This window comes from Patagioenas fasciata, unplaced genomic scaffold (genome assembly GCF_037038585.1).
Source record: "Patagioenas fasciata isolate bPatFas1 unplaced genomic scaffold, bPatFas1.hap1 Unplaced_13, whole genome shotgun sequence".
NCBI classification, from domain to species: Eukaryota; Metazoa; Chordata; class Aves; order Columbiformes; family Columbidae; genus Patagioenas; species Patagioenas fasciata.
In genome coordinates, this window is record NW_027288544.1 from 1,158,482 (window position 1) to 1,301,802 (window position 143,321).

The window sequence follows — 143,321 nt, forward strand, 5'->3', positions numbered from 1 at the left end:
AGGGCATGGGGCACTATGCAAGACCAAAATGATCTTGGTGTAATGCCTGCAGACCCATCAGATGTCAGTTAATTTCAATGAAAATTAAAAGAAGAAGAACTGAAGACAAAGATCCAAAGCAAAGGATTCTGTCCACATACTTTTTATTAATTAAATTACTAATTTTAAAATCTTTGTAGGGGAGTTACTTTTCTTCGAAAAGGAGTTTTCCAGAACTGGGCATGGATTTAGGACACAAATGTCTTGAGCTCCAGGGACACGAACACCTGGTGCCAGTGTAGATGCCCTGGGAACCCCTGCCCAGACTCCACCTGCATTGCAAGGTGCTCTGGTCTCCCTATGTCCTGCTGGGATCAGCTGTTTAGGTCCAGGGTGCTCTCTTCTTTTGGGCTGTCAGTTCAGCACAACTGCAGTTATGGGGGGGGATGGCACTGAGTATCATATATTTTACTTGATGTATATCTTAGTATAAGTATATTATTAGTAGTAGTGTATTACTTTTATTATTTTCATTTTCTTATTATTTTTTTTTTAAACTCACAAGTTTCTCCCTTCCCTTTCAGTTCTCGCCCTTACCCCACTTGTGGACTGGGAGCAGGATGTGAGCAGCTCTCATGGTCTTACTTGGTGGCTGTGGTAAAACCATGACAGGAAGGGGCAGTCATAGCTTCAAAAACCTGAAAATCATTTTCCAAGATGATGCCTTTTATTTTATTTTATTTTACTTTTTTTGGTAGAGGGAAGAGCAGGAGAAAAAAAAAAACATCAGAAACTGCAGCTCTGGAGGTCCAGAGTGGAGCTCAGGATAAAGAAATGTCATTCTGAGCACAGTGCTGTGGTCATTCAGAGGGACCCTGGATCAGCCATGACTTTGTGTTCCAAGGAACAGCTGGTGAGGATGGAGAGACAGCAGCACAGGTGGGGACACACTAGGGTGAGAACAAGGTGGGGAAGCGCATGGGGTGTCTGCAGCCTGTGGGGAAACAGCCACAGGCCTGGGACAGTGTAGAATGGACCATGGTGGAGATGGCCAAGGGTGCTGGCAAGGCTGGATGTCCCTGCAAGAGCCAAGGTCTTTGTCCCCTTGGCTATGCCTGATGTTTCTGCCACCGAGGTCTAAGAGGAGACACATGGTTGTCATGGCCATGGCACCCATTGCCTCCTTGCACCCCCAGGGAGTGTCACACCATTGTCCTGCACTGGGCATTGCACTGCCCACATCCCCAGGAGGAGCCCTGAGCCACAGGTGAGGGACAGGATCTCCCTTCCTAGGGGCAGGGGCTCAAGGCTTGGCCATTGTCCTTCATGAAACAAACCAAGGGTTTTCTCAGCATCAGACCTGCTGCACTTTGCCTTTGCCCGATGCAATCACTGCCTCCAATTATCTGCTCTAACGAGTCCCCGGGGAGGCTTTGTCAGTAACAGCCCTCAGTGGGGCCCATTAATGCTTCAAGGTACTTTGGAGTTTGCTTCTGACTTGGACTTCTTGAGCAGATTCTTCAGTCTCTCCTTGGTATCTGAGGTTCATGGACTCAGCACCAAATACACCATGGGGCTCGTTAAAACACAGAAAGCCCTAATGAGCAATGTTTCTTTCTCTAATTTTCTTACAATCTTCCAGACTTGTAGAACTAACTGGGGAGGTTTCAATGGGACACTTGCTGATGAAAATTTCAAAAAAGATCTCATAAAGGAGAGTTTTTTCTTTCAAGGGTGTTTTCTGCACAGGCAGGAGAACAGTCCCTGGAGGCTGGACACTGTATGGACAACCTCGCTCCTCACCCCGACCCCCAGTCTGCCGGTTCCCTCACTGACCACCAGAGACCGCATCACTTCTCCTCACATCAGACTTCTCCACTGAGCTCTGCAGGAGATGCTGCAGCTCCTGTGCACCAGCTCCACCTGCTCTCCTGTGCAAACACTGCACAGTTTAACAAACAGTAAAACACTTTCCTCAGCTGTGTGTGTAAGCTGGATCTGATGAGGTCCACCATCCACAAGGGACATCCACACAAGAACTGGTTTAGACAGAGAGACAGGAAAGGATAGCAATAAACCCAATGAATGTGTTGACTGCCATGTTAATTAGAGCTCTGAAGAATGGGGCAAGTTTGTAACTCCCTGAAGCTCAAAGCAGAAACCAGACAGTTGAGAGGCAACAGAATGACCAAAGAGCAAGTGGAGGAGAAACCTGAGTGTGCTGGGAAGGGCAAAGGTCCAGACAGTCTGCTGGAAAGTTGTCCTTTGACAGGGACATTGAATCAGGAGAGGTGGGAACTCCTGAATGACGAGGGAGATGAAAAAATAGAGTGTTGATAATAGAAGTACAGGGGAAGACCGATATTTCTTTTTCTACCCTTAGTACACTTCCCCATAATTCACTTTTTGGCCTTTTATTTTTTTTAATTAATATGTTAAAAAGAACAAACCACACTCAAACCCACACAAACAAACAAACAAACAAAAACCCAAACAAATAAAAAACAATAACTAAACAAAAATCTCCAATCAAACAAACAAAGAAAAAAAAAAAACAGGAGAAACAAATACCCCACAAAACCAAAGCAAAAACAACAAAAAAAACAAACCCAACAAAACAACAACCAAAACCAAAACAGCAGGAACAACAACAACAAAACAAAGCAGACATCAAGTCATCAGCTGTCTCATCATTAACAGCCAGTGCCAGTTTAGGGGCCCCAGTGTACCTGAGGTGCTGGCCTGGGATTGGCATCTATCACACAGGACCTGGGGAGACCAGAGCACTTTGCAATGCAGGTGGAGCCTGGGCAGGGCTTCCCAGGGCATCTACACTGGCACCAGGTGTTTGTGTCTCTGGAGCTGAAGACATCTGTGTCTTAAATCCATGCCCAGTTCTGGAAAACTCTTTCCTTTTCAAAGAAAAGAAAGCCCCCGTAAAGAAAAATAAAGAGAAGTATGTTGACACCTTCCTTTGCTTTGGATCTTTGTCTTCAGTTCTTCTTATTTTAATTTTCATTGACATTAACTGACATCTGATGGGCCTACAATCATTAAGCCAAGATCATTTTGTGTCTTACATAGCGCCCCATGCCCTCTAAACCTTCCCTCCCCAGGACTACTCACACTTTGCCCAGAGCGAGTCACACTGAGGTGTTGGCTGGTTCCCTGGCTGAGATGTTGGTTTAGATGGTCACCTACAGCACAGGTGGATTCTGCCCCATCATCGTCTGCTCTGCTCCAGTTAGAAATAGAGCCCAACATCACCATGGGATCATAAGAGAACTGAGGTTGAAGGGACCTCAGGAGTCTGCAGTCCAACCTGTCACCAACTGGGTTACACCAAGGTGTTCAAGCCTTGATCCAATCCGAGCTTTAGCAGGACTAGAGAAGCGATCGTCCCTTTGTACTCGGCACTGGTGAGGCTGCATCTTCAATCCTGGGGTCAGTTTTAGGCCCCTCATGGCAAGGAAGACATTGAGGTGCTGGAGAGAGTTCAGAGGAGGGCGACAAGGCTGGTGAAGGGTCTGGAGCACCAGTCTTATGAGGAGCGGTTGAGGGAGCTGGGGCTGTTCAGCTTGAGAAAAGGAGGCTGAGGGGAGACCTTGTCGCTGTCCACAACTGCCTGAAAGGTGGTTCTGTCATGGTGGGTGTTGGTCTCTTCTCCCAAGTAGCAAGTGATAGGACAAGAGGAAATGGCCTCAAGCTGCACCCGGGGAAGTTTAGATTGGATATTAGGTAAAAAAAATTCTTCAGGGAAAGGGTTTAGAAACAACAGAACAGACTGCCCAGCGAGGTTGTGCAGTCACCATCACTGAAAGTGTTTAAAAGACAGATAGATGATGCTCTTAAGGACATGGTTTAGTGCCAGATTTAGGTTATGGTTGGAATGATGATCTTAAGGGTCTCTTCCAACCACAATTATTCTCTGATTCTATGATAAGTCATTTATGGTATTTTTCTTTCTCAGAGGACCATGCAACCTCCCTGAGAGCCAGGACTTTTCTGAGGTGCTTGAGAGATGTCTCACGGTCACACCAGCCAGTTCCACCAGCACCTGTCTGTTCCTTCCCAGACCAAACCTTTTCTCCATATCCCAACCTTCCAGGCGAATTTCTGGGACACAGCAAATGCTGTCCAGGTCCTCTGGGCCTGTTCAGAAGAGAGCAGCAGGCCAACATGTTGATGGACTCCCTGTGCATTTCAAAGCTTTCCTGACCATTTTTCTCAATGCTCCACTTACACCCAAACTTTCTGGTCCTTGAACTGTACATGAGGGCATTGAGCAGGGATGCGGGGATGGTGCAGGAAAAAGGCTTTGTCAAACTGTCTTGGGAGGGCTATTCTGGACATCCCACAGTCAAGGATGAGGTTGCTGGAGAAACCAGTAGCATTGGTGAGAGGCCCAGATGGAGAAGGCCTTGTGCCTGTCTACAGTGGAGGAGAGCAGTGATGCATTCATGGGATGCCCATGAGAACAGGAAGGGAACAAATGGCTCCAGGGGACAAAATACCTTCGAGCCAGTTCTTTACCCATCACAGATACACCATCCAGGCCATGAGCTGCAGCTTCTCCAGGAGATGCTGTGGGATACGGTGTCAAAGGCTTTACTGCAGTCTAAGGACACAACACCCACAGCCTGTGTGGCGGATTCACTCCCCACGACAGACTTTCCCTCATCTGCTCAGCCGGTCACCTTGTCATAGAAGGAGATCAGGCTGGTCAAGCAGGACCTGCCTTTCACAAAGCCATGCTGATTGGGCCCGATTGCTCGTCTCGTATGTGTGACCTCACAGTCCTTTCCCAGCCATGTTCCTGCTGTTGGCCTATCCCCTGCAGAGTCAGAAGTGACCTCACAGTCCCCTCCACAGCCATTGGCTTCCTGCTGGACTATGAGTTCCTGAGACACAAGTGACCACATGGCATCGTACCCAGCCATCACCCTCCTTGTGCTCCAGTGTGTGAGCAGATCAAACTGAGCTGCTTTCATCAAATGTATCCAATAGATTTCCTATCAAGGGTTTGAGTGGAGAAACGTTCCTCAGAGGAGCTGTTGTGTTTACTCTGGGGCATTATATATCTCTCTTGATAGAGCTGTCCAAGGAAAAGATTCATGGAATCCTACAATAGCGCAGGTTGGAAGAGACCCCTGAACACCATCTCTTTCCCACTGACTTTTATGGCACCCCAAGGAATAGCTGACAGTGATAGTAATCAACCTTGCGAAATGTTTTTTTTCCATGGAACAGGACAGAATGGATCTTCCCTGAATATCGCTGGATCTGTTACAGTTGAATAAATATTAGGATAGCAACCAGCCCTGTAGCCATACAACTCTTGTAATCAGTAACCAAACTCTGTTCTTAAAGCTGACATAGATTTATGGTATATTCTTACAAGGCAGGTAGCTGTAACCGAGCCTTATTCTTAAGGTGGACATAGATTTACGATATATTCTTTTAAAGTTGGTACCGTAGAAAATAACTGATAATTATAGCATCTTTTAGATAGAAAGTTTGTGTTAGAATAGGTGTGGGATATGCTAATGGTTGTCAGGGCTGTAATGAATATGTATGTGACTGACTTGTATAACAAGGTATGGTCTGAATCAGCTGTTCGAAGCTTTGGGTGCGAACCCCTGGTTTCCCAGCGCTGAAATAAAGCACCGCATAGAACTACGCCCGTGGTTATGTGTCCTGATTGCGAACAACAGCATTTGTGCTCCCTTGGGTTCATCTCACCACATGCACACAGTGGACATGCACATTATGTGTGTGTTTACATCTCATCTGTACAATGAAAAAATGGACTTTTGACCTAGTGTTTCATACAATCATAGAAATTTAGGGTTGGGAGGGGCACACGAGGATCATCGAGTCCAACTCCTGTCCCTGCACAGGACACCCCACAGGTCACCCCGTGTGTCTGAGGACGTTGTCCAGTCTCTTCTTGAACACTGTCAGGTTGGGGCTGTGACACCTCCCTGGGAACCTGTTCAGTGTCCAGCACCTCTGGGTGAAGAACCTTTTCCTCATGTCCAACCTGAACCTCCTGGCACATCTTCTGCCATTCCCTTGGGTTCTGTCATTGGTCACCAGAGAGAAGAGATCAGTACCTTCCCTTCCTTCTCCCCTCGTGAGGAAGCTGTAGCCACCGTGAGGTCTCCTTTTAGTCTTCTCTTCAGCTCTGATGCTGAGAAACCCCTTGGTTTGCTTTCTGAAGCAGAAAGGAGAAGCCATGACCTTCAGGCAATGGGAAGGGGGATCCTGTCCCTCACACACGGCTCAGGGCTCTTCCTGGGACTGTGGGATGTGGGTGTGCAAGGCCGAGGGAAGGACAACACTGGTACAACAACTTCCAGCTTCCCCATGGGGCTGCAAGGAGGCAACGAGGCCCCAGTGCCATGAGGACAACATGGCTTCTCCTGGGCCTCAGTGGCAGAGACAACTGCCATGGCCAAGGGGACAGAGACCTGGGTTCTGTGGGTCCCTTCCAGCCTTACCAGCGCCCTTTGCCGTCTCCACCACAGGCTGTTCTACACGGTCCTACCCCTGCCCCTCTTTCCCTGCAGGCTGCAGACACCCATCTCGCTTCCCCACCTGCTCTCACCCCAGCATTTCTGCACCTTCACTGCTGTGTCTGCACCCTCACTGGCTGCTCTTGGAACACAAACCATGGGCTGATCCAGCTCCCTCTGGGTGACCTCTTGCATCACAGCACTGCCCTTCCACTGACATTTCTTCCTCTGATATCCAGTCCTCACTTTCCAAACTGTACTATGTGATATTTTTTTCCCTCTTCTGCTTTTTCCCACTACAAAGGAATACTCAGCCACCTCAGGAACTGCCCTTCATGCAGGGAACCCAACCCATTAGGCTTCTTGTGGTCTTTTACCTGACAGAAGACAAGTAACCTCACCATGATCTTATAAATCCCAGGACTGCTGCTGTTCTTTCAGTTTCTCTGACAGACATGACCATGTTCCTGCTGCTGTCCCGTCATGTTCTCAGGTGGGATGGACATGACAACCCATCTCCAAGGCCTCTTCCCGGGTAGGGCCTGTGGGCACTTAGGGAGAGGCTCTTTCCCAGCCATGTCCCTGCGGCTGGGCTGTCACCTCCAGAGACAGAACTGACCTCACTGCCCCTTCACAGCCACACGCTTCTGTCTGGATTATGAGTGTCTGAGACACAACTGACCTCATAATACCATAATCATCCATCACCGTTTGGTCCAGGACCCTATCAGAAAACAGTATGATTGTTTTATCAAATTTATCAAATATATTCTCTACTAGTAATTTGAGGGGAAAAATACTCTTCTGAGGAACCGTTGTATTTATGTTGACACCTTTAGAACTCCTTTTCTGTCTCTTATTCTTTTTATTTTTCCTCTGCCTATTCTGTCTTCAAAATCCTCTTCAAGGGAAAGATTCATTGAATCGCAGAATAACTTGAGGTTTGAAGAGAGCCCTTGCCTCACTTGTCTCACTGTCCTGCTCCAGGCAGGGTGAACCAGCTGAGGTTGTTCAAGGGTTCAAAGTGCACTCGTCACATCATACAGAGGGAGAATAAAGACATTCAGCAGTGTTGGCCCAAGTGCTGGTCCCTGAGGGATTGCACTGGTAACCGGCTACACTGAGGGCTTTGTACCACTGATGACATTTGGCTCAATTGTCCAGCCAACCTCCCACCCAGCTTCCAGTTCTCCAGCCCAGAGATCACTGATCTGGCTACGAGGACACCTTGGAACACCATGTCTGTGACCTTGCAAAATTCCAGGCATGGAGGCAGGCTGACCAGCCATTAATTCTCCTTCATGCTTTTCTTGCAGAAGGGTTTGACATTTGCTTTTTCCGAGGGCCTCGGAACCCTTCTGACTGTTTTGTCACTTTTGAGAGCACAATCCAGAATCACAGGCAAGGGTGGCAGAGCAGACTGGAGCACTTGCAATGATCCTGTCCAGGGCAGCTGAGATGAATCTCACTGGGGCAGTGAGGTTTGTTCCTGGAGTCACACACAGAAATGTCAGGTTCTGTCAAACATCCATGTCTGACGTGGACTCGTGAACTCCTTCTGTACCCAGGGGTGCTCAGAGACAGTGTCTGTCCCTTTTACACACAGAGGTTGTAGTCTCAGTTTCTCTCTGGCCTCCTGTGGCCACTCCCAAAGGATGGGAGGCACCTCAGCCCTGTGGTGTGTCAGCTGCTCTGCACTCATCTGAGATGTCCCCCATCATGAGGAACGGACACGGGGATCACAGCTGGAGGATGCACAACCCGGTGCTGCATTCAGGTGGTTTCCCAAAGGATGTTTCTTCCAGTATGAAGTGACCTCAAGAGCTTGTTTGTGCCACAGGCCTTCATGGAATCCCCAGGAACAGCTGATGTTGTCTGTCCTCACTTGGGTTCATCACACCTCTCATACATGATGTGCATGCTCACATCTCATCTGTACAATGCAAACATGGATTTCTGAACTGCTCATTCAGTGTCCCTCCGTGGAGGGAAGAGCTGTGAGCTGGGGAGAGAGGCCAGGGCTGGAAATGGTGGTTATGAGGGGCGTGACAATGCCCTGGGTCAGCTTCTGAGGGGTGTCCAGTGCACAGGGGCACAGCGCAGCCCCTGCTCTGCTGGTCCTGCAGGTCTCTGGCAGGAGGCCTGGCTGTGAGAGGACACTGCTGTGTGCCAGCCCTGCAGACACACACTGTTCAGATGTACAATGGTGTTTGAATCTGTGGTCACATTTGTTGGCATGTTCTTGAGATAACCTTTAGAAGAAGACCTAAACCTTCTGGCCCTTCCCATAGGAGATCATCTTTCTATCTGGAAAGGCTGTTGTGAGGCCAGCTCTGTGACAGCAGTGCCCATTGTGTGTCCCTGCCTGCGCTCACAGCACTGACACACAGCAGGACGGGGACCAAGCTGCCAGAGCACTCAGGCCTTGCACCAACACAAGGGATGAGAAGGAGAGTGTGGGAGTGGAACCAGAACAGCTCTGGAAGAACAAGCGCTGGTGCTCCCTGGCAGGGCTGCCAGGCTGGACTCATTTCCCCTCCTCCCATGCACAGGAACTGTCCCTACAGCTCCAAACAGGCCTTGATGAAAGGATCTCATGAAAAAAAGTCACTACAGGGCTCTTTATTTTCTTTAAATACACAAAGGGCACAGTCAGTGGTTATAAGAACAGCAGACAGTGAATTTGAAAGGGGATGACAACATTATCACAATAGAAACACCACCAACAACAAAAAATAGAGATGACAGGACAGGCCTAAAATTAGTTACATTAAAACTGCTATGCAGAAGGAGATGGGAAATTTGTTGTTTCACAAAATAATCCAGTCATCAGTTTCCACAGGGCATCCTTGAGCTCCTGGTTCCTCATGCTGTAAATGACGGGGTTCACTGCTGGAGGCACCACCGAGTACAGAACGGCCATCGTCAGGTCCAGGGATGGGGAGGAGATGGAGGGGGGCTTCAGGTAGGCAAACATGACAGTGTTGACGTACAGGGAGACTACGGCCAGGTGAGGGAGGCAGGTGGAAAAGGCTTTGTGCCGTCCCTGCTCAGAGGGTATCCTCAGCACAGCCTTGAAGATCTGCACATAGGACACCACAATGAACACAAAACACCCAAATGCTACTAAAAGACTAACCACAATTAGCCCAAGTTCCTTGATGTAGGTGTTGGAGCATGAGAGCTTGAGGATCTGGGGGATTTCACAGAAGAACTGGCCCAGGGCATTGCCCTTGCACAGTGGCAGTGAAAATGTATTGGCCGTGTGCAGCAGAGCATTGAGAAACCCAGTGGCCCAGGCAGCTGCTGCCATGTGGACACAAGCTCTGCTGCCCAGGAGGGTCCCGTAGTGCAGGGGTTTGCAGATGGCAACGTAGCGGTCGTAGGACATGATGGTGAGAAGATACAACTCTGCTGAAATGAAAAAGGAAAACAGAAAGACTTGGGAAGCACATCCCATATAAGAAATTGCCCTGGTGTCCCAGGGGGAGTTGGACATGGACTTGGGGAGAGTGGTGGAGATGCAGCCCAGGTCAAGGAGGGCGAGGTTGAGCAGGAGTGTTCTTGGGTGTCAGAAACCCTCAGCATTTCTGCTGCACTCAGGGAGAACAGAGCGAGTCCTGTGAGACCAGAGGATGCCTGTGGGTCAGTGCAGACACTGCTGAGATCAGCACCTCTGCCTTCATTATGGTGCTTTCAGAGAACACACAGATGCTGTAGGACAGGTTTGCATCCTGGAGGGAAGCTCACAGCTTGGAACGAAACCGCAAGTAGACAGCCAATACTCCTAATGAAGGCGTTTGATTCAGGGAGCCTCAGCTCATTTGCTTCTTCCACCCACAGCTTCTCCCCACAACACCTTGGGGGAGATTCCAGGTAGGCTGAGTGCTGACCCTGGCAGGTGGCAGAGTCCCTGCCCTGGCACAGCCCTGGGGTGCAGGGACCCTGCTCTGCAGGACAGCCCTGGGCACCCCTGCCTGCACATTTACATTTACACCCCACAGCCATCCTTGGGAGAACACAGCATTCACGTCTTGTCCCCCTAACAGTGCAGAAGGCAACCCCTGCTCTGCAGCACATCCTCTCCTCTGCATCAGAGAATCTCTGAGAGTTCTACTCACATCTCTCGCAGGCTCTGCAATGTGACAGCTTTCTGATGTCCTAACATGATTTGCAGATGCAATGCCCTGCAGCCACAGGCTTCAGATCTGAGAGGATTTAATTTCCAGTGATCTCTCAGCATCCTCTCACCCAGACTGCATTTCCCTCTCTCTGCCTGGCTCCTGTGCCCTCGGTGCTGCAGGCAGAGCCCTCAGCCCTGCTGTGTTGTGCAGAGGAGCTGCTCCTGGGCAGAGCTGTCTCTCTGCAGCGCTGCCGGTTGCCATGAGCTCCCTCTGTCCCAGGAGCCCAGCTCAGCCCAGCAGCATAGGAGCAGCCCATGATGTCCCTTTCTCTGTCCCCTCTGGGTTCCCTCGTGGTGTTCTTGGGGCTCTAGGGGCACATCCTTTGAAAGAAGCTCAAGTAATCAGTGATGTTAGTTGTGCCTGCTTTGCAGAAATACTTCTTGCCAGCATTGTATTCTTGCTAGTAAAAAATAAACTGGTATGAGAATCATCTTTTCTCATCCATTCATTGAGGTCACCCATCAGTCTCCTCTTCTCCAGCTCCAGAGCCCCAGCTCCCTCAGCCTTTCCTCACACGGGAGATGCTCCACTCCCTTCAGCATCTTGGTGGCTGCGCTGGACTCTCTCCAGCAGTTCCCTGTCCTTCTGGAACTGAGGGGCCACAACTGGACACAATATTCCAGGTGTGGTCTCCCCAGGGCAGAGCAGAGGGGCAGGAGAATCTCTCTGACCTACTGACCACCCCCTTCTAACCCACCCCAGGTACCATTGGCTTCCCCCCCACAAGGGCCCAGTGCTGGCTCATGGTCACCCTGCTGGCCCCAGGACTCCCAGATCCCTTTCCCCTACACTGCTCTCCAACAGCTCATTCTCAGCTTACACTGGAACCTGGTGTTGTTCTTGCCCAGATTCAAGACTGTACACTTGCCCTTGTTCTAGTTCAGTAAATTTTTCCCTGCCCAACTCTCCAGCCTGTCCAGGTCTCTGACGGCAGCACAGCTTCCAGTGTCAGCCACTCCTCCCAGCTTGGTGTCACCAGCAAACTTGCTGACAGTCACTCTATTCCCTCGTGCAAATCATTGATGAATATATTGAATAATATCGGCCCCAGTACTGACCCCTGAGGCACTGCACTAGATCCAGGCGTCAACTGGACTCCGCCCCATTGACCACGACTCTCTGGCTTCTTCCCTTCAGCCAGTTCCCAGTCCACCTCACTACCCACTCATCCAGATCGCACTCCCTCAGTTTAGCTGTGAGGATGCTGTGGGAGATGGTGTCAAATGCCTTATTCAAGTCAAAGTAGACCACATCCACTGCTTTGTCCTCATCTATCCACCTTGTTTTGTCTTCATAAAAGGCTATGAGGTTGGTCAAGCATGACCTCCCCTTGGTGAAGCTATGTTGACTGTCCCTAATGACCATCTTTTCCCTGATATGCAAAGATGATGGAGAGCAGTCCAGCAATGACCTCAGCCAGCTCGCTCAGCACCCGCGGGTGCATCCCATCCAGACCCAGGCAAACTCCTCCATTGTCCTGCCTTCCTCTGGGGCCTCAGCGATGCGGGGCTCCTCAGGACAGCCCCCGGCAGAGCAAACAGAGACAAAGAAGCATTCAATAACTCTGCCTTCTCTGTATCTTCTGTCACCAGGGCACCCACCTCGTTCATCAGTGGGCCTACATTGCCTCTACTGTTAGTTTTATCTGCCACGTATTGGAAAAAGCTCTTCCTGTTGTCCTTGACCCCTCTTGCCAGGTTTAATTCTAAGGAGGCCTTAGCTTTCCTAGTTGCCTCCCTACACCCTCTGACAACAGCCTGATATTCTCCCCAAGTGGCCAGCCCCTCCTTCCATGATCTAGAAACTCTTCTCTTCCACTTGAGCATCCCCAGCATCTCCCTGTTTAACCACGCAGGTCTCCTGGCTCCCTTCCTTGACTTCCTATGTGTCAGGATGCTCTGATCTTGTGCCCGTTAGAAACAGTTCCTGAACACTAACCAACTATCTTGGCCCCCTTTACCTTCAAGCAGCCTTGCCCAGGGGATTTCCCCCTGCAATTGCCTGAAAAGGCCAAAGTTTGCCCTGCTGAAGTCCAGGGTTGCAATTCTGCTTGCTGTCCTTCTCCTACCACAGGAGATCCTGAACTCCACCAACTCATGGTCACTGCAGTCAAGGTAGCCCTCAACCCTTACCGCTTCAACCAGCCCTTCCTTGTTAGTGAGGATGAGGTCCAGCAGCTCCTCTCCTAGTCGGCTCCTCCACCCTTTGCATCAGGAAGTTCTCGTTAAGGCACTGGAGGATCTTCCTAGACTGTGGCTGGCTGGCTGAGTAGTCCTTCCAACAAACATCAGGGAAGTTAAAATCCCCCACCACAACCAGGGCCTGTGATTGCGAGGTTGCTCTCAACTGTCTGGTGGCTTGTATGCCCATCTGTCACGGTCCATTCAATGATGGACTTGTGATGGTTCTTTTACCTTGATCTCAGAGCACAAAATTAAGGTGACCAAAATGCCAAGGGCTTATAACTCAATCAAGCAGTGTAACTTTATTAATTTGTCCATAAAGCGGCACACGATAGAGAGAGAGAAAGGAAAAGAAGTCCTGCCGGTCCTCCGTTGTGGTTCTGGATCCTCTGGTGGGAAGATCTTCAGTGGTGTCCATTCTGGAGTCACCTTTTATGCTTCTTCACCCCCCCTCGCTCCCATTGTTTGAGGCCAGTCTCCGCCTTGATTTCACAACCCAGGCTCGTACTGAGCAGGCTCGAAAGGTTCACGCTTTCTTTTCCCAACACTTATGTGTCCTGCATTCAGGGGTCCTTTTCTGGTCCGTTGGGTGACCTCAGGACCCTTGGCAAGCTCCTGGGCATGCTCCTTTTCATTGGCCTTTGTTTGAGGGAGCAGGTGAGGGACATGTGTAACTGAGGCTGCAGGTGAGAACACATCTTCTGGACGGCAGCTCTTGTCCCTGGGTTGGAGAGACCCTCATAACAACAGCTTTCAGGAGGCAGGGGCTGGCTTGGCTGAAGCAGCAGGCAAAGTTCACACAGCAGCCATTGTAAGCAGGAGCCGCCCCATATCAGAGAAAACAGTTCAACACAATGCTTCTCCTTGGGCCTCTCTCCAAATCATTGTCCAACTGTTCTTTCAGTCAGGGCCTCAGTTCTCTCAGTTCTTGGTGGCAATGGTCAGGCAAATACTGATCCATCTTCAGACCAACTCTTACAATCCCCCAACCCATGGGAGATCCCCCAACCCATTGGAGTTCCCCCAACCCATTGGAGATCCCCCAAACCCAACCATGGGAGATCCCCAAACCCATTGGATATCCCCTCAAACCCATTAAAGATTCCCTAAACCCAGCCATGGGAGATCCCCCAAACCCATTGGCCATCCCCCAACCCATTGGAGACCCCCTCAACCCAAACATGGGAGATCCCTCAACCCATTGGAGATCCTCCAATCGACTGGAGATCCCCCCCACCCATTGAAGATCCCCCAACCCATTGAAGATCCTACCAAATCCATTGCAGATCCCCCCACCCGACCATGGGAGATCCCCCAAACCCAAACGTAGGAGATCTCCCAACACATTGGACATCCCCCAACCCATTGGACATCCTTTAAACCCATTGGAGACACCCCAAACCATACCATGGGAGATCTCCCAACCCATTGGATATCCCCTCAAACCCATTGGAGATCCCCCCAAACCCACTGGAGATCCCCCCAAACCAACCATGGGAGATCCCTCAACCCATTGGAGATCCCCCAATCCACTAGAGATGCCCCTCAACTCATTGGTGATCCCCCAACACAACCACAGAAGATCCCACCAAACCCCTTGGAGATCACCCAACCCAGCCATGGGAGATCCCCCCAACCCTTTGGAGATCCCCCAACCCAACCCATTGGAGATCCCACGAAACCCACTGAAGATGCCCCCAATCCCAAACATGGGAGATCCTCCAATCAATTGGACATCCCCCAACACATTGGAGATCCCTTAAACCCATTAAAGATCCCCCCCAGCCTATTGGCGATCCTCCAACCCAACCATTTGAGATGCCCCAAACCACGGGAGATACCCCAACCCACTGGAGACCCCCACCCAAACCCATTAAAGACCCCCCCCAATCCATTGGAGATCCCCCAACCCAACCCATTGGAGATCCCCCCAAACCCATTGGATTTCCCTCAATTCCCTGGAGATCTCTGAAACCCACTGGAGATCCCCCAACCCAGTCCATTGGAGATCCCTCCAAATCCATTGGAGATCCCTCAAGCCATTGGAAATCGCCCAACCCAACCATGGGAGATCCCTCAACCCATTGGAGATCCCACCAAACCCATTGGAGATCCCCCAACCTAACCCATTGGAGATCCCCAAACCCAGTGGAGATCCCCTCCAACCCATTGGAGATCCCCCAAACCCATTGGAGATCCCCCAAACCATTGGAGATACCCCCAAACTTATTGGAGATCTGCCAAACCCATTGTAGAATCCCCAATGCATTGGAGATCTCCCAAACCCATTGGAGATTTACCGAGACCCAAGATGATCCATCCCTGGACCTCTTTGGTTGGGTAGACCCAAGATGTCCCATTCCTGTCCCCCAGGGCCCTGGTCTTGGTGTCCCCAGAGTGTTCAGGAATGGGACATCTTGGATCCAGAGTTGGGACATTATAAGTCTGGGTGGCCCAAAGTGTCCAGGGATGGGACATTTTAGGTCTTGGTGGCCTAAGGGCCCCAGGGATGGGACATCCTGCCCTGAGTAACGCAAGGGATAAAGGGATGAGAAATTTTGGTTCTCGATGGCCCAAGGGGCCTGGAGATGGGACAATCTGGCTCCAGGGATGAGATATCGGGGGTCTTGGTGGCCTCACAATGTCCAGAGATGGGACATCCAGGCTCTCGGTGGCCCAAGTGCTCCAGAGATGGGACATCTTCATTTTGGTGGCCCAAGGTGGCTGGATATAGGACATGCAGTTCTTGGTAGCCAAAAGGGGTCCAGAGACGGGATTTCTTGGTCGTGGTGGCCAAAGTATCCCCAGAATTGACATGTTTGCCTAGGTGGTCCATGGGTTGGGGAATTTTAGGTCTTGGTGGCCCAAGGGGGCTGGAGATGTGACATCTTGGGTCCAGAGATGGGACATCCTGGGTCTTGGTGTCCCCAAAGTGTCCAGGGATGGGGCAGCTTAAGTCTTGGTGGTCTAAGGGATCCAGAGATAGAATATTTTAGGTATTGGTGGCCCAAAGCTTCCAGAGATGGGAAATTGTATATCTTGTTGGCCTAAACTGTGCAGGGATGGGACATCTTGACCTGAGTGGCCCAAAGTTTCCAGGGATGGGACACTGGAGGTCTGACATGGGGCAACCTGGCTCACGGTGGCCCTAAGGGTCCAGAGATGGGACATCATAGGTCTTGGTGGCCTAAGGGGTCCAGGGATGTCACATCTTGTCCTGGGTGGTCTAAGACATCCAAGGGTTGGCACATTTAAGGTCTTAGTGGCCCGAGATGGCTGCAAATGAGACATCTTGGATGCAGAGTTGGGACATTATAAGTCTGGGTGGCCCAAAGTGTCCAGGGATGGCACATTTTAGGTCTTGGTGTTTAAGGGGTCCAGAGATGGCACATCCTGGGTCTTGGTGACCTCATGGGATCCAGGGACGGGACATCTTGACCTCGGTAGCCCAAGGGGGCTGGAGATGGGACATCTTGGGTGCGGGGATGGGACATCCTGCATCTTGGTGACCCAAAGTGTCCATGGATGGGACATCCTGGGTCTTGGTGGCTTCACACAGTCCAGGGATGGGACACTTTGGCCTGGATCGCCCAAAGTCTCCAGGCATGAGAAATCTTCGATGCAAGGATGGGACAACTTAGGACTTGGTGTCCCCAAAGTTTCCAAGGATGGGTCAACCTGGGTCTTGGTGGCTTCATGGGGTCCTTCTGGGCCAAGGTGGCCTGAAGTGTCTATGGATGGGACATCTTGGATCCAGGGATGGGACATTTTAGGTCTTAGTGGCACAAAGTCTCCAGAGATGGGATATCTGGGGTCTGGCATGGGACATTCTGGTTCTTGGTGGCCCAAGGGGTCCAGGGATGGGACATTTAAGGTCTTGGTGCCCTAATGGGTCCGAGGACAGGAAATTTTACCCTGAATGGCCCAAGGTATCCAGGGATGGGAAGTTTTGGCTCTTAGTGGCCTCACAGTTTCCAGGGATGGGACACAGTGGCAGCGAGAGTGGCCACATCTCCTCTGTCACCGGGACCAGGCCAGGGTGGGGTGACCACCTCCCTGCCCCGTATTTAAAGGGGTGCCTGGGTGGGACCCTTTGTGACATCACCAGTGACATCACAATGCCCCACTGTGGCAGTTGTGCATCCCCCTGAGATCCAGAGCCTTCAATAGGGCAGTCGATGGCTCCTTAGCACCTTTTCTGCCCCACTGTGCCTGTCCCCATGTGCACACCAGGGTGGGACCAAGGCACTGACAGTCACATCCTCCCCCACCCTGGGCAGGGTGACTTCACCTCCACCAGCTTCATACAGGGAATTAACAATTCACTAATTAAAACTTACAGAACTAACACTTAAAGACTTAAAGAGCTAACAGAGAGTTAACCCTTAACTTTTATGAATATGTATAGGTGTTCCTAGAACTTTCAGGAATATGTAACACTTTACTGCATTTAACCAAGCTCACAGCTACTGGAGATACACACAGGTATTAGGTGAAATGATTCCCCATGTGTCTGACATCGTAAATAAGTAAAATATACACCTTCCTTAAAACCTCAAGGGTTGTAAGGTCATTCCACACCTCAGTATCAGAGCCACCTCCACATGGCCCTCACCACCTGTAACCAGTGTCTCCAAGTCTTTCCTTCCCCAGCCCCCAGGGACAGGGACCTGCACTGGTTGTTTCCTTCACAGCTGTGTCAGTGATGGCCCTTCATGGGGTCCCACACACCCTCAGAAACTTGGATTTGTTTCTGCCTTTCACTTCATGAGAGGTTTGTTCATTCTTTCAGTAGCTGCAGTTCAGGATCATGGCAGCAGAGGGCTCATTAACATAGAAAATGCTCTTCCATTCCAATCCACTGTGCATCATTTTCCTAAAGGCTTCAAGTCTGGTATGGATGATGAGGGAGATTTCAGGAATAGCCAAACAGAGAGCATTTCCATAATCAATAACAATAAATCCAGAATTCTTCTATTTCCTTCCCTGTTTGGCCTTCCATCCATTTCCAGAACAGGTGGTATCAGCAGCCTCCAGTTCATATTGATGTGGAGCGTCTCAGGATAAGACTGAATATGTCAGAAAGTTGGTACCTAAATCACCATGTGAATAAGGAGATAGTCCAGGACACCTCAAGAGGAATCACACTCCTCTGGACCAAAATGTGGGTGTTCCTGGGAATCTCAGGTGCCACAGCACAGTGATACTTGTGTTCAGGGAGCTGGTCAAGTGACCCATCTCCTGTTCTGTAATGGTGTCTGAGATTGCTCAGGTCACCCCTGACTTGAGCCCCATCCACTGCTGGGTGTTCTCCAGACTCCTGCCTTCAGGAACAAAGTCCCAGGAGACCTTGCTGGTGAAGATTGAGGCAAAGAAGCCATGAAGAACCTCAGTCCTGTTTGATTCTCCTCTTACAAAGTTGAGCAGCAAGCCCACGTTAACCCTGTCTATTCTTTAACTGCAAATGAAGCAGTGTCAGCTCATCTTGCTGCCCTCAGCCTCCCTTGCAGGTATCAAGTCCAGGGGAACTTGGCATCATCTCTACATCCATGGACAAGGTTTCTAAATTCCTCCTTTGCAGCTTCCCCTGCTTCCACCTCCTGTGTGCTGCCTTTTTGCCCTACAGCTCCATCAGTTCAGAAAAACACCCTCATGAGATAAATGCTTCTTTTCATGTGTACTTGAGGAGATCACTCCTGTGCTTGGAGCAGGCTGTCCTGTAAGGCTTGTCAGATTTCCTGAGCTCCTTCACCCTTCAGACCGACTTCCATGTCACCACATCACTCACCATTCCCCAGTATGTCAAATCTTCTCCTCTGGAGCCCACCAGCCTGCGCTCTGCTGCTGGCCTTCCTCCCTCCCCTCTGCTGCCTGGGACCCCACTGTTTCCTGGTCATGACAGCCAAGGTGGACACTGATGTTCACATCCCTCACCAGCTCTTCCTTATTTCCCAGTTCCCAATCCAGGTGAGCATCACTGTTGTTGCCCCATCAGGCAGACATGTTAAGAAGTTGGCTCAACATCCTCTGGGCTGTTGGCACCTGCAGCTTTGCATGGCCAGCGAATGTCAGGGCAATTACAGTTCTGCATAGGAACCTACTCATTGTCCGGTGACTTCCTCAGGTTACAGACAGAAGATCTTTTCCATTTCTTTCTCCATGAGCAAGTAGTTTGTAACACCCAACAGGCTGTCATCCTGTACTGGGTTTACATGGCAAAGTCCTGGAACTGGGGTGAGTGTGGGTGTGCTACAGTTGTCACCTCTCTGAAAAGACAACAGGAGTTGGACCAACGTCAGACAGAGCCAATTTCAGCTGCTCCAAGATGGACCCACTCCTTGCCAAATCTGAGCCACTCAGTGATGCTGGCAGCACCTCTGGGATATTGTATTTGAGAAAGGGTAAAAAACGCTGCACAACAGCAGGTGGGAGAGAGGAGGGAGGAAATATGAGAGAAAAGCACTGCAGACATGTCCTGGTTTTGTTAAAAACAAGTTTCTCTTTTAGTGAATTTGCCTGTCAGCTAAAGCCTTCATGTTAGCTGCATTTTCCTGGAGAACCCAACACATGTTTTGGTTAAACCTAGCAATGGAATGCAAACTTACTGATAAGCACGAATGGACATCTCACGAGAGGGGCAACGAGAAACTGGTGACCGAGAGACTGACCAACGGTGTATAACATTCCATTCACGTGAATACTTCATATAAAAGTGGGAGATCACGAGGATCTCGTCCCTTTTGCCTTTTTTTTTTCCCTTTTCTCCTCATGGCTGACATTAGGAGAGGACCTTGCTGGTCGTCCCTGTGAACTGAGGCCTAGTGAGAGACTGAATCCAGCTCCGGTTGGCTACAGAGTCTAAGCCAGGACTTCGGGTGCTGGCTCTGCAGTTGCTGAGACTTACAAGATTGGTTTTGTATATTTTGTATTATTTTCTCTGTTCTTATCAGTAGCGTTAGTAAAACATCTTTAACTTTTCCAACTCTCTTCTCTCTGTCCTTCTTTCCCTCCCGATCGCCTGTCCTGAGTGGGAAGGGGGGAGAGGGAGGGGCAAAAGGGGGAAGTGGGGGAGAGAGGAGGTTAACAATACATCTGCCAGGGTTTGATTGTCACCCCGCAATCTTAACCCTCGACAGATAATTGGCGCCCAACGTGGGGCGAAGAGAACGGGGTAAATTTGGAGATTTTTGGCTTTTCTACTGCTCTGACGTACCTTTCAATTTTCTTGGCACGGTGCCAACTCATAGAGTTGTGATACTCGCGCGTCTGTTTGCTTCGGATATTATTTAGTGGTATTAAGGCAAAGTGAATTACATTGATTTAAAGATGTTATGGCAAAAGTTGTATCAGTTATTTTCTACATTGTGCTCGCTGATCCCATATCTGTGTTGGTGTTTCTTTCTGAATCGAAGTATTCATTATATAACAACAAGAAACTGGACAGCGGTCATGATGATTCTGTGTGGTTTGGCACTGGTTTATTTCATTATACTGGAGCCGCTAATGAATTTCTACTCGCTTCTGCTTTACCTTGAAAAACCTCCAGGAGAGATTAAAGAGCAGAATGGCTCTATATTTGCTAATTGGTGAAGCGAATCTTTAGAAAGGCTGACTAACAATACTTTTGTGATTTCGCTGGGACAGTTTGCAAATGTGTTAGAGAACTTTGAATACACTTGGAGCTTTGATAGAACTGTGATGGTGTTATCTGGTTTGCTGAATGTGTGTCAGTTTGTGTTACTGTTAAGAGAAATGAGGTTCAATAGGAGGTTTGCGTCTCTTCTTAGTCCTGAGATTTGCAGTGCGTCTTCAGAAGCTTTAGCAAAAAGCACTCCTAGCCGCTCGAGAAAAGGCAAAACAGCCAAAGCTGCTGCTGCAGCCACGGCCCCCCAAACCGCGGCTTCACAGGGTGAAGCTACAGCTCCTCCGCAGAGCTCCTCTGCCAAGGTCGCTGCAGATAACGTTACTTCTCCAGCCTCAAAGGCTAACAAGGCAGCCCCCCCGCCTTCACACACTGGGCACTGTTGCTGCTGTAACCACAGCAATCACTGTGACAGTCATTCAGACTCTGGAAATGAATCAGATGATGGTGAACCCATATCAGCATCAGTTGCTGGTTGTAAGAAAGTCACTAGAAAGACTGCCTGTGCAGCAGGTGATGGCACAGGGCCAACATCAACCCAAGAGGCATCATCATCAGGACAGGGTGGAGATGAAGTGACCACCACTCGGTCCTTTTCTCCAGGTGAGCTGAGAGATCTGCGAAAAGACTTTAGTCGTCGTGAAGGCGAGAATATTTTAACCTGGCTGCTGCGATGCTGGGACAATGGGGCAGAAACAATTGAATTAGAAGGTGGTGAAGCCAGGCAGCTGGGATCTCTGTCAAAAGATTCCACCATTGATAGGGCAATTTCAAGAGAGTCTAATGCCACTACTCTCTGGACCCGACTCCTGGCTGCTATGAAAGTCAGATTTCCCTACAAGGAAGATTGTATATCCACGTTAGGGAAATGGAATACTATGGAGAGAGGTATCCAATTCCTGAGAGAATTAGCGGTGCGAGAGATCATCTATCTAGGACCAAACAGCCAAGAGGGGACAGACCCAGATAGAATCAATTGTACAAAATCTATGTGGCGCAGATTTGTACAAAGTGCACCACCTGCATATGCTAAGTCATTGGCAGGAATGGTCTGGTCGGCTAGAGGTGTACAAGAAATTAATGAAGTGATTGAGCAGCTCCGGTACTTTGAGGACAGCCTTGCTGGTTCTCTACGGGCTTGTGTCTCCGCTGTGGAGAAACTGTGTGAAAAATCTGATGACCGGTTTGAAAAGCTGTTGCAAGAAATCAAAGAGCTCAGAGAAGACTCGTACCGTTCACGACCTGCACAAACCTATATTTCAGCTGTTAGGAGAAGGCGTTTCCAATCACGAGAGAGAAGGCAGAGACAGCCCACAAAAAGAGGTTGACTGTGGTTCTTCCTACATGAGCAGGGAGAAAACATGAATAAGTGGCATGGAAGGCCTACCTCAGAACTTCAGGAACGAGTACGTGAGATAAAAGGAAAAACTCCTAGGAAGGTGGCTGCTCCAGTTTACAAAAGGAGCAGAAGAGATTCTGATGCTCTTGAAGGAACCTCTAACTCACACCCAGAGACTGTGCAAAACAGGAATTAGAGGTGCCCTGCCTCCAACCAGGTGGAGGAAAGGGATAACAGAGTTTATTGGACTGTACAAATACTATGGCCTGGTACAACACAACCCCAGGAGTACAAAGCTTTAGTGGACACTGGTGCTCAGTGCACAATAATTCCTTCTAATTATAAAGGAACGCAATCCATCAATATTGTTGGAGTGACTGGGGGATCCCAGGAGCTGACTGTTGTAGAGGCTGAAGTGAGCCTAACTGGAAAAAACTGGCAAAAGCATCCCATTGTGACTGGTCCAGATGCTCCGTGCATCCTTGGTATAGACTACCTCAGGAGAGGGTATTTTAAGGACCCAAAAGGGTATAGGTGGGCATTTGGTATAGCAGCTGTGGACACTGAGAAAATTGAACAGCTGTCTGATTTGCCTGGTCTTTCAGATGACCCTTCTGTTGTAGGACTGCTGAGGGTTGACGATCAGCAGGTGCCAATTGCTACCACGACGGTGCATCGCCGGCAATATCGCACCAATCGAGACTCTTTGATTCCTATCCAGAAGCTGATCCGTCAATTGGAAAGCCAGGGTGTGATCAGTAAGACTCGCTCACCTTTTAACAGCCCAATCTGGCCAGTGCGTAAGTCTAGTGACGAGTGGAGACTAACTGTAGACTATCGTGGCCTGAATGAAGTTACACCACCACTGAGTGCTGCTGTGCCTGACATGCTAGAACTGCAATTCGAACTGGAGCCAAAGGCAGCCAAGTGGTATGCTACAATTGACATTGCTAATGCATTTTTCTCTATTCCTGCAGCAGCAGAGTGCAGGCCGCAGTTTGCTTTCACCTGGAGGGGCATCCAGTACACATGGAATCGCTTGCCCCAGGGGTGGAAACACAGTCCTACCATCTGCCATGGACTGATCCAGACCACGCTGGAGCAAGGTGAAGCTCCAGAACACTTGCAGTATATTGATGACATCATCGTATGGGGCGACACAGCAAAAGAAGTCTTCGAGAAAGGTGAGAGAATAATTCATATTCTTTTGGATGCTGGTTTTGCCATAAAACGAAGCAAGGTCAAGGGACCTGCACGAGAGATCCAGTTTTTAGGAATAAAATGGCAAGATGGCCGTCGTCAGATCCCAATGGATGTGATCAACAAAATTGCAGCAATGTCTCCACCTACTAATAAAAAGGAGACACAGACTTTCTTGGGCGTTGTAGGTTTTTGGAGAATGCATATTCCTGACTACAGCCACATTGTGAGCCCTCTCTATCGAGTGACTCGTAAAAAGAACCAATTTGAGTGGGGCCCTGAACAACGACAAGCCTTTGAACAAATTAAGCGTGAGATAACTCATGCGGTGGCCCTTGGACCAGTCCGAACTGGACTAGATGTTAAAAATGTGCTCTACACCGCAGCCGGAGATAATGGACTTACCTGGAGCCTCTGGCAGAAAGCACCAGGAGAAACCCGAGGTCGACCCTTAGGTTTTTGGAGTCGAGGATACAAAGGATCTGAGGCCAACTATACTCCAACTGAAAAGGAGATACTAGCAGCATATGAAGGAGTTCGAGCTGCTTCAGAAGTGATCGGCACTGAAGCACAGCTCCTCCTGGCACCTCGACTGCCGGTGCTGAACTGGATGTTCAAAGGGACGGTTCCCTCTCCACATCATGCAACCGAAGTTACATGGAGTAAATGGATTGCACTGATCACGCAACGAGCTCGAATTGGAAGTCCCAACCGTCCAGGGATATTAGAAGTTATTACAGACTGGCCAGAAAGCAAAGACTTTGGGATGTCTGCAGATGAGGAGGAAGTAAAACGTGCCGAAGAAGCACCACCATATAATACGCTTTCAGAGACTGATAAGCAGTATGCACTGTTCACAGATGGATCCTGTCGTCTTGTAGGAAAACATCGAAGGTGGAAAGCTGCTGTGTGGAGTCCCACACGACAAGTTACAGAAGCCACTGAAGGACAAGGTGAATCCAGTCAGTTTGCAGAAGTGAAAGCCATCCAGCTGGCTTTGGACATTGCTGAACGAGAGAAGTGGCCAATACTTTATCTCTATACTGACTCATGGATGGTAGCAAATGCCTTGTGGGGGCGGCTACAGCAATGGAAGAAAAGCAACTGGCAGCGCAGAGGTAAACCCATTTGGGCTGCCACACTGTGGCAAGACATTGCTGCTCGGCTAGAGAGCCTGCCTGTGAAAGTTCGTCATGTAGATGCTCATGTGCCTAAAAGTCGAGCCACCGAGGAACATCTAAACAACCAACAAGCGGATCAAGCTGCTAAGATCAAAGTAGCTGAGGTGGACTTGGACTGGCAACATAAAGGTGAACTTTTCCTAGCTCGGTGGGCCCATGATGCTTCAGGGCATCAAGGCAGAGATGCAACATACAAATGGGCTCGTGATCGAGGGGTGGATTTAACTATGGACACTATTTCACAGGTTATTCATGAATGTGAAACTTGCGCCGAAATCAAACAAGCAAAACGGTTAAAACCTGTATGGTATGGGGGGCGATGGTTAAAGTGTAAGTATGGAGAAGCTTGGCAGATTGATTATATTACACTTCCACAAACACGTCAAGGTAAACGTTATGTACTTACAATGGTGGAAGCAACCACTGGATGGTTGGAAACATATGCCGTACCTCATGCTACAGCCCGAAATACTATCTTGGGCCTTGAGAAGCAAGTCCTTTGGCGGCACGGTACGCCAGAAAGAATTGAATCAGACAATGGTACTCATTTCAAAAACAGTATTATAGACAATTGGGCCAAAGAACATGGTATTGAGTGGGTATATCATATTCCATATCATGCACCAGCCTCTGGGAAAATTGAAAGGTACAATGGTTTGTTAAAAACTACACTAAAGGCACTTGGTGGTGGAACCTTTAAAAACTGGGATTCACATTTAGTAAAAGCCACTTGGTTGGTCAACACTAGGGGATCAACCAATCGAGCCGGGCCTGCCCAATCAGAAATTGTACGTACTGTAGAAGGAGATAAAGTCCCTGTAGTACACATGAAAAATATCTTAGGAAAGGCAGTCTGGGTTACTCCTGCCTCAGGCAAAGGCAAACCTATTCGTGGGATTGTTTTTGCCCAGGGACCTGGCAGCACCTGGTGGGTGATGCTTAAGGATGGAGAAGTTCGGTGTGTACCTCAAGGGGATTTGATTTCAGGTGAAAATATGCAATGCTGAACTGTATGATGTGAATTGCCGCACTAACAATGTTTAATAAGTGTCTTTCAGATCAAGACAATGGTGATGAAACCAGCGCTGGCTTCTTCGAGTGGCGCCCGACACCTTCTTCGAAGTTGGTGTTCTTAACCCACAAACAGTGGTCATGAGATGCACTTGTACCATTTTTCCTGCCCTGGGAGACTGTTGTGAGAAAATGAACTTAATGAACTTTTCAAAGGATGGTCCACTGATTAGTTACTCCTGTGTATATATGTACATATGTATATATATATATATATAGTAGTAGTGATTAATTAGATTGTATTGATAGATTGTATTGATAAGGTTTAAGTATTCAGTGAATGTCATATTATAAGGGGTGGAATGTCCTGGTTTTGTTAAAAACAAGTTTCTCTTTTAGTGAATTTGCCTGTCAGCTAAAGCCTTCATGTTAGCTGCATTTTCCTGGAGAACCCAACACATGTTTTGGTTAAACCTAGCAATGGAATGCAAACTTACTGATAAGCACGAATGGACATCTCACGAGAGGGGCAACGAGAAACTGGTGACCGAGAGACTGACCAACGGTGTATAACATTCCATTCACGTGAATACTTCATATAAAAGTGGGAGATCACGAGGATCTCGTCCCTTTTGCCTTTTTTTTTTCCCTTTTCTCCTCATGGCTGACATTAGGAGAGGACCTTGCTGGTCATACCTGTGAACTGAGGCCTAGTGAGAGACTGAATCCAGCTCCGGTTGGCTACAGAGTCTAAGCCAGGACTTCGGGTGCTGGCTCTGCAGTTGCTGAGACTTACAAGATTGGTTTTGTATATTTTGTATTATTTTCTCTGTTCTTATCAGTAGCGTTAGTAAAACATCTTTAACTTTTCCAACTCTCTTCTCTCTGTCCTTCTTTCCCTCCCGATCGCCTGTCCTGAGTGGGAAGGGGGGAGAGGGAGGGGCAAAAGGGGGAAGTGGGGGAGAGAGGAGGTTAACAATACATCTGCCAGGGTTTGATTGTCACCCCGCAATCTTAACCCTCGACAAGACACCAGGGTCATATCCCATAGGACCCAAGCAGGTCCCTCAACAGGCCAAAGCTTGCTCTCCTGAAATCCTGCTCTTTGCCTTGTCATCATCTCCCAGGAGCCTCAGCTCCACTTTCCCATCCCTGACTGTTCCATCCTGATCAACTCTTTGTGGTTTGTAAGTGTGAAGTCCCACAGGGCACCTCACCCCACTGACTCCTCAGTCACCCGTGTCAGGAAGATGTTGTCAATGAGCTCCAGCCCCTCCTGGTTGGCTGGTACCGTGCAGATATTGGGATATCTCAGGTCTGCCAGGAGGACACTGCCGTGCAATCATGAGGCTCCTTTCATTTGTCTGAAGGAGGCCTCATCTAATTCCTCTTCCTCATCAGTGAGTCAGTAGCTGATGTCCAGTCACCACAACATTGCCCATGTTGTTCTGCCCTCTCATGCTGACTCCTCAACCTTCAGCTGACATTGTCTGTCCCCAGGCAGAGCTCCACACATTCCTGCTGCTCTCCAACATGAAGGGGATCTATCACTTTGACTCCAGACTTCTGGCATTATGAGTACTGGACCCTCCAGCCCCCACTGTTTCTCCATGAGATGATATTTGTAATGTTCTGTAACTCCTCATGCTGTTATCTTGAGAGAGAAAACCTCATTAGGATAAACCACCTGACTGCAAACACTAACAGATGAGCAAATGGAGCTTCAGTCAAGGGACAATCCAGACCTTGAGAAAATCTGGTGTTCACCCATTCAGAAAGCTCTGAATTTTGACAAGATGAAGTGACCTGTTCTGTATTGGGGCAGGAGAACTACACCATCTGTCAGGACAGACAAGGACGTGACATACTGAGCAGTGACCCTGAGGAGAAGGGCCTGGGCACTCCAAGGTCCCCACACATGCCCGTGGTGCACGCTCACCATGAACAAGGAAGCTGCACACGGGGCTGCATGAGGAGGAGCGTGGGGACCCAGACACCTGGAGTTCTCATCCCATTCGTTTCAGCACTGGTGTGACCCCACACACACGGGGGTGTGCCAGTGTGCGGCTTCCCAGTTTGGAGAAGCAGGGAGGAACTGGAGAGTGCAGGGCTCTGCCAAGGCAGGTTCAGCACCTTGTGCACATGGTGTGGGATGCTGAGGGACCTGGGCTACTTGGGCCCAGCAGCGCTGGGGAGGCTGCAGCAGTGCAGGAGTAGCCTGAGAGTGCTTGAAGGGTGGTTTCAGAGATGGTGGAGGTTTTCTGCATAGTGGGAAAGAGCATGAGAAAGAAATAATGCCCCAAAGTGCAGCTGGGGAGGTCCAGGCTGGACATGAGCAGAAAGGAATGTGACTGGAAGGGCAGTGCTGTGGTGGAGCAGGTCAGCAGAGGGAGTCTGCATCAGCCCAAGGCTTTGTGCTTCAAGGAACAGCTGGGGAGGATGCAGAGATCTCAGCAAAGAAAGGAAGATGCTCAGACAAGAGCAAGGTGGGGCAGCAGGGGGGATGTCTGCAGCCTGCAGGGAAAGAGGTGCAGGGGATGCCACAGCACAGGACAGGCTGTGGTGGAGATGATCAAGGGATGTAAAGAGTCTGAAAGCCCCCACCAGACATGAGCTCCTTCTCCCCTTGGCTATGGCTGTTGTCTGCACCTCTGATGCCTGTGAGGAGACACCTTGTCCTTCCAGCACAGGGGCCTCATGGCCTCCATGTCCCCAGCCAGGAGCCTGGGAGGTGTGGGACCATAGTCTTGCCCTTGGCCTTGCACAGCCCCACATCACACTGTCCAGGAAGGGCCCTGGGCAACGTGGGAGGGAGAGGATCTGACTTCCCATGGTACAAAGTCAGGGCTTGGCCCTTTGATTAATGAAACACATGCAGGTTTACTCAGCATCAGAGCCATCTTTACTTTGCTCTTCCTGATCTGTTATCACTGCCTCCAGCTTTCTTCTGTAACTGACCCTGGGGATGCTTTCTCAGTTGTGTCCCTCAGTGGGACCCATTAACATTAAAAGAAACTTTGAAGCTTAGATATGAGTTTGACTTCTTGAGAGGTTTAATCATCTTCCTCCAGGGCCTGAGGTCCATGGACTCAGCACCAAACCCACTAGAGGGGTCATTAAAGCGCCTTGGGCTGCTCCTGTGCTGCTGAGCTGGGCTGGGCTCCTGGGACAGAGGGAGCTCCTGGCAAGTGGCAGCGCTGCAGAGAGACAGCTCTGCCCAGGAGCAGCTCCTCTGCAAGGCGCAGCAGGGCTGAGGGCTCTGCCTGGGGATCTCAGGGAGATGAGCAAGGCAGAGAGAGATTAAAGGTGGTCAGGACTGGGAGGATGACTGAGAGCTCACTGGAGGAGAAACCTTTGCAGCCCTTGCCATGGTAAGTCTCTGGGTGCAGGGCAATGCAGCTGTAGCTCCTCGAGGCATCTCCTAAAACTGACACAGGCACAGCTTGTGGAATCTGTAAGGTGGGGGATCTTGCCCCTCAATTTTGAACAGCTGTGAAGCCGGGTGAGCACCCAGGGGTGCCCAGGGCTGTCCTGCACAGCAGGGTCCCTGCACCCCAGGGCTGTGCCGGGGCAGGGACTCTGCCGCCTGCCAGGGTCAGCGCTCTGCCTGCCCAGGAAGATCCCATTGCAGAAACTGCTGGGGAAATGAGCGTTCGCCCAAAGGTGCTTCTGCTGTGGAGAGGGTGCTGTGTGGGTCAGGGCTGCTCAGAGCTCCAGATCACCCCACAGATATTGCAGAGAGTCCTTCTGAAACACAACATCAAGACAGGAACAGCTGCAAGGGAAGGAGTCTGTGCTTTCAGTTTTCCACTCTTGGTTGTCTGGGTGTGCAGTGGGAGATGGGGATTTATTTCGCTCTTTGGAGAAGACACTGAGACCCCAGTTCTCGTTAGGACTTGTCTGAGCTGCTCCTGAGACCCTGCACGCACAGAGCTGCCCCTGGGCAGTGCCAGGAGGTGTGAGCAGGACAGAGCTGAGCACACAGCGGGTGGGACGGGGTCTGTGACACTGACAGGGAGCAGACCCAGGGACAGAGACACAGCTGCAGGAGCACAGACATGGACAGGGAGAGGGTGATAGACCAGAAATGCCTGGGAGGGGATTCAGGACCCCCCTGCCATCCCCTGCAGTGCAGACACATTTCCCAGTGAAACCCCTGGTCTCCTCTCCTCCCCAGCAGAGCCTCTGCCCCAAAGCCATGGGGTCCAGGTCACGAGTCTCCACCTCAGCAGCTGGACCTCCAGGTGAAGGGTTCCTGGAATGTGGAACACAAAAAGGTGCTAAAAGTACTTGCTCTACAGTGTCATTATGTAAGTGGCAGCAGCACAGCCAGGTAAGGAGAAGGTTCCACAGCATGCCCGTCTGCCTTTCTGTCCTTGCTTTATTTTCTGGTAGCACTGCAGTGTCCTTCCCTGTTTCTCCACCTGTTCCTGGAGCTCTTGCTCTCTGGGTATGGGGTGGGAGTGTGGGTCAGTTTTTGTTCTGCCACCAATTCATTGAATTTTACCTTACAGCTGTGTCCATGGAAACTGCATGCCCAACTGCATTTTAAACTTGGATGAACTGTTTTTCTCAGCTGGTAGAAAGAGAGAATGAGCTGAAACGTCCCTCCATCAGGGAGGGGGTTTACCGTCAGAAATAGCATGTTGGTTTTCCACAGAGAAGTCTCCTCTAACTCATCACTGTCTTTTCCTCCTTGCACAGGTCATCATGCCCACAGGCAGCAAATGTCCAACAGCAGCTCCATCACCCAGTTCCTCCTCCTGCCATTCGCAGACACACGGGAGCTGCAGCTCTTGCACTTCTGGCTCTTCCTGGGCATCTACCTGGCTGCCCTCCTGGGCAACGGCCTCATCATCACCACCATAGCCTGGGACCAGCACCTCCACACCCCCATGTACTTCTTCCTGCTCAACCTCGCCCTCCTTGACCTGGGCTGCATCTCCACCACTCTCCCCAAGTCCATGTCCAGCTCCCCCTGGGACACCAGGGCAATTTCTTATATGGGATGTGCTTCCCAAGTCTTTCTGTTTTCCTTTTTCATTTCAGCAGAGTTGTATCTTCTCACTGTCATGTCCTACGACCGCTACGTTGCCATCTGCAAACCCCTGCACTACGGGACCCTCCTGGGCAGCAGAGCTTGTGTCCACATGGCAGCAGCTGCCTGGGCCACTGGGTTTCTCAATGCTCTGCTGCACACGGCCAATACATTTTCACTGCCACTGTGCAAGGGCAATGCCCTGGACCAGTTCTTCTGTGAAATCCCCCAGATCCTCAAGCTCTCATGTTCCAACACCTACATCAAGGAACTTGGGCTTATTGTGGTTAGTCTTTTAGTAGCATTTGGGTGTTTTGTGTTCATTGTGCTGTCCTATGTGCAGATCTTCAGGGCCGTGCTGAGGATCCCCTCTGAGCAGGGACGGCACAAAGCCTTTTCCACCTGCCTCCCTCACCTGGCCATGGTCTCCCTGTACGTCAGCACTGCCATGTTTGCCTACCTGAAGCCCCCCTCCATCTCCTCCCCATCCCTGGACCTGACGATGGCCGTTCTGTACTCGGTGGTGCCTCCAGCAGTGAACCCCGTCATTTACAGCATGAGGAACCAGGAGCTCAAGGATGCCCTGTGGAAACTGATGACTGGATTATTTTGTGAAACAACAAATTTCCCATCTCCTTCTGCATAGCAGTTTTAATGTAACTAATTTCAGGCCTGGCCTGTCATCTCTATTTTTTGTTGTTGGTGGTGTTTCTATCGTGATAATGTTGTCATCCCCTTTCAAATTCACTCTCTGCTGTTCTTATAACCACTGACTGTGCCCTTTGTGTATTTAAAGAAAATAAAGAGCCCTGTAGTGACTGTTTTTCATGAGATCCTTTCACCAAGGCCTTTTTGAAGCTGCAGGGACAGTTCCTGTGTATCATGGGAGGAGGGGAAATGAGTCCAGCCTGGCAGCCCTGCCAGGGAGCACCAGCGCTTGTTCTTCCAGAGCTGTTCTGGTTCCACTCCCACACTCTCCTTCTCATCCCTTGTGTTGGTGCAAGGCCTGAGTGCTCTGGCAGCTTGGTCCCCGTCCTGCTGTGTGTCAGTGCTGTGAGCGCAGGCAGGGACAGCCAATGGGCACTTGTGTCACAGAGGTGGCCTCAGAACAGCCTTTCCAGGTAGAATGGTGATCTCCTATGGGTAGAGCATGATGGTTTAGGTCTTCCTCCAAAGATTCTCTAAAGAATATGCATATGAAAGTGGCCATGGATGCAAACCCCAGTGTACAGCTGAAGAGTGTGTGTGTGCAGGGCTGGCACACAGCAGTGTCCTCTCACAGCCAGCCCTCCTGCCAGAGACCTGCAGGAGCAGCAGAGCAGGGGCTGCGCTGTGCCCCTGTGCACTGGACACCCCTCAGAAGGAGCCACAGGGCATCATCATGGACTGGCCCCTCACAACCACCATTTCCAGCCCTGCGCTCTCACCAAAAGAGGCTGTTCTTCCCTCCATGGATGGACACTCAATGACTGGTTCAGCAGTCCATGTTTGCTTTGGACAGATGAGATGAGAGCATGCACATCATGTACATGAGGTGACATGAACGTGAGTGAGCACAAACACCATCAACTACTCCTTTCCATTCTGTGAAGGTCTGTGGAACACACGAGGTCTTGAGCTCACTTCATATTGGGAGGAACAACCTATGGGAAATCACCTGAAAGCAGCACTGGGTTGTGCTTCCTTTGACTGAGGTCCCCATGTCCATTCCTCATGATGCAGGACATCTCAGATGAGTCCAGAGCAGGTGACACAGCACAGGGGTGAGGTGTCTCCCATCCTTTGGGAGTGGCAACAGGAAGGACACTCTGACTCCTGCCTCTGTGTGTAAAAGGGACAGACTCTGTCTCTGAGCATCCCTGGGTGCATAAGGAGCCCAAGAAACCAGTGGACACCTGACAGAACCCTGATATTTATGTCAAAAGTGCCATAGAAACCAGATGGTTCTTGGGTCCTTAGAAAACACAGACCTCAAACCCATCTTCAAGAAGAGTAGGAGTAGGAACTGGGAGAATAACAGGCTGGCCAATCTATCTCCGTCCCTGGGAAGGGGATGGGACGTGTCCTCCTGCAGCCGTTTCCAGGAATGTGAAGGACAAGGAAGGGACTGCTGAACCCAAATGGACAGGGGAAAGAAAGGCATGTTGTGTACAGGGCGTTTGCAAGGCTCAGTCATGGTCTCCTTCCGGCCAGAGTGGTGCTGATGGGGCTCAGGAAGTGGATGCTGGGTGGGAAGTTGGCTGAACCGTCAAGCCCAAATATCATAAGTAGTACAAAGTGCTCCGTGCAGCCAGTTACTGGTGTCATCTCTCAGTGACCAGCACTTGGGGAACACTGTTGAACATCTTTATTCTCCCCTCCTATGATGTAACCGAGTGAACTTTCAGTGCCTTTGAGGATGATGGAGTCCTTGAGCAACCTCACCTGGTTCACCCTGCCCTGAGCAGGAGAGTGGGACAAGATGAGTGAGACAAGATGAGTGAGACAAGGGCTCTCTGCAAACCTGAGTTATTCTGTGATTTCACAGAATTTTTGCCTTGGAGAGGTTTCTGGAGAGGGAATAGGTAGAATAATAATAATAAAAATAAATAAATAAATGAAAAATAAGGCTGTAGAGGAGATCTAGAAGGTGTTAACATAAAAACAGCAGTTCCAGTGAGGAGTGCTTTTCACTCACAGTGTTAGTGGGAAATATATTTGACAAATTTGAACAAGGTGAGGAAGCGAGATGGGTGTCTGCAGCCTGTGGGAAAGAGGGGCAGGTATAGGACTGAGTAGAACACGCTTCAGTCTTGGGAGGTCCTGGGTGCTAAGGAGGAGGATGGATGAGTGTGATATTATGAGTTCAGTTGTGTTTCAGACACTCATAATCCAATCAGAATCCTGTGGCTGTGAAGGGGACAGTGAGGTCAGTTCTGTCTCTGGAGGTGACAGCCCAGCAGCAGGGACATGGCTGGAAAAGAACCTCTGCCTAGGTGCCCACAGGCCCTACCCGGGAGATGGGTAGGAGATGCCTTAGAGATGTGTTATCATGTCCATCCCATCTGAGAACATGACGGGACAGCAGCAGGAACATGGTCGTGTCTGTCAGAGAAGCTGAGCGGCCCGTAGCAGTCATGGGATTTAGAAAATCATGGTGAGGTCAGGTAAAAGACCACAAGAAGCCTAATGGGTTGGGTTCCCTGCATGAAGGGCAGTTTCTGAAGCGGCTGAGCTTTCCATGGTAGTTGGAAAAAGCAGAAGAGAGAAAAAAAAAAAATGCAAAGTGCAATTTGGAAGGTGAGGATTGGATATGAGGAGGAAGAAATGTCAGTGGAAGGGCAGTGCTGTGGTGCAAGAGGTCACCCAGAGGGAGTTGCGTCAGCCCATGGTTTGTGTTCCAAAGAGCAGCCAGAGAGGGTGCAGACACATCAGTGAAGGTGCAGAAATGCTGGGGTGAGAGCAGGTGGGGAAGCGAGATGGGTGTCTGCAGCCTGCAGAGAAAGAGGGGCAGGGGTAGTGTGAAGGGGTTTCGTTAGAAGGAGATATGTTGTTGAATTAGTCAGGCCCAAAGGAATCTCAAGGCCACTTCGCGAAGCTGAGAACAGAATCTGCTGTGAGAACGAGGGGCGTTTCTTCATTAACAGGGCCTCAGCATGGCGTGAGTCGTCGGACCTATCATCGGTGGGGCTCCAGCATGTGGACTGCCCATGATACTCATTTAGCGTATCCATGCTTGGAACGTGGATTTGTGATTAGAGAATAGTTGCGTATATAAGGAGATATGTTTCTGTAATAAATGGCTTTTGCGTGATTCACATTGAATCGGAGTGCTGAGTCCTTTATCGTTCCAACAGGGTAGGATCGTGTAGAACAGCCTGTGGTGGAGATGGAAAAGGGCGCTGGTGAGGCTGGAAGGGACCCACAGAACCCAGGTCTCTGTCCCCTTGGCCATGGCAGTTGTCTCTGCCACTGAGGCCCAGGAGAAGCCATGTTGTCCTCATGGCACTGGGGCCTCGGTGCCTCCTTACAGCCCCTTGGGGAAGCTGGAAGTTGTTGTCCCAGTGTTGTCCTTCCCTGGGCCTTGCACACCCACATCTCACGGTCCCAGGAAGAGCCCTGAGCCGTGTGTGAGGGACAGGATCCCCCTTCCCATTGCCTGCAGGTCATGGCTTCTCCTTTCTGCTTCAGAAAGCAAACCAAGGGGTTTCTCAGCATCAGAGCTGAAGAAAAGACTCAAAGGAGACCTCATGGTGGCTACAGCTTCCTCACAAGGGGAGAAGGAAGGGAAGGTACTGATCTCTTCTCTGTGATGACCAAAGATAGAACCCAAGGGAATGGCAGAAGATGTGCCATGGGAGGTTTAGGTTGGACATGAGGAAAAGGTTCTTCACCCAGAGGTGCTGGACACTGAACAGGCTCCCAGGGAGGTGTCACGGTCCCAACCTGACAGTGTTCAAGAAGAGACTGGACAACGTCCTCAGACACACGGTGTGACCTGTGGGGTGTCCTGTGCAGGGACAGGAGTTGGATTCAATGATCCTTGTGGGTCCCTTCCAACTCAGGACATTCTACAATTCTGTGAAATACTAGGTCAAAAGTCCATATTTTCATGGTACAGATGAGTTGTAACCATACACATCATGTGCATGTCCAATGTGTGCATGTGGTGAGATGAACCCAAGGGAGCACAAATGAACCTTGGGGTGCCATAAAGGTCAGCGGTACAGAGATGATGTTCAGGGGTCTCTTCCAACCTGCGGTATTGTAGGATTCCATGAATCTTTTCCTTGGAGAGCTCTTTCATGTCAGAATAGACAGAGGAAGAAGAAAATAAAAATCAGAGGCGGAAGCAGAGATATAAAATGCCCCAGAGTAAATACAGCAGGTCCTCTGAGGAACGTTTCTGCACTCAAACCCTTGATAGGAAATCTATTGGATACATTTGATGAAAGCAGCTCAGTTTGATCTGCTCACACACTGGAGCACAAGGAGGGTGATGGCTGGGCACGATGCCATGTGGTCACTTGTGTCTCAGGAACTCATAGTCCAGTAGGAAGCCAATGGCTGTGCAGGGCACTGTGAGGTCACTTCTGCCTCTGCAGGGGATAGGCCAACAGCAGGAACATGGCTGGGAAAGGACTGTGAGGTCACACATACGAGACGAGCAATCGGGCCCAATCAGCATGGCTTTGTGAAAGGCAGGTCCTGCTTGACCAACCTGATCTCCTTCTATGACAAGGTGACCGGCTGAGCAGATGAGGGAAAGTCTGTCGTGGGGAGTGAATCTGCCACACAGGCTGTGGGTGTTGTGTCCTTAGACTGCAGTAAAGCCTTTGACACCGTATCCCACAGCATCTCCTGGAGAAGCTGCAGCTCATGGCCTGGATGGTGTATCTGTAATGGGTAAAGAACTGACTCGAAGGCCTTTTGTCCCCTGGAGCCATTTGTTCCCTGCCTGTCCACATGGGCATCTCATGAATGCATCACTGCTCTCCTCCAGTGTAGACAGGCACAAGGCCTTCTCCACCTGGACCTCAAACCAATGCCACTGGTTTCTCCAGCAACCTCATCCTTGACTGTGGGATGTCCAGAACTCCTGAGAGAGTTTGACAAAGCCTTTTTTCTGCACCATCCCCACATCCCTGCTCAATCTCCTCATGCACAGCTAAAGGACCAGAAAGTTTGGGTGTAAGTGGAGCATTGAGAGAAATGGTCAGGAAAGCTTTGAAGTGCACAGGGAGCCCATCAACATGTTGGCCTGCTGCTCTCTTCTGAACAGGCCCAGAGGACCTGGACAGCATTTGCTGTGTCCCAGAAATTCACCTGGAAGGTTGGGATATGGAGAAAAGGTTTGGTCTGTGAAGGGACAGACAGGTGCTGGTGGAACTGGCTGGTGTGACCGTGAGACATCTCTCCAACACCTCAGAAAAGTCCTGGCTCTCAGGGAGGTTGCATGGTCCTCTGAGAAAGAAAATATCCAAAATGACTTATCATAGAATCAGAGAATAATTGTGGTTGGGCCCTTAAGATCATCAAGTCCAACCATAACCTAAATCTGGCACTAAAACATATCCCTAAGTGCATCATCTGTATGTCTTAAACACCTTCAGTGATGGTGACTCCACAACGTCGCTGGGCAGTCTGTTCTGTTGCTTCTAAACCCTTTCCCGAGAGAATTTTTTCCTAATATCCAATCTAAACCTCCCTGTGTACAGCTTGAGGCCATTTCCTCTTGTCCTATCACTTGCTACTTGGGAGAAGAGACCAACACCCACCATGATCAAACCTCCTTTCAGGCAGTTGTGGACAGTGACAAGGTCTCCCCTCAGCCTCCTTTTCTCAAGGCTGAACAGCCCCAGCTCCCTCAACCGCTCCTCATAAGACTGGTGCTCCAGACCCTTCACCAGCCTTGTCACCCTCCTCTGAACTCTCTCCAGCACCTCAATGTCTTCCTTGCCATGAGGGGCCTAAAACTGACCCCAGGATTCAAGGTGCAGCCTCACCAGTGCCCAGTACAAAAGGACGATCGCTTCTCTAGTCCTGCTAAAGCTCGGATTGGATCAAGGCTTGAACACCTTGCTGTGACCCAGTTGGTGACAGGTTGGACTGCAGACTCCTGAGGTCCCTTCAACCTCAGTTCTCTTATGATCCCATGGTGATGTTGGGCTCTGTTTCTAAGTGGAGCAGAGCAGATGATGATGGGGCAGGATCCACCTGTGCTGTAGGTGACCATCTAAACCAACATCTCAGCCACTGAACCAGCCAACACCTCAGTGTGACTCGCTCTGGGCAAAGTGTGAGAAGTCCTGGGCAGGGAAGGTTCAGAGAGCATGGGGTGCTATGCAAGACACAAAATGATCTTGGCTTCTTGCTTGTAAGCTCATTTTATGTTAGTTAATGTCAATGAAAATTAAAATAAGAAGAACTGAAGACAACGATCCAAAGCAAAGGAAGGTGTCAACATACTTCTTATTGGTTTGTTTATTTATCCACTCATTTATTTATTTATTTATTTATTCATTTATTTGCTATTTATTTGTTTGTTTGTTTGTCTTTCTAGGAGGGTTACTTTTCTTTGAAAGAGTTTTCCAGAACTGGGCATGGATTTAGGACACAAATGTCTTCACCTCCAGGGACACACCTGGTGCCATTGTAGGTGCCCAGGGAACCCCTGCCCAGGCTTCACCTGCATTGCAAGGTGCTCTGGTCTCCCCAGGTCCTTTTTTAGTTTTCGATGTTTTTTTGGGGGGTTTGTTTGTTTGCATGGGTTCAGTTTTTGTTTCTGTTTGGTGTTTTTTTTATGTTTTTTGTGGGGTTTTTTTGTGTGTGTGGTTTTTTTTGGTGTGATATTTGGTTTTGGTTTTGGATTTTTTTACATATTAAAACAAACAAAGAAAAAAAAAGCCAAAAAGTGAATTAATGGGAAGTGTACTAAGAGCAGGAGAAGAAATATCGGTCTTCCCCTGTACTTCTATTACCAACACTCTATTATTTCACCTCCCTCGTCATTCTGGAGTTCCCACCTGTCCTGATTCAATGTCCCTGTCAAAGGACAACTTTCCAGCACTGTCTGGACATTTGCCCTTCCCAGTGCTCTCAGGTTTCTCCTCCACTTGCTCTTTGGTCATTCTGTTCCTCTCAACTGTCTGGTTCCTGCTTTGAGCTTCAGGGAGTTACAAACTTGCCCCAGTCTTCAGAGCTCTAATTAACATGGCAGATAAAATGTTCATTGTGTTTATTTCTATCCTCTCCTATCTCTCTGTCTAAACCAGTTCTTGTGTGGAGGTCCCTTGTGGATGGTGGATCTCATCAGATCCAGCTTACACACACAGCTGAGGAAAGTGTTTTACTGTTTATTAAACTGTGCAGTGTTTACACAGGAGAGCAGGTGGAGCTGGTGCACAGGAGCTGCAGGATCTCCTGCAGAGCTCAGTGGAGAAGTCTGATGTGAGGAAAAGTGATGAAAGTCTCTGGTGGCCAATGAGGGAACCGGCAGACTGGGGGTGGGAGGTGAGGAGCGAGGTTGTCCGTGCAGTGTCCAGCCTCAAGGGACTGTTCTCCTGCCTGTCCAGATGTCTTCAGGAGACCCTCTGGATCAATGTCCATTGTAGAATGCTGCTGTCACTTCTTCTAGACACTGAAAAATGACAGAAAACACTCTTGAAAGGAAACACCCTCCTTTATGAAATCTTATTTGCAATCTTCATCATTGAGTGTCCCACTGAAACCACTCCAATTAGTTCTACAAGTCTTTTGGATTTGAAGAATATTACAGAAAGAAACAGCACTCGTTAGGGCTTTCTGTGTTTTAATGAGCCCTATGGCGTATTTGGTGCTGAGTCCATGAACGTCAGATACCAAGCACAGACTGAAGAATCTGCTCAAGAAGTCCAAGTCAGAAGCAAACTCCAAAGTACCTTGAAGCATTAATGGGCCCCACTGAGGGCTGTTACTGACAAAGCCTCCCCAGGGACTCGTTAGAGCAGAGAATTGGAGGCTGTGATTGCATCAGACAAAGGCAAAGTGCAGCAGGTCTGATGCTGAGAAAACCCTTGGTTTGTTTCATGAAGGACAATGGCCAAGCCTTGAGCCCCTGTCCCTAGGAAGGGAGATCCTGTCCCTCACATGTGTCTCAGGGCTCTTCCTGGGGATGTGGGGAGTGTGATGCCCAGTGCAGGGCAATGGTGTGACACTCCATGGGGGTGCAAGGAGTCGATGATGTGCCATGGCCAAGAAGAGAGTGGACAATCTCCTCACACACACAATGTGAACTGTCATCGTTGTCCTGCGCAGGGACAGGAGTTGGACTATGATCCTGTGGGTCCCTTCCTACTGAAGACATTCTATGATTCTATGAAATACTAGGTCAAAAGTCCATGTTTTCATTGTACAGATGAGATGTAAGCACACACGGCTCAGGACTCTTCCTGGGACCCTGGGTGTGCAAGGCTGAGGAAAGGACAACACTGGTACAACAACTTCCAGCTTCCCCATGGGGCTGCAAGGAGGCAATGAGGTCCCAGTGCCATGAGGACAACATGGCTTCTCCTGGGCCTCCGTGACAGAGACAACTGCCATGGCCAAGTGGACAGAGACCTGGGTTCTTTGAATGCCTTCCAGCCTTGTCAGCCTAGACAACCCAGCTCCAAGCCCTCTGTGGGCATGTTGACAGAGGTTCTTTCCCAGCCATGTCCCTGCTGCTGGCCTGTCCCCTCCAGACACAGAACTGACCCTACTGTCCCCTTCACAGCCGTACCCTTCCAACTCATTTATGAGTTCCTGAGACACAAGTGACCTTCATCATACCATACCCACCCATCACCCTCCTGAACATCTTCATCCTGAACATCTCCATCCCTGAATATCTTCTTGTTTCACTCTTTTTCTCAAAGCATGTTGACCAAGTGAGGTTGTTCAAGATCTCCACTCAGTTTTGTGTCATCTCCATCACATCATAGAAAGGAGAATAAAGACTTCCAGCAGTTTCGGCCCAAATGCTGGTCACTGAGGGATGACACAAGTAACTGCGCAGAGGACACTGCATCACAGATTATATTTGGGCTTGATATTTCAGTGAACTTCCCACCAAGCATCCAGTTCTTCAGCCCAGACAGTATCAATCCAGCTCTAAGGACACCAGGGGGGACCATGTCCAAGGCCTGGCACAATTTCATACACATAACATGTCTTTCTTTCCCCTGCCCATTTTGGTACACAAGTCCCTTTCTTGTCCTTCAAGTGCCTGCAGATGGCTGCAGGAGGACTTGTCCCATCACCTTCCCAGGGACAGAGGCAGGCTGACCAGCCTGTGATTCTTCCAATTCTCCTTCCTGCCTTTCTTGAAGATGGGTTTGACAGATGCCAGGTCCTCCTCAGTTGCACTGTCATTTTGAAAGCGCAATCCAGAATCACAGGCAAGGGTGGCGTAACAGACAGGAGCACTTGCAATGAGCCTGTCCAGGGCAGTTGAGATGAATCTCACAGGGTCAGTGGGGTTTGTTCCCAGAGTCACACACAGAAATGTCAGGGTTCTGTCAGTGTCCACAACTGAGTTGGCTTTGTGGACTCTCACGTGAGGTAGAATCATGGAATCATAGAATACTTTGATTGGAAGAGACCCTTGAGATCATTGAGTCCAACCATAACCCAGCTGTCACACTAAACCACGTCCCTAAGGACCTCGTTTAAATGTCTTTTACACCCCTCTAGGGTGGGTGACTCCTGCACTGCCCTGGGCAGTCTGTTCTACCACCAGACAACCCTGTCCAGGAAGAATTTTTTCCTAATATCCAATCTAAACCTCCCCTGGTGCAAATTGCAGCCATTTCCTCTTGTCCCATCACTTGCTACTTGGGAGAAGAGACCAACACCCTCCATGTTCCAACCTCCTTTCAGGCAGTTGCAGAGAGTGAGGAGGTCTCCCCTCAGCCTCCTGTTCTCCAGGCTGAACAGCCCCAGCTCCCTCAAATGCTCCTCATCACACTTGTGCTCCAGCCCCTCAGCAGCTTCGTCACCTCCTCTGCATTCTCTCTAGTGCCTCGATGTCCTTCTTATGATGAGGGGCCCAAGACTGAACACAGGATTCAAGCTGCAGCCTCACCAGCACTCAGAACACAAACACTGAGGCACAATCACTTCTCTAGTCCTGCTGGCCACCCTATTCCTTTTACAAGCCAGGATGCTGGTGGCCTTTTTGGCCACCTGGGAACATTCTGGCTTATGTTCAGCAACTGTCAGTCAACACCCACAGATCCCTTTCCTCCAGGCACTTCCCAGCCACTCATATCTTATCTGTACAATGGAAACATTGACTTCTGACCTACTCATTCAGTGTCCTTGTGTTGAGAGATGAACAACCTCTCTCAGCTGGGGAGAAGAGCCAGTGAAGGAAATGGTGGTTTTGAGGGGCTGGTCTGTGATGACTGTCCTGGGGACACTTCCCCAGTTTGTCCCATGAACATGGGCATACACCAGACCCTGCTCTGCTGGTCCTTCAGGGCTCTCCCAGGAGGCCTGGCTGGCAGAGGACACTGCTGTGTGCCAGCCCTGCACACTCACACACTTCAGCTGTTCACTGGTATTTTCTTCTCTGGGGCATTTGCAAGTTCAGCCCTCCCACCTCCTCCTCAATTGTGCCCCCCCCTGCCCTCTTGCCAGTTGAGCCCAGCAGAGCAGCCATGCTGGAACTGGTGCCACAGCAGTGGGGACCAGTGAGAATGAAGGACACCGAGAATGTTCATCCAGTCGGCATGCTGAGCAGATCTTCAGCCCAGGCAGCTTGCAGACCCAGGTCCAGACTTGCTCCCCAGGACAGCATGAGACATTTGGCCTAGGGGATCCTCAGGAAGGTCCTGGTGCCACAGTGCCAGGGCCACCTGCCCCAGGCTGCCACCTGCAGCAAAGGGTTTCTCTTTCCACCTCTTTTCTGCACACATTCCGTGCCACATGCTTCTCCTGGAACATCCCATCTCCCCACAGAGCCCTTTCCCAAGAGAGCTGAGCTATGCTGACTTTTCTGGTTGTTCCTGCACCCTCTTTCCATGCTCCATACAGCCCCAACCTGACAGTGCTGCACTGCAGAGCAAGTGGGCTGTTGTGTCCAGGGCCATGGGGTGAGTCCGCAGATTCATGTTGGTCAGGATGGGAGGAAGACCCAGCTCAGGGCGGCTCCTACTCACTCCCCCTCAGCACAGAGACATGGCTTCTGCAGCTCCAGAGATCTCAGAGAGAGGATTCTGGGCAAACAAGTCAGTGTGGGGTCCTTTATTTCATTTTATACACATAGAGAGTACGGGTCCTTATTTACATAAAGACAACGGGACACACCAGACAGGTAGACATGGACACAGCCATAAGAAGACAAATAATTTTTCTTGTGGATAGCATTAATACAACCAAGAAAAGCAAACACCAAAGACAACAAACAAACAAACAAGCAAACAAAAACAAAAACAAAACAAAACAAAACAAAACAAAACAAAACAAAACAAAACAAAACAAAAAACAAACAACGTACAGAACTCAGGCTGAACAAGTAATACATTATTGCAAGAGACATGCAGAAGAAGGAGGTCAGTTCGTTACTGCTTTTGAAAAGCAAACAATCAACAGTTTCCTTATAGACTCCTTGAGTTCCTTGTTCCTCATGCTGTAGATGAGGGGGTTCACTGCTGGAGGCACCACTGAGTACAAAACAGAAACCACCAGATCCAGGGATGGGGAGGAGATGGAGGGGGGCTTCAGGTAGGCAAACATACCAGTGCTGACAAACAGGGAGAGCACAGCCAGGTGAGGGAGGCAGGTAGAAAAGGCTTTGTACTGTCCCTGTCCAGAGGGGATCCTCAGCACGACCCTGAAGATCTGCACATAGGACACGATGATGAACACAAAACACCCAAATCCTAAACAGACACTAACCACAAGAAGCCCAGCTTCCCTGAAGTAGGTGTCTGAGCAGGAGAGTTTGAGGATCAGGGGGATTTCACAGAAGAACTGGTCCACAGCATTGCCCTTGCACAGTGGCAGTGAAAATGTATTGGCCGTGTGTAGCAGAGCATTGAGAAACCCAGTGGCCCAGGCAGCTGCTGCCATGTGGACACAAGCTCTGCTGCCCAGGAGGGTCCCATAGTGCAGGGGTTTGCAGATGGCAATGTAGTGGTCGTAGGACATGACTGTGAGGAGACAATACTCTGCACCAAGCAAGAAAAATACGAAGAAGACCTGGGCAGCACATCCTGCAAAGGAGATGACCCTGGAATCCCACAGAGAGTTGGTCATGGATTTGGGGATAGTGGTGGAGATGCAGCCTAGGTCGAGGAGGGAGAGGTTGAGCAGGAAGAAGTACATGGGGGTGTGGAGGTGCTAGTCCCAGGCTATGGTGGTGATGATGAGGCCGTTGCCCAGGAGGGCAGCCAAGTAGATGCCCACGAAGAGCCAGACATGCAAGACCTGCAGCTCCCGTGTGTCTGCGAATGGCAGGAGGAGGAACTGGGTGATGGAGCTGCTATTGGACATTTGCTCTTTGTTGGCATGTGGGCTCTGTTCAAAAAAGAAAAAGCAACTTTAAATTAGGATAGACTCCTCTTAACAAAGCCACACCATTTTTGGTAAAATCACTGCAACTGAAATGCATTTCATTATTCTGTTCTGTGCTGGCTGAATGTGCTGTGAGCAGCAGGACCTCTGCCCGTATGTTCCCAAGCAGCCATCTTTGCTCTGCTGCAGTGGGGACACGGGAGCTGGTTTGTGACATCTCCAACGTTCATACGGAGTGGCAGATGTAATCCACCTTCAAATAAAAAGTTTAATAACTGTGCTCATGACTGTCAATTGGGCTGCAGAGGAGACAATTACCATGTCTTTATTTTATCTGTTTTTTTTTTTTTTTATTTTCCACCACCACATTAGGTGAGTGGGTTTTTTAGGGGTAGAAATCCTCATTTCTGTGATTTAAAATGTGAAGAGTCTTGGGACAGGCAAAAAGGCTCAGCTTTCTTTGGCTCAGTGCAGAGTCAGACATCAGAACTTTCAATCAGGATTTTATTCATCTATCCCATACTTCAGCTTTTGCTGTCTTGAAAATGACTTCAGACACCAATTAATCTAATTAATCCAAACAACTGGACTTATACTGGATCAGGAGAGCCCTTTTAGAAAGGGCAGATCTGCAAACTCTTCTCTGTCCCAGCCCAGAGGTGGAGATGTGATGGAGAGAGCAGGACACGACCCCTCACTGAGAGAAGCAAAGCACTCCTGCAGGAGAGTGCAGACCCCAGGGAAAGGCTCAGCACTCCTGGGATCCTACAGCAGAGCTGGGCCTTTCTGGGAGCAGCCTGTGAGCCCAGCAGGACAGGCAGAGCAGAGCCAGGGCTCCTGGAGATGGGGTGTGCTCAAGGGACAGTCAGATCATTGCCCAGCAGACAACACCCAGCACCATCTGCAGAGAAGGACCAAAAGAGCTGCTGAGCACCCCCTGCTCTGCTGCTTGGAGCTGTCCCTGCCTGCAGCTGTGTCTGTGTCCCCAGGTCTCCTCCTGTCAGTGTCACAGACCCCATCCCACCCACTGTGTGCTCAGCTCTGCCCTGCAGACCCCTCCCAGCAGCCGGCACTGCCCAGGGGCAGCTCTGTGTGGGCGGCTCTGATGGGAACATCAGCCCTGAGGAGGCTGAAAAAGTGATCCTGGTGCTGTTTGTAAGCCATGGCATGTTGACTTCTGGTGTTCACACATTTATTCACCTCTAAGTGAAATGGATCTGGAATTTAATTGCCTCCCCTGAATTGAGACATTAATTTCTATGTCCCATTTCTTACCCAGACAACCAGGAGCAGAATATTTAAAGAACAGGATCCTTCCCTATCAGTTAGGCCCTGCCTTGCTATTCTTCTTTAAACATCACCTGGGAATCTCCTTTAGTGATGTGGAGTTGTGAGCAGCCCTGACCTACACAGCACCCTCCCAACAGCAGGACACAGCTCTCCCAGAGGTTGCTCCTTCCCGCAACAGCTTCTCCCCTCAGTGTTGTTGGGATCTCCCCGGGCAGGCTGAGCACTGGTCCTGGCAGGCGGCAAAGTCCCTGCCCTGGCACAGCCCTGGGGTGCAGGGACCCTGCTCTGCAGGACAGCCCTGAGCATCCCTGGGTGCTCACCTGGTTTCACAGCTGTTTAATATTGCCTGACACGATCCCCATCCTTACAGATCCCACCAGCTGTGGCTATGCAACTTTTAGGAGATGCCTCCAGGAGCTACAGTTGCATTGCCCTGCACCCAGAGACCTACCACGACAAGGGCTGCAAAGTTTTCTCCTCCAGTGAGCTCTCAGTCATCCTCCCAGTCCTGACCACCTTTAATCTCTCTCTGCCTTGCTCGTCTCCCTGAGATCCCCAGGCAGAGCCCTCAGCCCTGCTGCGCTGTGCAGAGGAGCTGCTCCTGGGCAGAGCTGTCTCTCTGCAGCGCTGCCGCTTGCCAGGAGCTCCCTCTGTCCCAGGAGCCCAGCCCAGCTCAGCAGCACAGGAGCAGCCCAAGGTGCTTTAATGACCCCTCTGGTGGGTTTGATGCTGAGTCCATGGGCCTCAGACCCTGGAGGAAGCTGATGTAATAAACTCTCAGGGAGTCAAAGTTAGATTCAGACTCCAAAGTTTCTTGTAATATTAATGGCTCCCACTGAAGGACATTACTGAGCAATTGTCCCCAGGGTCAGTTAGAGCAGACAACTGGAGGCAGTGAGGACAGGTCAGGAAAAACAAAGTAAAGGTCCCTTGAATACTGGGTAAATCTGGATGTGCTTCATTAACTAAAGAGAAAAGCTCTGAACCCCAGCCCCTACAACATCAGATCCTGTCCCTCCCACGTTGCCCAGGCCCCTTCCTGAGACAGTGTGGTTTGGGGCTGTGCAAGGCCAAGGGCAGGACTATGGTCCCACACCTCCGAGGCTCCTGGCTGGGGACAAGGAGACTCGGAGGCCCCTGCCCTGTAAGGACAAGGTGTCTTCTCACAGGCATCAGAGGTGGAGACAACAGCCATAGGTAAGGGGAGAAGGAGCTCATGGCTGGTGGGGGCTTTCAGCCTCTTTACATCGTTTGATCATCTCCAGGACAGCCTGTCCTGTGCTGTGGCATCCCCTGCACCTCTTTCCCTGCAGGCTGCAGACATCCCCCCTGCTGCCCCATCTTGCTCTTGTCTGAGCATCTTCCTTCCTTTGCTGAGATCTCTCCACCCTCCCCAGTTGTTCTTTGAAGCACAAAGCCTTGGGCTGATGCAGACTCCCCCTGCTGACCTGCTCCACCACAGCACTGCCCTTCCAGTCACATTCCTTGCTGCTCATGTCCAGCCTGGACCTCCCTGGCTGCACTTTGCGCATTTATTTCTTTCTCACGCTCTTTCCCGCTATGAAGAAACCTCCACCACCTCTGAAACCAACCTTCAAGCACTCTCAGGCTACTCCTGCACTGCTGCAGCCTCCCCAGCGCTGCTGGGCCAAAGCAGCCCAGGTCCCTCAGCATCCCACACCATGTGCACAAGGTCCTGAACCTGCCTTGGCAGAGCCCTGCACTCTCCAGTTCCTCCCTGCTTCTCCAAACTGGGAAGCCGCACACTGGCACACCCCCGTGTGTGTGGGGTCACACCAGTGCTGAACCGAATGGGATGAGAACTCCAGGTGTCTGGGTCCACACGCTCCTCCTCATGCAGCCCCGTGTGCAGCTGCCTTGTTCATGGTGAGCGTGCACCACGGGCTTGTGTGGGGACCTTGGAGTGCCCAGGCCCTTCTCCCCGGTGTTACTGCTCAGTGTGTCAGGTCCTGCTCTGTCCTGATGTATGGGGTTATTGTCCCACCCTGATACAGCACTGGTCACTTTATCTTGTTAATATTCAGAGTTATCTGATGGGTACATACCAGATGCGTGGAGGTCTGCCTGGGGACAGACAATGTCAGGTGAAGGTTGAGGAGTCAGCATGAGAGGGCAGAACAACATGGGCAGTGTTGTGGTGACTGGACATCAGCTGGAGGATCTCTGATGAGGAAGAGGAATTAGATGAGGCCTCCTTCAGACAAATGAAAGAAGCCTCATGTTTGCAGGCCGTTTCCTTGTGGCAGACCTGAGATATCCCAATAACTGCAAGGTACCAGCCATCCAGGAGGGGTTGGAGCTCATTGACAACATCTTCCTGACACGGGTGACTGAGGAGTCAGTGGGGTGAGGTGCCCTGTGGGACTTCACACTTACAAACCAGAAAGAGTTGGTCAGGATGGAACAGTCAGGGATGGGAAAGTGGAGCTGAGGCTCCTGGGAGATGATCACAAGGCAAAGAGCACAGCTGTTGTGCAGCATTTTTTACCCTTTCTCAAATACAATATCACAAAGATGCTGCCAGCACCACTGAGTGGCTCTAATTTGGCAAGGAGTGGGTCCAGCTGAAATCGACTCTGTCTGACATTGCTCAAACTCCTGTTGTCCTCTTAGAGAGGTGACAACTGTAGCACAGCCACACTCACCCCCTGTTCCAAGACTATGTAAATCCAGTACAGGGTGGCAACGTGTCAGATGTTACAAACTACTTGATCATGGAGAAGAAATGGAAAAGATCTTCTGTCAGCAACCTGACAAAGTCTTCTGTCAGTGAGCAGGTTCCTGTGGGGAACTGTAATTGTCCTGACTTTCACTGGCCAGGCAAAGCAGTGGGTGACAACAATCCAGGATGCTGAGTTATCTTATTGACATGGCTGCCTGGCCAACAAGGGTGATGCTCACCTGGTTCTGAAACTGGGAAACAAGAAAGAGCTGGTGAGGGATGTGAACATCAGTGTCCAGCTTGGTTGTTGTGACCAGGACACAGTGGGGTCCCAGGCACCAGAGAGGAGGGAAGAAGGCCAGTAGCAGAGTACAGGCTGGTGGAATCCAGAGAAGTCTTGTACATAACTGGAGAACACCCAGGAGTGGATGGGGCTCAAGTCAAGTGTTACTTGAGAAACTCAGACAAAATTATAGAACAGGAGATGGGTCATTTGACCAGGTCCCTGAACACAAGTATCACTGTGCACAGCACCTGCGATTCCCAGGAACACCCACCTCTCGGTCCAGAGGAGTGTGACTCCTCTTGAGGTGTCCTGGCCTGTCTCCTCACCCACGTGGTGATTTAGGTACCCGCTTTTCCGATATATTCAGTCTTTATCAGGAGACACTCCGGATCAATATGAACAGGAGACTGCTGATGCCACCCGTTCTGGGAAGGGAGGGAAGGGTGAGCAGGGAATGAAATAGAGGAAATACTGCTTTGTTGCTGTTTATTATGGAAATGCTCACTGTTTGGCTGTTTCTGAAATCCCCCTAATCATCCACACCAGACTTGAAGCCTTTAGGAAAGTGATCACAGAGCCTTGGCTTGTAAGAGCATTTTAGATGTTAGTGAGCCCTCTGCTGCCGTGATCCCGAACTGCAGGCGCTGAAAGAATGAAGAAACCTCTGATGAAGTGAAAGGCAGAAGCAACCAAGTTCTGTGGGTGTGTGGGACCCCACGAAGGGCCATCACTGACACAGCTGTGAAGGAAACAACCAGTCCAGGTCCCTGTCCCTGGAGGCTGGTGAAGCAAAAGCCTTGAGACACTGGTTACGGGTGGGGAAGTTGATGTGGAAGTGGCTCTGATGCCATGTCAGCCCTTCATGTCTATTTACCATCAGGATGGCTGAGCCCTGACCCCAGAACCAGACCAAGGAGACCGTTTCTGTCTTATGTTTCTCAGACTCTGACAGTGCTCACTGTGAGGGTATTTGTGTTTTGGGGGTGTGTTTGGTGCCAAGTGCTGTTGCTTTAACCACAAGGCTCTGGTTTTCTGACGATTTGGCAATGACTGTGAGATACTCAAAACCCATTGAGCTTCTTTCAGAGACCTGGCAATGGTCACCAATCACCTAAGCTGTCCCAGTCCCAAACTTGCTCGAATCCTCAATTTGGGTCCATGCTCCAGCACTGAAATGCACACGTTCCTTCTGTTGCTGCCCTAAAATCAAAAAGAAAAATCAGTCTATTCCACATTAGTATGACCAGCCCATGCTCTTCAGGTCTTCTTCTTTAACACACTTACTGCTACGCATGGACCTCTCTCTTCGTGCACTCCCATGTGTCTCACAAACCTTTCACTCTTGTCGTTCAGTAATGGGCCAACACTCCAGGAGGTTCCATCCAAGTGTGGGCAGTGTAAGAGAGGAGCAGAGCAGGATCAGTTCATGGGCCATGACTGAGCACAGCCACCCCAGCAGCAGCCATTTCCCATCTCCCAGGCACAACCATGCCCACAGTATGCAAATGGCACTGCCATATATGATTAGTCCGAGGGAAACCTACCTCCAAAAATATGCTTCCTATTCCCCTTCCACCCACAGACATCAGCCACATTCCACTTGTGTCTCAGACATGGTTGTAAGGATTTGCTGAAGTCATCAGCCATCACCCTTTTCTACCCCATGTTCCCTGATGTCCCCTCTCTCCCACACCACACATGGCCAGTCACTGCTGCTCAGGTCCTCTCGCTCTTCAGAAGAGGTCTTGAACTTCTTGGCTCTTCCTGATGCTTGTTATAGTCTTTCTCCCTCCAGATCTCACAGTGAGATTACTTGTTCATGACAGGGCCTTTGTAACCATCTCTTATGAAATTGTTGTCTTTTTGTGATCATCTGTGCAGGTGTTATCACCGAAAAGCACCAAATATATCAACTCTGATACAGAGTGAAATGCAATAAAACCTTGTTGAGTCACCCCAATAGCTGTGCCTTCCAGCAAGGAGTTTCTCCTGAGAAAGGGATCCAACCTCTGCTACTCTCTGCAGAGGCACATGAGCAGTGTCCATGCACCTGGGGACACAAAGGGTGACTTTTGCAAGATCACCCTTTATCTGGATCATTTAGATATGTACCTGTGGATGGGGTATCAAGCCTTATAGTGCAGGAGAGACTGGAGTTCTGAGCTTCCTTCATCTGCCCTGTGTGACAGTCTGTAAAATACACTACCCCAGTCAAAAAGTTTGTTTTGATTCTCTTCACAGCTCTAAGCACCACATGGGTCAGGAGACAAGCCAGGATTCCCAATGAGGACTCACATGCTCTGCTCATCAAGTTTAGGTGTTCCCAGGTGTGGGAACGGTAGGATGTGCAGTTCCAGCCAAAGGATCTTGAACAGATTATACAAAAGTATGTGTTGTTTTTTTTTTTTTTTTATGAGTGTAAGAAGTGATAGCCCAGGACAGTGAGAATAACATCTCGGGTTGGAAAACCACCCCATATGTACGATGTGTGAATGTTGGCCCTGGGCACGTGGATGAGTGGGTCGGAATGTCGCCCACAAGATATGTATGGGAACGTGACTGAAAAGACTCACAGCATGAGTGTGGTGTGTTTAGAATAACATTTATTGAAAAAACTGTTCAGCCTCTTGGCCGAGCCCTGTATCTGTAAACACATAAGTTGAGAACTGTTAATAAAAGAGAGTTCACCTCTGCCTGGCTCTGCTCTCACTGCTAACAAGAACCCTGTGCCTGTGTGTCTCTGTCTGTGTCTGTAAGAATCGTTCTCATTGCAGCACCCTGGAATCTCAGCAGACATGTCACACTGATCCGTGGGTTCAAGGAGCTGGTCAAATGCTTTGTCACCATTTCTGTAACGGTGGCTTTGCTGCCTGGCTGATGTGCAGACTCTGAACATGGAGACTGACACCTCTTGAACAACCTGCTCTGAAAGGATGAAGAAGGGGGCTGTTCTTTCTGGAAGGGTATTAAGACAGCAAAAAAGAACCTGGGTTGGGGCAAATGAAAAGGGGTGCAAAAGATGTGGTCTGGACTGATTGGGGTCACTTGTAAAGCAGCCCTGCACCTCATGTGAATTATTCCTATGGTCAGGGAGAACCTGAGAGCTTTGTCTAAATTGAAAACATGAAGGGGATGAAAGGACAGTGTCATTCAGGCTGGTTGGGATCTTGAGAGGTGTCTTGACCAACCTCCTGCTCAAAGCAGGGTCAGACCAGATTACTCAGGGCTTTATCCAAACACATCTTGGTCACTTTCAGTAACCAATGTCTACTGCCACCATGTCTCACTCATCTTGTCTCACTGTCCTGCTCAAGGCCAGGTGAACCAGGGGAGGTTGTTCAAGGCCTCAACCCACCTTCGCATCCAATCCCCTTCCCAGGGACAGAGGCAGGCTGACCCACTTGCAATTCTCCCAATGCCTGTTCTTACCATTCTTGAACATGGCTTTGATTTCTGCCTTTTCCAAGGACCCCAGAACCTCTCTATTTACCCTGGTTCTTATGAGAGCACAATCCAGAAACAGAGGCAAGGGTGACAGAGCAGACTGGAGCACTTGCAATGATCTTGTCCAAGGCAGCTGAGATCAGTCTCATTGGGTCTGTCTTGTTTGTTCCTGGAGTCACACACAGAAATGTCAGGTTCTGTCAGGTGTCCACATCTGAGCTGTCCTCATGGAGTCCTTATGCACCCAGGGATGCTCAGAGACAGAGTCTGTCCCTTTTACACAGAGGCAGGAGTCACAGTGTCCCTCTGGCCTCCTGTTGCCTCTCCCAAAGGACAGGAGGCACCTCAGCCCTGTGATGTGTCACCCTACTCTGGACTCAGCTGAGATGTCCCATGTTGTGAGGAATGGATACGGGGATCACAGATTCAGGAAGAAGATCCCAGTGGGTGGTTTCCCATTGGCTGTTACTTCCAAGTGACCTCGAGACACTGTCTGTCCCACAGGCCTTCATGAAACCCCCAGGAACAGCTGATGGTGTTTGTGCTCACTTGGGTTCATCTCACCTCACATACATGATGTGCATGCTCACATCTCATCTGAACAATGCAAACACGGACTTCTGACCTGCTCATTCAGTGTTCCTCCATGGAGGGAAGAACAATCTCTGTGAGCTGGGGAGAGAGGCCAGTGGTGGAAATGGTGGTTGTGAGGGGCCAGTCCATGACAATTGCCCTGGGGCAGCTTCCGCGGGGTGTCCAGCCGAAACGGGCACAGCCCAGACCCTGCTCTGCTGGTCCTGCAGGTCTCTTTCAGGAGGCCTGGCTGTGAGAGGATGCTGCTGAATGCCCCAAACCTACAGGCCTATATTTTTTAGCTTTTTCAATCTCTCAGTCACTGTAATGGGCATGTTCTTGAGAGAATCTTTGGAAGAAGACCTAAACCTTCAGGCCCTTCCCTGAGGAGATCACCTTTCTATCTGGAACGGCTGTTCTGAGGCCAGTTCTGTCACACAAGTGCCCATTACTGTCCCTGCGTGTGGTCACAGCACTGACACACAGCAGGACGGGGACCAAGCTGCCAGAGCACTCAGGCCTTGCACCAACACAAGGGATGAGACGGAGAGTGTGGAAGTGGAACAAGAAGACCTCTGGAAGGCCAAGCGCTGGTGCTCCCTGGCAGTGCTGCCAGGCTGGACACCTTTCCCTACACCCATAGACACAGAGACAGTCCCTCTAGCTCAAAATAAGCCTTGGAGGAGGAATCTCACAGAAAAAAAAAGCCACTGCAGAGCCATTTATTTTCTTTAAATACACAGAGAGCATGGCTCCATATTTACACAGCCAGTGGGTTTGAAAAGAAAAGCAGACAAGGAGTTAGAAAGAGGATGACAAAAATATCATGACTGATTAAAAAAAAACCGCCACCAACAGACACACACACAAAAGTCTGGGCCTCTAATGAGTTACATTAAAGCTGTTATCTGTTAAAGAGAAGATGATGAACACTTTATTATTTTTGAAATGCATCCCACCATTAGTTTCCTCAGGGCATCCTTGACCTCCTTGTTCCTCAGGCTGTAAATTAAGGGGTTCAACGTTGGAGGTATCAGTGAGTATACAACAGACACCACCAGGTCCAAGGATGGGGAAGAGATGGAGGGGGGCTTCAGGTGGGCAAAAAAGGAGGTGCTGGCAAACAGACAGATGACAGCCAGGTGAGGGGGGCAGGTGGAAAAGGCTTTGTGCCGTCCCTGCTCAGAGGGGATCCTCAGCACGGCCCTGAAGATCTGCACATAGGACAGCAGGATGAAAACGCAGCAGATAAAAGCTAAAGATCCACTAAACACAATAAGCCCAAGTTCCCTGAGGTAGGAGTGTGAGCAGGAGAGCTTGAGAATCTCGGGGATTTCACAGAAGAACTGGCCCAGGACATTGTCCTTGCAGAGTGGTAGCGAAAATGTATTGGCTGTGTGCAGCAGGGCATTGAGAAACCCAGTAACCCAGACAGCTGCTGCCATGTGGACACAAGCTCTGCTGCCCAGGAGGGTCCCGTAGTGCAGAGGTTTGCAGATGGCAACGTAGCGGTCGTAGGACATGATGGTGAGAAGAAAATATTCTGCTGTAGCACAGAAAACAAACAAAAAAAAGAGCTGTGCAGCACATCCTGTGTAGGAAATGTTCCTGCTGTCCCAGAGGGAATTGGCCATGGTCTTGGGGACAGTGGTGGAGATGGAGCCCAGGTCGAGGAGAGAGAGGTTGAGCAGGAAGAAGTACATGGGGGTGTGGAGGTGCTGGTCCCAGGCTATGGTGGTGATGATGAGGCCGTTGCCCAGGAGGGCAGCCAGGTAGATGCCCAGGAAGAGCCAGAAGTGCAAGACCTGCAGCTCCCGTGTGTCTGTGAACAGCAGGAGGGTGATGAGCTGCTGAACTGGGTGATGGAGCTGCTGTTGGACATTTGCTGCCTCTGCTGAGGATCAGTCCAAAGAAGAAAAGACAGTGACAGTTTAGGTGAGACGTCTCTGAAGAAAAAAGGTCATTTCTCATAGAAAATCCCCTCCCTGAATGAGCAAAAATTCCGCCTATTCTACTTGACTGCCAACTGAATGACATGGTTCTTCACAGTATAAAAAAGTAGCTTCAGCATCTAGTTTCCCTGAGGATACTTCTGGGACAGGACTCCCAGTGTTGGTGTCTGAGAAAAAACTGACCCACATCCCCACCCAAACCCTGGACAGTGAGAGCACCAGGGACAAGTGAAGAAACAGGGAAGAAAATGATAGTACTACAGAACAAATAAAGCAAGGACAGAAAGGCAGATGGGCATGCTGGGAAACCTTCTCCCTGCCCAGCTGTGCTCGCTATCACTCACATGATGTCACTATAGGACAAGTGCTTTTACAACCTGTTTTGTGTACCCCATCCTAGGAACCCTTCACCTGAAGGTCCAGCTGCCGAGGTGGAGACTCATGCCCTGGACCCCATGGCTTTGGGGCAGAGGCTCTACTGGGGAGGAGACCAGGGGGTTGAACTGGAAAATGTGTCTGCACTGCAGGGGATGGCATTTCTGGTTGCAGCTCCCTCTCCCTGCCTGTGTTTCTGCTGCCTGGAGCTGTCCCTGCTGGGAGCTGTTTTTCTGTCCCTGGGTCTGCTCCTTGTCAGTGTCACAGACCCTGTCCCACCCACTGTGTGCTCAGTTCTGTCCTGCTCACACCTCCTGGCACTGCCCAGGGGCAGCTCTGTGTGTGCAGGGGCTCAGGAGCAGCTCAGAGAACTCCTAAAAAGAACTAGGGTGTCAGGAGCTTCTCCAGGACAGAGAAATAAATTCCCATCTCCCACTGCCCACTCACCCAACGAAGAATCAAAAAACCTCCAACCTTAAAATCTTCCCTATCAGATAAATGCTGCCTCAGTGTCTCCTGAAGGAACCTCTGCAAATGTCCTGGGGGTGAGCTGGAGCTGTGAGCAGCCCTGTCACACGGAGAACCCAGCAGCAGAAGGACCCTGACCTGATGGGAGTCACTCCTTCCCCCAACAGCTTCTCCTCTCAGTGTTGTTGGGATCTCCCCGGGCAGGCTGAGCGCTGATCCTGGCAGGCGGCAGAGTCCCTGCCCCGGCACAGCCCTGGGGTGCAGGGACCCTGCTCTGCAGGACAGCCCTGGGCACCCCTGCCTGCACATTTACATTTACACCCCACAGCCATCCTGGGGACAACACAGCATTCACGTCTTATCACTCTGACAGTGCAGAAGGCAATCCCTGCTCTGCAGCACATCCTCTCCTCTGATCAGAGAATCTCTGACAGTTGTACTTACATCTCTCATAGGCTCTGCAATGTGACAGCTCTCTGAGATCCTGCCAAGATTTGCAGATGCAATGCCCTGCAGCCACAGCTTTAATATCTGAGAAGATTTCTCATTCAGTGATCTCTCAGCATCCTCCCACCCCAGTTTGCATTTCCCTCTCTCTGCCTGGCTCCTGTGCCCTCGGTGCTGCAGGCAGAGCCCTCAGCCCTGCTGCGCTGTGCAGAGGAGCTGCTCCTGGGCAGAGCTGTCTCTCTGCAGCGCTGCCGCTTGCCATGAGCTCCCTCTGTCCCAGGAGCCCAGCCCAGCTCAGCAGCACAGGAGCAGCCCATGATGTCACTTTCTCTGTCCCCTCTGGGCTCCCTCCAGGGGTCCCTGGGGCTCCAGGGGCACGTCCTTTGAAACAACCTGAAGTAATCAGTGATGTTGATTCTTTCTCCTCTTCAGAGACACTTCTTGCCAGCATTGTATTTTTCATTTTAAAAATAAATCGGTATGAGAATCATCTTTTCTTGTCCCATCATTAGACAGGACAACAGGAATATTACAGCAAAGTATCTAATTTCTCCAGGCTGGGGGAGGAATATCTTCAGTTGAATGAGTTCAGGCATTTTATTCTGGTTTTATATCCTCAGTCTAGAGAGACATTCATCAATCTTTGGCCTCACATAGTTAGAAGAAATGGGAAATGAAAACACCTTCTTGGCAGCACCAGCTCTGGGAAGGCTGCTCTGTGCCTGGAGCAGTAAGAGCTCTTGAGGACCTCAGGGGCCAGGGCTTTTGTGCTGGCCTGGGGAGAGGGGATGGCATGGAGGGGCTGCAGACCTCTCAGGATCTGCTGGAGAGGAGAGAAAAGGACACACAGGTGCCTCCTTTTCCTTTTGCCATGCATGTTCATGCACCACTGGGCTGACTCCTCCCTGAGCCCCAGGAGCTGCTGTGCCCTTCAGAGGGGCAGAGGCTGTGGGGTGAGTGCCCAGAGCACCTGCAATGGGCACTGGTGTGGGACCAGCCCTGACTGGGCTTTGCTGGGGAAAGGGCATTGGGGGTAGAGAGAGGGCAGGGGAGGTGGGAGAGTCTCGAGGAGCTGGGCTGGGCTGGAAAGGACCTGGGAGAGGAAAACATCAGCCTGTATCTCGTGCTGCATGGCCATGCAGGGTGAAGACTCACACCAGGGGTTGTGGTGCAGAGCCAGGGCTTGTGTGAGGGATCAAAGACATGCAGGTGCAGGAGAGGGAAGGCTGCTCTGTGCCCTTGGTGTCATAGACAGACCAGGAAGGTGGCCCAGGGCCTTTGTCACCACCCAACCACTCATCATTTCTTGTGGGCCATGTCCAGCACTGGCCGCTCAGCTCAGGTTTATGGGTGAGGTTCCCTGTGAGGCCATGTCCATCAACCTGCTGGGCTCAGGGCCTGTCTCAGGGAATGGCCACCCCTGCCCAGCCTCTCTCCTGGCCCAGACCCTGGCAGAGCCTGGCACAGGACCGTCTTTGACCCCATGGGTGACACGACCTCTCCAGGAGCTTGGAGAGGCTGCCTAACAGAAAGGCCATGGGGTGACAAGGCACCATGGACTGATGTGGGCATCACATCAGGAGACCGTTCCCTATCCCGAATGCACCCTGTCCTGTGCTGAGCCTGCACCATGGTCCATCTGTGGGGCAGCAGGGCTGGACTGTCACAGCACAAGGTGGAGGCAGGGGCCACAAAGCAGCTGCCGGGGTGACAGCAAGGACAGGTACAGACAAGGAGTTCATGTGCATTAGCTTTTCTGAGCAGGGATGACTTTGGGAAAGGCAAAGCTCACCTGGAGTTGGTGGCTGCAAGAAAAGTCCAGAGCAAAACCAAGATCTTCAACAACTGTGTCAGAGACCATGGCTGAAGAAGGGAAACACAGAGCTGCTGCGGGGTGGGGAGGGGAATTCAATAACAGCAGACACTGATACTAGTGCTGAGGGACTCAATGACTCCTGTGCCTGGGTCTTTACTGAAACATCTCCCAGGCCTCTATTCAAAGGGTTCAAGGAGGAGAATATTTCTTAGCAGGACCCTCAGGAAACCTCAGCAGGACCAGCATCAGTGTCTGCCCCTGTAAGGAACTCACCCGGCAATGGCACAGGCTGGGGCTGCCTGGCTGGGAGCAGCTGTGGGAAAGGTCTGTGTGGGCAGGGAGCTGGACAGGAGGCAGCGTGTGTCCTGGTGCAAGGGAGGCCAGGAGCACTCTGGACTGTGTCACCAGGCGCTCGGCCGGAGGTGGAGGGAAGGGATTCTCTGGAATAGTCCATCCAGATCTCAGATCCCAATTCAGGAAAGATATTGGCAAGCTGGAGTGGGTTGAGCAAAGGGCCTCAGGACAGCCAGAAACTGGAGCACTTGGCCTGTGGGGAGAGGCTGAGGGAGCTGGGCTCGTCCAGCCCAGAGAAGGGAAGGCTGACAGGGACCTCATCACAGCCTGTCAATACCAACAAGGAGATCATAGAGAACACACAGCCAGGCTCTTCACCATGGTGTGTGGCAGAAGGACAAAAGAGAATGGGTGGCAGGTGAAAGAGGAGAGGTTCAGCCAGGACTTAAGGAAAAGCTTTTTCCCTAGGAGGTGAGTGTCAACTTCATTTTCACCAGGGATCACATCAGCCTCATGGTTACCCTCAAATGGCAGAACATAATTTTAAAGGACTGTATAAATTTAACTACTCCTACATTTATACATTCGGCCCTTTAAGGCAATTGTGAAGCTGATGTGACCCCCGTGAAAATGAATTTGAGACCCCTGCCCTGGGAGCTCAGCCAAGTGCTGTTGCAGGTCACCCAGAGAGGCTGAGCAGCCTCTGTCCTTGCGGGTTTTCAATCTCTGATTGAATGAAGGCTTGAACACCTTGTTCTGACCCAGTTTCTGACAGGTTTGACTGCAGATTGCTGAGGTCCCTTCAACCTCAGTTCTGTTATGATCCCATTGTGATGTTGGGCTCTGTTTCTAATGGGAGCAGAGGAGATGATTAAGGGACATGAACACACCTGTGCTGTAGGTGACCATCTAAACCAACATCTAAACCCAGCCAACACCTCAGTGTGACTCGCTCTGGGCAAAGTGTGAGGAGTCCTGGGCAGGGAAGGTTTAGAGGGCATGGGGCTCTATGCAAGACACAAAATGATCTTGGCTTCATGCCTGCAGGTCCATCCGATGTCAGTTAATGTCAATGAAAGTTAAAATATGAACTGAAGACAAAGTTTCAAAGCCAAGGAAGGTTTCAATGTACTTTTCCATTTTTTAAAGTCTTTGGGGGGTTATTTTCTTCAAAAAGGAAAGTGTTTTCCACAACTAGAAATGGATATAAAACACAAATGTCCTCAGCTACATGGATAGCTTTTTACATATTAATTTTTCATATGGCACATGTTACATTTTTACATATTAAACATTTTTTATTTTCTTTTTAATTATTTTGGGGGATTTATTTCTTTGAAAAACTGCTAAAGGTAGGAGAAGAAATATCGGTCTTCCCCTGTACTTCTATTACCAACACACTATTATTTAATCTCCCTCGTCATTCAGCAGTTTCCACCTCTCCTGATTAAATGTCCATGTCAAAGGACAACTTTCCAACAGTCTGTCTGGATGTTCGCCCTTTCCAGTGCTCTCAGGTTTCCTCCTCCACTTGCTCTTTGGTCATTCAGTTGCCTCTCCACTGTGTGGTTTCTGCTTTGAGCCTCAGGCAGTTACAAATTACCCCAGGCTTCAGAGGTCTAATTAACATGGCACACAGCAAGTTAATTGTGTTTGTATCTATCCTTCCCTATGTCTCTGTCTAAAACCAGTTCTTGTGTGGATGTGCCTTGTGGATGGTGGACCTCATCAGATCCAGCTTACACACAAAACTGAGGAAAGTGTTTTACTGTTTATTAAATTGTGCAGTGTTTACACAGGAGAGCAGGTGGAGCTGGTGCACAGGAGCTGCAGCATCTCCTGCAGAGCTCAGTGGAGAAGTCTGATGTGAGGAAAAGTGATGCAGTCTCTGGTGGCCAATGAGGGAACCTTCAGACTGGGGGTGGGGGGTGAGGAGCGAGGTTGTCCATACAGTGTCCAGCCTCAAGGGACTGTTCTCCTGCCTGTGCAGATGTCTTCAGGAGACCCTCGGGATCAATGTCCAGTGTAGAATGCTGCTGTCACTTCTTCTATACACTGAAAAATGACAGAAAATACCCTTGAAAGAAAACACCCTCCTTTATGAAATCTTATTTGCAATCTTCATCATTGAGTGTCCCACTGAAACCATTCCAATTAGTTCTACAAGTCTTTTGGATATGAAGAATATTACAGAAAGAAACATCGCTCGTTAGGGCTTTCTGTGTTTTAATGAGCCCCATGGCGTATTTGGTGCTGAGTCCATAAACCACAGATACCAAGCACAGACTGAAGAATCTGCTCAAGAAGTCCAAGTCAGAAGCAAACTCCAAAGTATCTTCAAGCATTAATGGGCCCCACTGAGGGCTGTTACTGACAAAGCCTCCCCAGGGACTTGTTAGAGCAGATAATTGGAGGCAGTGATTGCATCAGGCAAAGGCAAAGTGAAGCAGCTCTGATGCTGAGAAACACCTTGGTTTGTTTCATGAAGGACAATGGCCAAGCCTTGAGCCCCTGCCCCTAGGAAGGGAGATCCTGTCCCTCACATGTGTCTCAGGGCTCTTCCTGGGGATGTAAGGAGTGTGATGCCCAGTGCAGGGCAATGGTGTGACACTCCATGGGGGTGCAAGGAGTCGATGGTGTGCCATGGCCACAAAGAGAGTGGACAATCTCCTCACATGCATGGTGTGAACTGTCGTCGTTGTCCTGCGCAGGGATGGGAGTTGGACTTTATGATCCTGTGGGTCCCTTCCTACTGAAGACATTCTATGATTCTATTAAATACTAGGTCAAAAGTCCATGTTTTCATTGTACAGATGAGATGTAAGAACACACGGCTCAGGGCTCTTCCTGGGACCCTGGGAGTGCAAGGCTGAGGGAAGGACAACACTGGTGCAACAACTTCCAGCTTCCCCATGGGGCTGCAAGGAGGCAATGAGGTCCCAGTGCCATGAGGACAACATGGCTTCTCCTGGGCCTCCGTGACAGAGACAACTGCCATGGCCAAGTGGACAGAGACCTGGGTTCTTTGAGTGCCTTCCAGCCTTGTCAGCCTAGACAACCCAGCTCCAAGCCCTCTGTGGGCATGTTGACAGAGGTTCTTTCTCAGCCATGTCCCTGCTGCTGGCCTGTCCCCTCCAGACACAGAACTGACCCTACTGTCCCCTTCACAGCCGTACCCTTCCAACTCAGTTATGAATTCCTGAGACACAAGTGACCTCATCATACCATACCCACCCATCACCCTCCTGAACATCTTCATCCTGAACATCTCCATCCCTGAATATCTTCTTGTTTCACTCTTTTTCTCAAAGCATGTTGACCAAGTGAGGTTGTTCAAGATCTCCACTCAGTTTTGTGTCATCTCCATCACATCATAGAAAGGAGAATAAAGACTTCCAGCAGTTTCGGCCCAAATGCTGGTCACTGAGGGATGACACAAGTAACTGCGCAGAGGACACTGCATCACAGATTATATTTGGGCTTGATATTTCAGTGAACTTCCCACCAAGCATCCAGTTCTTCAGTCCAGACAGCACCAGTCCAGCTCTAAGGACACCAGGGGGGACCATGTCCAAGGCCTGGCACAATTTCATACACATAACATGTCTTTCTTTCCCCTGCCCATTTTGGTACACAAGTCCCTTTCTTGTCCTTCAAGTGCCTGCAGATGGCTGCAGGAGGACTTGTCCCATCACCTTCCCAGGGACAGAGGCAGGCTGACCAGCCTGTGATTCTTCCAATTCTCCTTCCTGCCTTTCTTGAAGATGGGTTTGACAGATGCCAGGTCCTCCTCAGTTGCACTGTCATTTTGAAAGCGCAATCCAGAATCACAGGCAAGGGTGGCGTAACAGACAGGAGCACTTGCAATGAGCCTGTCCAGGGCAGTTGAGATGAATCTCACAGGGTCAGTGGGGTTTGTTCCCAGAGTCACACACAGAAATGTCAGGGTTCTGTCAGGGTCCACAACTGAGTTGGCTTTGTGGACTCTCACGTGAGGTAGAATCATGGAATCATAGAATACTTTGATTGGAAGAGACCCTTGGGATCATTGAGTCCAACCATAACCCAGCTGTCACACTAAACCACATCCCTAAGGACCTCGTTTAAATGTCTTTTACACCCCTCTAGGGTGGGTGACTCCTGCACTGCCCTGGGCAGTCTGTTCTACCACCAGACAACCCTGTCCAGGAAGAATTTTTTCCTAATATCCAATCTAAACCTCCCCTGGTGCAAATTGCAGCCATTTCCTCTTGTCCCATCACTTGCTACTTGGGAGAAGAGACCAACACCCTCCATGTTCCAACCTCCTTTCAGGCAGTTGCAGAGAGTGAGGAGGTCTCCCCTCAGCCTCCTGTTCTCCAGGCTGAACAGCCCCAGCTCCCTCAAATGCTCCTCATCACACTTGTGCTCCAGCCCCTCAGCAGCTTCGTCACCTCCTCTGCACTCTCTCTAGTGCCTCGATGTCCTTCTTACAATGAGGGGCCCAAAACTGAACACAGGATTCAAGCTGCAGCCTCACCAGCACTCAGAACACAAACACTGAGGCACAATCACTTCTCTAGTCCTGCTGGCCACCCTATTCCTTTTACACACCAGGATGCTGGTGGCCTTTTTGGCCACCTGGGAACATTCTGGCTTATGTTCAGCAACTGTCAGTCAACACCCGCAGATCCCTTTCCTCCAGCCACTTCCCAGCCACTCATATCTCATTTGTACAATGGAAACATTGACTTCTGACCTACTCATTCAGTGTCCTTGTGTTGAGAGATGAACAACCTCTCTCAGCTGGGGAGAAGAGCCAGTGAAGGAAATGGTGGTTTTGAGGGGCTGGTCTGTGATGACTGTCCTGGGGACACTTCCCCAGTTTGTCCCATGAACATGGGCACACACCAGACCCTGCTCTGCTGGTCCTTCAGGGCTCTCCCAGGAGGCCTGGCTGGCAGAGGACACTGCTGTGTGCCAGCTCTGCACACTCACACACTTCAGCTGTTCACTGGTGTTTTCTTCTCTGGGGCATTTGCAAGTTCAGCCCTCCCACCTCCTCCTCAATTGTGCCACCCCCTGCCCTCTTGCTAGTTGAGCCCAGCAGAGCAGCCATGCTGGAACTGGTGCTACAGCAGTGGGGACCAGTGAGAATGAAGGACACCGAGAATGTTCATCCAGTCGGCATGCTGAGCAGATCTCCAGCCCAGGCAGCTTGCAGACCCAGGTCCAGACTTGCTCCCCAGGACAGCATGAGACATTTGGCCTCGGAGATCTTCAGGAAGGTCCTGTTGCCACAGTGCCAGGGCCACCTGCCCCAAGCTGCCACCTGCAGCAAAGGGTTTCTCTTTCCATTTCTTTTCTGCACACATTCTGTGCCACACGCTTCTCCTGGAACATCCCATCTCCCCACAGAGACCTTTCCCAAGGGAACAGAGCTATGTTGAGCTGTCTGGTTGTTCCTGCACCCTCCACATAGCCCCAACCTGACAGTGCTGCACTGCAGAGCAAGTGGGCTGTGGTGTCCAGGGCCGTGGGGTGAGTCCGCAAATTCATGTTGGTCAGGATGGGAGGAAGACCCAGCTCAGGGCGGCTCCTACTCACTCCCCCTCAGCACACAGACATGGCTTCTGCAGCTCCAGAGATCTCAGAGAGAGGATTCTGGGCAAACAAGTCAGTGTGGGGTCCTTTATTTCATTTCATACACATAAAGAGTACGGGTGCTTATTTACACAAAGACGACGGGACACACTAGACAGGTAGACATGGACACAGCCATAAGAAGACAAATGATTTTTCTTGTGGATAGCATTAATACAACCAAGAAAAGCAAACACAAAAGACAAAAAACAAACAGAAAACAAATACAAAACAAAAACAAAACAAAACTAAACAAAAAAACAAAACAAAACAAAACAAAAACAACAACATACAGAACTCAGGCTGAACAAGTAATACGTTATTGCAAGTGACATGCAGAAGATTGAGGTCAGTTTGTTACTGTTTTTGAAAAGCAAACAATCAACAGTTTCCTTATAGACTCCTTGAGCTCCTGGTTCCTCATGCTGTAGATGAGGGGGTTCACTGCTGGAGGCATCAGTGAGTACAAAACAGAAACCACCAGATCCAGGGATGGGGAGGAGATGGAGGGGGGCTTCAGGTGGGCAAACATGCCAGTGCTCACAAACAGGGTGACCACGGCCAGGTGAGGGAGGCAGGTGGAAAAGGCTTTGTGCCGTCCCTGCTCAGAGGGGATCCTCAGCACAGCCCTGAAGATCTGCACATAGGACACCACAATGAACACAAAACACCCAAATGCTACTAAAATACTAACCACAATAAGCCCAAGTTCCTTGATGTAGGTGTTGGAGCATGAGAGCTTGAGGATGTGGGGGATTTCACAGAAGAACTGGCCCAGGGCATTGCCCTTGCACAGGGGCAGTGAAAATGTATTGGCCGTGTGCAGCAGAGCATTGAGAAACCCGGTGGCCCAGGCAGCTGCTGTCATGTGGACACAAGCTCTGCTGCCCAGGAGGGTCCCGTAGTGCAGGGGTTTGCAGATGGCAACGTAGCGGTCGTAGGACATGACAGTGAGAAGATACAACTCTGCTGAAATGAAAAAGACAAAGCAAAACAGTTGGGCAGCACATCCCATATAAGAAATGGCCATGGTGTCCCAGAGGGAATTGGCCATGGACTTGGGGAGACTGGTGGAGATGGAGCCCAGGTCAAGGAGGGCGAGGTTGAGCAGGAAGAAGTACATGGGGGTGTGGAGGTGCTGTTCCCAGGCTATGGTGGTGATGATGAGGCCGTTGCCCAGCAGGGCAGCCAGGTAGATGCCTAGGAAGAGCCAGAAGTGCAAGAGCTGCAGCTCCCGTGTGTCTGTGAACGGCAGGAGGAGGAACTGGGTGATGGAGCTGCTGTTGGACATTTGCTGCCTGTGGGCATGAGGACCTGTGCAAGGAGCAAAATATAGTGATGGTTTAGATGAAACTACTCTGGGACAAACCAAAGGCATTTCCCACAGACCCTCCCACAAAGAGACACTTTTCTTTTTTCAGGAAAACGTGCTGGCTGGAGCCCCCGTCGGTGCTTGATGAGTGTGCAATGAAGAGCAGGGTCTCTGGCCAGGGGCTCTTGAGCAGTCAGCCTGACCCTGTGTGATTGGGTGGGCAGGGGCCAGTCCTGGGGTTCAGCTTTGTCAGCTGGAACCGCTCCTGGTGCAGAAGGGACTGTCAGCATCTGTATCCCCAGGCCTGAGAAACTGAGTTGGAGAGGTTTGGGGTTTCTACAGCTCCTTCTGCCCTCCCACCCTGGGCAGTGTTCTTGGGTGTCAGAAACCCTCAGCATTTCTGCTGCACTCAGCGAGAACAGAGCGAGTCCTGTGAGACCAGAGGATGCCTGTGGGTCAGTGCAGAGTGAGGGCAGCTGCTCTGTCCCTCTGTCTTGCTCCAGCTGCCCTGGGCTGGCACCTTTCTGAGATGGAGCCTGATCACACTCCCATGTTACCCTGAAAAGCCACCAGGCACTGCTGAGAGCAGAGGGAGCCAACTCAGACCATGACATGGCTCACCCTTTCCCAAGGTCTCGGCACTCCACATTTAGCCCTGGACACACGGCTCATTTCACAAACTCAACAACATTTTTGCTGTTGTAGCATCTCTGTGCATTTCCATGGGGTTTTCAGATAACACAAGGATGCTGTAGGACAGGTTTGCATTCTAGGAGGAAACCTCACAGCTAGGAAGGAAATCTCAACGAGACAGTCAAGAATTCTAAGGATGGCATTTGATTCAGGGAGACTCACCTCATTCCCCAGCCCCACAGACTGCATTGCCCACAGCTCCACAGGTCAGAGCAAAGCTGGGACACGTGTTCCCATGGACACACCTGCAGGAAAGGACCCACAAGATCAGGCTGTGACTCTGCAGCTGAAACTGCCATCCCCAGAGAGCCTGGCAGCAAGAACAAGATCCCAACAGCAGTGACCCAGAGCAGGGGAGCAAGAAGGACAATGCGGTGAGGGTGGGTGTGAGAGAGGCCAGGGCAGAGGCAGCCGGGCACTCAGACAGCGTCACCCTTCCCCAGCTGTGCAGCCACCTCCCAGACACCAACATTGCCGGGCAGCTGCTCTCAGCCCATGTGCTCTGCAGAGGAACTGGAGCTCTGGCTGCACAGGAGCTGCTTCATGCCTTGGAGCCCCCGGCCCTGAGGGCAGAGGCTTTGCTGGGTGGGACAGGAGGCCAGGGGGCTGCTTACAGGAGGGATCTGCACTGCAGGGGATCACAGGGACTTTTCTCTGTTCTCCCTCCCATAGAATTCCAGGCCTGATTTCCTCTCATTTCTGATCATTCTCCCCCTGGGAGTTGTTTCCCTCTCCATGTCTCTTCCCTGTCAGTGCTCACAGACCCCATCCCACCCTCTGTGCCCTCCCCCGGCCCTACAGATCCTGCCTGTTCACAGGGCACTGCATGGGGGCATCTTCCTGTTTGCAGGCTGGAAAACAGGACAGGTCAGACTAGGCTGAGGGGTCCAGCAAAGGTGATGCAGGTGCTGTGCACAGGCAGAGGGGTGGTGAAGGGATGTTATGAGCCTTCTGGCAGATGTGCTGATACTCACAGTTGCAGTTCAGGAGTCTCAGTGACCTGTCTAAGCATGAGAGCTCATTTTTACTTTATCCTTTCCTGCACCCCCACCCCTTGGGATAGGAAACTGAAAAGACAGGCTCAGTAAAAATCCTTTTCTGTCTGGTAATCCTTGCACTGATCTTGTCCTTGAGGCATCCCCTTGGAAAAATCTTGGGGTGATCTGGAGCTGTGAGCAGCCCTGACCCACACAGCACCCTCTCCGCAGCAGAAACACATTTCCTGCCCTATAGTGTTTGCTCTTTCATGTGACATCTTCTCCCCTCAGTATTGTTGGGATCTCCCCAGGCAGGCTGAGCGCTGACCCTGGCAGGTGGCAGAGTCCCTGCCCCGGCACAGCCCTGGGGTGCAGGGACCCTGCTCTGCTGGACAGCCCTGGGCACCCCTGGAAGCTCCCCCTGCAGTCACCCTCAGCAGAAGGTGCCATGATGCCCTTTCCCATTGATGATGCCACAGGGAAGCCCTGCTCTGGAGTGTGTTCTTCTCTACAGCAGAGATACTGTGAGAGAGACCTGACAGATCCTGTAAATTGTGGGATGTATCATCTTTAGGGTCTCTCTCTAGGAAATGCAGCAGTATTGTCCAACAGCCAGAGACTTACCATGTAAGGACTGTGAAGATTTGTCTCTCAATGAGCCCTCAGCAACCAGCCACCTACATTGCCTTTCCCCTCTCTGTGCCTGACTCCTGTGCCCTCAGTGCTGCAGGCAGAGCCCTCAGCCCTGCTGCGCTGTGCAGAGGAGCTGCTCCTGGGCAGAGCTGTCTCTCTGCAGCGCTGCTGCTTGCCAGGAGCTCCCTCTGTCCCAGGAGCCCAGCCCAGCTCAGCAGCAGAGGAACAGCCCCTCATGTCCCTTTCTCTGTCCCCTCTGGGCTCCCTCCACATGCCTCTGGGGCTCCAGGGGCACAACTTCAAAGTTGAAGTAATCAGTGATGTTGATTCTCTCTCCTCTTCAGAGACACTTCTTTCCAGTACTGTATATTTAGTTTTAAAAAAATAAATCACTATGAGAATCATATTTTCTTGTCCCATCCTTACATAGGACATGAGGAATGCTACAGCAAATTATCTAATTTCTGCAAACTGGGGGAGAAATATCTTCAGTTGAATGAACTTAGGCATTTTGTTCTGCTTTTATACTCTTAGGTGCAAAGGGACATTCATCAGTCTTTGGCCATGTCATGTCTGTGCTCTGAGGCAAAGCCTTTGCACACATGGGCTCTTGGACACTTGGTACCAGGTTTCTTGTGGCAGGTCAGAGCTGGGCTGGTGCCACAGCTGGCGTGGTTCAGCCCAGATGTGAGGCAATGGCCTCAGCCAGGGACCTGCCTGGGGGAGCTGGAGCTGCCAGTGCTGCAGACAGAGCTGACACGGATGGAATGAACTGCCAGGCAGGGTGGTAGAAGTGAGTTCATCTGGTCTGCTAGGACAGCAGCCTCCAAGCACAGAACAGCCCAGATCAGAACTCAGTCTGGACCTGTGAGGCAATTCAAGTTCCCATAATGAGCTGTTACTACTGCAGGGACAGTTAAAGGAGAAACAAAGACACTGCGTGGCTATTGATGAATTTAATAAGGGAAAGAGGTGAGAATCCCTGTGTCTTCTTGTCCTCCATCTTCACCCGCATGTGTCCCAGGACTGTGTGACTGGAGACAGGAATCTGGAGAACAATCAGCTGAGGATGGGGATCAAGTCAGGGATCACTGGAACTAACACAACCCTTTCCAGTCTATGGGACAGCAGGGGCAGCATCCCATGAGCTGAGACAGCAGGACGATGTCACAGGGAGGCCACTCTCCACCATCTTGTGAAGCTCATGGAGACTGGGGGGACTTCCTGACCACTGGCAGCTCTCACACAGTGTGTGCACTTTTCAAAATGGCCAATGGGTGAGCAGGGGAACTAAGGGCTGTGCCCCAGAACATGTCCACTGGGACCCCATTTCTGGGTGTCTGGAAGAGAAGGTGACGGGGTTTACCCAGGGCAGGTTGTGCCTGTCCATCCTCTGTTTTCTGTGAGGAAAGGACAGGGTTGTGGATGTGGGGAGAACATTGATGGTCTGTTACCTGGAAGTCAGCAAGGCATTCAGCGTCATCCCCCACAATGTGCTTGTGCCCAAGTTAGGATATTATGGTCTGTGTCAGTGTGCAAGTAGATGGGTAAAAGGCAATCTGGATGGTTTGGCTTAGAAGGATAGCAGATAAAGGGAGAAACTTTCCATTCCTGATGACAGTCAAGCACTGGAAGCTGTTTCCCAGCAGTGCGCATCCACTCTACCTCAGAAAGTTAACACGATGTGTTTGTATACACCTCTCACTGATCTGGTCTGACCCTGCTTTTAGGAGGAGGCTGGTCAAGACACCTCTTGAGGTGCCTTAGAGACTGAATGACACTGTCCTTCCTTCCTTCCCCTTCATGTTTCTGATTTGGAGAAAGCTCTCAGGTTCCCTCTGATCACAGAAATAATTCGCATGAGGCGCAAGGCTGTTTTACAAGTAACCATAAACAGCCCTAATCACAACCTTTGTATCCTTTTTCATTTCCTCCAACCCAGCTTCCTCTTGTTTGCTGTCCTAATACCCTTCCAGAAAGAAAACACCACCTTGTTCATCCTTTCAGAGCAGGTTGCTCAAGAGGTGTCAGCATCCATGTACAGAGTCTGCACATCAGCCAGGCAGCAAAGCCATCGTTACAGAAATGCAGACGAGGCTCTTGACCAGCTCCTTGAACCCAGATATCAGCGTGACGTGTCTGCCGAGATTCCTGGGAACACCTGAACTTTAAGTGCAGAGCATGTGAGTGCTGGTTGGGTATCCTGGATTGTCTCCTGAGCCATGTGGTGCTTCAGGCTGTGAAGAGAATCAAAAGCAACTTTTTCACTGGGTTAATTAATTTTACAGACTGTCACACAGGGAGTTGAAGAGAGCTCAGAACTCCAGTCTCTGCTGTACTATAAGGCTTGATACCCCATCCACAGGTACAGATCTAAATGGTTCAGATAAAGGGTGATCTTGCAAAAGTCACCCTTTGTGTCCCCAGGTGCATGGACACTGCTCATGTGCCTCTGCAGAGAGTGGCAGGGGTTGGATCCCTTTCTCAGGAGAAACTCCTTGCTGGAAAGACACAGCTACGGGGTTGGCTCAAAAAGGTTTTATTGCGTTTCACTCGGCATCAGATTTGACATATTTGGTGCTTTTCTGTGATCATTTCTTCTGCACAGATGATCACAGAAGGACAACCATTTTGTAAGAGTTGGTTACAAAGGCCCTGTCATGAACAAGAAATCTCACCCTGAGATCTGGAGGGAGTGAGGAAGATTATAACAAGCACCAGGAAGAGCCAAGAAGCTCAAGGCCTCTTCTGTAGAGCGTGAGGCCCTGAGCAGCAGTGACCGGCCATGTGTGGTGTGGCAGAGGGTCAGGGGATGTGGGGTAGTAAAGGGTGACGGCTGATGACTTCAGCAAATCCTTACAACCATGTCTGAGCCACAAGTCAAATGCGGCTGATATCTGGGGGTCGAAGGGGAATGGTAGAAAGATTGTTGTTGATTTTGGAAAGAAGGCAGGCTTTTTTGGACTAATGATATATGGCAGTGTCATTTGCATACTGCGGGCATGGCTGTGCCTGGGAGATGGGGAATGGCTGCTGCTGGGGTGTTTGTGCTCAGCCACGGCCCATGAGCTGACCCTGCTCTGCTCCTCTCTTACACTGCCCACACTTGGATGGAGCCTCCTGGAGCGTCGGCCCATTACTGAACGACAAGAGTGAAAGCTTTGTGAGACACATGGGAGTGCAGGAAGAGAGTGGTCCATACGTAGCTGTAAGTGTGTTAAAGAAGAAGACCTGAAGAGCATGGGCTGGTCATACTAATGTGGAATAGACTGATTTTTCTTTTTGATTTTAGGGCAGCAGCAGAAGGAACGTGTGCATTTCAGTGCTGGAGCATGGACCCAAATTGAGGATTCGAGCAAGTTTGGGACTGGGACAGCTTAGGTGATTGGTGACCATTGCCAGGTGTATGAAAGAAGCTGAATGGGTTTTCAGTATCTCACAGTCATTGCCAAATCGTCAGAAAACCAGAGCCTTGTGGTTAAAGCAACAGCACTTGGCACCAAACACACCCCCAAAACACAAATACCCTCACAGTGAGCACTGGCAGAGCCTGAGAAATATAAGACAGAAAGGGTCTCCTTGGTCTGGTTCTGGGGTCAGGGCCCAGCCATCCTGATGGTAAATAGACATGAAGGGCTGACATGGCATCAGAGCCACTTCCACATCAACTTCCCCACCCGTAACCAGTGTCTCAAGGCTTTTGCTTCACCAGCCTCCAGGGACAGGGACCTGGACTGGTTGTTTCCTTCACAGCTGTGTCAGTGATGGCCCTTCGTGGGGTCCCACACACCCACAGAACTTGGGTTTTGCTTCTGCCTTTCACTTCATCAGAGGTTTCTTCATTCTTTCAGCGCCTGCAGTTCGGGATCACGGCAGCAGAGGGCTCACTAACATCTAAAGTGCTCTTACAAGCCAAGGCTCTGTGATCACTTTCCTAAAGGCTTCAAGTCTGGTGCGGATGATTAGGGGGATTTCAGAAACAGCCAAACAGTGAGCATTTCCATAATAAACAGCAACAAAGCAGTATTTCCTCTATTTCATTTCCTGCTCACCCTTCCCTCCCTTCCCAGAACGGGTGGTTTCAGCAGTCTGATGTTCATATTGATCTGGAGTGTCTCCTGATAAAGACTGAATATATCGGAAAAGCGGGTACCTAAATCACCACGTGGGTGAGGAGACAGACCAGGACACCTCAAGAGGAGTCACACTCCTCTGGACCGAGAGGTGGGTGTTCCTGGGAATCGCAGGTGCTGTGCACAGTGATACTTGTGTTCAGGGACCTGGTCAAATGACCCATCTCCTGTTCTATAATTTTGTCTGAGTTTCTCAAGTAACACTTGACTTGAGCCTCATCCACTACTGGGTGTTCTTCAGTTATGTACAAGACTTCTCTGGATTCCACCAGCCTGTGCTCTGCTACTGGCCTTCTTCCCTCCTCTCTGGTGCCTGGGACCCCACTGTGTCCTGGTCACAACAGCCAAGCTGGACACTGATGTTCACATCCCTCACCAGCTCTTTCTTGTTTCCCAGTTTCAGAACCAGGTGAGCATCATCCTTGTTGGCCAGGCAGCCATGTCAAGAAGATGACTCAACATCCTGGACTGTTGTCACCCACTGCTTTGCCTGGCCAGTGAAAGTCAGGGCAATTACAGTTCCCCACAGGAACCTGCTCACTGACAGAAGACTTTGTCAGGTTGCTGACAGAAGATCTTTTCCATTTCTTCTCCATGATCAAGTAGTTTGTAACATCTGACACGTTGCCACCCTGTACTGGATTTACATAGTCTTGGAACAGGGGGTGAGTGTGGCTGTGCTACAGTTGTCGCCTCTCTAAGAGGACAACAGGAGTTTGAGCAATGTCAGAAAGAGTCGATTTCAGCTGGACCCACTCCTTGCCAAATCTGAGCCACTCAGTGCTGCTGGCAGCATCTTTGTGATATTGTATTTGAGAAAGGGTAAAAAATGCTGCACAACAGCAGGTGGGAGAGAGGAGGGAGGAAAGGTGAGAGAAAAGCACTGCAGACACCAAGGTCATATCCCATAGGACCCAAGCAGGTCCCTCAGCAGGCCAAAGCTTGCTCTCCTGAAATCCTGCTCTTTGCCTTGTGATCATCTCCCAGGAGCCTCAGCTCCACTTTCCCATCCCTGACTGTTCCATCCTGACCAACTCTTCCTGGTTTGTAAGTGTGAAGTCTCACAGGGCCCCTCACCCCACTGACTCCTCAGTCACCCGTGTCAGGAAGATGTTGTCAATGAGCTCCAGCCCCTCCTGGATGGCTGGTTCCTTGCAGATACTGGGATATCTCAGGCCTGCCACAAGTACAGGGCCCTGAAAACATGAGGCTTCTTTCATTTGTCTCCCTCATCAGTGAGTCTGTAGCTGATGTCCAGTCACCACAACATCGCCCATGTTGTTCTGCCCTCTCATGCTGACTCAACCTTAAGCTGATATTCTCTGTCCCCAGGCAGAGCTCCACCCATTCCTACTGCACAAAGGGAAACTTCAGAAACTCCAGACCTCAGGCATTATGAGTATCAGACCGCCAAGACCAAACAGTTTCTTTAGGGGATGGTATTTATACTGTCCCTAAACTCCTCATGGTGTTATGTTGGGAGAAACAGCCTCATCAGGATAAGCCATCTACAGGCAAACATTAAGAGCTGATCAAATGCAGCTTCATTCAAGGGAGAGTCCAGACCTGGAAAAACGTTTGCAGTCACCCCTCAGAAAGCTCTGAGAGTCCTGGAGGTTGGGGCCCCTTATATTTTGTGGCACAAGGGACTCCCAAGGCGAGTGGTCTCTGCCCTGGTAACAAGTGGAGGAGCTACAGCTGCAGCAAATGGAGAGTCCAGACCTTGAGAAAATTTGGGGTTCCACCATCACAGATGCACAGGGCAGGAAAAAAACGTCATGCATCAGGACAGAGCAGGACCTGACACGCTGAGCAGTGACCCCGAGGAGAAGGGCCTGGACACGCCAAGGTCCCCACACCAGCCCGTGGTGCACGCTCACCACGAACAAGGCAGCTGCACACGGGGCTGCATGAGGAGGAGCGTGGGGACCCAGACACCTGGAGTTCTCATCCCATTCGGTTCAGCACTGGTGTGACCCCACACACACGGGGGTGTGCCAGTGTGCGGCTTCCCAGTTTGGAGAAGCAGGGAGGAACTGGAGAGTGCAGGGCTCTGCCAAGGCAGGTTCAGCACCTTGTGCACATGGTGTGGGATGCTGAGGGACCTGGGCTGCTTTGGCCCAGCAGCGCTGGGGAGGCTGCAGCACTGCAGGAGTAGCCTGAGAGTGCTTGAAGGGTGGTGTCAGAGGTGGTGGAGGTTTTCTGCATAGTGGGAAAGAGCGTGAGAAAGAAATAATGGCCCAAAGTGCAGCAGAAAGGAATGTGACTGGAAGGGCAGTGCTGTGGTGGAGCAGGTCAGCAGAGGGAGTCTGCATCAGCCCAGGGCTTTGTGCTTCAAGGAACAGCTGGGGAGGATGCAGAGATCTCAGCAAAGGAAGGAAGATGCTCAGACAAGAGCAAGGTGGGGTAGCAGGGGGGATGTCTGCAGCCTGCAGGGAAAGAGGTGCAGGGGATGCCACAGCACAGGACAGGCTGTGGTGGAGATGATCAAGGGATGTAAAGAGGCTGAAAGCCCCCACCAGACATGAGCTCCTTCTCCCCTTGGCTATGGCTGTTGTCTGCACCTCTGATGCCTGTGAGGAGACACCGTGTCCTTCCAGCCCAGGGGCCTCATGGCCTCCTTGTCCCCAGCCAGGAACCTGGGAGCTGTGGGACCATAATCTTGCCCTTGGCCTTGCACAGCCCCACATCACACTGTCCAGGAAGGGCCCAGGACAACACGGGAGGGACAGGATCTGACTTCCCAGGGCGGGGGTTAGGGCTTGGCCCTTTGGTTAATGAAACGCATTCAGGTTTACTCAGCATCAGAGCCACCTTTCACTTGCTTACCCTTTGTTCTGCTTCAAGTTTTCTGTCCCAGCTGCCCTGGGGATGGTTTCTCAGTTTTGTCCCTCAGTGGGATTCATTAACATTACAAGAAACTTTGAAGTTTAGATCTGAGTTTGACTTCTTCAACTTGCCCTCAGGGTCTGAGATTCATGGACTCTGCACCAAAGCCACCAGAGGGGTCATTAAAGTGCCTTGGGCTGCTCCTGTGCTGCTGAGCTGGGCTGGCCTCCTGGGACAGAGGGAGCTCCTGGCAAGCGGCAGCGCTGCAGAGAGACAGCTCTGCCCAGGAGCAGCTCCTCTGCACAGCGCAGCAGGGCTGAGGGCTCTGCCTGGGGATCTCAGGGAGACGAGCAAGGCAGAGAGAGATTAAAGGTGGTCAGGACTGGGAGGATGACTGAGAGCTCACTGCAGGAGAAACCTTTGCAGCCCTTGCCATGGTAAGTCTCTGGGTGCAGGGCAATGTATCTGTGGCTTCTCCTAAAAGTGGCACAGGCACAGCTGATGGAATCTGTAAGGACGGGGATTTTTTCAGCAACTTAAAAAATCTGAGAAGCAAGTTGTGCACACAGGGGTGCCCAGGGCTGTCCTGCAGAGCAGGGTCCCTGCACCCCAGGGCTGTGCCGGGGCAGGGACTCTGCCGCCTGCCAGGGTCAGTGCTCAGCCTGCCTGGAGAGATCCCATGGCAGCAGCTGTGGGTGGAAGGAGTGACCCCCGGCAGGGCAGGCAGGGAGCTTGTGGGGTTGAAGGGTGCTGTGTGGGTCAGGGCTGCTCAGAGCTCCAGATCAACCCCACAGACATGGCAGAGGGTCCTTCTGAACAAGGACATCAAGACAGGAACAGCTGCAAGGGGGTGAGTCTGTGCTTTCAGTTTTCCACTCTTGGTTGTCTGGTGTGCAGTGGGAGATGGGGATTTATTTCTCTCTTTGGAGAAGACACTGAGACCCCAGTTCTCGTTAGGACTTATCTGAGCTGCTCCTGAGCCCCTGCACACACAGAGCTGCCCCTGGGCAGTGCCAGGAGGTGTGAGCAGGACAGAGCTGAGCACACAGCGTGTGGGACGGGGTCTGTGACACTGACAGGGAGCAGATCCAGGGACAGAGGCACAGCTGCAGGCAGCACAGACATGGGCAGGGAGAGTTAACTGTTACCAGAAATGCTGGGAACAGAATTTAGAAACCTCTCTCACATCCCCTGCAGTGCAGACACATTTCCCAGTGCAAACCCCTGGTCTCCTCTCCTCCCCAGCAGAGCCTCTGCCCCGAAGCAATGGGGTCCAGGTCACCAGTCTCCACCTCAGCAGCTGGACCTCCAGGGGAAGGGTTCCTGGAACGTGGTGCACAAATAAGGTGCTAAAAGTACTTGCTCTACAGTGTCACTATGTGAGTGGCAGCAGCACAGCCAGGTAAGGAGAAGGTTCCACAGCCTGCCCTTCTGCCTTTCTGTCCTTGCTTTATTTTCTGGTAGCACTGCAGTGTCCTTCCCTGTTTCTCCACCTGTCCCTGGTGCTCTTGCTCTCTGGGGTTGGGGTGGGAGTGTGGGTCAGTTTTTGTTCTGACACCACCTCAGGGGGTCTTGCCCCAGAGCTGTGTTCATGGAAACTGCATGCCCAACTGCATTTTAAACTGTGATGAACTGTTTTTCTCACTTGGTAGAAAGAGAGAATGAGCAGAAACATCCCTCCATTGTGGACGGGGTTTTCCATGAGAAACAGCCCATTTATTTTCTTCAGAGATGTCTCCCCTAACTTGTCACAGTCTTTTGCTCCTTGCACAGGTCCTCACGCCCACAGGCAGCAAATGTCCAACAGCAGCTCCATCACCCAGTTCCTCCTCCTGCCGTTCACAGACACACGGGAGCTGCAGCTCTTGCACTTCTGGCTCTTCCTGGGCATCTACCTGGCTGCCCTCCTGGGCAACGGCCTCATCATCACCACCATAGCCTGGGACCAGCACCTCCACACCCCCATGTACTTCTTCCTGCTCAACCTCGCCCTCCTCGACCTGGGCTGCATCTCTACTATTCTCCCCAAGTCCTTGGCCAGCTCCCTCTGGAGTACCAAAGCCATCTCAGTTTTGGGATGTGCTGCACAAGTATTTATGTTTCTCCTTTGTATTGCAGCAGAGTATTTTCTTCTCACCATTATGTCCTACGACCGCTACGTTGCCATCTGCAAACCCATGCACTACAGGACCCTCCTGGGCAGCAGAGCTTGTGTCCACATGGCAGCAGCTGCCTGGGCCACTGGGTTTCTCAATGCTCTGCTGCACACGGCCAATACATTTTCACTGCCACTGTGCAAGGGCAATGCCCTGGGCCAGTTCTTCTGTGAAATCCCCCAGATCCTCAAGCTCTCCTGCTCCAACACCTACATCAAGGAACTTGGGCTTATTGTGGTTAGTCTTTTAGTAGCATTTGGGTGTTTTGTGTTCATCATGGTATCCTATGTGCAGATCTTCAGGGCCGTGCTGAGGATCCCCTCTGAGCAGGGACGGCACAAAGCCTTTTCCACCTGCCTCCCTCACCTGGCCGTGGTCTCCCTGTTTGTCACCACTGCCATGTTTGCCTACCTGAAGCCCCCCTCCATCTCCTCCCCATCCCTGGATCTGGTGGTGTCTGTTCTGTACTCGGTGGTGCCTCCAGCAGTGAACCCCCTCATCTACAGCATGAGGAACCAGGAGCTCAAGGATGCCGTGTGGAAACTGATGACTGGATTAATTCCTGAAGCAGCAAACTGCCCATCTCCTTCTGCATAGCAGTTTTAATGTAACTGATTTCAGGCCTGGCCTGTCATCTCTATTTGTTGTTGGTGGTGGTGTTTCTATTGTGATCATGTTGTCATCCCCTTTCAAATTCACTGTCTGCTGTGCTTTTATAACCACTGACTGTGCCCTTTGTGTATTTAAACAAATTAAAGAGCCCTGTAGTGACTCTTTTTCATGGGATCCTTTCTCCAAGACCTGTTTGGAGCTGCAGGGACAGTTCCTGTGCATCGGAGGAGGAGAAATGAGTCCAGCCTGGCAGCCCTGCCAGGGAGCACCAGCGCTTGTTCTTCCAGAGCTGTTCTGGTTCCAGTCCACACTCTCCTTCTCATCCCTTGTGTTGGTGCAAGGCCTGAGTGCTCTGGCAGCTTGGTCCCCGTGCTGCTGTGTGTCAGTGCTGTGAGCGCAGGCAGGGACAGGCAATGGGCACTGCTGTGACAGAGCTGGGCTCACAACAGCCTTTCCAGATAGAAAGGTGCTCTCCTCAGGGCAGTGCACAATGTTTTATATCTTCTTGCAAATTTTTTTCTCAAGCATATTCCTACAAAAGTGGCCACAGATGAAAACACCGTTGTACAGCTGAACAGTGTATGTATGCAGGGCTGGCACTCAGCAGTGTCCTCTCACAGCCAGGCCTCCTGCCAGAGACCTGCAGGACCAGCAGAGCAGGGGCTGGGCTGTGCCTCTATGCACTGGACACCCCACAGAAGCTGCCCCAGGGCATTGTCATGGACTGACCCCTCACAACCACCATATTCAGCACTGGCCTCAAACAACAGTTCATAGAAGTTCTTTGTCCCTCCATGGAGAGACACTAAATGAGTAGGTCAGAAATCCATGTTGCATTGTACAGATGAGACGTGAGCACGCACATCATGTACGAGAGGTGACATGAACCTAAGTGAGCACAAACAGCATCAGCTCTTCCTGGGGGTTCCATCAAGGCCTGTGGGACAGTGTCTCAAGGTCACTTGACGTTGGGAGTAACATCCCACGGGAAACCACCCACTGGGCTCTTCTTCCTTGAACTGAGGTCCCCGTGTCCATTCCTCATGACGTGGGACATCTCAGCTCAGTGCAGAGCAGGGTGACACACCACAGGGCTGAAGTGTCTCCAGTCCCTTTGGAGTGGCAACAGGAGGCCAGAGGGACACTGCGACACCTGCCTGTGTGTGTAAAAGGGACAGACTCTGTCTCTGAGCATCCCTGGGTGCATAAGAATTCCTGAGACTGGCTCTGATGTAACCCTGGCATTTCTGTGTGTGACTCCAGGAACAATCCCCAGTGGCCCAGTGAGATTCATCTCAGCTGCTGGGACAGGCTCATTGCAAGTGCTCCTGTCTGCTACATCACCCTTGTCCATGATTCTGGATTGTGCTTTCAAAAGTGACTGCAGAATCAGAGAAGTTCTGATGACCTTGGGAAAGGACGATGTCAAACTCACCTTCAAGAAGGGCAGGAAGGAGAATCTGAAGAATTACGGGCTGGTCAGCCTACCTCCATCCCTGGGAAGGGGATAGTCTGCACCTTCCTTTACCGATCTCCAGGCACCTGAAGGACAAGGAAGGGATTGCTGAACCAAAATGAGTGGAAACCCCAGGGAGTCACAAGAAATGCTCTGAGCCCATTCTAGAGCTTTAGACCCCGGGGAATGAGCTCAGTGACATTGCAGCCCATCCAGTTGCATCTGTGTCCCTCACTGAGCAGCACAACCAGTCTGAAGTCACCCCATTGTTCTGCAGCCAACCTGTTCTGCAGAGCATCAGTGCCAGTTTGAGACCCTGTGGGGAGCACAGGGATGGGGCCAGGAGCACCAGAGCAGATCAGAGGAGGAATGGGGGAGGTCAGACAGGAGCTGACCTGGGCTGGAAATGGCCTTGGAGAGAAAAATGCTGGTGTTCAGGTGCCCCAAGATTATACCCAGAGCTTAGGGTGCAGGGCCAGAAGTCCTTGCTGTCCTGCTGCTTCACCAGGCCTGGGAAGTAGTTGGAGAAGGATTGGTGTCCCCCACTTGCCATCTCTTAGTGCATCATCCCTCATGAAGGGTGGCATGGAAAGCAAGTCTGAGACCCTGTGTCAGGTCTTGCACTGAAGAAAGTATTCACCCAGAAGCCACATCATTTTGCTCTGGTACTTCGGTCCTGGTGCTCATCACATGTCCTGAAGACAAACTTATGCACCCCTCTTGTCAACCTTACCCCGAAAGTCACTCCTAGACAAGGCTCCTGAGCTGGGTCTGAGCAGGAGAACTGGGGTCCAGCTGTGACGAGAGGAAGGACAAGGCCTGTCCTGGGTCCTCTAAAGGGCTGGCAGCCTCTGTGATCTCCACCAGAAAAGGCACCATGCAAGAAACCGTAGACCATCCCCATGCCCTTTGGAGGCCCCTAGAAAGTGTTCCTCTCTCCAAATATCCAGCCCAGCTTGTCACTGCGTGAACAACCATGAGAAACTGCCCCAGGACCCTCATTCCAGACCCCATCTCCTCCACCCCATACAGGCAGTGCTCTCCCCCTTGTCACTGAGGTGGTTCCAGGGAGCCAAGTGACACCTGTAGGAGGAGAGTTTGGGTAGGGATATGGTGTCCTTTAGTGCTCCTCGTGGTACCTCCTGCTGCGCTTTGTGCCACTGCTCACAGCCCTCTGAGCCTGGATGTTCAGCCAGTTCTCAGTGCTGCTAAACAGGAATATGCCCATGAGCACATTGGGCTGCACTGGGAGGAGCGTGGGCACCCAGACAAGGGTAGTTATTGTCCATCGTGACTCAGCACTGGTGTGGTCACATCTGGAGCGGTGTGTCCCAGTGTGAGGTTCCCCATTTTGGAGGAACAGGGAGGAGCTGTCGTGTGGCCAGAGAAAGTCTGGGTCGTGTGTGGAGATGTTGAGAGACCCAAACTTCTTTAGCCTGGTGAAGAGGAGGCTGAGGAAATGTGCTGTTTTTACTGAAACTGAGTTAATATTATTCATGCATTTTCCTTCGCATCCAGTACAGTCTTTTGGTTAGATTTGCTATGAGAATAGTGAGATAGCGCTGTTTCTTCCCTGGGATAGAGTTCATTTTTCATTTTAGCAGCTTTACAGTGTTTTCCATTTGCTATGAAAGGAATGTCAGAACTCACTGATATCTTGGCTGTTGTCAGGGAAACCAAGGACTTCTTTGGCCATCCAGCTGCAGATGCAGATTGGCAGGAGGGGACACAGACAGGACAGCACCTGGATTGACATGCAGGCTGATCAATGAAATATTCCCTATGATTAGCGTCATGCTCAGTCTAAAGCTGGAGCCAGCTTTTAGGGCTTGTTACATCCGTTACTCTGGGTTTTCCAGCTGGTTTGGTTGTTCCATTCACAAGTTTCATTCTGTCAGGAGTTTGATGTCAGTTCGGCCTTTTGCCATTCTGCCATTCTACAGTTGGCCTTTGGGCCTTTCTGCCTGTTGCCCTTTTGCTCTCTCTTGCTGGGATGGGCTGTTCAGGACCAAGGTGCTCCCTTCTGCAGGACTGGCTGTTCTGTGTGACCGAAGTTACACGGGGGATAGCACTGAGTATATTTTCTTAATTTAATTTATCTATTTCTATTTAATTTACCTGGACTATTGCCAGTGAAACCAAGGACTTCTCTGGAGTCCAGCTGCAGGTGCAAATTGGCAGGAAGGGGCACAGACAGGACAGCACCTGGACTGACATCCAGGTCAATAATGAGCTATTCTTTACCATTGGTGTCATGCTCACTATAAAGCTGGAGATGCCTTTTCCAGCCAGTTAGTTTTGGTTTGCCGGCTTCTTTGGTTGGCTCTGTTTGGAAGTTCCATTCTATTGGGAGTTCAGTGTTAGTTCCGCTTTATGATGTTTTTCTGCTTTTCAGTTGGCCCTTGGGCCTCTCTGCCTTTTGCACTTGTACTTTCTCTTGCTGGGATCAGCTATTCAGGACCAGGGTGCTCTCTTCTTTTGGGCTGTCTGTTCAGCACAACTGGAGTTACATGGGGGATTGCACTGAGAATCATATATTTTACTTTATGTATATTTTAGTATATTATTATTTGTAGTGTATAATTTTCACTGTTTTCTTTCTTTTTTTCTTTTTTATTTTTTTTTCCTAAACCCACAAGTTTCTCCCTTCCCTTTCATTTCTCTCCCTTATCCCACCTGGGGACTGGGAGCAGGATGTGAGCAGTTCTCATGGTCTTGGTTGGTGGTTGTGGTAAAACCATGACAAGAAAGGGTAGTAGTAGCTTCAGGAATCTTGAAAATCTCTTTACAAGACGGTAGAGGAAAACAGCATGAGAAAGGAAAACCATCAGAAACTGCAGCTCTGGAGGTCCAGAGTGGAGCTCAGGATAAAGAAATGTCATTCTGAGCACAGTGCTGTGGTCATTCAGAAGAACTCTGGATTAGCCATGACTTTGTGTTTCCAGGAACAGCTGGTGAGGATGGACAGACAGCAGCACAGGTGAGGACACAGTGGGGTGAGAACAAGGTGGGGAAGCACATGGGGTGCCTGCAGCCTGTGGGGAAACAGCCACAGGCCTGGGACAGTGTAGGATGGACTGTGGTGGAGATGGCCAAGGGCATTGAGAAGGCTGGATGTCCCTGAAAGAGCCAAGGTGTTTGTCCCCTTGGCTGTGGCTGATGTCCCTGCAAGAACCAAGGTCTTTGTCCCCTTGGCTGTGACTGATGTCCCTGACAGCGAGGCCTAAGAGGAGACACATGGTTGTCATGGCCATAGCACACCATTGCCTCCTTGCACCCCCATGGAGTGTCACACCATTGTCCTGCACTGGGCATCACACTCACCACATCCCCACCAAGAGTCCTGAGCCACACGTGAGGGACAGGATCTCCCTTCCTAGGGGCAGGGGCTCAAGGCTTGGCCATTGTCCTTCATCAAACAAACCAAGGGTTTTCTCAGCATCAGAACTGCTTCACTTTGCCTTTGCCTGATGCAATCACAGCCTCCAATTATCTGCTCTAACGAGTCCCTGGGGAGGCTTTGTCAGTAACAGCCCTCAGTGGGGCCCATTAATGCTTCAAGGTACTTTGGAGTTTGCTTCTGACTTGGACTTCTTGAGCAGATTCTTCAGTCTCTGCTTGGTATCTGAGGTTCATGGACTCAGCACCAAATACTCCATGGGGCTCATTAAAACACAGAAAGCCCTAACGAATGATGTTTCATTCTGTAATTTCATTCAAATCTTCAAGACTTGTAGAAGTAACTGGAGAGGTTTCAATGGGACACTTAGTGATGAAGATTTCAAAGAAGATTTCATAAAGGAGGGTTTTTTCTTTCCAGGGAATTTTCTGTCATTTTTCAGTGTGTAGAAGAATTGACAGCAGCATTCTACACTGGACATTGATCCAGAGGGTCTCCTGAAGACATCTGCACAGGCAGGAGAACAGTCCCTTGAGGCTGGACACTGTATGAACAACCTCACTCCTCACCCCCCACCCCCAGTCTGCAGGTTCCCTCATTGGCCACCAGAGACTTGCACCACTTCTCCTCACATCAGACTTCTCCACTGAGCTCTGCAGGAGATGCTGCAGCTCCTGTGCACCAGCTCCACCTGCTCTGCTGTGTAAACACTGCACAGTTTAATAAACAGTAAAACACTTTCCTCAGCTCTGTGTGTAAGCTGGATCTGATGAGGTCCACCATCCACAAGGGACATCCACACAAGAACTGGTTTAGTCAGAGAGATAGGAAAGGATAGAAATAAACACAATGAACGTGTTCACCGCCATGTTAATTAGAGCTCTGAAGAATGGGTGAAGTTTGTAACTCCCTGAAGCTCGAAGCAGAAACCAGACAGTTGAGAGAAACTGAATGACCAAAGAGCAAGTGGAGGAGAATCTTGAGAGCACTGGGAAGGGAAATGTCCAGAGAGTCTGCTGGAAAGTTGTCCTTTGACATGGACATTTTATTAGGAGAGGTGGAAACTCCCGAATGATGAGGGAGATGAAATAATAGAGTACTGGTAATAGAAGTACAGGGGAAGACCAGTATATCTTCTCCTATCCTTAGTACACTTCCCGGTAATTCACTTTTGTGGCTTTTCTTTTTTCCTTTGTTTGTTTTAAGAAGTAAAAAAAAACAAAAACAAGCAAAATAAAACAAGACCAGAAATCACACCAAAAAAACACACACCAAAAAAACCAAAAAACCACAGCAAACACAAAAAACACACACAGAAAAACAAACAAAGAAAGCCACACAAAAAACCCACAAAACCAAAAAAACAACAACAAAGAAGTGCACCTTTCCAGGCAGACATCAGTCATCAGTTGTGTCACCATGAACAGCCGGTGCCATTTTAGGGCCCCACTGTACCTGAGGTGCTGGCCTGGGATTGCAATCTAGCACACAGGACCTGGGGAGACCAGAGCACCTTGCAATGCAGGTGGAGTCTGGGCAGGGGTTTCCAGGGCATCTACACTGGCACCAGGTGTTTGTGTCCCTGGAGCTGAAGACATTTGTGTCCTAAATCCATGCCCAGTTCTAGAAAACTCTTTCAAAGAAAAGTAACCCTCCTAGAAAGACTACTAAATAAATAAATAAATAAAAAAGTAAGTAAATAAATAAATAAATAGATGAATGATTGCATAAAAACAAACAAACAAATAAATAAATAAATAAATGAGGAGTATGTTGCACCTTCCTTTGCTTTAGATCTTTGTCTTCAGTTCTTATTTTAATTTTCATTGACATTAGCTGACATACAATGAGCTTCCAAGCAAGAAGCCAAGATCATTTTGTGTCTTGCATAGCGCCCCGTGCTCTCCGAACCTTCCCTGCCCAGGACTCCTCACACTTTGCCCAGAGCGAGTCACACTGAGGTGTTGGCTGGTTCCCTGGCTGAGATGTTGGTTTAGATGGTCACCTACAGCACAGGTGGATCCTGCCTCATCATCGTCTGCTCTGCTCCAGTTAGAAACAAAGCCCAACATCATAATAACAACATAAGAGAACTGAGGTTGAAGGGACCTCAGGAGTCTGCAGTCCAACCTGTCACAAACTGGATCACACCAAGGTGTTCAAGCCTTGATTCAATCAGAGCTTTAGCAGGACTAGAGAAGTGATCATCCCTTTGCACTGGGCACTGGTGAGGCTGCACCTTGAATCCTGGGGTCAGTTTTAGGCCTCTCATGGCAAGGAAGACATTGAGGTGCTGGAGAGAGTTCAGAGAAGGGCGACAAGGCTGGTGAAGGGTCTGGAGCATCAGTCTTATGAGGAGCAGTTGAGGGAGCTGGGGCTGTTCAGCCTTGAGAATAGGAGGCTGAGGGGAGACCTTGTCGCTGTCTACAACTGCCTGAAAGAAGGTTTGATCATGGTGGGTGTTGGTCTTCTCTCTCAAATAACAAGTGATAGGACAAGAGGAAATGGCCTCAAGTTGCACATGGGGAGGTTTAGATTGGATATTAGGAAAAAATTCTTTGGGGAAAGGGTTTTGAAGCTGCAGAACAGACTGCCCAGTGAGGCTGTGGAGTCAGCATCGCTGGAGGTGTTTAAAAGACAGATCGATGAGGCTCTTAGGGACATGGTTTAGTGCCAGATTTAGGTTATGGTTGAACTCGATGATCTTAAGGGTCTCTTCCAACCACAATTATTCTATGATTCCATGATAAGTCATTTTTGATATTTTCTTCCTCAGAGGACCATGCAACCTCCCTGAGAGCCAGGACTTTTCTGAGAGGTTTGAGAGATGTCTCACGGTCACACCAGCCAGTTCCACAAACACCTGTCTGTCCCTTCCCAGACCAAACCTTTTCTCCATATCCCAACCTTCCAGGCGAGTTTCTGGGACACAGCAAATCCTGTCCAGGTCTTCTGGGCCTGTTCAGAAGAGAGCAGCAGGTCAACATGTTGATGGGCTCTCTGTGAACCTCAAAGCCTTCCTGACCATTTTTGTCAATGCTCCACTTACACCCAACCTTTCTGGTCCTTAAGCTGTACATGAGGGGATTGAGCAGGGATGTGGGGATGGTGCAGAAAAAAGGCTTTGTCAAACTGTCTTGGGAGGGCTGTTCTGGGCATCCCACAGTCAAGGATGAAGGTGCTGTAGAAAACAGTGGCATTGGTGAGAGGTTCAGGTGGAGAAGACCTTGTGCTTGTCCACACTGGGGTAGAGAGCAGTGATGCATTCGTGGGATGCCCATATGAACAGGAAGTGAACAAATGGCTCCAGGGGGACAAAATGCCTTCCAGCCAGTTCTTTACCCATCGCAGATACACCATTCAGGCCATGAGCTGCAGCTTCTCCAGGAGATGCTGTGGGATACGGTGTCAAAGGCTTTACTGCAGTCTAAGGACACAACACCCACAGCCTGTGTGGCGGATTCACTCCCCACGACAGACTTTCCCTCATCTGCTCAGCCGGTCACCTTGTCATAGAAGGAGATCAGGCTGGTCAAGCTGGCCCTGCCTTTCACAAAGCCGTGCTGATTGGGCCCGATTGCTCGTCTCGTATGTGTGACCTCACAGTCCTTTCCCAACCATGTTCCTGCTGTTGGCCTATCCCCTGCAGAGGCCGAAGTGACCTCACAGTCCCCTCCACAGCCATTGGCTTCCTACTCACCTCAAAATACCACACCCATCCATCCCCCTCCTTAGCACCCAGGACCTGACCAAGACTGAAGTGTGTTCTACACAGTCCTGCACCTGCCCCTCTTTCACTGCAGGCTGCAGACACCCATCTCCCTTCCTCTCTGTGTTCAAATTTGTCAAATATATTTTCTACTAACAATGTGAGTGAAAAGCACTCCTCACTGGAACTGCTGTATTGATGTTAATGCCTTCTAGTAATCCCCTTTTACTTTTCTCCTTTTTTTTTTTTTTTTTTTTTTTTTTTTTTTTTTTTTTTTACTATTCTTCCACCTATTCTCTCTCCAGAAACCTCTCCAAGGCAAAAATTCTGTCAAATCAGAGAAAACCTCAGGTTTGCAGAGAGCTCTCGTCTCACTCGTCTCACTGTCCAGCTCACGGCAGGGTGAACCAGGTGAGGTTGCTCAAGGCCTCCACACAGGTTTTCATCATCCTCAAAGGCACTGAAAGTGCACTGTGTTACATCTCAGAAGGGGAGAATAAAGATGTTCAACAGTGTTGTCCCAAGTGCTGGTCACTGAGAGATGACACCGGTAACTGGCTGCACAGAGGACTTTGTACCACTGATGATGTTTGGGCTTGACGGTTCAGCCAACTTCCCACGTAGCATCCACTTCTTGAGCCCCATCAGCACCACTCTGGCCAGAAGGAGACCATGGCTGAGCCTTGCAAACACTCTGTACACAACATGCCTTTCTTTCCCCCATCCATTTGGGTTCAGCAATCCCTTCCTTGTCCTTCACATTCCTGGAAATGGCTGCAGGAGGACGTGTCCCATTCCCTTCCCAAGATGGGAGGAAGGGTGGCCAGCCTGTCATTCTCCCAGTTCCTATTCCTGCTCATCTTGAAGATGGGTTTGAGGTCTGAGATTTCTAAGGACCCAAAAACCATTCTGGTTTCTATGGCCCTTTTGACATCACAACCTGGAATCACAAGAAAGGGTGACAGAGCAGACTGGAGCATTTGAAAAGATCCTGTCCAAGGCAGCTGAGATGAATCTCACTGATCCAGTGGGGTTTGTTCCTGGAGTCACACACAGAAATGTCAGGGTTCTGTCAGGTGTCCACATCTGAGCTGGCCTCTTGGACTCCTTCTGCACCCAGGGATGCTCAGAGACAGAGTCTCTCCCTTTTACACATAGAGGCCATAGTCTCAGTTTCTCTCTGGCGTCCTGTTGCTACTCCAAAGGGATGGGAGACACCTCAGCCCTGTGGTTGTCACCCTGCTCTGCACTCATCTGAGATGTCCCACATCATGTGGAATGGACATGGGGACCTCAGTTTAAGGAAGAAGATCCCATTGGGTGGTTTCCCATGGGCTGTTCCTCCCAATGTGAAGTGATCTTGAGACACTGTCTGTCCCACAGGCCTTCATGGAACCCCCAGGGTTCAAGAAGTCCAAAGTCTTCTGACACTACCCTAGGAAGATCACTGTTCTTTATAGAAGTACTGTTACAAAGGCCAGCTCTGTGACACAAGTGCCCATTGCCTGTCCCTGCCTGCGCTCACAGCACTGACACACAGCAGGACGGGGACCAAGCTGCCAGAGCACTCAGGCCTTGCACCAACACAAGGGATGAGAAGGAGAGTGGGGGAGTGGAACCAGAACAGCTCTGGAAGACCAAGTGCTGGTGCTCCCTTCCAGCTCTTTTTCCCTCCTCCCATGCACACAGGAACTGCCTCTGCACCTCCAAAAAGGCCTTCGTGAAAGGATCCCATGATAAAGAGTCAGTACAGGGCTCTTTATTTTGTTTAAAGACACAAAGAGCATGGTCAGTGATTATAAAAGAAAAGCAGAAAAGCAATTTGAAAGGGGATGGCAGCATTATCACAATTTAAAAAACACCACCAAGAAAATATAGAGATGACAGGCTGCACCTATAATTAGTTTCATTAAAACTTCTATATAGAAGCAGATGGGCAGTTTGTTGCTTCATAACAGACTAAGATAAGACTTTCCACAGGACATCCTTGAGCTGCTGGTTGTTGTTGTTGTTTGTTGTTGTTTTTCTGCAGATATTCCATCTTCAAAAACATGTCCAGGGGAAAGATTCATTGAATCAGAGAGTCAGTCAGGTTTGAAGAGAGCCCTGAGCATCATCTTGTTTCACTCTCTTTCCCAAAGCAGGGTGACCAGGTGAGGTTGTTCAAGGTCTCCGCTCAGCTTTGTGTCATCTGGATCACAGCACAGAAGGAAGAATAAAGACCTTCAGCAGTTTTGGCCCAAATGCTGGTCACTGAGGGATGACACAAGTAACTGCACAGAGGACACTGCATCACAGATTATATTTGGGCTTGATATTTCAGTCAACTTCCCACCAAGCATCCAGTTCTTCAGCCCAGACAGCACCAATCCGGCTATAAGGACACCACAAGAGACCATGTCCAAGGCCTGGCACAATTTCACACACACAACATGCGTTTCTTTCCCCTGCCCATTTTGTTTCACAAGTCCCTTTCTTTCCTTTCACGTGCCTGCAGATGGCTGCAGGAGGACTTGTCCCATCCCCTTCCCAGGGACAGAGGCAGGCTGACCATCCTGTGACTCTCCCAACTCTCCTTCCTGCCTTTCTTGAAGATGGGTTTGATGGATGCCAGGACCTCCTCGGTTGCACTGTCATTTTGAAAACACACTCCAGAATCACAGGCAAGGCTGACATAACAGACAGGAAACCTCCCCTGGTGCAAATTGCAGCCATTTCCTCTTGTCCCATCACTTGCTACTTGGGAGAAGAGACCAACACCCTCCATGCTCCAACCTCCTTTCAGGCAGTTGCAGAGAGTGAGAAGGTCTCCCCTCAGCCTCCTGTTCTCGAGGCTGAGCAGCCCCAGCTCCCTCAACTGCTCCTCATCACATTTGTGCTCCAGCCCCTCAGCAGCTTCATCACCTCCTCTGCACTCTCTGTAGTGCCTCACTGTCCTTCTTATGATGAGGGACCCAAAAGTGAACATAGGATTCAAGGTGGGGCCTCACTATTGCCAAGAACAGTGGCACAATCACTACTCTAGTCCCACTGGCCACACTATCCTTGATACAAGCCAGGATGCTGGTGGCCTTTTCGGCCAGCTGGGCACACACTGGCTCATGTTCAGTTGGTGTCAGTCAACACCCCAGATCCCTTTCCACCAGGCAGCTTTTCAGCCACTCTTCCCCAAGGCTGCAGCATTCATGGGGTTGTGGAGACCCAAGTGCAGGACCCAGAATTTACGTACATGATATGCATGCTCATATCTCATCCGTACAATGGAAACACTGGATTCTGACTTAGTGTCCTTGTGTTGAGGGATGAACAACCTCTCTCAGCTGGGGTGAAGGGCCAGTGCAGGAAATGGTGGTTTGGAGGGGCTAGTCTGTGATGACTGGGGAAGCTGCCCCAGGACAGTCACATGAACATGGGCACACACCAGACCCTGCTCTGCTGGTCCTTCAGGGCTCTCCCAGGAGACCTGGCTGGGATGGGACACTGCTGTGTGCCAGCCCTGCACACTCACACACTTCAGCTCTTCACTGGTGTTTTCTTCTCTGGGGCATTTGCCAGTTCAGCCCTCCCACCCCCTCCTGAATTGTGCCAGCCCCCTGCCCTCTCCCCAGCCCAGTCCAGCAGAGCAGCCACACTGGAACTGGTCCCACAGCAGTGGGGACCAGTGAGAATGAAGGACAGTGAGAATGTTCATCCAGCCAGCACGCTGAGAGGATCTCCAGCCCAGGCAGCTTGCAGACCCAGGTCCAGACTTGCCCCCCAGGACAGCATGAGACGTTTGGCCTAGGGGATCCTCAGGAAGGCCCTGCTGCCACAGTGCCAGGGCCACCTGCCCCAAGCTGCCACCTGCAGCAAAGGGTTTCTCTTTCCGTGTCTTTTCTGCACACATACAGTGCCCCAGTCTTCTCCTGGAACATCCCATATCCCCACAGAGCCCTTTCTCAATAGAGCTGATCTGTGCTGACCTGGCCAGCTGTTCCTGCACCCCTTTCCCATGCTCCATACAGCCCCGAGCTGGTGGTGCTGCTCAGCAGAGCAAGTGGGCTGTGGTGCCCAGGGCCATGGGGTGAGTCCGCAGACTCATACTGGTCAGGATGGGAGGAAGACCCAGCTCAGGGTGGCTCCTGCTCACTCAGCACACAGACATGGCTCTTGCAGCTCCACAGATCTCAGAGAGACCAAACAAGTCAGTGCAGGGTCCTTTATTTCATTTAAACACACAGAGAGTATGGCTCTTTATTCACACAAACACTACGGGACACACCAGACAGGTAGATATGGACACAGCCATAAGAAGACAAATAATGTTTGAACTAGTAGTGCGTAATATTACAAGTGACATGCAGAAGAAGAAGGTCAATTCATTACTGCTTTAGAAAAGCGAACAGTCATCAGTTTCCCTATAGACTCCTTCAGTTCCCTGTTCCTCATGCTGTAGATGAGGGGGTTCACTGCTGGAGGCACCACTGAGTACAGAACAGACACCACCAGATCCAGTGAAGGGGAGGAAATGGATGGGGGCTTCAGGTGGGCAAACATGGCAGAGCTGATGAACAGAGAGACCACGGCCAGGTGAGGGAGGCAGGTGGAAAAGGCTTTGTGCTGTCCCTGCTCAGAGGGGATCCTCAGCACGGCCCTGAAGATCTGAACATAGGACAGCACAATGAACACAAAACACACAAATGCTAAACAGGCACTGACCACAAGAAGCCCAAGTTCCCTGAGGTAGGTGTCTGAGCAGGAGAGTTTGAGGATCTGGGGGATTTCACAGAAGAAGTGGCCCAGGGCATTGCCCTTGCACAGTGGCAGTGAAAATGTATTGGCCGTGTGCAGCAGAGCATAGAGAAACCCAGTGGCTCAGGCAGCTGCTGCCATGTGGACACAAGCTCTGCTGCCCAGGAGGGTCCCGTAGTGCAGGGGTTTGCAGATGGCAACGTAGCGGTCGTAGGACATGATGGTGAGGAGAGAATACTCTGCTGTAGCAAAGAACATGAAAAAAAAGAGCTGGGCAGCACATCCTGCGTAGGAAATGACCCTGGAATCCCACAGAGAGTTGGCCATGGATTTGGGGACAGTGATGGAGATGGAGCCCAGGTCGAGGAGGGAGAGGTTGAGCAGGAAGAAGTACATGGGGGTGTGGAGGTGCTGTTCCCAGGCTATGGTGGTGATGATGAGGCCGTTGCCCAGGAGGGCAGCCAGGTAGATGCCCAGGAAGAGCCAGAAGTGCAAGAGCTGCAGCTCCCGTATATCTCTGAATGGCAGGAGGAAGAACTGGGTGATGGAGCTGCTGTTGGACATTTGCTTTTCCTGGACATGGGGCGCTGTCATGAGAAAAATAAAAAAAGAGTGAGAATCCAGGGAAGAGTTCTCTGACAAAAATAAAACCAACTCCTATAGACACTCCCCTGTCACATACAGACACCCTTTTGTTTTTCTAGGACAACATCCTTCAGCACTGTGGCTGGAGCCCTGCTTGGTGCTGGAAAATGTGCAACCAAGAGCAGGGCCTCTGCCCATGGGCCCTCAATAAGTCAGCCCAGCTCTGCAGAAATGGGGCCATGGGAACGGTGGGGACTGTCCTGGTTCTGCTAACACAGAAGAGCTGTCAGCACTTGCTTTCCCATTCATAAGGAACAGAGATGGTGAAGGCAGTTTGGGAGTTCCAGGATTTTTACATCTCCCACCATATTCACTGTAGAGTGTTGTTGGGTGTCAGAAACCCTCAGCATTTCTGCTGCACTCAGGGACAACAGAACGAGTCCTGTGAGACCAGAGGATGCCTGTGGGTCAGTGCAGAGTGAGGGCAGCTGCTCTGTCCCTCTGTCTTGGTCCAGTTGCCCTGGGCAGACACCTTTCTGAGATGGAGCCTGATCACACTCCCATGTTACCCTGAAAAGCCACTGGGAGCTATGGAGAAGAGGGATCCACCTCAGACCACAACATGTCTCACCCTTTCTTAAGGCCTCAGCTCCCCACATTTAGCCCAGGACACACACGGCAGATTTCACAAACCCAAAAGCATTTCATCCATAGTAGAATTTCTGCACTTCTCTGTGGTGAATTCAGATAATGCTGAAGTGCTATAGGACAGGTTTGCATCCTGGAGGAAATCTCAGAGCTTGGAAGGAAACAGCCAAGAATCCTAATGATGGCATTTGATTCAGGGAGACTCAGCTCATTCCCCAGCCCCACAGACTGCATTGCCCACAGCCCAGAGAGCAGAGCAAAGCTGGGACACGTGTTCACATGGACACACCTGCAGGAAAGGACCCACAAGGTCAGACTGTGACTCTGCAGCTGAAACTGCCATCCCCAGAGAGCCTGAGAGCAAGAACAAGATCCCAACAGCAGTGACCCAGAGCAGGGGAGCAAGAAGGACAATGCGGTGAGGGTGGGTGTGAGAAAGGCCAGGGCAGAGGCAGCCGGGCACTCAGACAGCGTCACCCTTCCCCAGCTGTGCAGCCACCTCCCAGACACCAACATTGCCGGGCAGCTGCTCTCAGCCCCTGTGCTCTGCAGAGGAACTGGAGCTCTGGCTGCACAGGAGCTGCTTCATGCCTTGGAGCCCCCGGCCCTGAGGGCAGAGGCTTTGCTGGGTGGGACAGGAGGCCAGGAGGCTGCTCACAGGAGGGTGACTTGTCTCCTGATCCAGGTGGTGCTTTAGGCTGTGAAGATAATCAAAACCAGCCATTTGACTGGGGTAGTTCCATTTTACAGGTGTCACACAGGGCAGATGAAGGGAGCTCAGAACCCCAGACTCTGCTGCACAGCTGGGACTGCAGAGACTGGGAATGCAGGTGACAGTGTGTGTCAGTGCACACCACATAAAGATTCTGGTGTCCTTTGTGCCTTTGTACCAAAGCTCAGCCTGCTCAGATTTTGAAAGGATTGCTCCAAACCCCTGTGACCCAAACCTCTACAACTGTCTCTCCTCAACAGCCTTTTACCCCAGGAAGGGGAAAACTGCCAATGCAGGCACCAAACCAATGCCCAACCTGCCTGGAGAACCAGGACAGCTGTGCCACACAACAGCAGCCTCTGAGGGAAGCTGGAGGTGACGGAATTGAAATGGTTTCAAACCAAATCATAGAATCATAGAATCACTGAGGCTGGAAAAGACCCTTAAGAACACGGAGTCCAACTGTAAATCAAACAGTGCCAAGACCACCACTAAACAGTATCCGTAAGTGCCACATCTCCAATTCTTTAAAATACCTCCAGCAATGGAAGCTCCAATCCTGAGCTGTCAGGACACCATTGCCTGTAGTTGGACATAAGATACTGGTCATGACTGTGAGTTCAGCCCTCGCTGGCAGAATGTCTCACACCCTCACTGAGGAGGGCAGGGGGTTGGGAGATGGGAGCACGTTTCAGTTTCCAGATCCCAGCACAGAGCCCAAACCATCCTGCCCTTGAACTCTGGCATCCCATTTCCTGAAGATGCAAAACCGGTGGCTTTCAGTGGATAAGCATGCTAAAAGGCAAGAATTATCCTTCAAATGTCTAGGAACGTCAGTTTTTCAAGAATGAGTTTAACATGCTTATATTTAAATATCTGTAAAATAGCATTCTGCAACTGTTGTAGCCCCTCTGGCAATGACAATTAAATAGGTATTGGCACTATAAGGCTTCATACCCCATACACAAGCACGTATCTAAGTGGTTCAGATGAAGGGTGGTCTTGCAAAAGTCACCCTGTTCCTCCTCAGGTGCATGGACACTGCTCATGTGCCTGTGCAGAGAGTGACAGGAGCTGGGTCCCCTTCTCGGGACAGACTCCTTCCAGGAGAGACACAGACACAGGGGGAACTCATCAGGGCTTTACGGCATTTCCCTCGGCATCAGTTTTGACATATTGGGTGCTGTCCTGTGACTGCCCTTTCTGCACAGATGATCATACAAAGACAACCATTTAGTAAGACAGGGCCATAAAGGGGCTGTTATGGACAAGAAAGCTCACCATGAACTCTGCAGAGAGCAAAGAAGTTTATTATTATCACCATGAAGAACCAAGAAGCTCAAGGCCTCTTCTAAAGAGTGGGAGACCCTGAGCAGCCGTGCTTGGCCATGTGTAGGTGTGGGAGAGGGTTAGGACATGTCAGGGAGAAGCAATGAGATGGCTGATGGCTTCAGTGAACCCTTCCAGCCATGTCTGAGCCCAGAAATGGAAAGCAGTTGATGTCTGCAGGTGGAGGAGGAATAGGAGGAAGATTTTCCTGGCAATATGGAAGGAAGAAAGTCCTCTCTTGGGCTACTCATGTATGGCAGTGACATTTGCATCCTGTGGGCATGGCTGTGACTGGGAGGTGGGGAATGGCTGCTGCTGGGGTGTTTGTGCTCAGTCATGGCCCATGAGCTGACCCTGCTCTGCTCCTCTCTTACACTGCCCACACTTGGATGGACCTCAGGAATCATCCATGAGCCTGGTAGATCCATGAACCTCCTGGAGTGATGGGTATGGATCCAAATAGAGGATTCAAGCAAGTTTGGGACTGGGACAGCTCAGGTGATTGGTGACCATTGCCAGGTGTATGAAAGAAGCTGGATGAGTTATGAGGAACTCACAGGCATTTGCAGCTTCACAGAAAACCACAGCCTTGCAGTTAAAGCAACAGCAGTTCACATAAAACCAGCTCCCAAAATACAAAACACACTGTCTGCAGGAAAAACCTTGATAAATATTTGAGAAAGATCTACCAGGTCCCAGGGGTCAGGTCTCAGCCATTCTGGAGATGAACAAGCATCAAGGGCTGACATGGCATCAGAGCCACCTCCACATGGCCCTCACCGCCTGTAACCAGTGTCTCCAAGTCTTTCCTTCACCAGCCTCCAGGGACAGGGACCTGCACTGGTTGTTTCCTTCACAGCTGTGTCAGTGATGGCCCTTCATGGGGTCCCAAACACCCTCAGAAACTTGGGGTTTGCTTCTGCCTTTCACTTCATGAGAGGTTTGTTCATTGTTTCAGTAGCTGCAGTTCAGGATCATGGCAGCAGAGGGCTCATTAACATCGAAAATGCTCTTACAAGCCAAGGCACTGTGCAACATTTTCCTAAAGGCTTCAAGTCTGGTGTGCACGATTAGAGAGCTTTCAGTCCAGGACACCTCAAGAGGAATCACACAACTCTGGACCAAGAGGTGGGTGTTCCTGGGAATCTCAGGTGCCACAGCACAGCGATACTTGTGTTCAGGGAGCTGGTCAAGTGACGAATCTCCTGTTCTGTAATGGCATCTGAGTTTGCTCAGGTCACCCCTGACTTGAGCCCCATCCACTGCTGGGTGTTCTCCAGACTCCTGCCTTCAGGAACAAAGTCCCAGGACACCTTGCTGGTGAAGAGGGAGGCAAAGAAGCCATGAAGTACCCCAGTCCTGTCTGATTCTACTCTTATGAAGTTCAGCAGCAGTTCCACATTCACCCTGTCTGTTCTTTTGCTGGAAATGAAGCAGTGTCAGCTCATCTTGCTGCCCTCAGCCTCCCCTTCTGGGATCAAGTCCGGGGCAGCTTTGTCATCATCCCCACATCCGTGGCCAAGGTTTCTAAATTCCTCCTTTGCAGCTTCCCCTGCTTCCACCTCCTGTGTGCTGCCTTTGTGCTCTGCAGCTCCATCAGTTCAAAGGAGTAGCCTCATGAGATAAATGCTTCTTTTCATGGGTACTTGGAGAGATCATTCTTGTGCTTGGAGCAGCCTGTCCTATAAGGCTGATCAGATTTCCTGAGCTCCTTCACCCTCCATGACTTTACCACATCACCAGCTCTACCTGCCATCCCCTAGTATGTCAAAGTCTTCTCCTCTGGAGCCCACCAGCCTGTGCTCTGCTGCTGTCATTCCTCTCTCCCCTCTGGTGCCTGGGACCCCACTGTGTCCTGGTCACAACAGCCAAGATGGACACTCATGTTCACATCCCTCACCATCTCTTCCTTCTTCGTTGGTACCAGATCCAGGTGAGCATCACCCTTGTTGGCCCATCAGGCAGCTCTCTTAAGCATTTGGCCCAAGATCCTTTGGACTGTTGGCACCTGCAGCTTTGCCTGGCCAGTGACTGTCACGGCAATTACAGTGCCCCATAGGAACCTGCTCATTGACTGGAGACTTTCATGCGTTGCTGAAAGAAGATCTTTACAATTTCTTCTTCACGATCAATTATTTTGTAACATCCAACGCACTGTCACCCTGTGCTGGGTTTATGGCAAAGTCTTGGAACGGGGGGTGGGTGTGGTTGTGCTACAGTTCTCACCTCTCTGAGAAGACAACAGGAGTTTGACCAACGTCAGACAGAGCTGATTTCAGCTGCTCCAAAATGGACCCACTCCTTGCCAAATCTGAGCCACTCAGTGATGCTGGCAGCACCCCTGTGATATTGTATTTGAGAAAGGGTAAAAAATGCTGCACAACCGCAGGTGGGAGAGAGGAGGGAGGAAATGTGTGAGAAAAGCACTGCAGACACCAAGGTCATATCCCATAGGACCCAAGCAGGTCCCTCAGCAGGCCAAAGCTTGCTCTCCTGAAATCCTGCTCTTGGCCTTGTGATCATCTCCCAGGAGCCTCAGCTCCACTTTCTCATCCCTGACTGTTCCATCCTGATCAATTCTTTGTGGTTTGTAAGTGTGAAGTCCCACAGGGCACCTCACCCCACTGACTCCTCAGTCACCCGTGTCAGGAAGATGTTGTCAATGAACTCCAACCCCTCTTGGATGGTTGGTACCTTGCAGATACTGGGATGTCTAAGGTCTGTCATGAGGACAGGGCCCTGGAAACATGAGGATTCTTTCATTTGTCTGAAGGAGGCCTCATTTCATTCCTCTTCCTCATCAGAGATCCTCCAGCTGATGTCCAGTGACCACAAGACTGCCCATGTTGTTCGGCCCTCTCATGCTGACTCCTCAACCTTCAGCTGACATTGTCTGTCCCCAGGCAGAGCTCCACACATCTGGTATGTACCCATCAGATAACATTGAATATTGAGAAGATGAAGTGACCAGTGCTGTATCAGGGTGGGACAATAACCCCATCCATCAGGACAGAGCAGGACCTGACACGCTGAGCAGTGACCCTGAGGAGAAGGGCCTGGGCACTCCAAGGTCCCCACACCAGCCCGTGGTGCACGCTCACCATGAACAAGGCAGCTGCACACGGGGCTGCATGAGGAGGAGCGTGGGCACACAGACACCTGGAGTTCTCATCCCACTCGGTTCAGCACTGGTGTGACCCCACACACACAGGGGTGTGCGTCTTCCCAGTTTGGAGAAGCAGGGAGGAACTGGAGAGTGCAGGGCTCTGCCAAGGCAGGTTCAGCACCTTGTGCACATGGTGTGGGATGCTGAGGGACCTGGGCTGCTTTGGCCCAGCAGCGCTGGGGAGGCTGCAGCACTGCAGGAGTAGCCTGAGAGTGCTTGAAGGGTGGTGTCAGAGGTGGTGGAGGTTTTCTGCATAGTGGGAAAGAGCGTGAGAAAGAAATAATGGCCCAAAGTGCAGCTGGGAAGGTCCAGGCTGGACATGAGCAGAAAGGAATGTGACTGGAAGGGCAGTGCTGTGGTGGAGCAGGTCAGCAGAGGGAGTCTTCATCAGCCCAAGGCTTTGTGCTTCAAGGAACAGCTGGGGAGGATGGAGACATCTCAGCAAAGGAAGGAAGATGCTCAGACAAGAGCAAGGTGGGGCAGCAGGGGGGATGTCTGCAGCCTGCAGGGAAAGAGGTGCAGGGGATGCCACAGCACAGGACAGGCTGTGGTGGAGGTGATCAAGGGATGTAAAGAGGCTGAAAGCCCCACCAGACATGAGCTCCTTCTCCCCTTGGCTATGGCTGTTGTCTGCACCTCTGATGCCTGTGAGGAGACACCTTGTCCTTCCAGTACAGGGGCCTCATGGCCTCCTTGTCCCCAGCCAGAAACCTGGGAGGTGTGGGACCATAGTCCTGCCCTTGGCCTTGCACAGCCCCACATCACACTGTCCAGGAAGGGCCCTGGGCAACGTGGGAAGGACAGGATCTGACTTCCCAGGGCTGGGGGCCCTTTGGTTAATGAAACACATACAGGTTTACTCAGAATCAGAGCCACCTTTACTTTGCTTTTCCTGACCTGTCATCACTGCATCCAGTTTTCTTCTCTAAGTGATCCTGGGCGCAGTTCCTCAATATTGTCCCTCAGTGGGACCCATTAACATTACAAGAAACTTTGGAGTTTGAATCTGACTTTGACTTCTTGAGAGGTTTCACCAACTTCCTCCACGGCTTGAGGTGCATGGACTCAGCACCAAACCCACCAGAGGGGTCATTAAAGCGCCTTGGGCTGCTCCTGTGCTGCTGAGCTGGGCTGGGCTCCTGGGACAGAGGGAGCTCCTGGCAAGTGGCAGCGCTGCAGAGAGACAGCTCTGCCCAGGAGCAGCTCCTCTGCACAGCGCAGCAGGGCTGAGGGCTCTGCCTGGGGATCTCAGGGAGACGAGCAAGGCAGAGAGAGATTAAAGGTGGTCAGGATTGGGAGGATGACTGAGAGCTCACTGGAGGAGAAACCTTTGCAGCCCTTGCCATGGTAAGTCTCTGGGTGCAGGGCAATGCAGCTGTAGCTCCTGGAGGCATCTCCTAAAACTGGCACAGGCACAGCTTGTGGGATCTGTCAGGGCAGGGATCTTTATCAGCAGCTTTGAAAATCTGAGAAGCAAGTTGTGCACCCAGGGGTGCCCAGGGCTGTCCTGTAGAGCAGGGTCCCTGCACCCCACGGCTGTGCTTAGTTAGACACTCTGCCACCTGCCAGGGTCAGTGCTCAGCCTGCCCGGGGAGATCCCATGGCAGAAGTTGCGGGTGGAAGGAGCGACCCCTGGCAGCGCAGGCAGGGAACTTGTGGGGTTGAAGGGTGCTGTGTGGGTCAGGGCTGCTCAGAGCTCCAGATCAACCCCACAGACATTACATGGGGTCCTTCTGAACCACCACATCGAGAAAGGAACAGCTGCAAGGGAAGGAGCCTGCACTTCAATTTTCCACTGTTGGTTCTCTGGGTGTGCAGTGGGAGATGGGGATTTATTTCTCTGCTTTGGAGAAGACACTGAGAACTCAATTCTCGTTAGGACTTGTCAGAGCTGCTCCTGAGCCCCTGCACACACAGAGCTGCCCCTGGGAAGTGCCAGGAGGTGTGAGCAGGACAGAGCTGAGCACACAGTGGGTGGGATGGGGTCTGTGACACTGACAGGGAGCAGATCCAGGGACAGAGACACAGCTCCAGGCAGCACAGACATGGGCAGGGAGAAGGAGCTGTGACCAGAAATGCTGGGGAGGGGATTCAGGACCCCCTGCCATCCCCTGCAGTGCAGACACATTTCCCAGTGTAACCCCTGGTGTCCTCTCCTCCCCAGCAGAGCCTCTGCCCCAAAGCCATGGGGTCCAGGTCATGAGTCTCCACCTCAGCAGCTGGACCTCCAGGTGAAGGGTTCCTGGAACATGGTACACAAAAGAGGTGCTAAAAGTACTTGATCTACAGTATCACTATGTGAATGGCAGCAGCACAGCCAGGTAAGGAGAAGGTTCCACAGCATGCCCGTCTGCCTTTCTGTTCTTGCTTTATTTTCTGGTAGCACGGCACTGTTCTTCTCTGTTTCTCTACCTCTCCCAGGGAGGGGGTTTTCCATGAGAAACAGCATGTTTAATATCCAGAGAGAAGTCTCCTCTAACTCGTCACTGTCTTTTCCTCCTTGCACAGGTCCTCATGCTCACAGGCAGCAAATGTCCAACAGCAGCTCCATCACCCAGTTCCTCCTCCTGGCGTTCACAGACACACGGGAGCTGCAGCTCTTGCACTTCTGGCTCTTCCTGGGCATCTACCTGGCTGCCCTCCTGGGCAACGGCCTCATCATCACCACCATAGCCTGGGACTAGTATCTCCGCACCCCCATGTACTTCTTCCTCCTCAACCTTTCCCTTCTCGACCTAGGCACCATCTCCAGCATTGTCCCCAAGTCCATGGCCAATTCCCTCTGGGACACCAGAGCCATCTCCCTACACAGGATGTGCTACCCAACTCTCTGTTTTTGTTTTTCATTTCAGCAGAATTTTATCTTCTCACCATCATGTCCTACGACCGCTACGTTGCCATCTGCAAACCCCTGCACTACGGGACCCTCCTGGGCAGCAGAGCTTGTGTCCACATGGCAGCAGCTGCCTGGGCCACTGGGTTTCTCTATTCTCTGCTGCACGCGGCCAATACATTTTCACTGCCACTGTGCAAGGGCAATGCCCTGGGCCAGTTCTTCTGTGAAATCCCCCAGATCCTCAAGCTCTCCTGCTCACACTCCTACCTCAGGGAACTGGGGCCTATTGTGGTTAGTGTATTAGTAGCATTTGGATATTTTGTGTTCATTGTGCTGTCCTATGTGCAGATCTTCAGGGCCGTGCAGAGGATCCTCTCTGAGCAGGGACGGCACAAAGCCTTTTCCACCTGCCTCCCTCACCTGGCCGTGGTCTCCCTGTTGCTCAGCACTGTCATGTTTGCCTACCTGAAACCCTCCTCCATCTCTTCCCCTTCACTGGATCTGGTGGTGTCTGTTCTGTACTCCGTGGTGCCTCCAGCCATGAACCCCCTCATCTACAGCATGAGGAACCAGGAGCTCAAGGATGCGCTGAGGAAACTGATGGCTGGATGCTTTTCAAAGGCGTTAAACTTTCCATGTTCTGCATATCACTCATGACACGACTCATGACAGGTCTAACCTGTCTTTTTTATATTTTGTAGTTGTAGATGATTTTTTGGAGTTGGGGAAAGACTTGTTTGGGTTTGCTTTTTTAACTCTGATAATATTGCTAACAAAGAAATGTTATTATTCATCCCACATCTCTGTCCACCTTTATAGATCAAGTCAAAGACCTTGCAAATGAGAAGTCATGCTCTCTGTGTATTTAAAGAAAATAAATGACCCTTCCATGAATTGTTTGTCTGAGATCCTTCCTCTGAGACCTTTGTGAAGCTCAATACGAGGTGTCTGTGTGTGAAGATGGAGGAAACAGTCCCAGCAGAGCAGCTCTGCCAGGCAGCACCAGCCTTCTTCTTTCCAGAGTCGTTCTCTTTGCACTTCCCCACTCTCCTTCTCAGCCCTTGTGCTGGTGTAAGGCCTGAGCGCTCCCCAGGCTTTGTCACAGTCGTACTGTGTGTCAGTCCTGTGACCAGGACAGGCAGTGGGCGCTTGTGTGACAGAGCCGGCCTCAGAACAGCAACTCCATCAGCAAGGGCATCTCCTTAGCATAGTGCCTGAAGGGTTAGGTCTTCTTCCCAAGTTCCTTGAAGAACATTCCGTAATAACAGACTCTGAAGAGGCTCTTTGTTTGGTTTGTTTCTCTGTAGGCTCAGTGTGAGGAGATCAGGGTCCCAGTGCGGCTTAGAAGAGACTTCGAGCTGTTTGTTCAGGTGTTGCTTGTTGGTGGCCAGCACCCACACACATGGTGGATAAGGCAGGGTCCCTCTGAGCACCCTCCATGACCTCCCAAGAGCTTGTGTGGGAGGTGGTCAGTGGCAGTGACCACCATCAGCTGGGGCTGCCTCCCAGCCTGACCAGTATGGCCCCGCAGAGTCACCACAGCCCGGGCACCACAGCCCACTTGATCTACAGAGCAAAACCCCCAGTTCAGGGCTGTGGGGAGCGTGGGGAGAGGGTGCAGGAATGGCAGCCAGGCCAGAGCGGATGTGCTCTCCTTGGGCAAAGGCTCTGTGGGGAGATGGGACCTCCCAGGAGAAGAGCAGGGCAGTGTTTGTGTGCGGACATGGAAAGAGAAACCCTTTGCCTGTGGGTGACAACTTGGGTCAGGCTGCCCTGTCCCTGGGGCAGCAGTAGCTGCCTGAAGAGCCCCGAGGTCAGGACTTGGTGCTGTCCTGGGGAGCGGGGCTGGCACAGGGAGCTGAAGGCTTCCTGTCATCGGGATAGCCTGAGCGTGGCAGCCAGAGAGACACTGTCACTGACCTCTGTTTCCTCCATTTCATTCTACAGGTCCTGTCCAGATGGAGCTTCTCTGCTCGGCTGGGCTGGAGTGAGACCGGGGAGGTGGGGAGAGCTGGGGAGAAACTGGGCTGGGCTGGAAAGTGCCCCAGAGAGGGAAACACCAGTGAAAAGCTGAAGTGTGTGAGTGTGCAGGGTGGGAGCACCAAACTGGGAGGAAGGGCTGACACACCAGCTATGCTGGCATCCAGTGAGACCTGGACAGGTTGGAGGACTGGACAGGGGAGAACCCAAGGAAGTTCTGCAAAGGCAAGTGTAGGGTCCTTCACCTCAGGAGGAATAACCGCAGGCACCACTACAGGTTAGGGGCAGACCTGGAAGGCAGTTCTGTGGAGAAGGACTTGGGAGTTCTGGTTGATAACAGGTTGACCATGAGTCAACAATGTGCTCTTGTGGCCAAGAAGGCCAATGGTACCTGGGGTGCTTTGCCAAGAATGTGACCAGCAGGTCAAGGGAGGTGAATCCTCCCCCTCTGTTCTGCCCTGCCGAGGCTGCATCTGGAGGTACTAGGTCCAGTTCTGGGCTCCCCAGTTGAAGAAAGACAAGGAATTACTGGAAAAAGTGCAGTGGTGGATTGCAAAGATGACAACGGGTCTGGAGCATCTTTCTAATGAGGAGAGCCTGAGAGAGGGGGTTTGTTCAGCTGGAGAAGTTGAGAGGGGATCTTATCGATGTTTATAAATATCTCAAGGGTGGGTGTCAAAAGGTTGGACCAGACTCCTTTCAGTGGCGCCCAATGATAGGATGAGGGGCAACAGGCACAAGCTGAAGGTTCCATCTGTATATGAGGATAAACTTCTTTACTTGGAGGGTGACAGAACCCTGAAACAGGGTGCCCGGAGCAGATGTGGAGTCTCCTTCTCTGGAGACATTCAAACCCACCTGGACATGGTCCTGTGCGATCTACTCTGGGTGAACCTGCTTTGGCAGGTGAATTGGACCGGATGATCTCCAGAGGTGCAGGGAACGTGGCTCACAATCAAACCCCTTTGCTATTTTAGACTTGTAAAACATGCACAAATCTTTGTGCTACTCGTACTCGGGTACAATTAAAGGCATTATGTAGGCCATGGGAAAAGATAAAATGGGGTCAGTGGGCCTTGCATACCTGTCAGGTTGATTTTTATCACACCTCTAACGCATCTAAGGGGTGGCAATATGTACACACTGCTGTGGATACAGTGTCAGGACTAATTACATGGGAGGGCGACAGTCACAGACTCCACACAATCCAATGTGAATTCAAGCAAAGCCGTTTATTGTTACATTTCTCCTTAAGTGTCTTTTTGACCTGTCCATGTGCCACCCACACATCTAAAGGCTGCTTGCAATTGGTCAATAGCTACTGTTCACGCGCCGCAAACTAACAAATAATTGGATTTTACAAATCTGCACGAGCTCTAGTGCTAAGCAAAAAGTATCTACTAAATTGCTGACTTGCTGACTCTTCTTCTCTTGCTCAAGGCTCGACTCTTGCTCTCTTGCTGGATACAAAGACCTCAGACGCCTATTCACTTCAGTTCCATACAATGTCCATTAACTTCAAGGAAATCCCTCAAATCTCCCACAATTTCTATCAATATATCAGCAACAAGAGGAGGGCCAAGGAGAATCTCCATCCCCTGGTGAATACAGAAGGAAACATAGTGAGAGAAGATGAGGGAAAGGCTGAGGTACTAAATGCCTTCTTTGTCTTTGTTCTCTCTTTAACAGTCAGAACAGTTGTACTCCAGGTACTGAGCCCCCTGAGCCAGAAGACAGGGATGGGGAGCAGAATGAAATCCCAATCATCCAAAGAGAAATGGTTGGTGACCTGCTGCACCACTTGGACACCCATGACTCTATGGGGCCAGATGGGACACACCCAAGGGTGCTGAGGGAGCTGGCGGAGGTGATCACTGAGCCACTTTCCATTATCTACCAGCAATCCTGGCTAACTGGGGAGGTCCCAGTTGACTGAATGTTGGCCATGATGACACCCATCTAAGGGAAGAGCTGGAAGGGCGACCTGGTGAACTACAGACCCGTCAGTCTGCCCTTGGTGCTGGGCAAGGTTGTGGAGTAGATGATCTCGAGTGATATCACAGGATTCATATAAGAGAACCATATGATCAGGCCCAGTCAACATGGGTTTATGAAAGGCACGTCCTGTTTGACCAACCTGATCCCCTTCTATGACAAGGTGATCAAGTAGATAAGGGAAAGGCTGTGGATGTTTTGTCCTTAGACTTCAGCAAGGCCTTTGACACCCTATCCCACAGCATCTCCTGGAGAAGCTGCAGCTCATTGCCTGGATGGGTGTATCTACAATGGGTAAAGAAGTGGCTGGAGCTGTGGTGGACAGAGCCAAATCCATTTAGGGACTGGTCATGAGTGGTGTCCCCAGGGCTCAGTATTGAGGCCAGTTCTGTTTAATCTCTTTATCCATGATCTGGATGAGGAGATCAAGTGCACCCTCAATAAGTTTGCAGACGACACCAAATTGGGTGGGAGTGTTGATTTACTGGCAGGTAGGAAAGCTGTACAGAGGGATCTGGACTGGCTGGATCAATGGGCTGAGGGCAGTTTTATGAGATTCAACAAGGACAGGTGCTGGGTTCTGCAATTGCGTCATACCAACCCCATGAACGCTACAGGATCATGGAAGAGTGGATGGAAAGCTACTTGGTGGAAAAAGATCTGGGGGTGTTGATGGGCAGTGGCTGAACATGAGACAGTGTGTGCCCAGGTGGCCAAAAAAGCCACCAGCGTCCTGGCTTGTATCAGGAATAGTGTGACCAGCAGGACCAGGGAAGTGATCGCCCCCTGTACTGGGCACTGGTGAGGCCGAACCTTGAATCCTGGGTTCAGTTTTGGGCCCTTCACTATAAGAAAGACCATGAGGAGCTGGAGTGAATTCGGAGAAGGGATCAGAGTTGGTGAAGGGTCTGAGGCACAAATCTAATGAGGAGCAGCTGAGGGAGCTGAAGCAGTTGAGCCCGGACAAAAGAAGGCTGAGGGGAGACCTTCTCACTCTGCACAGCTCTCTGAAAGCAAATTGTAGCATAGAGGTTCTTGGTTTCTTCTCCCATGTATCAAGTGATATGACGAGATAAAATGGCCTTAAGTTGTGCCGGGGAAGGTTCAGGTCGGACATTAGGAAACATTTCTTCATGGGAAGGGTTGTGGGGCAGTGGAACAGGCTGCCCAGGGCAGTGGTGGAGTCACCACCCCCGGAGGGGTTTAAAAGACTTTTAGATGAGCTTCTCACGGACATGGTTTAATGCTAGAGTTGGGTTATGGTTGGACTCGAAGATCTTGAGGGTCTCTTCCATCCAAAATGATTCTATGATTTGGTGTTTCTAATCCAAGTCCCAATGTGTGCAAAAGTTTCCTTCATAGAAGAGAAAGAGTGACTGGTAGAGAAAAACATAAGGCTGAAACTGAATGTCAAGAGTGTGGGCAAACCCTGCTGTCCCCAAGGTCAGAGGGAAACAGGGCTGGGAAGTGCAGACCTGGCAGTGGTGTCTCTGCTGCCCTGGAGGGCCTTGATGGACATGAAGGTGATCTCCATGACTGACAAGGTGCTGCTGACAGGCCCACTGTGAAAAGTGTTGGTCCGTTCCTCAGCTGTATCATCAAGGGGGTGAGTGAAGGCTGGTGGAGAGAAAAAACAGAAGTTTCAATGTGTAGACACATACGTGGAGACTCCAGTGCAGTGTGCTTCCTATTCATGGACTGCCTTACATCTACTGGATAGAGAAATGACGGACATGCCACACTCCCGTGGTGGCAAACAGTTTGTTTCACAAAGACACCGAGTCTGTCTGCAGTGCTGTCTGGGGTGTTGGTCGCACATCAGTGTGAATGGGGATGGCTGCCCCGTACAGGACCATCGCTGTCCCTGCCCAATGCAGGAGGGGTGTGCGAGAGCCTTGGCACCTCATGTAACACTGCAGGTCTGTAACTGGCAATAGAAGGAACAACTTCCCTGAGTATGATCAGAAAATGTGGGGATGTTCATGACACCGCTGCCATTACAGTCAAAGGAGCTGGAGTCAACCCAGCTGATGGAAAAGACAGAGAGAAACTTAGCTCTATCTGTGGTTCCAGACTCCATCAAATAAATCCCTGCATAGGCTGCCCCAAACATAAGAAATAAAGATTCTCTCATCCTGAGAGTGGGTATCTGATGTCAGTTCTATTGGCCAAAGAGATTCCCCACCACTCTGCAAGAAGTTGCCCCCAGATGCTGCCTCTCCTCTCCGCATTGCTCCACTCAGCTTGCAGCCAGCTCCATGTACTGTGCATCACCTCTGGCACTTCACATGTCACCTCGTCTTTGCATCTCAGCACATCAGTCTTGACCTCTGCCTCCATTCATTAGCACGGGACCTGAGACAAGGAGCTCACAAGTCAGCGTCTATTGTGTGTGCACCTGAACTGAGGCCAGAGGAATCCATCTCCTGTGGGTTTGTGTTGTGCGTGGGGGTAGCTGAGGACTGCAGACATGGAATGGGAGTAGAATCCCTTCCCTCAGAAAAGACAAATTAGATCATTTTGTGCCCATGTCTGGTCGTCATGTCCAAAGACGGGACAGTGAAAAGCTGATTCCTGGACCATAATATTTTTCAAATGAGAGAAATGAGTCTGCGGGAAAAAAAAGTGTGTCTCACCAGCTGAGACAAGGAAATTAGAGCTGACTTGAGCTTGTTTCACAGCAGGTTCCCCTAGAGCTCCAGGGACACCTGGAGGGAGCCCAGAGAGGACAGAGAAAGGGACATCATGGGATGCTCCTCTGTTGCTAAGCTGGGACCAAGGGAGCTCATGGCAAGCGGCAGCGCTGCAGAGAGACAGCTCTGCCCAGGAGCAGCTCCTCTGCACAGCGCAGCAGGGCTGAGGGCTCTGCCTGCAGCACCGAGGGCACAGGAGCCAGGCAGAGAGAGGGGAAAGGCAATGTAGGGTTGTAGGTTGCTGAGGGCTCACTGAGAGACAAATCTCCACAGTCCTAACACGGTAAGTCTTTGGTTGTAGGACAATGCATCTGCGTTTCCTGGTGGTATCTCCTAAAGGGGGTACATCCTGTATTACCGGATCTGTCAGGTCTCTCACACAGTATTTCTCACGTAGAGGAGAAGAACATGGTCCAGAGCAGGGCTTCCCTGCTGCACCATCAATGGGAAATGGCATGACGGCAACTTCTCCTGAGGGTGACTGCAAGGGGGAGCACTCAGGGGTTCTCAGGAGTGTCCTGCAGAGCAGGGTCCATGCCCCTCAGGGCTGTGCCAGGGAAGGGACTCTGCCGTGTGCCAGGGTCAGCGCTCAGCCTGCCCCGGGAGATCCCAACAACAAGGAGGGGAAAAGATGTGAGTGGAAGGATCAAACCCTGTTAGGGCAGAAAAGATGCTTCTGCTGTGGAGAGGGTGCTATGTGGGTCAGAGTTGCTCACAGCTCCAGATCACTCCCAGGATTTTTCCAAGAGGATGCCTCAAGGAGAAGATCAATGCAAGGATTACCAGACAGATAACGAGCTTTCCTGAGCCTGTGTTTTCAGTTTCCTAGCTCAAGGGGTGGGTGGTGTAGGAAAGGATAAAATGAAAATGAGCTCTCATGCTTAAACAAGTCACTGAGACTCCTGAACTGCAACTCTGAGTGATCAGTACAGCCGCCAGAAGGCTCAAAACATCCCTTCACCACCCCTCTGCCTGTGCACAGCACCTGCATCACCTTGGCTGGACCCCATCAGCCTCAGTCTGACCCGTCCTGTTTTCCAGCCTGCAAACAGGAAGATGCCCCCAGGCAGTGCCCTGTGAACAGGCAGGATCTGTAGGGCCAGGGGGAGGGCACAGAGGGTGGGATGGGGTCTGTGAGCACTGACAGGGAAGAGACATGGACAGGGAAACACCTCCCAGGGGGAGAATCTCCAGGCAGCAGGGAAATGATCAAAAATGAGAGGAAACTAAACCCGGAATTGTTATGGGAGGGAGAACAGAGAAAAGTCCCTGTGATCCCCTGCAGTGCAGATCCCTCCTGTGAGCAGCCCCTGGCCTCCTGTCCCACCCAGCAAAGCCTCTGCCCTCAAGGCCGGGGGCTCCAAGGCATGAAGCAGCTCCTGTGCAGCCAGAGCTCCAGTTCCTCTGCAGAGCACAGGGGCTGAGAGCAGCTGCCCGGCAATGTTGGTGTCTGGGAGGTGGCTGCACAGCTGGGGAAGGGTGACGCTGTCTGAGTGCCCGGCTGCCTCTGCCCTGGCCTCTCTCACACCCACCCTCACCGCATTGTCCTTCTTGCTCCCCTGCTCTGGGTCACTGCTGTTGGGATCTTGTTCTTGCTGTCAGGCTCTCTGGGGATGGCAGTTTCAGCTGCAGAGTCACAGCCTGATCTTGTGGGTCCTTTCCTGCAGGTGTGTCCATGGGAACACGTGTCCCAGCTTTGCTCTGACCTGTGGGGTGAGGGCAATGCAGTCTGTGGGGCTGGGGAGTGAGCTGAGGCTCCCTGAATCAAACGCCTTCATTAGCAGTATTGGCTGTCTACTTGCGGTTTCGTTCCAAGCTGTGAGCTTCCGTCCAGGATGCAAACCTGTCCTACAGCATCTGTGTGTTCTCTGAAAGCATCATAATGAAGGCAGAGGTGCTGATCTCAGCAGTGTCTGCGGGCTTTTCAGGTTAACATGGGAGTGTGATCAGTCTCCATCTCAGAAAGGTGCCAGCCCAGGGCAGCTGGAGCAGGACAGAGGGACAGAGCAGCTGCCCTCACTCTGCACTGACCCACAGGCATCCTCTGGTCTCACAGGACTCGCTCTGTTCTCCCTGATTGCACCAGAAATGCTAAGGGTTTCTGACACCCAAGAACACTTTCATGGGTGGGAGGGCAGACGGAGTTGTAGAAACACCAAACCTCTCAAACTCCGTTTCTCAGGCCTGGAGGTGCAGATGCTGACAGCCCCTTCTGCTCCAGGAGCAGTTCCAGCTGACAAAGCTGAACCCCAGGACTGGCCCCTGCCCACCCAATCACACAGGGTCAGGCTGACTGCTCAAGAGCCCCTGGGCAGAGACCCTGCTCTTCATTGCACACTCATCAAGCACCGACGAGGGCTCCAGCCAGGACGTTCTCCTGAAAAATCAAAGTGTCTCTTTCTGGGAGGGTGTTTTGGAAGCGGCTTTGGTTTTTCCCAGAGAAATCTCATCTAAACCATCACTGTCTTTTCCTCCTTGCACAGGTCCTCATGCCCACAGGCAGCAAATGTCCAACAGCAGCTCCATCACCCAGTTCCTCCTCCTGCCGTTCACAGACACACGGGAGCTGCAGCTCTTGCACTTCTGGCTCTTCCTGGGCATCTACCTGGCTGCCCTGCTGGGCAACGGCCTCATCATCACCACCATAGCCTGGGACCAGCACCTCCACACCCCCATGTTCTTCTTCCTCCTCAGCCTCACCCTCCTTGACCTGGGCTGCATCTCTACTATTCTCCCCAAGTCCTTGACCAACTCCCTCTGGAATACCAGAGCCATCTCGATTTTGGGATGTGCTGCACAAGTCTTTATGTTTCTCCTTTTTATTGCAGGAGAGTATTATATGCTAACCATCATGTCCTACGACCGCTACGTTGCCATCTGCAAACCCCTGCACTACGGGACCCTCCTGGGCAGCAGAGCTTGTGTCCACATGGCAGCAGCTGCCTGGGCCACTGGGTTTCTCAATGCTTTGCTGCACACGGCCAATACATTTTCACTGCCCCTGTGCAAGGGCAATGCCCTGGGCCAGTTCTTCTGTGAAATCCCCCAGATCCTCAAGCTCTCCTGCTCACACTCCTATCTTAGGGAAGTTTGGTTTCTTGTGGTCAGTGCCTGTTTAGCATTTTCGTGTTTTGTGTTCATCGTGGTGTCCTATGTGCAGATCTTCAGGGCCGTGCTGAGGATCCCCTCTGAGCAGGGACGGCACAAAGCCTTTTCCACCTGCCTCCCTCACCTGGCCGTGGTCTCCATCTATGTCAGCACTGGCATGTTTGCCTACCTGAAGCCCCCCTCCATCTCCTCCCCATCCCTGGATCTGGTGGTGTCTGTTCTGTACTCGGTGGTGCCTCCAGCAGTGAACCCCCTCATCTACAGCATGAGGAACCAGGAGCTCAAGGATGTCCTGAAGAAACTGATCACTGGATTCTTTTCAAAGGCATTAAACATTCCATCTTCTGCATATCACTCATGACAAAACTCATGACAGATCCAACCTGTCTTTTTTATAGTTTGTAGTTGTAGAAGACTGTTTGGAGTTGGAGCAAGGAATGATTGGTTTGCTTTTTAAACTATGATAATATTGCCCACAAAGAGATGTCATTAATCATCCCACTTCTAATTCTCTGTCCACATTTATAGTTCAAGTCATAGACCTTGTAAACGAGAAGTCTTGCTCTCTGTGTATTTAATCAAAATAAATGACCCTGCATTGAAATGTTTGTGTGAGATCTTTCCTCTGTGTGGAAAGATGGAGCAAACAGTCCCAGCAGAGCAGCTCTGCCAGGCAGCACCAGCCTTGTTCTTTCCAGAATCCTTCTCTTTCCACTCCCACACTCTCCTTCTCAGTCCTTGTGTTGGTGCAAGGCCTGAGCGCTCCCAAGGCTTGGTCACTGTCCTGCTGTGTGTCAGTGCTGTGACCAGGACAGGCAATGGGCACTGCTGTGACAGAGCTGGCCTCAGAACAGCATCTCCATCAGCAAGGGGATCTCCTTAGTACAGTGCCTGAAGGGTTAGATCTTCTTCCAGAGCTGCTTTAAAGAACATGCCTAAGGAATAGACTCTGAAGATGCTCGTTGCTTTGCTTGTTTCTCTGTCGACTCAGTGTGATGGGATCAGGGTCCCAGTGTGGCTTTTGAGGGACTTCAGGCTGTTTGTTCAGGTGTCGGTTGTTGGTGGCCAGCACCCACACAGATGGTGAATAAGGCAGGGTCCCTCTGAGCACCCTCCATGGCCACCCAAGAGTTTGTGTGGGAGGTTGTTAGTGGCAGTGACCACCATCAGCTGGGGCTGCCTCCCAGCCTGACCAGTATGGCCCTGCAGAGTCACCACAGCCCAGGCACCACAGCCCACTTGATCTACAGAGCAAAACCCCCAGCTCGGGGCTGTGGGGAGCGTGGGGACAGGGGGCAGGAATGGCAGCCAGGCCAGTGCAGGTGTGCTCTCCTTGGGCAAAGGCTTTGTGGGAGATGGGATGTCCCAGGTGAAGAGCAGGACACAGTGTGTGTGCAAGAGAGACATGCAAACAGTCTGTCATGCTGCCAGGTGCCAGCTTGGGGCTGTTGCCTCTTGCAGCCACCATTTTGATCACTGTCCTCTCACCACAGCTCAGAGAGCTTGTTCTTCCCCCCATGGAAGGACAGCAGATGACTAGGTCAGAAGTCCAGGTGTGCACTGAGGGGACATGTGAGCATCCACATCCTGTGTGGGGAGAAATGAACCCAAATGAGCACAAATGCCATCAGCTATTTGTGTGGGGGCCATGGAGGCCTGTGGGGTGGTGTATCAATGTTACTTCATGTTGAAACTGACTTCCCCAAGAAACCACCTGAATGCAGTACTGGAATGTGCTTCCTTGAACCAAGGTCAGTGTGATCTCCCTGGAGACCCGATACAGCTCCACCACCCAGACCCAGCTGCTCCCCAGTTTTGTGACTGACAGCGGCACCATCTCTGCTCACAGACATGTTAGGATTATTTCCTGCAATTCTCGCATGTACTGTTTGCATTTTAGAGCCATTTGTCCCCTCCCTGTTCACATGGGCATCGCATGAGTGCATCACTGCTCTCTACCCCAGTGTAGACAGGCACAAGACCTTCTCCACCAGCTCCTCTAACCTCACCAGTGCCACTGTTTTCTACAGCACTCTCATCCTTGACTGTGGGATGCCCAAACAGCCCTCACAAGACAGTTTGACACAGGTTTTTTTCCTACACCATCCCCACATCCCTGCTCAATCCCCTCATCCACAGCTTAAGGACCAGAAAGGTTGAGTACAAGTGAGGCATTGAGAAAAATGGTCAGGAAAGCTTTGAGGTGCACAGAGAGCCCATCAACATGCTGGCCTGCTGCTCTCTTCTGAACAGGCCCAGAGGACCTGGACAGCATTTGCTGTGTCCCAGAAACTCACCTGGAAGGTTGAAATATAGAGAAAACTTTTGGTGTGGGAAGGGACAGACAGGTGCTGGTGGAACTGGCTGGTGTGACTGTGAGACATCTCTCCAACACCTCAGAAAAGTCCTGGCTCTCAGGGAGGATGCATGGTCCTCTGAGAAAGAAAATATCAAAAATGACTTATCATAGAATCATAGAATAATTGTGGTTGGAAGAGATCCTCAAGATCGTTGAGTCCAACCATAACCTAAATCTGGCATTAAACCATGTCCCTAAGAGCCTCATCTATCTGTCTTTTAGACACCTTCAGTGATGGTGACTCCACCACCTCTCTGAGCAGTCTGTTCCATTGCTTCAAAACCTCTCGGTGAATAAAAGTTTCCCACTATCCAATCTGAACCTCCCCTGGCACAACCTGAGGCCATTTCCTCTTGTCCTGTCACTTGGTACTTGGCAGAAGAGACCAACACCCTCCATGCTCCAACCTCCTTTCAGATAGCTGTAGAGAGTGATAAGGTCTCTCCTCAGCCTTCTTTTCTCCAGACTCAATCCCCCAAGGTCCCTCAACTGCTCCCCATCACACTTGTGCTCCAGTCCCTTTAACAGCATTGTCACCCTCCTCTGATCTCTCTCCTGCACATCGATGTCTTCCTTGTTATTTAAAGTGCGACCTTCCCAGTGCCGAGTACGAGGGAATGATCACTCTTCTAGTCCTGCTGGCAACACTATTGCTGAAAGAAGTCAGGAGGCTGGTGGCCACCTGGGCACACACTGGCTAATGTTCAGCTGCTGTCAATCAACACCCCAGGTCCCTCACTTCCAGGCAGCTTTCCAACCACTCTCCCTGAGACTGTAGCGTTGCCTGTGGTTGTTCTGACCCAAGTGCAGGATGCGGCACTTGGCCTTGTTGAACCTCATACAAGTGGCCTCAGCCCAACCCTCCAGCCAGTCTAATCTATCTGCAGAGCCTTCCTACCGTCCAGCAGATGAACACTCCCACCCAATTTTGGGTCATTTGCAAACTTACTGAGGATTCACTTGATCCTCTCATCCAGACCATTGCTAAAGAGGTTAAACACAACTGATGCCAATACTGAACCCTGAGGACACCACTCATAATCGGTCACCAACTGGATTTGACTTCATTCAACACAACTCTTTGGGCCCAGCTAAAGCATCCCTGTAGTCCCCTTGAGTCTCCTGCCAGTTCTTCCAAAAGTTATACATTCTCCTTTTATTCCCAAGTTCCAGCCACAGCTCTCTTCAGCCGGGCCAGAACTTCCTCCCTGAGAGCTCGCCTTCTGGCACAAGGGCACAGCCACTCCTGCACCTCTGAGATCACCTTCCTGAAGAGAGAACACCCTTCCTGGACTCTGTTGTCTTTCTGGACTGCCTCCCAAGGGACTCTGCCAACCAGCCTTCTGAACAGATCAAAGTCTGCCTTTCGGAAGGCCAAAGTAGCAATTCTGCTGACAACCCTCATCGAGTCCAACTCCTGTCCCTGCACAGGACACCCCACAGGTCACCCCGTGTGTCTGAGGACGTTGTCCAGTCTCTTCTTGAACACTGTCAGGTTGGGGCCGTGACACCTCCCTGGGGAGCCTGTTCAGTGTCCAGCACCTCTGGGTGAAGAACCTTTTCCTCATGTCCAACCTAAACCTCTCCCAGATCACCTTCTGCCATTCCCTCGGGTCCTGTCACTGGTCACTAAAGACAAGAGTTCAATGCCTGCCCTTCCTCCTCCCCTTGTGAGGAAGCTGTAGACCATGATGAGCTCAAGTCTCAGTTTTCTCCAGGCTGAAAAAAAGAAGTGACTTCAGCCACTTCTCATACGGCTTCCCCTTCAAACCCTGCAATAAGTTCATAGCCTCTTCTGGACATTCTCTAGCACGTAATATCTTTTTAATACTGTGGCACCCAGCCCTGTAAACAGTGCTCCAGGTGAGGCTGCAGGAGAAGACTCTAGAACATAGGAGAGACCCTAGATCAGCATCAATGCTGCAATCACCTCTTCTCCACACTGAAAAATAATAAACTATACACTTTACTAAAAAAGAAAAATAATTTTATTACAAGCTTTTGAAATCATTCTCTGTAACTAGACTAGGAAAACTCTTAAATTAACTGTACAAGCTAAAAGGAAATTACACAAAGAGACAAAGTCAGAAGAAAAAAGTACTAAGTACCTTGAAGTATTAATGAGTTCCACTGAGGGCAAGAACCACTAAGCCTCCCCAGGGACTCGTTAGAGCAGAGGATTGGAGGCCATGGTGGCAGATAAACAAAGGGAAATGTGCAGGCAGCTGAGGTACTGAGAAAACCCTGGTTTTGTTGGGTGAAGCACAGAGGCCAAGGCCTGACCCCCAGCCCCTGGGAAGGCAGATCCTGTCCCTCACACATTGCTCAGGGCTCTTCCTGGGCCAGGGGGATGTGGGCTGTGTGATGCTGAGTGAAGGACAATGGTGTGACAGCTCCCAGCCTTCCTGGGGGTGTGCAAGGAGGCCATGAGGTGCCCCAGTGCCTCAGGACAACATGTCTCCTCACAGGCCTTGGTGGCAGAGGCGATGGCCATAGCCAAGGGGACAAAGACTTGGGTTCTCTTGGTGACATCCAGCCTTGCCAGTGCCCTTTGCCATCTCCACCACAGGTTGTCCTACACTGTCCCACAGCTGCTTCTGTTTCCCTGCAGGCTGTAAACACCCATCTTGCTTCCTCCCCTTGCTCTCACCCTGGTATTTCCATACACTGACTGATGTGCCTCCACTCTTATGCTCTGTTCCTTGAAACACAAGGAGATGGACTGATCTCATGCTCCTTCTGGGTGATTTCTCGTGCTCTGTGTCATCTTCTATGACATATCATAGAAGATAACATATCATAGAAGATGAGAATGACATATCATAGAAGATGAGAATAAAGATGTTCAACAGTGTTGTCCAAGTGCTGATCACTGAGAGATGACACCAGTAACTGGCTGCATGGAGGACTTTGTACCACTGATGATATTTGTGCCAGCTTCCCACCCAGCCAACATCCCACCCAGCATCCACCTCTTGAGCCCCATCAGCATCACTCTGGCCAGAAGGAGACCATGTCTGAGGCCTTGCAAACACCCTGTACACAACATGCCTTTCTTTCCCCTGTCCATTTGGGTTCAGCAGTCCCTTCCTTGTCCTTCACATTCCTGGAAATGGCTTCAGGACCACATGTCCCATCCCCTTCCCAGGGAGGGAGGTAGGGTGGCCAGCCTGTAATTCTCCATGCATTCCTGCTCTACTTCAAGATGGGTCTGCATTTTCTGAAGACCCCAGAATCATTCTGGTTTCTATGACACATTTGAGAGCACAATCCGGAATCATGGCTAAGGGTGACGTAGCAGACTGGAGCACTTGCAATGATCCTGTCCAAGGCAGCTGAAATGAATCTCATTGATCCAACGAGGTTTTTTCCTGGAGTAACAAACAAATATAAGGGTTCCATCAAGCATCCACATCTGAGCTGCCCTCCTGGACTCCTTATGCACCCAGGGATGTTCAGAGACTGAGTCTGTCCCTTTTTCACACAGAGGCAGGAGTCACAGTGTCCCTCTGGACTCCTGGTAGGACAGTCAAAGGATGGGAAGTATCTCATACCTTTGGTGTGTCACCTGCTCTGTACTCATCTCAGATTTCCCACATCATGAGGAATGGACACATGGACCTTGGTTCAAGGAAGAAGATCCCAGTTCAGGAAGCAGGCCTTCATGGTACCCCCACGGAACAGCTGATGGCATTTGTGCTCGCTTGGGTTCATCTCACCTCACATACATGATGTGCATGTTTACAACTCACCTGTACAGTGCAACATGGACTTCAGACCTATTCATTCAATGTATCTTCATGGAAAGAAGAACAACCTCTCTGAGCTAAGGTGGGAGGCCAGGGTTAGAAATGGTAGTCCTGAGGGGCCACTGCATGATGATTGACCTGAGGCTCCTTCCAAAGGGGTGTCCAGTGCACACGGGCACCAGTCGTACCGTGCTCTGTTGGTCCTGCAGGTCTCTGGCAGGAGGCCTGGCTGTGAGAGGACACTGCTGTGTGCCAACCCTGCACACACACACTGCTCAGCTGTACAATGGTGTTTGCATCCGTGGGCAACTTTCTTGGGCTTGTTCTTGAGAGAAACTCTGTAAAAAGACATAAACATACAGGCACTGCCCTGAGGAGATCACCCTTCATTATGCACGCCAGCTCTGTCACAGCAGTGCCCATTGCCTGTCCTTGCCTGCGGTTACAGGTCTCATACACAGCAGGATGGTGACCAAGCTGCCAGAGCACTCAAGCCTTGAACGGACACAAGGGGTGGGAAGGAAACTGTGGAAGTGGAAAAAAAACAGCCCCCGAAGATCCAGAGATGGTGCTCCCCAGTCACACTGCCGTACCTGCACTTCATTTCCTTCCATACAAACACACAAACTGTCCCTGCAGCTCCAAAAATACCTTGGAGTAAGGATTTCAGGAAATATTCCCAAATATCTGTGGTGGTCTTTATTATGGTTAAACACATAAAAACAACACTTTATTTAAAAATCCACTCAGACAGAAAGGCACATAAGAGAGTGAATTACAAAGGGGATGACAATATTCTAGTGACTAAAAATAAACCACCATCACAAAAAAAAAAAAAAAAAGGCAAAATTAAAGAAAAAAAAACAAACCACAAACAAAGAAACAAACAAATCACACAAAAAGAGAAGATGTAATACAATGAATTGTTCTATAACTGCTATGCAGAAGCTGACGAGAAGACTTGCTTCAGGAAAATATCAGTCATCAGTTTGCACAGGGCATCCTTGATCTCCTGGTTCCTCAGGCTGTAGATGAGGGGGTTCACTGCTGGAGGCACCACCGAGTACAGAACAGACACCACCAGATCCAGGGATGGGGAAGAGATAGAGGGGGGCTTCAGGTAGGTGAATATGCCAGTGCTGACATAGATGGAGACCACGGCCAGGTGAGGGAGGCAGGTGGAAAAGGCTTTGTGCCGTCCCTGCTCAGAGGGGATCCTCAGCACGGCCCTGAAGATCTGCACATAGGAGAAAAGAATGAAAACAAAACATGAAAATGCTAAACAGGCACTGACCACGAGAAGCCCAAGTTCTCTGAGGTAAGAGTGTGAGCAGGAGAGCTTGATGATGTGGGGGATTTCACAGAAGAACTGGCCCAGGCCATTGCCCTTGCACAGGGGCAGTGAAAATGTATTGGTCGTGTGCAGCAGAGAATAGAGAAACCCAGTGGCCCAGGCAGCTGCTGCCATGTGGACACAAGCTCTGCTGCCCAGGAGGGTCCTGTAGTGCAGGGGTTTGCAGATGGCAACGTAGCGGTCATAGCACATGATGGTGAGAAGAAAAAATTCTGCTGAAATGAAAAAGAAAAACAAAAAGAGTTGGGCAGCACATCCTGTGTAGGAAATAACCCTGGTGTCCCAAAGGGAATTTGCCATGGATTTAGGGACAATGGTGGAGATGGAGCCCAGGTCGAGGAGGGAGAGGTTGAGCAGGAAGAAGTACATGGGGGTGTGGAGGTGCTGGTTCCAGGCTATGGTGGTGATGATGAGGCCGTTGCCCAGGAGGGCAGCCAGGTAGATGCCCAGGAAGAGCCAGAAGTGCAAGAGCTGCAGCTCCCGTGTGTCTGTGAACGCCAGGAGGAGGAACTGGGTGATGGAGCTGCTGTTGGACATTTGCTGTCTGTGGGCATGAGGACCTGTGCAAGGAGGAAAATATAGTGATGGTTTAGATGAAACTACTCTGGGACAAACCGAAGGTATTTCCCACAGACCCTCCCACAAAGAGACACTTTTCTTTTTTCAGGAAAACGTGCTGGCTGGAGCCCTCGTCGGTGCTTGATGAGTGTGCAATGAAGAGCAGGGTCTCTGCCCAGGGGCTCTTGAGGAGTCAGCCTGACCCTGTGTGATTGGGTGGGCAGGGGCCAGTCCTGGGGTTCAGCTTTGTCAGCTGGAACCGCTCCTGGTGCAGAAGGGACTGTCAGCATCTGTATCCCCAGGCCTGAGAAACTGAGTTGGAGAGGTTTGGGGTTTCTACAGTTCCTTCTGCCCTCCCACCCTGGAGAGTGTTCTTGGGTATCAGAAACCCTCAGCATTTCTGGTGCAATCAGGGAGAACAGAGCGAGTCCTGCGAGACCAGAGGATGCCTGTGGGTCAGTGCAGAGTGAGGGCAGCTGCTCTGTCCCCCTCTCTTGCTCGAGCTGCCCTGGGCTGGCACCTTTCTGAGATGGAGACTGATCACACTCCCATGTTACCCTGAAAAGCCCGCAGACACTACTGAGATCAGCACCTCTGCCTTCATTATGATGCTTTCAGAGAACACACAGATGCTGTAGGACAGGTTTGCATCCTGGACAGAAGCTCACAGCTTGGAACGAAACCGCAAGCAGACAGCCAATAGTCCTAATGAAGGCATTTGATTCAGGGAGCCTCAGCTCACACCCCAGCCCCACAGACTGCATTGCCCTCACCCCACAGGGCAGAGCAAAGCTGGGACACGTGTTCCCATGGACACACCTGCAGGAAAGGACCCACAAGATCAGGCTGTGACTCTGCAGCTGAAACTGCCATCCCCAGAGAGCCTGACAGCAAGAACAAGATCCCCTCAGCAGTGACCCAGAGCAGGGGAGCAAGAAGGACAATGCGGTGAGGGTGGGTGTGAGAGAGGCCAGGGCAGAGGCAGCCGGGGCACTCAGACAGCGCCACCCTTCCCCAGCTGTGCAGCCACCTCCCAGACACCAACATTGCCGGGCAGCTGCTCTCAGCCCCTGTGCTCTGCAGAGGAACTGGAGCTCTGGCTGCACAGGAGCTGCTTCATGCCTTGGAGCCCCCGGCCCTGAGGGCAGAGGCTTTGCTGGGTGGGACAGGAGGCCAGGGGGGTGCTCACAGGAGGGATCGGCACTGCAGGGGATCACAGGGACTTTTCTCTATTCTCCCTCTCATAACCATTCCAGGTTCAGTTTCGTCCCATTTCTGATCATTTCCCTGCTGCCTGGATATTCTCCCCCTGGGAGGTGTTTCCCTGTCCATGTCTCTTCCCTGTCAGTGCTCACAGACCCCATCCCACCCTCTGTGCCCTCCCCCGGGCCCTACAGATCCTGCCTGTTCACAGGGCACTGCCTGGGGGCATCTTCCTGTTTGCAGGCTGGAAAACAGGACAGGTCAGACTAGGCTGAGGGGTCCAGCCAAGGTGATGCAGGTGCTGTGCACAGGCAGAGGGGTGGTGAAGGGATGGTATGAGCCTTCTGGCAGATGTACTGATCACTCAGAGTTGCAGTTCAGGAGTCTCAGTGACTTGTTTAAGCCTGAGAGCTCATTTTCATTTTATCCTTTCCTGCACCCCCCACCCCTTGGGAGAGGAAACTGAAAAGGCAGGCTCAGGAAAGCTCCTTATCTGTCTGGTAATCCTTGCATTGATCTTCTTGAGACATCCCCTTGGAAAAATGCTGGGGGTGATCTGGAGCTGTGAGCAGCTCTGACCCACACAGCACCCTCTCCACAGCAGAAGCACCTTTCCTGCCCTGATAGGGGTCACTCCTTCCACCCTCAGCGCTGTGGGGATCTCCTTGGCAGGGACCCTGCTCTGCAGGGCAGCCCTGGGCACCCCTGGGTGCAGAAACAGCTTCACACACCTGGAGTCATCCTCAGCAGGAGGCAGTTGCCGCTGATGGTTTATGAAGGAATTCCCTGCTCTGCTGCATGTTCTCCTTAGCTGTACAAAGAAGTTTCTGATAGTTTTACTTACCTGTCTCATATGTTTTACCAGTGTCAGGAAATCCCACCATGATTTGCAGATGCAATGACGTGCAGCCACAGACCTGCTCTGTGTGAAGATTTTTCTCCTTGTGAACTCACAGCAAACCTCCCACCCCACACTGCATTTCCCCTCTCTTTCTGGCTCGTCTCCCGTTGCAGGCAGAGCCCTCAGCCCTGCTGCGCTGTGCAGACGAGCTGCTCCTGGGCAGAGCTGTCTCTCTGCAGCGCTGCCGCTTGCCAGGAGCTCCCTCTGTCCCAGCAGCCCAGCCCAGCTCAGTAGCACAGGAGCAGCCCAAGGCACTTTAATGACCCCTCTGGTGGATTTGGTGATGTGTCCATGGACCTCAGACACTGAGGGCAAGTTGAAGAAGTCAAACTCAGATCTAAACTTCAAAGTTTCTTGTAATGTTAATGAATCCCACTGAGGGACACAACTGAGAAACCATCCCCAGGGTCTGGTTAGAGCAGAAAACTGAAGCAGAACTAAGGGTAATGAAACGGAAAGTAGCTCTGATGATCAGTAAACCTGGATGTGCTTCATTAACCAAAGGGCCAAGCCCTGACCTCCAACCTGGGAAGGCAGATCCTGTCCTTCCCACGTTGCCCAGGGCCCTTCCTGGACAGTGTGATGTGGGGCTGTGCAAGGCCAAGGGCAGGACTATGGTCCCACACCTCCCAGGGTCCGGGCTGGGGACAAGTTGGGCATGAGGCCCCTGTGCTGGAAGGACAAGGTGTCTCCTCACAGGCATCAGAGGTGGAGACAACAACCATAGCCAAGGGGAGAAGGAGTTGATGTCTGGTGGGGGCTTTCAGCCTCTTTACATCCCTTGATCATCTCCACCACAGCCTGTCCTGTGCTGTGGCATCCCCTGCACCTCTTTCCCTGCAGGCTGCAGACATCCCCCCTGCTGCCCCACCTTGCTCTTGTCTGAGCATCTTCCTTCCTTTGCTGAGATCTCTGCATCCTCCCCAGCTGTTCCTTGGAGAACAAAGCCTTGGGCTGATGCAGACTCCCTCTGCTGACCTGCTCCACCACAGCACTGCCCTTCCAGTCACATTCCTTGCTGCTCATGTCCAGCCTGGACCTCCCCAGCTGCACTTTGGGCCATTATTTCTTTCTCATGCTCTTTCCCACTAGGAAGAAAACCTCCACCACCTCTGAAACCACCCTTCAAGCACTCTCAGACTTCTCCTGCACTGCTGCAGCCTCCCCAGCGCTGCTGGGCCAAAGCAGCCCAGGTCCCTCAGCATCCCACACCATGTGCACAAGGTGTTGAACCTGCCTTGGCAGAGCCCTGCACTCTCCAGTTCCTCCCTGCTTCTCCAAACTGGGAAGCCGCGCACTGGCACACCCCCGTGTGTGTGGGGTCACAGCAGTGCTGAACCGAATGGGATGAGAACTCCAGGTGTCTGTGTGCCCATGCTCCTCCTCATGCAGCCCCGTGTGCAGCTGCCTCGTTCATGGTGAGCGTGCACCACGGGCTGGTGTGGGGACCTTGGAGTGCCCAGGCCCTTCTCCTCAGGGTCACTGCTCAGCGTGTCAGGTCCTTCTCTGTCCTGATGGACGGGGTTATTGTCCCACCCTGATACATCACAGCTTATTTTTCCTTGTACAAAGGAATAGTTTTCTGTTGGGCATATCATAGATTTTCTCAAGGTCTGGACTCTCCCTTGACTGAAGCTCTATTTGCTCAGCTTTTAATGTTTGTACACAGGTGGTTTATCCTGATAAGGGTGTCTCTCACAACTGAACAGCATGAGGAGTTACAGGACACTACAAATACCACCTCCTAGAGAAACTCTGGGGGCTTGGGGGTCTGGTGTTCATAATGGCAGCGGTCTGGAGTCAAAGGGATAGTTTCCATTCATGTGGGAGAGCAGCAGAAATGTGTGGAGCTCTGCCTGGGGACAGACAATGTCAGCTGAAGGTTGAGGAGTCACCATGAGAGGGCAGAACAACATGGGCAGGGTTGTGGCTACTGGACATCAAGTACAGGTTCACTGATCAGGAAGAGGAATTAGATGAGGCCTCCTTCAGGCAAATTAAAGAAGCCTCATGTTTCCAGGGCAGTGTCCTCATGGCTGACCTAACATATCCCAATATCTGCAAGTACCAGCCATCCAGGAGGGGTTGGAGCTCATTGACAACATCTTCTTGACATGGGTGACTGAGGAGTCAGTGAGGTGAGGTGCCCTGTGGGACTTCACACTTGCAAACCAGAAAGAGTTGGTCAGGATGGAACAGTCAGGGATGGGAAAGTGGCGCTGAGGCTCCTGGAAGATGATAACAAGGCAAGGAGCAGGATTTCAGGAGAGCAAGCTTTGGCCTGCTGAGGGACCTGCTTGGGTCCTATGGGACATGACCTTGGTGTCTGCAGTGCTTTTCTCTCACATTTCCTCCATCTTCTCTCCCACCTGCTGTTGTGCAGCGTTTTTTACCCTTTCTCAAATACAATATCCCAGAGGTGCTGCCGGCATCACTGAGTGGCTCAGTTTTGGAAGGAGTGGGTCCATCTTGGAGTAGCTGAAATCAGCTCTGTCTGACATTGGTCAGACTCCTGTTGTCTTCTCAGAGAGGTGACAACTGTAGCACACCCTCACTCACCCCAGTTCCAGGACTTTGCCATGTAAACCCGGTACAGGGTGACAGTGTGTTGGGTGTTACAAACTACTTGATCATGGAGCAGCAGTGGAAAAAATCTTCTGTCAGCAACCTGAAGAGGTCTCCAGTCAATGAGCAGGTTCCTATGGGGAACTGCAATTGTTCTGACATTCACTGGCCATGCAAAGCTACAGGTGCCAACAGTTCAAAGGATCTTGGGCCAACTTCTTACCATGTCTACTTGGTGGGCAACAAGGGTGGTGCTCACCTGGATCTGGAACTGGGAAACAAGGGAGAGCTGGTGAGGGATGTGAACATCAGTGTCCACCTTGGCTGTCGTGACTAGGACAGAGTGGGGTCCCAGGCACCAGAGGGGAGGGAGGAAGGCCAGCAGCAGAGCACAGGCTGGTGGGTTCCAGAGGAGAAGACTTTGACATACTAGGGGGCTGATACAGGTGCTTCCATGGGAAGCATCTCAGAAGAATGAAGGAGCTCAGCAAATCTGACAAGCCTTAGAGAACAGTCTGCTCCAAGGACAAGAACTTTCAATGAAAATTCCCAAGAATAGAAGCATTTATCTCGTGAGGTTGCTTGTTTGAACTGATGGAGCTCAAGGGCACAAAGGCAGCACACAGGAGGTGGAAGCAGGGGGAGCTGCAAAGGAAGAATTTAGAAAGCTTGTTCATGGATGTGGGGATGATGCCAAAGCTCCCCATGACTTGATACCTCAGGGGGACGGTGATGACAGCAAGATGAGCTGTCTTGGCTTCATTTGCAGTAAAAGAATAGTCAGGGTGAATGTGGGCCTGCTGCTGAACTTTGTAAGAGTAGAATCAGACAGGACTGGGGTTCTTCATGGCTTCTTTGCCTCCATCTTCACCAGAAAAGTCTCCTGGGACTTTGTTCCTGAAGGCAGGAGTCTGGAGAACACCCAGCAGTGGATGGGGCTTAGGTCAGGGGTGACCTGAGCAAACTCAGACACCATTACAGAACAGGAGATGGGTCACTTGGCCAGCTCCCTGAACACAAGTATCGCTGTGCTGTGGCACCTGAGATTCCCAGGAACACCCACCTCTAGGTCCAGAGTTGTGTGATTCCTCTTGAGGTGTCCTGGCCCATCTCCTCACTCACATGGTGATTTAAGCACCCACTTCTCTGACATATTCAGTCTTTATCAGGAGATTCTTTAGACCAATATTTATTGGAGACTGTTGATATCAGCTGTTCTGGAAATGAGGTCTTTGGGAGGGGGACGGAAATATAAGATATTTGCATTTATTACTATTTGTTATGGAAATGCTCACTGTTTGGCTACAGTTCAGAAATCTCTGAAATCATCCACACCAGACTTTAAGACTTTTGGAGAGTTCTGCACAGAGCCTTGGCTTGTAAGAGCATTTTGGATGTTAATGAGCCCTCTGCTGCCATGATCCTGAACTGCAGCTACTGAAAGAATGAACAAACCTCTAACGAAGTAAAAGATGGAACCCAGCCCCATGTTCTGAGGGTGTTTGGGAGCCCACGAAGGGCCATCACTGACACAAGCAGTCCCTGTCCCTGGAGGCTGGACAAGGAGAAGGCTGGAGACAATGGTCAGAGGTGGTAAAGGTGATGTGGAGGTGGCTCTGGTGCCATCTCAGCCCTTCATGTTTGTTCGTCATCAGAATGGCCAAGTCCTCACCCCAGGACCAGACAAAGGAGACCCTTTCACTCTTACATTTCTCAGGCTCTGCCTGTGGTCACTGGGAGGGTATTTGTGTTTTGGGGGTGGGTTTGGTGCCAAGTGCTCTTGCTTTAACCACAAGGCTCTGGTTTTCTGAAGACTTGGCAATGCCTATGACGTCCCCCAAACCCATTCAGCTTCTTTCACAAACCTGGCAATGGTCACCAATCACCTGAGCTGTCCAAGTCCCAAACTTGCTCGAATCCTCAATTTGGATCCATGCCCCAGTACTGAAATGCACAAGTTCCTTCTGCTGCTGCCCTAAAATAAAAAGAAAAATCAGTCTATTTCACATTAGCATGGCCAGCCCACGGTCTTTAGGTGTTCTTCTTTAACACACTTACTGCTACACGTAGACCACTCTCTTCCTGCACTCCCATGTGTCTCACAAACCTTTCACTCTTGTCCTCCAGTAATGGGCCAACACTCCAAGATGCTGGTGCTTCCTCCAGGCTCATGGATGATTCCTGAGGTCCATCCAAGTGTGGGCAGTGTAAGAGAGGAGCAGAGCAGGCTCAGCTCCGGGGCCATGACTGAGCACAAACACCCCAGCAGCAGCCATTCCCCATCTTCCAGGCACAGCCAAGCCCACAGCATGCAAATGGCACTGCCATATATCATTAGTCCAAAAAAGCCTGCCTTCTTTCCAAAATCAACAACAATCTTTCTACTATTCCCCTTCGACCCCCAGATATCAGCCGCATTCGACTTGTGGCTCAGACATGGTTGTAAGGATTTGCTGAAGTCATCAGCCATCACCCTTTACTACCCCACATCCCCTGACCCTCTCCCACACCACACATGGCCGGTCACTGCTGCTCAGGGCCTCGCGCTCTACAGAAGAGGCCTTGAGCTTCTTGGCTCTTCCTGGTGCTTGTTATATTCTTCCTCACTCCCTCCAGATCTCACGGTGAGATTTCTTGTTCATGACAGGGCCTTTGTAACCAGCTCTTCTGAAATGGTTGTCCTTCTGTGATCATCTGTGCAGAAGAAGCGATCACAGAAAAGCACCAAATATGTCAAATCTGATGCCGAGTGAAATGCAATAAAACCTTGTTGAGCCAGCTCCGTAGCTCAGCAAGGAGTTTCTCCTGAGAAAGGGATCCAACCTCTGCCACTCTCTGCAGAGGCACATGAACAGTGTCCATGCACCTGGGGACACAAAGAGTGACTTTGGCAAGATCACCCTCTATCTGGACCATTTAGATCTGTACCTGTGGATGGCGTATCAAGCCTTATAGTACAGCAAAGACTGGAGTTCTGAGCTCTCTTCAACTCCCTGTGTGACAGTCTGTAAAATTAATTAACCCAGTGAAAAAGTTGGTTTTGATTCTCTTCACAGCCTGAAGCACCACATGGCTCAGGAGACAATCCAGGATACCCAACCAGCACTCACATGCTCTGCACTTAAAGTTCAGGTGTTCCTGGGAATCTCAGCAGACATGTCACACTCATATCTGGGTTCAAGGAGCTGGTCAAGAGCCTCGTCTGCATTTCTGTAACGGTGGCTTTGCTGCCTGGCTGATGTGCAGACTCTGTACATGGATGCTGACACCTCTTGAACAACCTGCTCTGAAAGGATGAACAAGGTGGTGTTTTCTTTCTGGAAGGGTATTAGGACAGCAAACAAGAGGAAGCTGGATTGGAGGAAATGAAAAAGGATACAAACGTTGTGATCAGGATTGTTTATGGTTACTTGTAAAGCAGCCTTGCGCCTCATGCGAATTATTTCTGTGATCAGAGGGAACCTGAGAGCTTTCTCCAAATCAGAAACATGAAGGGGAAGGAAGGAATGAAGGAAGGAAAGTGTCATTCAGTCTCTAAGGCACCTCAAGAGGTGTCTTGACCAACCTCCTCCTAAAAGCAGGGTCAGACCAGATTAGTGAGGGGTCTATACAAACACATAGTGGTAACTTTCTGATGTAGAGTGGATGCACACGGCTGGGAAACAGCTTCCAGTGCTTGACTGTCCTCAGGAATGGAAAGTTTTTCCCTTTATCTACTGTCCTTCTAAGCCAAACCATCCAGATGGCCTTTTACCCATCTACTTGCACACTGACACAGACCATAATATCCTACCCTGGACACAAGCACATTGTGGGGGATGATGCTGAATGCCTTGCTGACTTCCAGGCAATAGACCACCCCTGCTCTGCCCACATGCAAACTCTGTCCTTTCCTCACAGAAAGCAAAGAGGATGGACAGGCAGAACCTGCCCTGGGTAAACCCCATCACCTTCTCTTCCAGACATCCAGAAATGGGGTCCCAGTGGACATGTTCTGGGGCACAGCCCTTAGTTCCCCTGCTCACCCATTGGCCATTTTGAAAAGTGCACACACTGTGTGAGAGCTGCCAGTGGTCAGGGAGTCCCCCCAGTCTCCATGAGCTTTCCAAGATGGTGGAGAGTGGCCTCCCTGTGACATCGTCCTGCTGTCTCAGCTCCTGGGATGCTGCCCCTGCTGTCCCATAGACTGGAAAGGATTGTGTTAGTTCCAGTGACCCCTGACTTGATCCCCATCCTCAGCTGATTGTTCTCCAGATTCCTGTCTCCAGTCACACAGTCCTGGGACACATGCGGGTGAAGATGGAGGACAAGAAGACACAGGGATTCTCACCTCTTTCCCTTATTAAATTCATCAATGGCCACGCAGTGTCTTTGTTTCTCCTTTAACTGTCCCTGCAGTAGTAACAGCTCATTATGGGCCCTTGAAGTGCCTTAGAGGTCCAGACTGAGTTCTGATCTGGGCTGTTCTGTGCTTGGAGGCTGCTGTCCTTGCAGACCAGATGAACTCACTTCTGCCACCCTGCCTGGCAGTTCATTCCATCTGTGTCACAGCTCTGTCTGCAGCACTGGCAGCTCCAGCTCCCCCAGGCAGGTCCCTGGCTGAGGCCATTGCCTCACATCTGGGCTGGACCACCCCAGCTGTGGCACCAGCCCAGCTCTGACCTGCCACAAGAAACCTGGTACCAAGTGTCCAAGAGCCCATGTGTGCAAAGGCTTTGCTTCAGAGCACAGACATGACATGGCCAAAGACTGATGAATGTCCCTTTGCACCTAAGAGTATAAAAGCAGAACAAAATGCCTAAGTTCATTCAACTGAAGATATTTCTCCCCCAGTTTGCAGAAATTAGATAATTTGCTGTAGCATTCCTCGTGTCCTATGTAAGGATGGGACAAGAAAATATGATTCTCATAGTGATTTATTTTTTTAAAACTAAATATATAGTACTGGAAAGAAGTGTCTCTGAAGAGGAGAGAGAATCAACATCACTGATTACTTCAACTTTGAAGTTGTGCCCCTGGAGCCCCAGAGGCATGTGGAGGGAGCCCAGAGGGGACAGAGAAAGGGACATGAGGGGCTGCTCCTGTGCTGCTGAGCTGGGCTGGGCTCCTGGGACACAGGGAGCTCCTGGCAAGCGGCAGCGCTGCAGAGAGACAGCTCTGCCCAGGAGCAGCTCCTCTGCACACGCAGCAGGGTTGAGGGCTCTGCCTGCAGCACTGAGGGCACAGGAGTCAGGCACAGAGAGGGGAAAGGCAATGTAGGTGGCTGCTTGCTGAGGGCTCATTGAGAGACAAATCTTCACAGTCCTTACACGGTAAGTCTCTGGCTGTTGGACAATACTACTGCATTTCCTGGAGAGAGACCCTAAAGATGATACATCCCACAATTTACAGGATCTGTCAGGTCTCTCTCACAGTATCTCTGCTGTAGAGAAGAACACACTCCAGAGCAGGGCTTCCCTGTGGCATCATCAATGGGAAAGGGCATCATGGCACCTTCTGCTGAGGGTGACTGCAGGGGGAGCTCCCAGGGGTGCCCAGGGCTGTCCTGCAGAGCAGGGTCCCTGCACCCCAGGGCTGTGCCGGGGCAGGGACTCTGCCACCTGCCAGGGTCAGCACTCAGCCTGCCTGGGGAGATCCCAACAATACTGAGGGGAGAAGATGTCATATGAAGGAGCAAACGCTATAGGGCAGGAAATGTGTTTCTGCTGTGGAGAGGGTGCTCTGTGGGTCAGGGCTGCTCACAGCTCCAGATCACCCCAAGATTTTTCCAAGGGGATGCCACAAGGACAAGATCAGTGCAAGGATTACCAGACAGAAAAGGAGCTTTCCTGAGCCTCTCTTTTCAGTTTCCTATCCCAAGGGGTGGGGGTGCAGGAAAGATAAAGTAAAAATGAGCTCTCATGCTTAGACAAGTCACTGAGACTCCTAAACTGCAACTGTGAGTGATCAGCACATCTGCCAGAAGGCTCATAACATCCCTTCACCACCCCTCTGCCTGTGCACAGCACCTGCATCACCTTTGCTGGACCTCTCAGCCTAGTCTGACCTGTCCTGTTTTCCAGCCTGCAAACAGGAAGATGCCCCCAGGCAGTGCCCTGTGAACAGGCAGGATCTGTAGGGCCGGGGGAGGGCACAGAGGGTGGGATGGGGTCTGTGAGCACTGACAGGGAAGAGACATGGACAGGGAAACACCTTCCAGGGGGAGAATCTCCAGGCAGCAGGGAAATGATCAGAAATGAGAGGAAACTGAACCCGGAATTGTTATGGGAGGGAGAACAGAGAAAAGTCCCTGTGATCCCCTGCAGTGCAGATCCCTCCTGTGAGCAGTCCCCTGGCCTCCTGTCCCACCCAGCAAAGCCTCTGCCCTCAGGGCCGGGGGCTCCAAGGCATGAAGCAGCTCCTGTGCAGCCAGAGCTCCAGTTCCTCTGCAGAGCACAGGGGCTGAGAGCAGCTGCCCGGCAATGTTGGTGTCTGGGAGGTGGCTGCACAGCTGGGGAAGGGTGGCGCTGTCTGAGTGCCCGGCTGCCTCTGCCCTGGCCTCTCTCACACCCACCCTCACTGCATTGTCCTTCTTGCTCCCCTGCTCTGGGTCACTGCTGTTGGGATCTTGTTCTTGCTCTCAGGCTCTCTGGGGATGGCAGTTTCAGCTGCAGAGTCACAGCCTGATCTTGTGGGTCCTTTCCTGCAGGTGTGTCCATGGGAACACGTGTCCCAGCTTTGCTCTGACCTGTGGGGTGTGGGCAATGCAGTCTGTGGGTGTGGGGAATGAGCTGAGTCTCCCTGAATCAAGTGCCATCATTAAGACACTTGGATATCTCCTGAGGGTTTCCTTCCAAGCGCTGTTTGTGAGCACTGCCATGTTTGCCTATCTGAAGCCCCCTCCATCTCTTCCCCATCCCTGGATCTGGTGGTTTCTGTTTTGTACTCACTGGTGCCTCCAGCAGTGAACCCCCTCATCTACAGCATGAGGAACAAGGAACTCAAGGAGTCTATAAGGAAACTGTTGATTGTTTGCTTTTCAAAAGCAGTAACGAACTGACCTCCTTCTTCTGTATGTCACTTGCAATAACGTATTAGTTGTTCAACCTGGGTTCTGTAGGTGGTTGTTTGTTTGGTTGGTTTTGTTTGTTTCTTTGTTTGTTTGTTATCTTTGGTGTTTGCTTTTCTTGGTTGTATTAATGCTATCCACAAGAAAAATTATTTGTCTTCTTATGGTTGTGTCCATGTCTACCTGTCTAGTGTGTCCCGTTGTCTTTATGTAAATAAGGACCCGTACTCTCTATGTGTATGAAATGAAATAAAGGACCCCACACTGACTTATTTGCCCAGAATCCTCTCTCTGAGATCTCTGGAGCTGCATAAGCCATGTCTGTATGCTGAGGGGGAGTGAGTAGGAGCCACCCTGAGCTGGGTCTTCCTCCCATCCTGACCAACATGAATCTGCAGACTCACCCCACGACTCTGGGCACCACAGCCCACTTGCTCTGCAGTGCAGCACTGTCATGTTGGGGCTGTATGGAGCATGGAATGAGGGTGCAGGAACAAACAGAAAAGTCAACATAGCTCAGCTCTCTTGGGAAAGGGCTCTGTGGGGAGATGGGATTTTCAAGGAGAAGCGTGTGGCACGGAATGTGTGCAGAAAAGAGGTGGAAAGAGAAACCCTTTGCTGCAGGTGGCAGCTTGGGGCAGGTGGCCCTGGCACTGTGGCAGCAGGGCCTTCCTGAGGATCCCCTAGGCCAAATGTCTCATGCTGTCCTGGGGAGCAAGTCTGGACCTGGGTTTGCAAGCTGCCTGGGCTGGAGATCTGCTCAGCATGCTGACTGGATGAACATTCTCGGTGTCCTTCATTCTCACTGGTCCCACTGCTGTGGGACCAGTTCCAGCATGGCTGCTCTGCTGGGCTCAACCGGCAAGAGGGCGGGGGGGCACGATTCAGGAAGGGGTGGGAGGGGTGAACTGGGAAATGCCCCAGAGAAGAAAACACCAGTGAACAGCTGAAGTGTGTGAGTGTGCAGGGCTGACACACAGCAGTGTCCTCTCCCAGCCAGGCCTCCTGGGAGAGCCCTGAAGGACCAGCAGAGCATGGTCTGGTGTGTGCCCATGTTCATGGGACAAACTGGGGAAGTTGCCCCAGGACAGTCATCACAGACCAGCCCCTCAAAACCTCCATTTCCTTCACTGGCTCTTCTCCCCAGCTGAGAGAGGTTGTTCACCTCTCAACACAAGGACACTGAATGACTAGGTCAGAAGCCAATGTTTCCATTGTACAAATGAGATATGAGTGGCTGGGAAGTGGCTGGAGGAAAGGGATCTGCGGGTGCTGACTGACAGTTGCTGAACATAAGCCAGAATGTTCCCAGGTGGCCAAAAAGGTCACCTGCATCCTGGCTTGTAAAAAGAATAGGGTGGCCAGTAGGGCTACAGAAGTGATTGTGCCTCAGTGATTGTGTTCTGAGTGCTGGTGAGGCTGCAGCTTGAATCCTGTGTTCAGTCTTGGGCCCCTCATCATAAGAAGGACATCAAGGCACTAGAGAGAATGCAGAGGAGGTGACGAAGCTGCTGAGGGGCTGGAGCACAAGTGTGATGAGGAGCAGTTGAGGGAGCTGGGGCTGTTCAGCCTGGAGAACAAGAGGCTGAGGGGAGACCTTCTCACTCTCTGCAACTGCCTGAAAGGAGGTTGGAGCATGGAGGGTGTTGGTCTCTTCTCCCAAGTAGCAAGTGACCGGACAAGAGGAAATGGCTGCAATTTGCACCAGGGGAGGTTTAGCTTGGATACTAGGAAAAAATTCTTCCCGGGCAGGGTTGTCGGGTGGTAGAACAGACTGCCCAGGGCAGTGAGGAGTCACCCACCCTAGAGGGCTGTAAAAGACATTTAAACGAGGTTCTTAGGGACACGGTTTAGTGTGAGAGCTGGGTTATGGTTGGACTCAATGATCCCAAGGGTCTCTTCCAATCGAAGTATTCCAAGATTCCATGATTCTACCTCACGTGAGAGTCCACAAAGCCAACTCAGTTGTGGACGCTGACAGAACCCTGACATTTCTGTGTGTGACTCTGGGAACAAACCCCACTGACCCAGTGAGATTCATCTCAATTAACCTGGACAAGCTCATTGCAAGTGCTCCTGTCTGTTACGCCACCCTTGCCTGTGATTCTGGATTGCGCTTTCAAAATGACAGTGCAACTGAGGAGGACCTGGCATCTGTCAAACCCATCTTCAAGAAAGGCAGGAAGGAGAATTGGAAGAATCACAGGCTGCTCAGCCTGCCTCTGTCCCTGGGAAGGTGATGGGACAAGTCCTCCTGCAGCCATCTGCAGGCACTTGAAGGACAAGAAAGGGACTTGTGTACCAAAATGGGCAGGGGAAAGAAAGACATGTTATGTGTATGAAATTGTGCCAGGCCTTGGACATGGTCCCCCTTGGTGTCCTTAGAGCTGGACTGATGCTGTCTGGACTGAAGAACTGGATGCTTGGTGGGAAGTTCACTGAAATATCAAGCCCAAATATAATCTGTGATGCAGTGTCCTCTGTGCAGTTACTTGTGTCATCCCTCAGTGACCAGCATTTGGGTCAAAACTGCTGAAAGACATTATTCTCCTTTCTGTGATGTGATGGAGATGATACAAAACTGAGTGGAGACCTTGAGCAACCTCACTTGGTCACCATGCTTTGAGAAAGAGAGTGAAACAAGAAGCTGTTCAGGGATCTCTTCAAATCTGACCTACTCTATGATTCAATGAATCTTTCCCCTGGACAAATTTTTGAAGATGAAAAAAAAAAGGCAGAGGAGGAGATGGTATAAACATAAAAACAGCAGTTACTGAAGAGAATGTTTCTCCACTCAAATAGTTAGAAGGAAATATATTTGTTTAATCGGGTCAGGTCCTGTGTTATGCCTGGGTTATGAGGAGGGTGATGGGTGGCTATGGTATCATGAGGTCACTTGTGTCTCAGGAACTCATAACTGAGTTGGAAGGGTACGGCTGTGAAGGGGACAGTAGGGTCAGTTCTGTGTCTGGAGGGGACAGGCCAGCAGCAGGGACATGGCTGGGAAAGAACCTCTGCCAACATGCCCACAGGTCCTATCCAGGAAGAGGGCTTGGAGCTGGGTTCTCAAGGCTGACAAGGCTGGAAGGCACTCAAAGAACCCAGGTCTCTGTCCCCTTGGCCATGGCAGTTGTCTCTGCCACTGAGGCCCAGGAGAAGCCATGTTGTCCTCATGGCACTGGGGCCTCTCTGCCTCCTTGCAGTCCCATGGGGAAGCTGGAAGTTGTTGTACCAGTGTTGTCCTTCCCTCAGCCTTGCACTCCCAGGGTCCCAGGAAGAGCCCTGAGCCGTGTGTGCTTACATCTCATCTGTACAATGAAAACACGGACTTTTGACCTAGTATTTCATAGAATCATAGAATGTCTTCAGTAGAAAGGGACCCCAGGATCATAGAGTCCAACTCCTGTCCCGGCGCAGGACAACGACAACAGTTCACACCGTGTGTGTGAGGAGATTGTCCACTCTCTTCTTCGCCGTGGCACTCCATCGACTCCTTGCACCCCCATGGAGTGTCACACCATTGCCCTGCACTGGGCATCGCACTCCCCACATCCCCAGGAAGAGTCCTGAGACACATGTGAGGGACAGGATCTCCCTTCTTAGGGGCAGGGGCTCAAGGCTTGGCCATTGTCCTTCATCAAACAAACCAAGGGGTTTCTCAGCATCAGAGCTGCTTCACTTTGCCTTTGCCTGATGCAATCACTGCCTCCAATTATCTGCTCTAATGAGTCCCTGGGGAGGCTTTGTCAGTAACAGCCCTCAGTGGGGCCCATTAATGCTTGAAGATACTTTGGAGTTTGCTTCTGACTTGGACTTCTTGAGCAGATTCTTCAGTCTGTGCTTGGTATCTGTGGTTTATGGACTCAGCACCAAATACGCCATGGGGCTCATTAAAACACAGACAGCCCTAACGAGCGATGTTTCTTTCTGTAATATTCCTCATATCCAAAAGACTTGTAGAACTAATTGGAATGGTTTCAGTGGGACACTTAATGATGAAGATTGCAAATAAGATTTCATAAAGGAGGGTGTTTTCTCTCAAGGGTATTTTCTGTCATTTTTCAGTGTGTAGAAGAAGTGACAGCAGCATTCTACACTGGACATTGATCCCGAGGGTCTCCTGTAGACATCTGCACAGGCAGGAGAACAGTCCCTTGAGGCTGGACACTGTATGGACAACCTCGCTCCTCACCCCCCACCCCCAGTCTGCAGGTTCCCTCTTTGGCCACCAGAGACTTGCACCACTTTTCCTCACATCAGACTTCTCCACTGAGCTCTGCAGGAGATGCTGCAGCTCCTGTGCACCAGCTCCACCTGCTCTCCTGTGTAAATAATGCACAGTTTAATAAACAGTAAAACACTTTCCTCAGCTGTGTGTGCAAGCTGGATCTGATGAGGTCCACCATCCACAAGGGACACCCACACAAGAACTATTTTTAGACAGAGAGATAGGAAAGGATAGATAGAAACACAATTAACTTGCTGTGTACCATGTTAATTAGACCTCTGAAGACTGGGGTAAGTTTGTAACTGCCTGAGGCTCAAAGCAGAAACCACACAGTGGAGAGGCAACTGAATGACCAAAGAGCAAGTGGAGGAGGAAACCTGAGGGCACTGGGAAGGGCGAACATCCAGACAGACTGTTGGAAAGTTGTCCTTTGACATGGACATTTAGTCAGGAGAGGTCGAAACTCCTAAATGACAAGGGAGATGAAATAATAGCGTGTTGGTAATAGAAGTACAGGGGAAGACCGATATTTCTTCTCCTGCCTTTAGTACACGGCCTGGTGATTCACTTTTTGTCCTTTTATTTTTTTAGTTAATATGTTAAACAAACCACCACCAAGCCCACACAAACAAACAAAAAACACCCTCAAAAACAAACAAACAAAAACCAAACAAACAAACAAAAAACACAACAAAAATATAAACATGTCCACGTTTCCAACAGACATCAGTCATTAGTTGTCTCACCATAAACAGCCAGTGCCATTTTAGGGGACCGATTTTATCCGAGGTGCTGGCCTGGGAGTGGCATCTATCACAGAGGACCTGGGGGAGACCAGAGCACCTTGCAATGCAGGTGGAAGTTAGGCAGGGGTTCCCAGGGCATCTACACTGGCACCAGGTGTTTGTGTCCCTGGAGCTGAAGACATTTGTGTCCTAAATCCATGCCCAGTTCTGCAAAACTCTTAGTTTTTCAAAGAAATAAATCCCCCAAAATACTTAAAAAGAAAATAAATAAATGTTTAATATGTAAGAATGTAATATGTGCCATATGAAAAATCAATATGTAAAAAGCTATCCATGTAGCTGAGGACATGTGTGTCTTATATCCATTTCTAGTTGTGGAAAACACTTTCCTTTTTGAAGAAAATAACCCCCCAAAGACCTAAAAAAAAGGAAAAGTACATTGAAACCTTCCTTGACTTTGAAACTTTGTCTTCAGTTCATATTTTAACTTTCATTGACATTAACTGACATCGGATGGGCCTGCAGGCATGAAGCCAAGATCATTTTGTGTCTTGCATAGAGCCCCATGCCCTCTAAACCTTCCCTGCCCAGGACTCCTCACACTTGGCTTAGAGCGAGTCACACTGAGGTGTTGGCTGGGTTTAGATGTTGGTTTAGATGGTCACCTACAGCACACTTGCGTTCATGTTCCTTAGTCATCTCCTTTGCTCCCATTAGAAACAGAGCCCAGCATCACAATGGGATCATAAGAGAACTGAGGTTGAAGGGACCTCAGGAGTCTGCAGTCCAACCTGTCAGAAACTGGGTCAGAACAAGGTGTTCAAGCCTTCATTCAATCAGAGATTGAAAACCCGCAAGGACAGAGGCTGCTCAGCCTCTCTGGGTGACCTGCAACAGCACTTGGCTGAGCTCCCAGGGCAGGGGTGTCAAATTCATTTTCACCGGGGGTCACATCAGCTTCACAATTGCCTTAAAGGGCCGAATGTATAAATGTAGGAGTAGTTAAATTTATACAGTCCTTTAAAATTATGTTCTGCCATTTGAGGGTAACCATGAGGCTGATGTGATCCCTGGTGAAAATGAAGTTGACACTCACCTCCTAGGGAAAAAGCTTTTCCTTATGTCCTGGCTGAACCTCTCCTCTTTCACCTGCCACCCATTCTCTTTTGTTCTTCTGCCACACACCATGGTGAAGAGCCTGGCTGTGTGTTCTCCATGATCTCCTTATTGGTACTGACAGGCTGTGATGAGGTCCCTGTCAGCCTTCCCTTCTCTGGGCTGGACGAGCCCAGCTCCGTCAGCCTCTCCCCACAGGCCAAGTGCTCCAGTTTCTGGCTGTCCTGAGGCCCTTTGCTCAACCCACTCCAGCTTGCCAATATCTTTCCTGAACTGGGATCTGAGATCTGGATGGACTATTCCAGAGAATCCCTTCCCTCCACCTCCTGGCCGTGCTCCTGGTGGCACAGCCCTGGGTGCTCCTGACCTCCCTTGCACCAGGGCACACGCTGCCTCCTGTCCAGCTCCCTGCCCACACAGACCTTTCCCACAGAGCTGCTCCCAACCAGACATCCCCAGCCTGTGCCATTGCCAGGTGAGTCCCCTGCAGGGGCAGACACTGGTGTTTGTCCTGCTGGGGTTTCCTGAGGGTCCTCCAAAGACTTGCTCTCCTCCTTGAACCCCTTCATTGAGCATAGAGGCCTGGGAGATGGTTTCAGTAAAGACCCAGGTGCAGAAGTCATTGAGTCCCTCAGTGTCAGTGTCTGCTGTTACTAAATTTCCCTCTTCACTCAGCAGCAGCTCTGTGTTCCCTTTCTTCAGCCGTGGTCTCTAACACAGCTGTTGAAGCTCTTAGTTTGCTCTTGACTTTTCTTGCAGTCGCCAACTCCAGGTGAGCTTTGCCCTTCCCGAAGCCATCCCTGCACAGTAAAGCCAATGTACACGTGCTCCTTGTCTGTACCTGTCCTTGCTGTCACCCCTGGCAGCTGCTTTGTGGCCCCTGTCTGCACCTTGTGCTGTGACAGCCCAGCCCTGCTGCCCCACACGTGGTCCCACAGCCCCATGGTGCAGGTTCAGCACAGGACAGGGTGCATTCAGGGTGGGGAACGGTCTCCTGACTTGATAGCCAGAGCAGTTCTTGGTGCTTTGTCACCCCATGGCCTTCCTGTTGGGCAGCCTCTCCAAGCTCCTGGAGAGGTCGTGTCACCTGTGGGGTCACAGGCAGCCCTGCTCCAGGGTCTGCCAGGGTCTGGGCCAGGAGAGAGTCTGGGCAGGGCTGTCCATTCCCTGAGACAGGCCCTGAGCCCAGCAGGAGGATGGACATGGCCTCACAGGGAACCTTACCCGTAAACCTGGGGTGCGCGGCCAGTGCTGGAAATGGCCCATGAGAGATGGCCAGTGACTGGGGGGTGATGAAGGCCCTGGGCCACCTTCCTGGTCTGTCCATGTCACCAAGGGCATAGAGCAGTCTCCTCTCTCCTGCACCTGCATGTCTTTGATCCCTTCCAGAAGCCCTGGCTCTGCACCACAACCCCTGGTGTGAGTCTTCACCCTGCATGGTCATGCAGCACGAGATACACGCTGATGTTTTTCTCTCTCAGGTCCTTCCCAGAACAGTCCAGTTCTCTTGAGGTTCTGCCACCTCCCCTGCCCTCTCTCCACCACCAACACCCTCTCCCCAGCAAAGCCCAGTCGGGGCTGGTCCCACAGCAGTGCCCATTGCAGGTGCTCTGGGCAGGCACCCCACAGCCTTTGCCCCTCTGAAGGGCACAGCAGCTTCCGGGGGTCAGAAAGTGGTCAGCCCCAGAGGTGAGTGAACATACACGGCAAAAAGAAAAGGAGGCACCTGTGTCCTTCGTTCTCCTCTCCAGCAGATCCTGAGAGGTTTGCAACCCCTCCATCCCATCCCCTTTCCCCAGGCCAGCACAAAAGCCCTGGCCTTTGAGGTCTTCCTTGGACAGTGTCCCATGCCCAGAGGAAGCAAATGTCCAAAAGCAGCTTCATCAGCCAGTTCCTCCTCCTGGCGTTCGCAGACACACGGGAGCTGCAACTCTTGCACTTCTGGCTCTTCCTGGGCATCTACCTGGCTGCCCTCCTGGGCAACGGCCTCATCATCACCACCATAGCCTGGGACCAGCACCTCCACACCCCCATGTACTTCTTCCTGCTCAACCTCTCCCTCCTCGACCTGGGCTCCATCTCCACCACTGTCCCCAAGTCCATGGCCAACTCTCTGTGGGATACCATGGCCATTTCCTATGCAGGATGTGCTGCCCAACTCTTCCTGGTTTTCTTTTTAGCTTCAGCAGAATTTTATCTTCTCACCATCATGTCCTACGACCACTACATTGCCATCTGCAAACCCCTGCACTACGGGACCCTCCTGGGCAGCAGAGCTTGTGTCCACATGGCAGCAGCTGCCTGGGCCACTGGGTTTCTCCATGCTCTGCTGCACACGACCAATACATTTTCACTGCCACTGTGCAAGGGCAATGTCCTGGGCCAGTTCTTCTGTGAAATCCCCCAGATCCTCAAGCTCTCCTGCTCACACTCCTACCTCAGGGAACTTGGGCTTCTTGTGGTCAGTGTCTGGTTAGGATTTGGGTGTTTTGTGTTCATCGTGGTGTCCTATGTGCAGATCTTCAGGGCCGTGCTGAGGATCCCCTCTGAGCAGGGACGGCACAAAGCCTTTTCCACTTGCCTCCCTCACCTGGCCGTGGTCTCCCTGTTTGCCAACACTGCCATGTTTGTCTATCTGACGCCCCCCTCCATTTTTTCACCAAGCCTGGACCTGGTGGTGTCTGTTCTGTACTCACTGGTGCCTCTAGCAGTGAACCCCCTCATCTATGGCATGAGGAACTAGGAGCTGAAAGTGGCACTGAAGAAAGTGATTCAATCATTTTTCTGTCAGCAACAATTAGTTACCCAAGTCTCTTCAGAAGTTATTTCCAATTCATCTCAGGATCCTCCTTTGGACTGTGCATTTTATCTGTGATAACCATGTTTGTCAAAGAATTTCTTCATCCACAAAACTTCTCCAGAGGCATGAAGCCAGCCTCTCGGAACCAGAGACCTGTTTACCTGTTTCTGGGACCGTGACTTCCTGTGTTGGATCTCTGTAACACAGGGTGTTTCAAAAAGATGGATCCATTTTGAAATCACTGTATCTCTGAAATTTGCTCCATCTTTTCGAAACAACCCGTAAAAGGGGATTTCCTCACTTTCTGTATTTGGAGCTTGGGCTCCTCTTCCAAAGCTGTGGTCAGCCTGAATAAATTTCCCCCCCACCAAGGCCATGCTGCTGTACTTGGGTTTTTCATGCGCTCAGGGGAGGACATGGGGCAAGATGTTACGTCATGGTGCTGCTTTGAGTGTCCATCTGTGGGTGCCCAGTGTTCCTGGAGATGGTGAAGGACCTTCAGTGATCTGCCTTGAACTATCTCACCGTGGTTTTCAGGCACCACAGCCTGCTCCTAGTGCTCTGTGCTTCAACGGGGGAATAAATGACCCACAGAAACCTATTTCTGCATTCCCCAGCTCAGGGCAGGCTGCTCTGTCACTGCGGTAGCAGAAGCAGTCTTGTGCTGGTGAGAGGGGCTGGCACAAGAGGGCTGCCAGCAACGGGTGTGAAGGATCTCTTGAAAACAAGAGCAGAGGACACAGGGGGACGGTCCTGTGTTCCTGCCATGGCTGATCCCAGCCCTTGGGCTGATAGGGAGGTTGATCCTCCTCTCTGTCTCAATCCATCTATCTATCTGATTGCCCTACCATGCATACATGCATGCATGCATCCATCCATCCACCCATTCATCCATCCATACTGGTACTCCATATGGGTGAGCTGCCCCATGATGTTTCTCATCCCAGTGAGATCATATAATCATATAAGTTGGAAGAAACCCTCAAGATCATCGTGTCCAGCCATTAACCTAACTCTGGCTATAAACCATGTCCCTAAGAACCTCATCTATATGTCTTTTAAACACCTTCAGGGATGGTGACTCAACCACTTCCTTGGGCAGCCTGTTTCACTGCCTGACAACCTCTTCTGTGAAGAAATTTTTCCTATTATGCAAACTGAACCTTCCTGGGTGCAACTTGTGGCCCCTTTCTTCTTGTCCTATCACTTGCTGTTTGAGAGAAGAGACCAACACTCTCCATGCTACAACCTCCTTTCAGGCACTTGTAGACAGTGATAAGGTCTCCCTTCAACCTCCTGTTCTCCAGGCTACAGAGTCCCAGTTCCCTCAACTGCTCCCCATCTGACTTGTTCTCCAGACCCCTCACCAACTTCACTGCCCTTCTCTGAACTCACTCCAGCACCTCAAGGTCTTTCTTGTAGTGAGGAGCCCAAAACTACACACAGGATTTGAGGTGCAGCCTCACCAGTTCCGAGAACAGGGGGATGATCACTTGCCTGGTCCTGCTGGCCACACTATTCCTGTTGCACACCAGGATGCTGCTGGCCTTCTTGGCCACCTGGGCACATGCTGGCTCATGTTCAGATGGGTGCTGATCAACACCCCGAGGTCCTTTTCCATTGTCAGATTCCAGTCGCTCTTCCTTAAGCCTGTAGTGTTGAATGGGGTTGTTGTGACCCAACTGCAGAACCCGGCACTTGGCATGAAACTGAACAAGTCCAAGTGCTGGGTTGTTCACCTGGGATAGAGTAACACTGAGTGCAAGTGTAGATTAGGAGAGAGCGGCTGGAGAGCAGCCCTGCAGAAAGGGATCTGGAGTGATGGTTGGCCACACGGTCAACAGGAGGCAACACTGTTCCCCAGCAGCCAAGACAGTAATCCCCATCCTGGGGTGCATCAAACACAGCATGGCCATGTGGTCAAAAGACGTGACTATGCTGCTGTATTCAACATTGGTATGGCCTCACCTTGAGGGCTGTGTGCAGTTCTGGGCCCCATATACTATTACAACAAGGATGTGAAGGCCCTTGGATATGTCCAGAGCAGAGTAACAAAATTGGTGAAAGGGCTGGAAAGATTGTCCTCTGAGGAGCAGCTGAGGACTCTGGGCTTCTCTTGTTTGGGGAAAAGGAGGCTCATTGCTCTCTACAGCTTCCTGAGGAGGGGACATGGACAGGGAGGTGCTGAGATCTTCTCCCTGGTGTCCAGTGATAGGACACGTGGGAATGGTTCAAAGCTTGGTCAGGGAAGGTTTAGACTAGATATTAGGAACCATCTCTTTATCAAGGTTGGTCAAAAACCGGAACAGGCTTCCTAGAGAGGTGGTCAATACCCCAAGCCTGTCAGTGTTTAAGAGACACTTGGACAATGCCCTTGGTACATGATTTATCTTTTGGTCAGCCCTGAATGGGTCAGGTATTTGAACTAGATGATCATTGTAGGCCTCTTCCCACTGAACTAGTCTAGTCTAGTCTAGTCTAGTCTGTTTTACACATATACCTGTAACAGGGTGGATCCTGGGCCCAAACAGTCTGCTCAGCAGCCTCCTCAGGATATCGGCCTTGCCAGTTGCAGACACCAGGACACATGAGCCCCCAGGGCTGCAGCCCCATTCCAGATACTGGTACAGACCTCCCCAGTCACACACATGTGCACACACACTCTTATGTCTGGTCACTCTGGTCTCTCAGTTGCTGGCACCAATGACATACAGGCTGTCTGACCCCCTGCTCCTGTTCTGCTCACTACACTCACACATTCATGCAGAGGAGAGATTTGCTCACATAGCATAGATTTAGAAATTAAGTTTAATGAGAAGACAGGACAGACTGCACTGGTTGGGGTCCTTCCCCAAACTTCCCATGATAAGTCCTGTGTAATCCAGAAACGTTCTTCCCCTGCACCCAAATGTGTCCTGCACCCCTAGGCAAAATCCTGTTAGTCTAAATGGTGATCCAGAGAGCTGCTCTCAGTCATTCCTCTCAATGGGCTTCAAACCTGGACAATGAGGCTGATGGCACTCCCAGGGCAGCCTTGGAACAAGATGTTAATTCCTCAGAGCCTGTAATTTGGGTTCCCACTTGCCAATGAGCCTCTGTGCTATTCTTGGTTTTGGAGGTGGGCTTGTGATGAGTTGGTGGCTCATGTGATGGTGCTGGGAGCAGTCGGGGCAGGGTATTAACTGACTTACTTCTCCTGCCTTTGTTAGTGCCTTCTTTGTGTGTGCAGAGGAGCTTCTTATCACTTAACAACATCCAACGAGAACATAAATCTCCTGAGTCATCTGTGTCTGGAGGTTGCATACATATGCATTGGTATTATCTAGCATATGATAGCAGATCACTGGAAATGCTGTCCAGAAATGCCTCATGATTAGGGGAAAATCTGTGTTGTTGTACGGGCAATGGCTTCATTCAGGGCCAGTATCACAGTCTTGTTTCTGAGACCATAGATGAATGGATTTAAGAATGGGTACAGAACAGTGTTCAGCAACGCTACAATGCTGTTAGTCTCCAAGGAAACATATTCTGAAGGACATGCATAGAGAACAATACAGCTCCCATATGCAATGGCCAAAGTGGTGAGATGGGAAGAACACGTGGTAAAAGCTTTTTTCCTCCCAGAGGCTGCTGGAAGATGTACAATGCAGAAAAGGATGCACATGTAAAATGCCAGAGTTAAACATAAGGAACCGAGAATGACAAATGATAAGAAAACAGAGTCTATTTTCCAGAGCAAGCTGGTGTCAGAGCAGGACAGTTTGAATAAGGTGGAGTTGTCACAGAAAAAGTGATGGATCTCATTTGAGCCACAGAAAGTCAGCTGGGAGAGGATGACCAGGCGGTAACTCAAGAGTGTGAAGCCTGTGACCCAAGCAGCAACAACCAGGTGGATGCAGAGCTGAGGCTTCATGATGGCAGCATAACGCAAAGGTTGGCAGATGGCAACATAGCGGTCAAAGGACATGACAACTAGTAGAACAAACTCTGTACAGCCCAGGGAAAAATAGAAATAGGATTGGGCAAAGCAGCTGCTTAGTGAGATTGTTCTCTTACCAGAACCCAGGATCACAACCAATTTTATGCTTGTGGAGGATGTAAACCAGATTTCTAGGAAGGCCAGATTGGCAATGAAAAAGTACATGGGGGTTTGTAGGCGGTGATCTGCATATACGAGGAAAGTTATGGTAGTGTTCCCCATCACTGTTGTCAGGTATATGAGCAGAAAGAACAGAGAGAGTAAGAGCTGTAGTCTTTGATCAAGCCCTGAGAAACCCTCTAGGACAAACTCAGTAACTGCAGTTCCATTTTCTGGTCCCATGTTGAATTTCAGTTCATCATGCTGAGACAGGAACATGGCAAAAAACAAGTGTGATAATTCCACAGTCTGGGTGAAAGGCTTTACAAAGCCTTCTCTGCTTCTTTCGTTCCTTGCAGTCTTCCTATAGTACACAAATAAAGTATTTCAACCATTTCTCATACCCTGATTTTTCTCTATCAAGTTTAAACTGGAGTTCTCAGACAATTTGTCGTCTTCTTTCAACCTTTTTCAAACACTCATAAAGAATTCTTCCTTCAACACAGGGGATTTTAAAGTCTGTTAGCTATTTTATGCCATTCCTGCCAAATTCCAAATTCATGCAGACTGGTTCCAAACATCTATCACACCTCTGTGGCTAAGTCATCCCTTTTATTGCACAAATGCTAAACTATCAAATCAAATCAAATCAAATCAAATCAAATCAAATCAAATCAAATCATATCAAATGTATATTGAAAGCTTTTCTTTCTACTCTTCAGTACTTGCCTTTTTGGATTAGGAGTCCCTGAGTATCTATTGATTTCAGAATAAGCAGTATCAAGCACCTCTTCCATAATCCCCTGCTTTCTTCCACAGCTTCGTGCTCTCGCTTTCTTGAGGAAAGGGGATAGGAGGGCAGAATAGAGAACAAGTATAACTCATCTTCTTTAGTACTCTAAATAATGACTGAAATTGGTTATGGTTCCACACAGTCTCATCTGACATCCATCTGCATTGAAATGCAGTTGCTTCCAAACAGTTGCTCATTGCTGTTACTATTAAATGTCCTGACCTAAATGCAGACCAGAAGAAAACTGACTGGAAGAGATTTGTAACTTTTCTTTTGCGTGCCAGCTATAGGTTGGGAGGACCCAGCCTTGAGAGTTTTCTCCTGTCTCCATTGATTATACAGGGAGCTTCGGGAAAACAAACTCTCACAGGCACCTGTTGTGAGGTAGGTGAAACTCACTAGTCAAGTCTCGACCTGACTTAAGTTTTCTTAAGTTATATTTCTTAAATCAAACCACACATCTAGGAGAAAGAAGCACAAAAAAAGCCCACATATACAATAAAATCTGGTGTTTTTCCCTTCATCTTTACATTTGTTTTCAGACATAGAAAGGAATAGAGCAGACAGCTCCAAAACCAGGATGATTCAAAATGCAAGGGGATAAGGGGGAGAGGAGGAGATGGTGGGTTTGAGGCGGTGAAACAAAGTTGTGCAGGTGTGCAACCAGAGCTCTTCAGTCATTAGTCACCTGGGTGCTCCCAGGACTTTCCCATCTCATCGTCCACAGAGACAACAGGAGAAACTAGTCTGAGACAATGGATCAACATGAAACCAAGTGATTGAGTAAAGTCAACCTCCTTCAATATCAACCACCTCCAAAATAAGCAAAAATTAAAGGTTTGCCCAATTTGTGTGGGATTTCTTCTTGTGGGATTCCAGACAGTGCTGGAGACAGGCAGTTCCTGCTGTGCCTGGGCCTATTTCCTGTTCATAAAGGTAGTTATTAACATCCTGGGTGAAGAATCAGACTGTTTCAGAGATCCCTGTAGCAGTTTCTGCTGCAAAACTGGATAAAGTTGAGCAATTACTGAAGTTGCTTGCAAATGCCAGAGAGGATGTGCAGGACAACAGGCTCGCTGAATTATAAGAACTCAGAACAGTTGTAAGGGGAGCCTCACTTGATCCAGTTGAAGACACTGTTGCAAAGATTCTGACAGGGGAGTCTCTTCCAATCTGTGGTATTCCATAATTCAATTAATCTTTTCCTCAGAGAGCTCTTCAAAGGGTAGGCAAGTAAAAGAGACAGAGGGAAAGAAGTAGAGATATAAAATGTGCCAATACAAATTGACAAGATCCTCTGAACAGTGTTTCTCTAACCATTGGTAGGCAATGTATTTCCTGCTCTGGCAGGGGATTGTACTAGATGATCTTTTGAGGTCCCTTCTGATCCCTAACATTCTGTGATTCTGTCATTTTAGGAAATGGCTGCATAAAAACATTCAAATAGAGATACAGTGTTTAATTAGCTTGCTGACACTTGCCCATGGTGCTGTCAAAACTAACTAACTAACTAACTAACTAACTAACTAACTAACTAACTAACTAACTAACTACGAAAAGTTTCATGAGGCAGCTGAAGCACCACGTG

General features: G+C 50.7%; 2 protein-coding genes and 1 pseudogene across 2 annotated transcripts; 1 reads left to right on the forward strand and 2 right to left on the reverse strand.

Moving 5' to 3' along the window:
- Positions 1-52,479: 52,479 nt before the first annotated feature.
- On the reverse strand, positions 52,480-118,342 carry LOC139826741 (olfactory receptor 14J1-like). The gene is made up of 2 exons (XM_071803138.1): positions 118,303-118,342; positions 52,480-53,462 (listed from the first exon to the last, which is right to left on the reverse strand). The coding sequence occupies exons 1-2, from the start codon at positions 118,340-118,342 to the stop codon at positions 52,480-52,482; spliced, it is 1,023 nt and encodes a 340-aa protein (XP_071659239.1).
- A 17,584-nt stretch (positions 118,343-135,926) lies between these two features.
- Positions 135,927-136,937, forward strand: LOC136116105 (olfactory receptor 14C36-like; annotated as a pseudogene).
- A 3,298-nt stretch (positions 136,938-140,235) lies between these two features.
- On the reverse strand, positions 140,236-141,219 carry LOC136116108 (olfactory receptor 6E1-like). Its single transcript, XM_065862319.2, has one exon. The coding sequence runs from the start codon at positions 141,217-141,219 to the stop codon at positions 140,236-140,238; it is 984 nt and encodes a 327-aa protein (XP_065718391.2).
- Positions 141,220-143,321: the final 2,102 nt, after the last annotated feature.

What these genes read in the sequence shown, in the direction of transcription:
- LOC139826741 (XM_071803138.1), bottom strand. Translation starts at nt 118,342, where the DNA reads ATGGTGGGATTTCCTGACACTGGTAAAACATATGAGACAG. An exon ending in TGGTAAAACATATGAGACAG is followed by an intron (nt 53,463 to 118,302) that starts GTAAGTAAAACT and finishes ACTGATCCTCAG; the next exon opens with CAGAGGCAGCAAATGTCCAA.
- LOC136116108 (XM_065862319.2), bottom strand. Translation starts at nt 141,219, where the DNA reads ATGTTCCTGTCTCAGCATGATGAACTGAAATTCAACATGGGACCAGAA.